Source organism: Prunus avium, chromosome 6 (assembly GCF_965620075.1).
Source record: "Prunus avium chromosome 6, drPruAviu1.hap1.1, whole genome shotgun sequence".
NCBI classification, from domain to species: domain Eukaryota; kingdom Viridiplantae; phylum Streptophyta; class Magnoliopsida; order Rosales; family Rosaceae; genus Prunus; species Prunus avium.
Genome location: NC_142289.1, coordinates 24392471 through 24536649, shown reverse-complemented (window position 1 = coordinate 24536649; position 144179 = coordinate 24392471). Strand labels below are relative to the sequence as shown.

The window sequence follows — 144179 nt, the reverse complement described above, 5'->3', positions numbered from 1 at the left end:
TCTAAAATAAAACCAACGTCGTATTTTTACAAACGTCGTGGAAAGAAAATGCAAAAGACCATAAAGAAATAAAAACTGCCATCTGAAAAGGAAAACACGTCGGTTTATTAAAATAAATCATAGCGGGTGTAATAAACACCAACGACGGCCTACAAAACAACACACGACGTATATTTCAATATAATCCACGGCCTTTATTTTACATAAACCGACGTTCAAATTATAATCCACGTCGTTTCTTTTCTTGTCCACAACTTCAATAGTATTTTTAACGTCAGCCTTTAAAAAAAAGTAGCCGTGGATGGTATTTTTTACAGCGGTATTGAGTAAAATTGTGTCATTTTAAAATATTCAGACGTCTGCTTTTTAGAAAAAGCGACATCTAAGACTGTCGAAGAGCCTTCTTTATGCAATTTACATGGCGAATCTCGTAAGAGATGGACGTGGAATACATTTAACAAGGCGTTTTTTTGTCCAGTACGACATGGATAATCATATAAGCGACGTTTTTTTTCACCTGTATGTCGCGGTTAATGCATTTTACGTCGGTGCTTGTGTGGTTAATGACATGTAATTTGATTTAAACGGCTATTCTTTTGTATATACGTCATTTTTTAAACGTTATACGTTGGTTTCTTTATTTAGTTAACGTACTATATGTTAACCACGACGGTTTCTAGTTTATACAAATCTTTATTCCTTCAATTAGGGACGTGGATAATTATCTGTACGGCGGTTCCTTTGTGAATATTGACATTTAATATTCTTTAAACTTTTGTTCTTTCGTGTTTCCGTCATCTTTCATTAGTTACACGTCGGTTTGTTTATTTATTCAACGTAGTATAAGTTAACCACGGCGGTTTCTAAGTATTTCTTCAATTAGGGACGTGAATAATTATCTCTACATCTGTGCCTGTGTGATTATTGACATGTAATCTGCTTTAAAAGTCTGCTCTATTGTGTATGCGTCGTCTTTTATAAGTTAGACGGTGGTTTGTTTATTTATTTAACGTAGTATACGTTAACCACGACGGTTTCTAGGTTATACAAGTCATATTCCTTCAATTAGGGACATGGATAATTAGGTTTACGTCGGTTTTTGTTTTGTTCTTGACATATAACACTCTTTAGACGTCTAAGTTCTAATAAAATCGTCGTCTAATATTGTACAAGGTTTCATTTTACAATATAAATATAGTAATTAGATGTCGGTTTGTTATATTTTTTGACATTGAATGGCTTAATGACGTCGGTTATTATCCGTCGTTGTTTTATATATCAAAAGATGGCGGTCGATTTCATGACAGTTTGAAAATCTTCTAGATGACGGTGGATTCCCATCGTCTATTTCGATTTTTGTAGTAGTGATACTTATAATTTATGTTGAAAGTTGGAGAAATGAATGGTTTTGTTCTTCATTTGCGTACATGAGCTTTATGTGAGTTTTGAAGGAAAGATTAAAAGTGTTTTATGAGCTTGTTTGTTTTTATATATAAGTTACGCAAGTAAAATATAAATTGTTTTATGGATTTGAGGAAATTTTTTGAGTAGCCTATTTGTGTGCAAGTATGAACTGCTTTGAGAGTTTGTGAATATTATTGAGCATCTCACTAAATGAGAACTTGGATTGATTTGCAAATTACATTGAAAAATAACAATTGATAAATATATAACAATGAAATATAAAAAGTGAAAGAACTACGCGTGGCTTGATACCTTGGTAAGGTACATAGGCAACCTAGAGCTACCAGGTGCAGCCATAGAATCAAGTGCTGAAAATTTGCTCAGTTAGGTCATATTGGCAATTGATAACGTATCCATGCTGTTCTAAGAGTTGAAACCGGATTCAGATGGCTGATTGATTTTTGTGGTGTAATGAGGCCTGAGGCCATTCAGATTTATTTTTCTAACGATTGGGAATTGATTTTCAACTTTAACTGCATATTTTTACAAGTGGAATTTTTTTGGAAAATGTTCGTTTTTCAGGGGAGACTCTGCCAGTTTTTTGGTAGAAGTTAAACCCTTGAGGGTGTTTTTGTTTTGTGGTTGAGGGTAAGAGGGGTAGTTTGGACAATTGTGCCTAACACCTGCCAAGTGTTGGACACGCATAGGGTTCGACACATATTCCAAAGTGGAATTTGGGTCGGGTCCTGTCAACATGGGTTTTTTTAATACCCATTTCTACATGAAACCTAATTGGACCCAACTTATACTCTCAACCGTCAAAGCTTATCCAATGATGTAGATAGAAGTTCGCACCAATTGTTTGCAAAAAGACGTTCTCACTAGAGCCTAGCCCTTCTTCATATTGTAATGTAAACTGGTATGAAGTTGGACTGAAGCCCAACAAAATATATGTGGTTCTAGGGATAACCAGCAGACTTTGTATCATTGTTTTAATTGGTTTACAAGGCTAAAAGGGTTTCTAGTTCTATTAGAATTGGGATTCACTGTTCTATTGCAATAAGGATACCTTAAGGAGTTTCTTGATGGGCAAGACTCCTTGAGTGACGCATATAAATAGACGAGCTCCCTCTAAGAGCCGAGACACACAACTCATGAAGATATTCACCCCATCTAGAATATTGAGCTAAGGCAGTCGGTTATCTTAGAGAAGATCTGTCTCACTCAAGTGTTCATTCCAATGGTAGAACAAGGTTAGTGTTCAAGTTTAATAGCTTATAATGTTTACATGTGGTATCAGAGCATAAGTTATTTATCTTCTACCTATCCAATTTGTTGCAGCAACAAGAACTTGAAAATTGAAGGTCGTTTTAAGTTTTTCAAGACTAAAGGAACTTGTCATAGCAATAGTTAAGGTTAACACCTCGCTGTGACAAGACGAAACTGATCAATTAGTTTGTAGAGTTCTTGAAGTGTTCTGAGCAAGCCAAAGCAACTCAGACATTGCAAGATCTGTACACTCAAAGGTTTATGATCAGACTTGTGCTGCAAATAAAGGCATTATGAATGACCCTCTATCCAAAGATGTGGGTTATTCATAATGCAATTATTTACAACATAACAACATGGGAGATGAAATGCATAGGCTAACAAGGTTTTTTTCTTCTGTCCAAAGATGTAGAAATTTTCTTGTACAAGAAGCCTGCGTGATTTTCATGTCTCAGTGTTGATAAACATGTTTTGTTTTCTCTGTCAAAAGGTGAGAATCAACCATGTTTTAAAGATTTTGGGGTTTACAGTTTTTAAACATATATACAATGTATTTTTCAGTTAATCACAACTCGATTGAAGCTCTCATTGGCTCTAACTACATCGAATGGCGAGAAGATGTAGAAATTGCTCTAGGTCTGCTGGACCATGAGATGGTCATTGAAGAAGAAGCTCCTGCAGAACCTACTGCAAATGCATCTGCTGAAGCAAAAGCAAAATATGCCAAATGGGTTAAGGCAAACAAAATGGCTATTCTAATCATGAGAAGGTCAATTTCACCATCTGTCAAGGGAAGCATTACACCATCTGATAATGCCAAGAAGTTTATTGATTCTATTGGGGAGAGGTTTCAGGAATCGGAAAAGGCTGAGATTGGAACTCTAATGGGACAGCTCACTGATGCAAAATACAATGGGGAAAGGTGTCTGAGAAGACACATACTGAACATACTGTAAATTGGGAACAAAGTGAAGGCACTCAAAGTCAATGTGGATGAAACTATGATGGTGCATTTTGCTATAAACTCTCTGCCTAGTACTTTCAAGCATCTTAGAAGCACATATGTAGCGCAAAAGGAGAAATGGACAGTAACTGACCTCATAAGCATCTGTGTGCAAGAAGAACAAAATATGAAGAAAGATAAGGCTGAAGAAAAGATTAATATGGTTCAAAACAGCTTCGGAAGGGATTTTGGAAAAGGCAAGTTTGCTGGAAAGAAAAACAATGAAGAAAAGGAAACTAAGGGACCAAAACCAAAAGGGATCAAGTGTTATTTCTGCAAGAATTTTGGACACTTGACGAGGAATTGTGACAGGTACAAGCGTTGGTTGGATAAGCAAAAGGCTAAAGGTAAGATTGATCAAGTACATGTTTGTTTTGAGTCTAATGCAATTGAGATTTCTTCATATTCATGGTGGTTAGATGGTGGTGCATCAGTTCATGTGGCTAATTCTTTGTAGGGATTCAAAACAAAGAGGCTGCCAACCAATGCTGAGATGAAGGTGTTTGTGGGAAATGGAGAAAGAGTCAAGGTGGAGTACATTGGATTAGCAAAGATCGAATTGGAGTCTGGTTTTAATTTGGAATTAGTAGATGTAGTTTATATTCCTTCTATGAAAAGGAATCTTATTTCAGTTAGTAAGCTTGTAAAATCAAACTTACAGTTTGAGTTTGATGAGTCTGGATTCTCCATTTTCAGAAATAAAGTTATGATTGGTAATGGTTTTCTAGATGATGGCTTGTTTCGTTTGAATTGCAAGAAACCAAATCCAAGCAATACTAAGATATGCACTAAAAGAAAAGCAGATAAAGAAGAATCATTTGTACTTTGGCACAAGAGACTAGGACATGTCTCAAATGAAAGAATGAACCTGCTAAACAAAGAAAATCTGTTGCCACCATTTAACCACCATGACAAAGACAACGTTTGCATTGAATGTGTTAAAGGGAAGTTGACTAATTTAAGGAAGAAATGTGCTACAAGAAGTGAGAAATTGCTGGAAATTATACATACAGACATATGTGGTCCTTTTCCCACTCAAACGCATGATGGTTTTAAGTATTTTATAACCTTCATAGATTACTTCTCAAGATATGGTTATGTATACTTAATATCTGAAAAATCCAATGCATTAGACTTGTTTAAAGTTTACAAAGCAGAAGTAGAAAACCAACTGGCACTACTACAAAAAGGGCAAAAGACGACCAATAAACAACGACGGTAGATCAAAAAACCATCGTTGTTTTTTAAAAGACGACGGTAATAGAAAACCGTCGTAGAAACATACTTTAAACACCTAAAAAACCGGTACACGTATAGATATTTTTAAACCACGACGCACCAAATTAAAAAAGCGTCGTCTTATTACAAAGGTATTTTTTAGAGTTAAAATCTGAACCTAAAAACAACTACTGCATCTATGAAATCACCGCCGTAGAAAGTAAAGACGACGATATAAAAATAAGACGCCGTGTTAACTAATTAATAAACACGACCCAATTTTCTTAGTCAGCGACGCATAAATTCAAAGAAATCTATGACAGTTAATTACAAAAAAATTCGCCGATTTAAATTAAGTTACCACAACTGTAAATATAAATTTATCGACTTTTTAATTATACTATACTACGACGATATCCATAACTCTACTGTCCGCATAATTGTACTAACCATGACGGTTTGTTAAATTAACGACGTACAAATTTTTTACCATTATTCATCTATCATTACCAGAATGAACTCTGTTCCTCATCATAATCGAACCAACACACAAAGGCAATGTTTTAGAAGTGGATGATGTGCCAATTACTCTCACGCCCACAAGGAGTTTGAGGGCAAGAAGCTTGTCTCAGCCACCAAGGAAGGTCTCAAGCTTGATGAGAGTGAAGACAAGGCAAAGAAGAAGGAAGAGTTGAAGGAGAAGTTTGAGGGACTCTGCAAGGTTGTGAAGGATGTTTTGGGTGACAGAGTGGAGAAGGTTGTGGTGTCTGACTGTGTGGTAGACTCTCCCTGCTGTTTGGTGACAGGCGAGTATGGCTGGACTGCCATCATGGAAAGAATCATGAAGGCTTAGGCCTTGAGGGATAACAGCATGGTACATGTCGAGCAAGAAGACCATGGAGATCAACCCAGAGAACCCCATCATGGAGGAGCTAAGAAAGAGGGCTGATGCAGACAAGAATGACAAGTCAGTGAAGGACCTTGTTCTCCTTCTGTTCGAGACTGCTCTCCTCACCTCTGGGTGCAGAAAGATAATTTTTAGATTACGTGTGCGTGTTTGTGTCTTTCAGATACACAAACGCGCACACACATCAACATCCAAACTGAAAATGAAAGCGAGGTGAGACAAAGAGGTGATGTGCCTCCAAAGAGGTGAGACAGAGCCAAGGGCAAGAAGAAGTTGAAACCCTAATTGAAAAATGAAGACGAAAGAAAGACAGAAAAACCCTTATTTATAAACAAATCTTATATACCACGTCGGTTATATTAAATTATCGACGTTTATATGAAAACATAAACGTCGTTTAAACCTAAAATAAGGTCGTATAAATTAATTAACAACGACGCTATATAAAAAACGACGTTGTCATTTTTTGGAAAACTAATTTATTGTGTAATTAAAAAAGGTACACGTCGGTATGCGTAATTAAAACGACGTGGTATGTATTTTTCACGTCGTTATTATTGAGTATAAGGTCGTTGGGTAAATTTGAAAATGACGTGATTCATCTTTTTGAAGAAAAATGCATCATGTAATTCTATATAAAAACGGCGGTTCATTAAAACCTGGCGTCGTGTAAAGTCATATTATAGGGCGGTGTTAACCTATAGCGCCGTATAATGTTTCATACTATGGCGCATCCTATTAATAGAGTCATTTTATGAAACGGTGTGTTATTATTTTAAACTTTTCGCCTACCTGACCCATACTTGCACTGTTTCCAAACCCGAGAAAAACTTTCAAGCTTCTCTCATTTTTCATTCTCAAAGCACAGTTTCAAACTTTCAAGCTTATCTCCGAGAGCAAACTTTTCATCTTTCTCTCCTCTTCGTCTTCGTCTCTGAACTGAAACACCAAACTCCAGGAGAAAGCTTTCATTGCACGCAAAGGGTAAGCATTTCTGGAAGGATTTTTGTTCCTGTTTTGCATGCGCATATCATTTTCATTTTTTTAAATCTTTTTACATTTTTTCTTTCCAAGTTTAATAAAATTTGCAGACAAAGACGGAAAGTTTTCAAGTTTGAACACTACTCTGATTCTTTTACTTCAACTAAATAAGACGACGGTGGCCTGTTATTTACGTGGTTAGATTTATAGACAACGACGGTTCGTCAGTCACCCTAGCGTCGTGTGAAAGTGTTCTTCGTTGTTTTTTAAAATGATCTTCTTTTTTTGTATTTGATTTTTAAGGATATATTCATCGCAGGTTTTATTTCTCTGAACAATGGTTTTTGTTTTGAAAATCATTTTAATTATTTTTCTGTTGAAAATATTTAACGTTTTTCCTAATTTGTTTTTCTGTGGTATAGACGACGGTATATTAATATTTACGTCGTTTTAATTTCAATACCACGGCTAATTTTTATTATTAACGTCGTTGTAATATTTAATACTCTGTTTTTGTGATTATATCATAAGACTTCGGTTGTTTATTATTTACGTCATTGTAATGTTGAATCACGTCGGTGGTTAATTACCGTCGTGAAAATCTATTATTATGTCGATTGTTTTGTTCTTACGTCGTTTGAAATATTATAATACGTCGTATTTTATAAATAACCATCGTGTTCTTTCTTAATTTCACTGAAATATTTTCACTTGCAGGTTTGATTTGTCTGTAACCATGGTTTCTCAATCCCAAAGTAAGGAGTCTGGTTGAAAAAAAATGAATGTAAGGAGCTTAGAGTTGTAAATCCTCAAGCCAAGTCCTCGAAGAAGATGAAGTTTGTTTCATCTGCTGAGACAGAACCAAGCAACACGGCAACATTTTCTGAGGAGCCAAAGTCAGGTCGGGGTATAAGCACAATGCCCCGTGTTGTGAAGAGAAAATTTCAGAAAATCAAGCCTGTTGTTGAGTACAATCAAAAGGGGAAACCATATGGCCCTGCACATAGTGAGATGCAGTCCTACATTGGTGTGTTGGCATGCTCCAGAGTCCCACTTGTGGACAAGAAATGGGTTCAAATATCCAAGGATATAAAAGAGCAGATTTGGGAAGCCGTTGACATGGCTTTTGTGGTTGGTCAAGGGGGCAAGAAAATGGTATTATCTTCTGCTGCCAATAAATGGAAGGATTTCAAGTCTACACTAACGAGGGTTCATATCCTTCCATTCATCAAGGAGAAAGAGAAATTAAGGCAACCCCCTGAAACATACAAATTCATAGAGAAATTTGAGGCTATGCATGAAGAACAATCACAGAGGAGGGAGAAACTTGAGTACAATCATTGATTGTCTCGAAAAGGATATGCTGGTTTGGAGGATCAATTGGTGGAAACCATGCCCGGAATAGATATTGATCGATCTACCTTATGGAAGAAAGTTAGAGAAGACAAACATGGTAACATCCCGGATCCAAAGGCTGCAGAGAAAGCAAAATTAATTGTAAGCCTACTCACTCTGCTTTAAATTTTTATTACGTCTTCTGTTATATTTTTGCGTAGTGTGAAAAATATTACTACGTCAAAATCTTTTAAAACACGTCGTTAAAGGTCTGAATCTGGAATCACTACTCTGTTTTTTGTAATTATATCATAAGACGTCGGTGGTTTGTTATTGACGTCGTGTTAATAACTTAACCACGTCGGTATTTAGATAGCGTCGTCTAAAATATTATATTACGTCGATTGTTATCTTATTGAGTCGTGTGAAATATTATATTACATCGATTTTTTATAAATAACCGTCGTGTGTTTTCTTATGCTGCCTTTTTATTATGTCTTTGTGTTAGGATGATTTGCAAAAACAAGTCTCTGAAGGCACTCTTACTGTGTCAGGAAGCAATGATGTGTTGACATTGGCTTTCGGTCCCGAGCATCCAGGAAGAGTTAGAGGGGTAGGCGCTGGGATTTCCCCTAAGCAATACTTCAATTTACCTAGACAACAGAAGGTAAGCTTTGCCGATCAATTGAAGGAAAGTGTAAGACTTGTCCTTCAAGAAGAGACTTTGAAAATGGAGGCTAGATCAAGAGAAGAGAGTTTAAAGATGGAGGCTAGGACCAAGCAATTGGTAGAAGCTGAGAGGGAAAATTTGATGAGTCAGCTTTCCAAACTCATCCCCAATTTTGATCCAAGCAGGCTGAAACTGAATATCAACTCCGGTAAAATCCAAGGGCAAAGTCCCAAAAATCCAATGTCGGACAAAGCAAGCTGCTCTGGGGCACTTGATGTTAGAGCCCTACAGTTTGAGGAGGACACTGCCAAGAATGGGGAAAAGCAGGAAGAAATGGTAACGTCTCTGAACTTTGAATTCTCTGTTTTTCAAAAAGACATTAGACGTCGTTATTGCGAATCACAGTCGTGAGTATTAACAAACAACGACGGTTTATATTTACCACCGTTTTAAAAGCTATACCACGACGCATTTTTTTTTATTAAACCGTCATTTGTGTTTCATACCACGACGGTGGAAATAATTGAGTTATTGTAGTATTTAGTTTACTTGTTTTACAAGCTATCTTCACTTACACAATCCCACTCTCTCTCTCTCTCTCTCACTCTTTTTCTCTGCATTTGATGTTATCTGTGTTTTTGCTAAAAAAGGCTGGTACTCTCTGGAATCTGAATTTCTGAAATTTTTTTGTGATTTAGACGACGGTTTATTATTTACCGTCGTTTAATGTTATTTAGACGTCTGTAATGATTACATACCGTCTTCTGTTATGCTTTACCACGACGGTTTATTTAATTGTTTTTACTTTTTGTACAATGTCATTTATATTTTTCTTTATTTCTTAAAACAGAAATCCCAGGATGTAGAAAAGATAGAAGGAAAGATAGTTGAACAGATAGAAGGAAAGATAGTTGAACAGGTAAATTCAACTAATTCTTACATACCGTTGTCTGTTATTTATTACCACGACGGTTTAATTTAATGTTTTTACTTTTTAATTTTTTTTACATTTTGTACAATATCTTATATATATTTCTTTATTTCTTATAACAGAAATCCGGGGATGTAGAATAGATAGTAGAAAAGATAGAAGAAAAGAAAGATGAAAAGGTAAATTCTCATAACTTTGCCTTTTTCATTTGTTTTTCAATTTTCAGACGTCGATATTTTCTTTACACCGTCGTTTGTTTTAAATTTCCACGGTAGTTTTTCTTTAATTGAATGTTTAAATTGTTGTACAAGCTTTCTTATATATGTATCTCTTTATTTATTAAAACAGCAATCCAATGTTGGAGAAAAGCAAATTGAAAAGGTAAATTCATTATCTATGAATTTTGCATTTGAATTAGACGTGTAACTTATTTTCAGACGACGTTTTGTTATTTAAACCGTCGTTGTTATTTATTTACCACGTCACTTTATGTTGCTTTATTTCTTCAAACAGAATACTGAAGTACCAGATTATCCAAAGCTGGAGTTGCCATCTTCTTTACAATCCCTTTGTAGTTATGCGGAAATGACACTAAAGCCTCCGGAGAAGACTATGACCTTTACAATTGAGAAGGAGGTGTTTGGCATAGATCGTACTACCTTCGTCTTGCATGAAGATATTACACAGTTTGCTGGCATGGAAGAAATTGGGGCTACTGTGGTTGCAATATATATGAGGTTTGTCCTTATCAAATATTCATTTCACACTCTCCTTTATGTTGAAAAAAAAAAAAAAACACTCACGGTTTCATTTCACACTCTCCTTTATGGTCAACATGGTTGACTTTATCGACCCTGCTCTAGTTAGTGCCGACGCTGGTTCATTAACTGAAAGATCATGTGTAGTAGCCAATCGACTTCAAAAAACAGATGGTGAACAGATTTTCCTGATGCCTTACAATCCAGGGTTAGTCTCCAAACAAAAAATAGGATTTTGTTTGTATGATGCTCTGCACATAAAACTGTTTAACCTTTGTATTTATTTTGTGCAGCCGTCATTGGGTCTTGATCATTGTGAGAGCAAAGAAGGAGACCGTCTATTTTCTGGATCCACTACCTGGAAATCGAGTTGTGGATGAGGACGGGAAAAACATAGTGAAAAATGCTCTAAAAATGTATAATACACACATAGGCAGAGTAGGCCGTAAAGCACCTCTTTGGAAAACTCTGTTGATCGGTTCATAATTGTATATCATTTTGTACCCTTCTAGCTTATGATTTGGTTATGTTATTGAGTTAAACTTGTGCTTTTAATTCATTTTCTGTTTTGATAAGTCCATAATTTCATACACTTGCATGCCTTCTTTACTTAGTGATTTTGCTTAGTTTCTCTTTATTTTGAGTCACTTACCTCTGTTTGTGTGTTTTGTAGGTTAAGATAGCAAGAGATAACATTTGATGCAATCCATGCATGTTATGGGCTGATTGGCATATGAGGAATATGAGCTTAAAGACAAACACATTTTGGCTACAGCCCATTTCCAGCCCAGTTTCGTAGGTCAACTTCTTGGCCTTGGATCAGAATGCTGTGGGGCTCGGATGAGGTGAAGATCTTCATGAAAGTTGTTCCATTGGGTGTCTATTACAACATATCCAAATTTCAGCCCAATTGAACATGTCTGGAGTCCTTAGCCCGTCCAACACTGAACCCTGCTCAGGAGGATTTGCAGCTGCCAGATTTGTCATGTGCCTCCTTTTAGCCATGTGCCTCACCCCAGCTATAACTGACTTTGCACCCAGCATAATGAGTGAAGTGGGGAGGCATTCCAGCAGTGAAATTCTAAAGGAGCAAGTTGGTACATAATGGAGCTATTAAAGAGAAAGCATGTGCATGCATGTAAAGCATAAATGAAATGAAGTCAATTCCAGTCTCTGTTCGGCAGCCAAATTGCAAGGCCCAAAACGCATACTTCTACTGCTCCGATGGGAATACTTTCTTCATAGAAGTTGTTCCAATGGGTGTCTACTATAACATATCCAAATTTGAGCCCCATTGGATAAGTTTTGAAACCTCTGGCCTTCCTACACCAAGTCTGGTTCAGAAGACTCGTTTTTGTTCAACAACCAAAAGAAGACCACATGGGTTGGCAGCAAAAGGCAGCCACAATTGATCACCTTTGATCCCATGTGAAGAAAGCTTGAGGTGCAGCAAAAGAAGTATGGGATGAGATTGATTCCAACCACACTAACATAGACAAGATGAAGTGTGAGTTATGGGTTGTATTAAAAGAGGAATGGTGGTGTTGGATTTCATTATGTTGTTCCTCCCTCTTAGCCCTATAAATAGAGAAGCCTTCAAGCTTCAAAACACACCCCAAGGGGGGGAGCTCTCAAACACTTCTCTAGAGCTCCCTTCCCTTCTCTCCCTCAAATTCTCTTAGTTTCCTTTCAAGTTGTCAATTGTTGTAACAATAATGTTTTTACTAAATTTTCCTTCAAGTTTTCTTAGTTCCACTTTACTTTTATTTGTAATGTACATTCTTTCTTAAGTATTCAAGTTTAATTAGTTTCCAAGTTTCAATTATGGTTTTTGTTCTTATTCATTATGCTTATAAGTTAATAGGCTAGTTTGAATGATTGATCACCATTTAGGCTTGCATGTTAGCTATCTTGGTTTGAATTAAGAGTAGACACCATGCTTTAATTCGAATTGAACTATGAATAGGAAGAGTATGTATGGACATTCGACAACAAGGATTAGATACATGCTTGGTTGTTTAAATTGTTCTTCTATGCTTAATGGGTTCCTAATGCTTAGTTTTAGGTTAGACAACAAATGATCAAATTAGGGAATTAGGAACACAAGGTTATGACCAAACACCATGGCTTAATCATACTTTAGCTAGAATCAATCCGTTAATCTAATTGAACTTGGGAACTTATTTGCTTGAGTTATTTCATTTTTCTTGTTTTATTTATTTTCTTTTTCATTTCTATTTTGTGTAGGGGAAACAAATTGGATCATTCAATCACCAATCCTCGTGGGATCGACCTCGCACTTACATATGCTATACTACCAAACGGCTCGTGCACTTGCGAGTATCACAAGTTGAGGATGCAGCTGAATCTATTTTGGTGCAGCTGAATCGAAGCAACATCTGTCCGGCACACCAAAGCAACCAAGCAGTGTAGAATGCGGGTATTATGTCATGCGATTTATGAGAGACATCATAAAGGATACTTCCCTGGAATTTGAGAAGATGGTAAGAAGAAAATTTTCAGATTTATTTTATGTCGTTTTTTGTATTATCAACGACGGTAAATTAATAATACCGTCGTTTAATATATACACTACATCGGTAAATGAAAAATAGCGTCATCTGTTAGAATAATCATTGTTTATGGATTGCAGTTTGCGAAGGGAAAGGATCAAGCGCCATACCCCCAAGAAGCCATTGAAGAAGTTAGGAAAGAATGGGCAGAGTTTGTTTGTGTTCATATGGAGTAGAGGATTTTTAGAATACTTCAACATTTTTATAAAATGTACAAATTTTGTTGGAATTAGAAAAGTTTTTGTACAAAATTGGTTAGAATTAGACAAGTTTTTGTGCAAATTTTATGTATAATGTACATTCTTTTTTTCCCTATAAATTTCAAATAGGTTTTCATTATTTTAAAAAAAAGGAAATTGCGTGACCGACGTGTAATAAAACTTGCAACGACATAATTATATCGAACACCGTCGTCTTTATATCTATTAAATTCAAAATATTCAAAATAAATTTAAAATATATCCAAAAAATGCACCGTCAACCTCCCTGTAAATTTGTTGAGGTTTTCATGTTGTGAAAAACCCAAGATCATGCCGAACCAAATTTGTTGAGGTTTTCATGTTGTGAAATACCCAGGGGCACTTTCTAAACCGTCGTTTCTTCAAAAAGACGTTGTACACACATAACAACGTCATAGTTTTTAAAAAAGAGACGTAAAAGGTATTTCAAATGACACTCTTGGTTCTATAGACGACGTTGTTTTCTTGATATTAGACGGCGAGAAGTTAAGAATTTAGGTCGTGGAATATGGTTTGTACGTCATTTTCTGTGTAAAAATGGCCATGGTTTTAACTTTAAACAACGTTTGTTTTAAAAGTAAGTTGTTTATTATGATTTACAACGTCTTTAATTTCTTAACGCCGACGTGGTTTGTGGGTTTTATTAATAATATTTTATTCTATTTAATTCGAAATATTCATAATAAATTTAAAATAAATCCAAAAAATGCAACGTCAACTCCTATGAATCCATTGAGCTATTTTCTTCCCCCTTAAGCTTTAAAAAATTAAGTTTGAGTTATACAAATTTAAAATGACCACCAAAAAAAAAAAATGTTTTCATGAGTCACAACATCACTTATACTTTAATGGTTTAGGGTTTAGGATTTAGGGGGACAAAGGTTTATTTTTGGGGTTTAGGGTTTATGGTTAATATATATTAGGCCGTAAAACCATAAACCCTTTTCTAAAATTATTTAAAAATATATATATAATTTAGGGTTTAGGGTTTAGGGTTTAGGGTATAGATGTAATAAGCGTCATGTTTATTTATATTTTTAACGACGGTTTTTTTGTTTTCCGTCGATGATTTACGAAGAGCGCTTTTCGAAACCGTCGTTTCTTTAAAATGACGTTGTACACACATAACAACGTCATAGTTTTTTAAAAAGAGACGTAAAAGGTATTTCAAACGACGCTCTTGGTTCTATAGACGACGTCGTTTGGTTGATATTAGACGGCGAGAAGTTAAGAGTTGAGGTCGTGGAATATTGTTTGTACGTCATTTTCTGTGTAAAAATGGCCATGGTTTTATCTTTAAACAACGTTTGTTTTAAAAGTAAGTCGTTTATTATGATTTACAACGTCTTTAATTTATTAGCGCTGACGTGGTTTGTGGGTTTTATTAATAATATTTTATTCTATTTAATTCGAAATATTCATAATAAATTTAAAATAAATCCAAAAAATGCAACGTCAACTCCTATGAATCCATTGAGCTATTTTCTTCCCCCTTAAGCTTTAAAAAATTAAGTTTGAGTTATACAAATTTAAAATGACCACCAAAAAGAAAAATGTTTTCATGAGTCACAACATCACTTATACTTTAATGGTTTAGGGTTTAGGGTTTAGGGTTTAAATAAATTTAGAAAAGGGATTAGGGTTTAGGATTTTATGGACGAGATATTTTAGGGCATAAAACCCTAATCCCTTTTGAAATATTATTTTTTAAAAATATATATATATAATTTAGGTTTTATTTATTAGGGTTTAGGGTTTAGGGTTTAGGGTATATTTGTCTATTTAATTTTCTAATACGTATGTTTTTTTTTTACGTCGTATGGAGATACCACGACCCATTTATTTTAATAGGCGTCATATTTCTTTTGACATTTTAACGACGGTATTTTGTTTTTCGTCGTAAGGATATTTACAACGACGTCATTTTTTAAATAAGCGTCATGTTTAGGTTGAAATTTTAACGACGGTTGTTTTTTTTTCCGTCGATGTTTTTTAAAGAGCTCGCTTTCTAAAAATTTCACCACGACCTAAAATTTTCATATTTCGCTCTAACTTTTATAAATGTAACCCTGAACCAAGTTGGCCATAGTTTGTGACCTAAAACATTTCGCTCCGCTCTCTCACTTCAACTCTAATTCAAAGTTGGGCTCTCCGTCAAATCCAAGTTGGCCAAGTAATCCAAGTTGGCCATAATCCGTGAGCTCTGCCTACCTATAAGTACAAACCCTAATCTCATGCTTGTAAATTCATTGAATGATATTCAGTTCTGTGGTAAAGGGTTTTGTGATTTTTTAATGTTGTCGGAGGTATGGGTTAATGGATTTAATGTTTAATGTTTTCATGAATCGGGAATGGATTTAATGTTGTCGGATCTTTTAATCACTCTCTGTTATTATGAATCGGGAATGGATTTAATGTTTTCATGCTTAGTATATGTTGGTTTCGTGCTTAGTATACGTGTTCTTAATACCCAACATAAAAATTAATGTATATGTTGTGTTCTGAATATATTTTGGGTTCTTGAAAATAAACTGGGATTTCGATATCTTTTTTATGCATACGACGACGGTTTTTTAACAAACCGTCATCTGTATTTTTATACCACGATGCATGTTTTAACTACCGTCGTGGTTCAAGTTCGATGGCCTCTGTTTTTGCTACCATTAGACGACGTTTTTTTAAAACCCGTCGTCTATATATGTGTAATACGTCTGTTGTTGTTTAAAAACCGTCATCTGTATACTTTATTACTTGCTATTAAAACCTTATATAATCTGCTATAGTTATGGTCATTGCTTGTCTTTTCACCTTATTATAGATAATAGGATATAGTGTCGGAGATGGATAAGTCATGGATGCACTCGGATAGAAGATCGAAGGCATATGAGTTAGGGGTGGAAGCATTTTTGCAATTTTCTATAGAAAATCTTCTAACTACAACGCATATCCATTGTCCATGTGTTAAATGTGTGAATTTGAAATTGTTTGGGGTTGGAATTATAAGGGATCACTTATACTTTAATGGAGTTGACCAAAGCTATAAGAATTGGACATTTCATGGAGAACCTTGGGAAGCAACTACTAATGCTAGTAGAAATGTTGAAGAAGATGATGACCATAGTAGGTACAGTTTTGTGTCTGAAGAAATAGAGATGGATGATAACGATTTTGGTGATTTTGGATCCGCTCCTTATGAGTTTGCTAATGTGATTGGGGATGGAGATCAACCATTGTACCCTGGTTGTAGAAAGTACACCAAGTTATCGACATTAGTGAAGTTGTATAATTTGAAGGCAAAACATGGGATGAGTGATGTATGTTTTACAGAATTATTGATACTTCAGAGCAAGTTGCTTCCAGAAGGAAATACAATACCGGCCTCTATGTTTGAGGCAAAAAAGACTTTGTGTGCATTGTTGCTGAGTTATGAGAAAATCCACGCATGCCCCAATGATTACATCTTGTATAGGAAGGAGTATGAAGATTCAACTAATTGTCCGACTTGTGGTATCTCAAGGTGGAAGGAAACCAAAGATGGGTTCTTGAAAGAGGGTGTGGCAGCGAAGGTGGTGTGGTATTTTCCTCCAATTCCAAGGTTTAAAAGGATGTTTCAATCACATGAGACAGCTAAGAATTTGACTTGGCATGCTGCTAGAAAATCAATTGACTGTCAGATGTCTCATCTGGCGGATTCCCTGTCTTGCAAACTTGTTGATGATAAATGGCACAAGTTTGGTAATGAGCCGAGAAACTTGAGATTGGCTCTTTCATCTGATGGATTCAATCCCCACAGTTCTCTAAGTAGCAGATATAGTTGCTGGCTAGTTATCTTAGTTACATATAATCTCCCACCAGGGCCGTGCATGAAACGAAAGTTCATGATGTTGACTTTATTGATTTCCGGTCCTAAACAACCAGGAAATGATATAGACGTCTACTTGGAGCCTTTGATTGATGATTTAAAATCTTTGTGGGATGGGATTAGAGGAGTGTATGATGCGCACATAGGAGAATACTTTACACTCAGAGCTGCATTACTGTGGACAATTAATGATTTTCCCGCCTATGGAAACTATCTGGTTGTGTTGTTAAAGGATATAAAGCTTGTCCAATATGCGGCGATGATACACCTAGTCACAGGTTGAAAAATGGCCACAAAATTTGTTACATTGGGCATAGAAAATGATTACCAATCAATCATCCATATAGGAGGCAACGTGCAGCTTTTAATGGGAAACCTGAATATGGCACGCCCCTAGAGCCATTAACGGGAGAAGAAGTGCTGCATATGATTAAAGATATTAATTACATATGGGGCTCGAAAAAAGAGGGAGGTGGAGGTGAAAATGATGGTGACAGAGTTTGTTGGAAGAAGAAGTCAAAATTCTTTGATCTTGAGTATTGGAAATACCTTCCAGTGAGGTATGCCCTAGATGTTATGCACATTGAGAAGAATGTTTGTGATAGTATCATTGGTACATTGCTGGAGATCCTTGGAAAAAATAAAGATGGGAGTGCTGCTCGGTTAGATTTATTGAACATGGGGGTCAAAACTGATTTGCAACCTGAGTATGGAGAAAGACGTACTCGTTTGCCTCCAGGGCCTTGGAATTTGTCAAGAGTAGAGAAAAGAGCGGTTTGCAATTCTTTCTATGATATGAAGGTCCCTAAAGGTTATTCTTCAAATATAAAAAATCTTGTATCTTTACAAGATTCAAGACTTCTTGGCCTTAAATCACATGATTGTCATACCTTAATTCAACAATTGCTCCCTGTGGCAATTCGTTCTGTTTTTGAGAAGCCTGCAAGGTATGCAATAACTCGATTGTGCTTCTTCTTCAATGCTATATGTGCAAAGACGGTTGATGTTTCCAAGCTAGATAAGTTGGAAGAAGATGTAGTAGTTACTTTGTGTTTGCTTGAAAAATACTTTCCACCTTCATTCTTCGATATCATGGTTCATCTAGTAGTACATCTTGTCAAAGAAGTTCGTCTATGTGGGCCAGTATATTTTAGATGGATGTATCCGTTCGAAAGATATATGAAAGTTCTAAAGGGGTATGTTCAGAACCATACTCATCCCGGAGGTTGCATTGCTGAGCGTTACATAGCTGAAGAAGCTGTAGAATTTTGCACTGAACATTTATCTGATATTAGTACAATTGGACTGCCATCAAGTCAGAAGATAGGAGTTTCAAATATCAGGTTGCATAGTGAGCTTAGTTGATCGGGACCTGTTGAACCAAGCACATCTATATGTCTTGGAGAATATGGAGGAAGTCCTACCTTATATCGAGTATGAGTTTTATTCTTTAAGTTTCCATTTTAAATTATTCCTTATGTTTATCCTATATGTTTGGGACCGTAATGCTTGAATTTTTCGTGTCATGTAGGGAACATATGATCCACATCAAGGCCGCTTATCCAAAATTTAGAAAGAGAACAAAGTGGCTGCAAGATAAGCACAACAACATTTTTATTCAATGGCTACGCTTCAAGGTATATGTTATTCAATAACATATTGGACTTTTAATTTTCTTCTTTCTATGTTAGATTGAATTAAGATATGATTAATTTCCAGGTTCAAAGTGAACTTAATGAGGGAGACAATCATGGCGTATCAGAAAATTTAAGGTGGCTAGCAGCTGGTCCAAACATGGCAGTGCCATTATATAGGAGTTATCTTATTAAAGGTGTTAAATTTAACATCAAGGCACAAGATGATGTGCGGACAGATCAAAATAGTGGAGTTTATTTACTTGCACATACCATGCAAGTTGCTAGTGCCAAGGATAGAAACCCAATTCTCTCAAATATGGGTTTGTATGGTGTCATTCAAGAAATTTGGGACCTTGACTACCAAAAGTTTACAATCCCAGTCTTTAGGTGTGATTGGATAGATAGTACTTCCGGCCTTGTAGTCGACGAACTTGGATTTACCATTGTAGATTTGAGTAAAATTGGACATAGGAATCACCAATTTGTTTTGGCTTCTCAAGTCAAACAAGTATTTTTTGTTGACGACCCGATGCATCGTGGTTGGTCGGTAGTGTTATCAATGCCTAATAGAGAATATAATGATGTTATTGGTGATGTGAGAATTGAGTGTGAGCCATTTACTAGAGGGATGCCAAATGTTGACACATTTGATGAACTGGTGGGTGAGTTTGGGAGTCAAAATATTCGAGATGGGTGTGAAGATATATGGATTGAATGATGATCTTTTAATTTATGAAATTACTTATGCCCTAAACAGCACTACTATATGACATTAATTTTGTAATAAATTGTAATGTGTTTTCTTCACTTTCATTATGCAGGTTTTTGGCGACAAAACAATCAGTACATAAAATACTGGTTCAGTATTATAAAACGACGGTCCTCATAAAATTGTCAATAAAAAACGACGTTTTGGAGCATTCAACGATGGCATTGTATTTACCAACGTCTAAAAGCGAAGTAAAATTGAAGAAAGACGACGGTATTGTGAAACAGTTATTAATGATATCACGTCGGAGAAGCATAAAGAGCCGACATGTAATTACAAATAACACGACTCCAGTATCATAATACCGACGTCTAAAAGGCAAGAAATCGAACCTGAACATTACAAAAGACGACGTCTTAGATCATGAACTCGTCCGTAACAAGTCAAAAATCGTCGTCTTAAAATTTTACCACGTCGCTTGTTATGTCATAAACGAAGTGAAAAATAAACAATTCACGATGTTATTTGAAATCCTGACGTAAATTTGTCGACGTAAAATGATATTTGGACATTGTTCTTTTACAAAAACAACGTTATATGGGAGTACTCACGTCTCTTTTTTATTCTTATGCCGTTAAATATATTTTCCACGGCGATTGGCTGAAAAACTTCGCCGTCTCAGATAGATTAGATGACTATTATTTTGGTAAAGATGACGTATAAATTTAGAAACACGGCTGTCTTTTACATGATCACGACGTTGTATATAAAATACTATGTCGTTTATAGAAATAAATATGTCGTAAGTCATGAGCCTAACATATTTTCCACGTCGTTTATTTTCAGATCATGTCGTTAATATAAATTTATAAGGCGATCGACTGGAAATTTGTGCCGTTTCAAATATATTAGAGGACGGTTTTGTGTTTAAAGATGACGTATAAATTCTGAAACACGGTTGTCTTTTAGTTGTGGACAACGTTGTTTATTCAATATAACGTCGTTTATAGAAATACATGTGTCGTAAGTAATTACCCTAACTGCTATTTCCACGTCAATATTAATGGAAAAAATGAAGTGGAAAAATCATTTCACAGCGGTTATATAAATAGATGTGACGTAGTATGTTTTAATAACGTCGTATTTTATTTATTTAAAGACGTATTGCATTTATTTACACGACGGTTTTTTGTATAAAATAAGTCGTCTATTCTTATCCTTGACAATTATTTGGCTCATTTTTTAGTATACAGACGTCGGTTTTTTTTTTGTTAATGACGTTGTTTGTTATAACAACAACGGTGATATACCGTCGTGGTTTTACTTTGGAAAAGATGCCGGTCGATTTCACGACGGTTTGAAAACTCGATATACGACGGTGAATTCCCGTCGTCTTTTGCCTTTTTTGTAGTAGTGTGGATTCGAAAATAAAAGTGGTAAGGTCAGACAAAGGAGGTGAGTTTTATGGCAGATTTGATGAGAAAGGAAGAAATCACTACTACAAAAAGAGAAAAAGACGACCATAAAAAGACGACGGCAGAACATACAACCGTCGTTGTATTTCAAACGACGACGGTAAAAAAAAAAACCCGTCGTGGATAAGTGCCTTACTGTTGAATATTTTTAAAAGACGACGTACACAAATAAAAAAGCGTCATTTTTTTAAAAAGGTTTTCTTCAGAGTTAAAATCTGACTAAAAAACAACGACAGCAGGTATGAATCCACCGACGTAGAACATAAAGACGACAGTTCACCAAAAAACCTGTCGTGTTAACTCCTAACTAAACACGACCAAATCGTATAATATAATGGAATCCATGTCTGTTTACTACGACGGTGCCTTCTCTGTAAACCGCCGTCTTAATTTTTATTTCATTTTAAGATTTAATTATTTTTAAATTTTGGTAGCCTACGAAAATTAAAATGAGATCCCAAGAGGTATGATATCTTACCTTTGAGATCTTTGGATCCTGATCATAATCGAACCACCAAAGTGAGAAAGACAATATTTTAAATACACAAAATCCAAAAAGAAACCAGAACTAAATTGACTACTGCAAACTTTGAGAAAGACAATGTTTTGAAAGTTAATGATGTATGCGTTTTGGTGTATGGATACACCAAAACGCATACATCATTAACATCCAAATTATTGTCTTTGAGATGTGAGAGAGAGTGATGATGTATGTGTGTATGTGAGAGAGGAAGACGAGACTCCGGAGAGATCAGAAGAACTTGGAACCCTAAATGAAAACTGAAACTGAAAGAAAGAGTCAAATTTATAAAATAAATCTTTTAAACTCATGGCGGTCCTTATAGAAATACCGCCGTGTAATTGTAAAAAACCATGTCGGTTATTCTTTAATGGAATCCACGTCGTATAATTTTATGGAATCCACATCGTATAATGTAATATAATCCACGTCGGTATATTAAAAAAAAGAGACGTGTTAAATAATATACCATGACGCGAGAGATTAATTTATCGACTTATGATTTTGGAGTGTACTACGATGGTACCTACAACACTACTGTCGTGTTTATTTACCACGTCCTAAGTTCAAATTACCGTCGTATTTTTTCAATTTATACATCTTCCTTCTCTGTAAACCTCCGTCTTATTTTTATAGCTTTTTAAAATTAATTAATTTTTCTTTTATTTTGGTAATATCTTTCTTAACACAAAACAAAATTTAATTCTCAATCCTCAACAACATTTTCATCTTAAAAGGCAAATCTCTTCCTCTTGTTCATCTTAAAATTTAAAATTTCATTTCCTCTTGATCAATATTTACACAATATATATGTATACAAATTAGGCAAATACATCGTGGTTTCTTTTCTGCCTTCACCCTCAGCTTGTTCAACTGTTTCTTCCTCTCATATGCAAGCTGGGCCCTCTCCTTCCTCTTGTTCTCAAGCTCCTGCATAGCCACAGATGAATAAAGTGTGAAAAGCTCACTTTAGAGCATCAGGAATGACCATCCTCTTTATCTTATCATAAGGAGCATCAGGAACACCCTCGTATGCCTTCAAACGGGCAAGTGCGGCTGCAAACCCATGCTTGGTCTTGTGAGGAATCATTCTGCAAACCCATGCTTGGTCCTGTGAGAAATCATTCTGCAAACCCATTTTCTTTCAGAAAGACAATTTCTTAGAATTTGATGAGACAGAGCAAAGGGCAAGAAGAAGTTGGAACCCTAATTGAAAACTAAGAGTTAAAAAACGCGTGAAAAAATCATATTTAAACAAATTATCATAAATATCCACGTCGATTCTAATATACATAGCGTCGTCATATTTTAAAAATCAACGTCAGTTTAGATAAACAAGCGCCGTCATAACTACATCTGAAATCCAAAAGTCATTTGGCGCGTATTAAAAAGAGAACGACGTCGTTTTCAGAACCCCAAAGTAACCACGTCGGTTTATTAAAATACATAGTCGTTGAATTTCGAAGTACAACGTCCGTTTAGATAAAAAACCGCCGTCATAACCACATCGGAATTCCAAAAGTCGTTCGGCAGTTGTGATAACCACGTCAGTTCAGAATTATTTACCGTCGTTATAACTAAATAATACGGCGGTTTTGTAATAAAAACGTCGTTGTATTGAACTCTTGGAAAATATATAAACTTTTCGTCACCTGACCTAATGTTCTACGGTTTTTTCTCACCGATAAAATATCGCAATTTCCCTCTCATTTCCCAAAAGCAACATCATCGTCTGAATCTTCGTCTTCATCTCCAAATCACCGTCCTCGTCTTCGTCTTCGTTGGAAGGAAACTTTCTTTGCACGCCAAAGGTTTTTTCTCACTCTTCCCTTTTTGTACATTTCATTTGAATGTCGTCGTTGTCTGGAAACAAGATTCTGTCAAATTGAGGAAATCTTTCACTGGTTTTGATTAAATTCATAAGTTGATACTCTCACGATGCCAAAAGACGACAGGTCTGTCTTGTTTTCGACGAGAGAATGGACACACCACGACGGCCGTTAAATTCTACTAAATGCAAACTGCACGACGGTGGTTAAAAACCGTCATGGTGTGACAATTAATACGTCGGAAACAAGATAAACCCGTCGCCTTGTGGGAGAAGAACAATCGTTTTGTGATTGTCTTTGTAAATTTTAAACCACGTCGGTTATTATGAGTAACCAACGTAGTGTATACATATTTACGTCATGAAAGATATAAAACCATCGTCGTAATGTTCATATATGGTCTCAGAGACTGTTTAATAGGACGTCACTGTTTTAGTGTTACCGTCGTGTTTCTTTATTATTACGTCGTTTATTTTTAATAACCGATGTTGTTTTCCTTGTAGATTAATTAAAAATGGTTTCGAAATCTCAAAACAAGGAAGCTCAAGCGTCAAAGGCCAAATCAGTTTCAAAGGCACAAGGGGATGAATCCAAATCAGTTTCAAAGGCTCAAGTGGAAGAAGAAAAATTAACTCAAAGCAAACCCTCGAAGAGGATGAGATTTTCCTCAACCTCCGAGAAAGACTCGAGCACAGCCACATTTGTTGAGGAGCCAAAATCCGGCCGCGATATCAGCACAATGAGTCGTGTTGTGAAGAGGAAAATTGAGAAGGTTAAGCATGTGGTTGAGTTCAACAAAAAGGGCAAACCACATGGCAAGGCTGCTGTTGAGATGCAGTCTTACATTGGTGTTTTGGCACGCACCAGAGTCCCTCTTGTGGACAAGAAATGGACTCAAATACCCAAGGACGTGAGGGAGCAGATTTGGGAAGCTGTTCAAATGTCCTATGTTGTTGGGGATAGGTACAAGAACATGGTCTTGTCGTCTGCCGCCAAAAAATGGAAGGATTTCAAGTATAACGTAACTAGGCAGTTTATCCTTCCTTTCGCACATGACAGGGAGAGGTTAAGAGAAACCCCTGCGCTTTATAAGTTCATAGAGAAATCGGAATGGGATGCCTTTGTAGCTTCAAGGTTAACCCCATATTTTGAGGCTAAGCATGCTGAACAGAGACAGAGGAGGGAGAAATTGGAGTACAACCATAGGTTGTCTAGAAAAGGGTATGTTGGTTTGGAGGACCATTTGATAGAAACCATGCCCGATGTTGAAGAAATCGATCGAGCTGTTCTACGGAAGAAGGCAAGAGAAGATAAAACAGGAAACATCCCTGATCCAAAGGTTGCAGAGAAGGCAAAAATAATCGTAAGTCTCACTAACTCTGTTCTAAATTTAAAAAACAGAGTGTTTTATTTTTTATAGACATCGTACGTTTAAATAAGCGACGTTATAAAATAAATACCACGACGGGCTTAATTTACCGACGTTTAAAAATGAATAGGACGTCGGTTTTTGAATAAAGTAGACGTCTAGATAGAATTAATACGACGGATTAAATTCCTCTATGAGCTGCATTTTTGTTTTAAGTTTACTCACACACACTCTCCCTCTCTCTGTCTATTTCACTGAAATTTGTGGTGCACAATTTCTGGAAAAGAATGCATATTTCAATCGAGTTTTTTCACTTCTTCATTAAAAGTTACGACGGTTTTATCTTATCTAGACGTTAGAATGTTTATACAACGACGGTAATTTTGTGCAGCCGTATGAAATTAAGTTCTACGTCTGTTTGTTCAACAGTCCATCGTCTTACTGTAAATACTACGACGGTCTTTGATTTATGTTTTAATCTGTTTTATTTTGAATATACGACGGGTTTTATCTCACGACGTTGTAAATTATAAACAACGACGGTATTTAAATACAGACGTATTAAATTTATACCACGTCAGTAATTTAAGAAAACCATGGTTGTTTATAATTACAACGTCGGTTGTTTTATTTGTATTAAATTTATACCACGTCAGTAATCTCTCTTTCTCTCTTTTTGGATGATTTGCAAAAGCAAGTCTCCGAAGGCACTCTGATTGTGTCCGGGACCAATGATGTCTTGACTCTTGCTTTGAGAACCCCCGAGCATGGTGGGAGAGTCAGAGGAGTTGGTGCTGGCGTTACCCCAACTCAGTTCTTCAATTTGCCGAAACAGCAGAGAGTGAAATTTGGTGACAAATTGAAGGAAAGTATGAGAGAGGCAGTCAGAGAAGAGACCTTGAGGATTGAGGCGAAGTCAAGGGAAACTATAATGGAAGCAGTCAGAGCAGAGAGGGAGGCTATGTTGGCATATTTCCGTGAACTAGTTCCTAATTTTGATCCCAACCAGATGATCAAAACCCCAATTTCTCCAATTACTCCAATTAATTTACCCCCTCAAGATCAAAGACCAAAAAATCCAATGTCTGATAAGGCAAGCTGCTCTGGGGCCACTAGTATCAAACCCCTAGCTTTGGAATTAGAAGATCCAAAGCCTGGAGCTGATACTGCTAGAAAACAGAAAGAGGACATGGTAAAATCTCTGCTATTTTCTATTTCTGCCTTTTAAATTTTAAATAGACGTCGCTCCTTTTAATATCCGACGTTAAAATTTAAAATAACAACGGTATATACGTCTTTTTCTTACAAGTCGGGTCGTGTTTAGTTAAATACCACGACGCTTTTACTTGTTTTGCAAATTATTGAACATTAAAAATAACGACTGTGTTTTCTGCCGTCGTCTAAATCTTTTATAAACCGTCGTCTATTTCATGATTTCATTAACTGCATTTTAATTAGACGACCTTTTTATAGTATAGCGACGTTATAAATTCCACACAACGACGGTTATGTATTTACCGACGTGTATAACCTTTCCTCCGTCAGTATTTACTAGAAACCGTCGTTTATATTATATACCACGTCTGTTTTTTGGGTTTAGTTAGAGTCGTTTATTTTCGTTCACACACAAACCAACTTATATTTCTTTATTTATTTCTTGTAACAGGATCTCTCAAAGCTAGACATGCCACCTCCTCTGTTAGCCTTATGCCAACATGTCCAGACCAAGACCAAGTTGTTGCCTACTAAGGAGGCTGTGACAGTTCACATGCCCAAGGAAGTGTTTGGCTTTGAGCATGATACCTTCCTCTTACCTAAAGATATTTTGCAGTTTGGTTCCATGGTTGAGATTAGAACCACAGTGATATCGGTATACATGAGGTAATTCTAGATATCCCATTTTGTTTTACATTTCCCTTTTTTTAAAATTAAAATCTCATTTAATTGACTTTCATATATTTAGGTTCCTATTTGACTATTTAAAAATGGCAAATATGGTAAACCTTGTTGGCCTCGTGGACCCTGGGCTAGTGAGCTCTCAATCTGGATCAATATCAGACCGAATAAAAAACCTGTCAAACCGCCTGAAAACAGCAGATGGGAATCAATTTTTCTTGGTCCCTTATAATCCAGGGTTAGTACCATTTAAAGTATTTTCCTAAGCTTGTAATATTTTTCTTTAATTCACTGCCAAAACTCATATGAATCATTATGTGAATCATTATGTGCATGGGTCATTGGGTGATGGTAATTGTGAGACCAGCAACGGAGACTGCCTATTACATGAATTCACTGCCAAAACGCATGGTTGACGACGACATGAAAAATATAGTGAATACGTAAGTTGATTTCTTCTGATCTAAGATTTGTTTTCCTTTAAAGTATTTAAATATACGACGAGTTTTAATCATACCGATGTTATAATGAACATATAACGACAGTAAGTTATTACCGACGTGTTAAATACTTTATTACGTCAGTATTTTCTTAAAAACGTCGTTTTAATTTAACTACCACGTCATTTGGGTTTTATTTAAGAACGTTTTAATTTTTTCTGCTCAATTTTTTGTTATACGACGTTTTACTCTCACCGACGTTATAATGTTACACAACGACGGTAAGTTTTTACCGCCGTTTGAAACAAAATATCACGTCTTTTTTTTAAAAACTCCGTCGTTTTGACTGATTTACCACGACGGTTACTATTTGTATTTAAATTTTTTGTTTTGTCATTAACACCCTTTGTTTTCTTGTATAACAGGTCAATTAAAATGTTTAACATTCATATAAACAAAAATTCACGTAAACAGCAGGCCATTTGGAAAAATCTACAGGGCACTCCTGAACAACCAACAAGTGTAGAGTGTGGCTATTACGTGATGCGATTCATGAGAGATATAATTCAGATCCAGACCTAAATTTCAAGAAGAAGGTAAAATGCAAAATTTTAGATATACTTTCTTTATTTTACTACGTCAGATTTTTGTTTAAAACCGTCGTTTCTATCTTTATAACACGTCGGGTTTTTGGTTTATTTTGCAGTTTGAGAAGAAAAAAGATAAAGTTCAGTATAAACAAGAGGATATTGACGAAGTTAGGCATGAATGGGCAGAATTCGTGAACAACTTATTACCGAAGGATAATTGATGTACATAAATATTTATGAACAATGTTTAGGTTTATTTTAGTTTATTTAAAATGTACATAAATATTTTGTTGTAATCAAGCGAACAAACATCAAAAAAATTAAATTTTGTTTTAAAACTTGTTCAGTTCCCAAACACCGACGTCTGATTCTAATTTACACGTCTCATATGTGTACATAATGGTCGTCTTCCTGTAACTGGAAATATAACATCGACGGCAATTCTTAAAAACGACATGTAATAGTAATAAAAACGACGGTTTATAATTAATTCATCTTGTATAAATGAATTTTGTACTTATATACGACGTTGGTTAGTATGACCTTATCGACGTCTTAATAATATACAAAGGCGGATATTCTTAAACCTCCGCCTTTGTATAGATAAAAAAACGTCGGTTATATACACTAAAATGACGTGGTAATTAGAATATACGACGGTATCCAAAAAAGACGTCGTTTTCTATTCGTTTCGACGTCTAATAATTTTATGACGTCAGTTTGTGATGTTTAACGTCGTTGTAAAAGTATACAACGTCGGATATGTCATTTTTCATTTAATTTTTAATGACTTTTATATTTTATTTAATTCCATATTAAATTCAAAACTAAATCCAAAAATTAAACTGAAAACTACCAAGCATTTAAATATTGTCTCTATCCTAAAAAATTGTAATTTTAGTTTTCAAAGTTCAAATGATAACAAAATTCAAACAAATTTAGAGACAAAGCATGGTACTCCTTATACTTTACATAACATAACCCTAAAGTTTATGTGATCCATTGGTGCCCATAAATTCAAAATTATGAAGTCCATATTTTAGCCTACTATTGTAGAAGGCATTGTTGTAAGGAGTCCATAGCAATTTTTGGTTCATTTTTCTCATACTTGTGTATTTTTTTAAAATTATTGTAAAATTTAGGGTTTAGGGTTTAGGGTTTGGGTTTAGGGTTTTATGAAACGACGCCGGTTTTCTCCCGCTGTTTTTGGTCAACTACAGAAACCAAGACTGATTAAATTCGGTTTACGACGTCGGTTATTAAATAGCGACGTCCGTTATGTACACAATGGTCGTCTTCCTGTAACTGGAAATATAACATCGACGGCAATTCTTAAAAATGACATGTAATAGTAATAAAAACGACGGTTTATAATTAATTCATCTTGTATAAATGAATTTTGTACTTATATACGACGTCGGTTAGTATAACCTTAGCGACGTCTTAATAATATACAAAGGCGGATATTCTTAAATATCCGCCTTTGTATAGATAAACAACGTCGTGTATATACACTAAAATGACGTGGTAATTAGAATATACGACAGTTATCCAAAAAAAGACGTCGTTTTCTATTAGTTTCGACGTCTAATAATTTTATGACGTCAGTTTGTGATGTTTAACGTTGTTGTAAAAGTATACAACGTCGGATAGGTCATTTTTCATTTAATTTTTAATGACTTTTATATTTTATTTAATTCCATTTTAAATTCAAAACTAAATCCAAAAATTAAACTGAAAACTACCAAGCATTTAAATATTGTCTCTATCCTAAACAATTGTAATTTTAGTTTTCAAAGTTCAAATGATAACAAAATTCAAACAAATTTAGAGACAAAGCATGGTACTCCTTATACTTTACATAACATAACCCTAAAGTTTATGTGATCCATTGGTGCCCATAAATTCAAAATTATGAAATCCATATTTTAGCCTACTATTGTAGAAGGCATTGTTGTAAGGAGTCCATAGCAATTTTTGTTTCATTTTTCTCATACTTGTGTATTTTTTTAAAATTATTGTAACATTTAGGGTTTAGGGTTTAGGGTTTTATGAAACGACGCCGATTTTCTCCCACTATTTTTGGTCAACTACAAAATCCAAGACTAATTGAATTCGGTTTACGACGTCGGTTATTAAATAGCGACGTCCGTTATGTTTACAACGTCGGTGTTGTATAGAAACCGCCGTTGTAAGTGAGAATTAGACGTCCATGTAAGTATTGACCGTCGTCGTTGAAAAACGTGGTACTTGAAAAATTTTGACCGCGACCTAAAATTTTCAGAATTTCCCTTTAACCCTCAAATAGTTCATTCTCTCTCTTCAACATAAATTTGTCTGAAAGTTTTCGCTCTCTCTCAAGTAGTTGTTAACTTGTTATGCTCTCCCAGCTCTCTCTCAATATCCATGTAAGTACAACTGTAGTCCCTTTAACCCTAATTCTCTCTCAAGCTTTTGTTATATTCTCTCAGCTCTCTCTCAAAGCATTGGGTATGTAGATTCTCCAAGCTCTCTCTCAAGCAGTTGTTATATTCTCGCAGCTCTCTCTCAATATCCATGTAAGTACAACCCTAGTCCCTTTAACCCTAATCTCTTCTTAAATCCATAAATGTTTTCGTTGGTAGCTATGGGTTCTTAATTGGTAGCTATATTAGGGTTCTTTTATGTTTTGGTGTTAGCATTCTTGTAATAATTGCTCTCTGTTTGGGTTCTTTTATGTTTGTTTGGCCATGGGTTCTTGGAAAAGGAATGGGGATGGGAGATTTAAGCTGTTTTTTTTTTTAACGACGACGACGATTGACGGAACAAACCGTCGTCCAAATGTTTATTATACGTCGGTTGTTCATTTACTCCCGTCGTCTGAGTTTTAAGCCACAACTGGTAGCCTAAAGACGACTGTTTCTCCATTAAACGTCGTCTTTAGGCTACCAGAACCCCGTTCAAATTTCCGGGTTTGGGTATCTTAATGACGACGGTGACTATAGATGCCGTCGTCTGAATTTATATCAAACGACGATTATTTTGTTCAAACCGTCGTCTTGTCCATGTTTTATATTTATTTTTCATTTTGTTCTCTGCTATTTGAATGAGGTAGTGTTTCATTGCTGGTCTTTCCACTTTAATATATATATATATATATATATATATATATATATATATATATATTTATATTTATATGAATTTTATAGAGTGTGAGATGGATAAGTCATGGATGCATGCGGATAGAAGATCGAAGGCATATGAGTTACGGGTGGAAGGATTTTTGAATTTTGCGTCAGAAAATCTTGGAAATACAACTGAGATTCGTTGTCCATGTGTTAAATGTGGGAATATTCGATTGTTTTGGGGTTGGAATTATAAGGGAACACTTATTCTTTAATGGAATTGACCAAAGCTATAAGATTTGGACATGGCACGGAGAACCTTGGGAAAGGACTGCCAATGCTAGTAGAAATGTGGAAGAAGATGAGCAAAGTAGGTTCAGTTATGTTTATGAAGAATTAGGGATGGATGATAATGATTTTGCCAATATTGGATCTGATCCTTATGAGTTTGCCAATGTGATTGGGGATGGCGACGAACCCTTGTACCCTGGTTGCAGTAAGTACACGAAGTTGTCGGCTTTGGTGAAGTTATATAATTTGAAAGCAAAACATGGGATGAGTGATGTTTGCTTTACAGAATTATTGATACTTCAAGGAGAATTTCTTCCAGAAGGAAATACACTACCTTCCTCTATGTACGAGGCAAAAAAGACTTTGTCTGCTTTAGGGATGAGTTATGAGAAAATCCACGCATGTCCTAATGACTGCATTTTGTATTGGAAGAAGTATGAGGATGCAACAAATTGTCCTACTTGTGGTATCTCAAGGTGGAAGGAAACCAAAGATGGGTTCTTGAAAGAAGGTGTGGCAGCGAAGGTGGTGTGGTATTTTCCTCCAATTCCAAGGTTTAAAAGGATGTTTCAATCACATAAGACAGCTAAGAGTTTGACTTGGCATGCTGCAAGAAAATCAGTTGACGGTTATATGTCTCATCCAGTGGATTCCCCGTCTTGGAAACTTGTTGATGAAAAATGGCCTGACTTTCGTAATGAGCCAAGAAACTTGAGATTGGCTCTCTCATCTGATGGATTCAATTCCCATAGTTCTTTAAGTAACAGATACAGTTGTTGGCCAGTTCTGTTAGTTACATATAATCTCCCACCATGGCTATGCATGAAGCGGAAGTTCATGATGTTGACCTTACTGATTTCCGGTCCTAAACAGCCTGGAAATCATATAGACGTCTACTTAGAGCCTTTGATTGATGATTTGAAATCTCTGTGGGATGGGATTAGAGGAGTGTATGATGCCCACATAGGAGAATACTTTACACTCAGAGGTGTATTACTATGGACAATTAATGATTTTCCTGCATATGGAAACTTATCAGGTTGTGTCGTTAAAGGATATAATATGCGGCAATGATACACCTAGTCACAGGTTGAAAAATGGCCAAAAAATTTGTTACATTGGGCATAGAAAGTGGTTACCAATCAATCATCCGTATAGGAAACAACGTGCAGCTTTTAATGGGAAACCTGAATATGGCATGCCTCCCGAGCCATTAACCGGAGAAGAAGTGCTGCATATGGTTGAAGATATTAATTACATATGAGGCTCGAAAAATGAGGGAAGTGTTGGTGAGAATGATGGTGACAGAGTTTGTTGGAAGAAGAAATCAAAATTCTTTGATCTCGAGTATTGGAAATACCTCCCTGTGAGGCATGCCTAGATGTTATGCACATTAAGAACATTGTTTGTGATAGTATCATTGGTACATTGCTAGAGATCCCTGGAAAAAATAAAGATGGGATTGTTGCTCGGTTAGACTTATTGAACATGGGGGTAAAAATTGATTTGCAACCCGAGTATGGAGAAAGATGTACTCACTTGCCTCCAGGGCCTTGGAATTTGTCAAGAGCAGAGAATAGAGCGGTTTGCCATTCTTTTTATGGTATGAAGGTTCCTGAAGGTTATTCTTCAAATATAAAAAATCTTGTATCTTTAAAAGATTCAAGACTTCTTGGCCTTAAATCTCATGATTGTCATACCTTGATGTAACAATTGCTCCATGTGGCAATTTGTTCTGTTTTGGAGAAGCCTGCAAGGTATGCAATAACTCGATTGTGCTTCTTCTTCAATGCTATATGTGCAAAGACGGTAGATGTTTCCAAGCTAGATAAGTTGGAAGAAGATGTAGTAGTTACTTTGTGTTTGCTTGAGAAGTACTTTCCCCCTTCATTCTTTGATATCATGGTTCATCTAGTAGTACATCTTGTCAGAGAAGTTCGTCTATGTGGGCCAGTATATTTTAGATGGATGTATCCGTTTGAAAGATATATGAAAGTGCTAAAGGGGTATGTTCAGAATCGTACTCGTCCCGAAGGTTGCATTGCTGAGCGGTATATAGCTGAAGAAGCTGTAGAGTTTTGTACCGAGCATTTATCTGATGTTAGTACAGTTGGAGTGCCTTCAAGCCAGAATATGGGAGTTTCAAAGCCATTATCAGGTTGCACAGTCAGCTTAGTTGATATGGACTTGTTGAACCAGGCACATCTATATGTCTTAGAGAATACGGAGGAAGTCCTACCGTATATCGAGTATGTATGAGTTTAATTTTTCATATGTAGCCATTTTAAATATTATTACTCCTTATGTTTATCTTATATACAAGGGACCGTAATGCGTGTTTTTTTCGTGTCAATTGTAGGGAACATATGATCCACATCAAGACCACTTATCCAAAATTTAGAAAGAGAACAAAGTGTCTACAAGATAAGCACAATAGCACTTTCATTCAATGGCTACGCTTTAAGGTATATATGTTATTGAATGACATATTGAACTTATTTTAATTTTCTTTCTTTCTATATATATGTTAGATTGAATTAAGATATATGTTTAATTTGCAGGTTCAAAGTGAATTTAATGGGGAAGACAATAATGGCATATCAGAAAATTTGAGGTGGTTCCTTGCACATACTATTCAAGTTGCTAGTGCCAAGGATAAAAACCTTATTGTCTCAAATATGGGTTTTTATGGGATTATTCAAGAAATTTGGGATCTTGACTACCAAAAGTTTAGAATCCCAGTCTTGAGGTGTGATTGGATAGATAACACTTCGGCCCTTGTAGTTGACGAACTTGGATTTACCCTTGTAGATCTGAGTAAAATTGGACATAGGAATGACCAATTTGTTATGGCTTCTCAAGTCAAACAAGTATTTTATGTTGACGACCCAATGCATCGTGGTTGGTCGGTAGTGTTATCAATGCCTAATAGAGAATATAATGATGTTATTGGTGATGATGTGCTAGGTGATATTAGAATTGAGTGTGAGCCATTTACTAGAGGGATACCAAATGTGGACACATTTGATGACCTAGTGGGTGAGTTTGGGAGTGAGAATATTAGAAATGGGTGTGAAGATATATGGATTGATTGATTGTTGTAATGTATGACATTAGTTATGCAGTTAATTGTATGACATTAATTCATAGCTCTGTATATCATTTTAATTCCGATCACATTTTCATTCTGCAGGCTTTGGGCACGACAAATCAAAAATTAAAAATAATCGGTTAAAGCTGAAAATACGACGGTCAAGTTACAAAAATTGCAAAAAGAGACGTCTACAAAACAACCAACGTCGGGTTTTCACAACCGACGTGGAAAGACAACGCAAAAATGAAATAAAAACCGTCATTTGAAAAAGAAACCACGTCGGTTAATTGAAATTCATTTCAAAAAGGTTAATAAATATTTAAAACAACGACGGTAAATAAAATAATCAACGACGAACAATAAAGTATAACACGACGGCAGAGCTCAAACCGACGAATTTACGGATATAATCAACTGATGATTAACGTCGTAAAAACATTTTTGCACGTCAGTTATAATTAAACAATTGACGTCTCGGAGAATACACACGTCAAAAAAGGTTATGAAAGAGACTTAACAAAGACTAGCCACGTCATGGAATAAATAAATAACCGACGTAGTAAGTATATAATAACGTCGAATTATTGAATTCTTGGGACATAGTAAAGTATAACCACGACCTTTATTTTACAATAACCGACGTCAAATCCATAACTCAAGGCGTTTCGTTACTTATTAACGACGGTTAGACTAAAAGAAATGACGTCTCAGAGATTACACACGTCTAAGTGGCTCACAAAAGAGACTTTTAAAATGCCAACCACGTCAAAGTCTACAACCACCGACGTTATAAAATACTAACAACGTCCTAAAATGTGACTCCTAGGCCATAGTAAATGGATTAAACATGACAGGTGTTTTAATTAACCGACATGTAATATTAAATCCACGTCGTTGGTTTCTGTGTTCAAGCCGTCAAAATAATTTTCAACGTCTGTGGTGACCTCAAGGGTCGTGGTTATTTTGTTTTTACGTCAATCCAAATAAATATATGCCATATTAAATATTTAACACGTCACTTTTTTTGACAAAACGGACGTCTAATTTACCATGTTATATGTTTTAGACGTCAGTTTTTTTTTATTTAGTGAACGTAGTATTTATTAACCACGACGGTTTATACGTTTTACACGTCGGTTTTGTTTTAATTAGAGACGTTGATAAACTGATTTACGTCGGGTTTGTAGTTGTTTTTGACATTTAACATTATTTAAACGTCTGTGTTTTACTAGAACCGTCGTCTAATATAGTCGAAAGTTGTCTTTGTATGCTTTTATGTATGAAATAAACATCGGTTTTAGTTTGTTTTATGACGTGTAATATATTAACCACGTCGGTTATTTGCCGTCGTTATTTCATGTGTTAAAAGACGGCGGTCGATTTCACGTCGGTTGTAAAACATTATACACGACGGTGGATTCCCGTCGTCTACTTCGTTTTTTATAGTAGTGAATCCTGGACCTTTTGCCAAGTTTTTGCAAGAAGAAGGAATTGTGGCTCAATATACTAATCCAAGTACACCACAACAAAATGGAGTAACAGAGAGACGAAATAGAACATTGATTGAAACGATAAGAAGCTTAATGTGTTGTTCTAAGCTCCCAAAATTTCTCTGGGGAGAGGCCTTGAAAACAGTGAACTATTTGCTGAATAGAATTCCTACAAAAAGTGTGAACAAAATCCCTTATGAGATATGGTGCAACAGAAAACCAAGTCTCTCACATCGCAAAATCTGGGGAAGCAAGGCAAAAGCAAAGTTCTATAATGCATAAAAAAAATGACACTAGATTCCAAGACAGTTGGTTGCTACTTCGTGGGACATCCAGATAGAACAAAAAGGTACAGGTTTTATTGTCCCTACAATACCACAAGGTTTATGGAAACACAAAGAGCAATTTTCATTGAGGATGAAAGTGAACAAGGCACTGATGAAAATTTTGATTTTGATGAATTTTTGGAAGGTGAGGAATTTACAGGAAAAGAAAATCTGATAAGAGAAACAACAGTCTTGCCCTTCTCTTATTCGAGTGACAAACAAGTCTCACTAGTTCATGATGAAAGAAATTTAGAGGAAAATCAAATAACTAAAGCTCAACAAATTGCAGCATAAAATATGCAGATAGATCAACAAGAACAGCAGCCTCACAACTCAGAATTGAGAAGTTCACAAAGAACTAAGAGACCTGCTCTATCAAATGATTATTATGTCTAACTGCAAGAGTCAGAACATAATATCAACACCACAGAAGACCTTGTGTCTTTTAAACAGGCTATGCAAAGTGAAAAATGTGAAAAATGGATAGAAGCAATGGAGTCTAAGCTTCAGTCAATGAGTAAAAATGGTGTATGGAATCTTGTAGCATTGCCTCAAGGATGTAAACCAATAGGATGCAAATAGATTTACAAGACCAAAGGAAACTCAAAGGGACAAATAGACAGATATAAGGCACGTTTGGTCACAAAGGGATTCACACAACAAGAAGGAGTGGATTACAATGAAACATTCTCACCTGTTTCAACTAAAGATTCTTTAAGGGTGATAATGGCATTAGTGGCACATTTTGATTTGCATCTTCATCAAATGGACGTCTAGACTGCATTTTTGAATGGAAACCTTATTGAAGAAATCTATATGAAGCGACTGGATGGTTTCATTCAAAAAGAGGAAGAAGATTTGGTTTGCATGTTACATAAATCAATATATGGATTAAAACAAGCTTCAAGGCAGTGGTATTTGAAGTTTGATGAAGTTGTGAAGTCTCAAGGTTTCATTGATAATCCCTTAGATGAATGCATTTATCTCAAATTTCATGTAAGACATTATATTTTCATGCTCCTTTATGTTGATGATATTCTCTTAGCAAGCAGCAATCTATCATTATTACATGACACTAAGAGAATGTTGTCAAACTATTTTGAGATAGTGATTTAGGTGAAGCAAATTATGTATTGGAGATTGAAATAAGTAGAGACAGAGAAAGGGGATTACATGGTCTATCACAGACAGGATATATAGAAAGGATACTCAAAAGATTCAATATGGAGAACTACACAGGTTGTGATGTTCCATTCTCAAAAGTGATAAATTGAGTTGTGAACAATCTCCTAAAACTGAGCAAGAGAAGTTGGAAATGCAGGAAAAGCCCTATGCTTCACTTGTAGGAAGCTCGATGTATGCACAAGTTTGTACTGACGTCTGAAATATTGAACATGGCACATCTTTATTGAAAACCAACGTAACAATTCCTAACCACGACTCTTGTGGTTACCACAGACGTTGAAAATGATTTTGACGATGTGAACAGGAAAATAAATGTCGTGGATTACTTCTTGAACGGCGGTTAGTGTAAAATATCGGCCGTGGTTAAGTTATTTAGTATGACCCAAGAATCCAATTCGTCGACATTGTTACTTTATTTACCACGTCGGTTTTTGTATAGGGCTTGCCGTGGTTGGCCTTTTAAAAGTCGCTTTTATAACACTCTTGGACGTGTGTATTCTCTGAGACGTCAATTGTTTTAGCCTAACCAACGTGCAAAAGAGTTGTCACGATAGTTAATGGAACTGAATTGCCATTATTTCCCGCTTTAGACGACGGTCATTATTAATCGGTGGAAGTAGTGTTATCCTTAAATTCGTCCGTTGGAGCACTGTTTCGTCGTGTTATCCTTAAGTCTACGACGTGAATTATTTTCATGACCGTCATTGTTGGTAATATTTATTAGCCACATTTAAATTAATTTTAATTAACTGACGTGTTTTCTTTTTCAAATAGCGGTTTTTATTTCTTTACGGTCTTTTGCATTGGTGTTCCACGTCGTTTGTAAAAATACGACATTGGTTATATTTTAGACGTCTATTTTTGTGATTGTTTTAACTGGACAGTCATATTTTCACCTTTAACCCGGTATTTTTAATTTTTGATTTGTCATGCCCGAAGCCTGCATAATGAAAACGTGATCAAAATTAAAATGATATACATAGCTATTAATTAATGTCATACAATTAACTGCATAACTAATGTCATACATTACAACAATCGATCAATCCATATATATTCACACCCATCTCTAATATTTTCACTCCCAAACTCACCCACTAGGTCATCAAATGTGTCAACATTGGGTATCCCTCTAGTAAATGGCTCACACTCAATTCTAATATCACCTAGCACATCATCACCAACATCATTATATTCTCTATTAGGCATTGATAACACTACCGACCAACCACGATGCATTGGGTCGTCAACAAAAACTATTTGTTTGACTTGAGAAGCCATAACAAATTGGTCATTCCTATGTCCAATTTTACTCAGATCTACAAGGGTAAATCCAAGTTCGTCTACTATAAGACCCGAAGTGTTATCTATTCAATCACACCTCAAGACTGGGATTCTAAACTTTTGGTAGTCATGGTCCCAAATTTCTTGAATGACCCCATAAAACCCCATATTTCAGACAATAGGGTTTTATCCTTGGCACTAGCAACTTGAATAGGATGTGCAAGGAAATAAACTCCACTATTTTGGACAGTTCGCACATCATCTTGGACCAGCTGCTAGCCACTTCAAATTTTGTGAGACGCTATTATTGTCTTCCCCATTAAGTTCACTTGGAACTTGCAAATTAATCATATATCTTAATTCAATCTAATATAGAAAGAAGAAAATCAAAAGTCCAATATGTTATTCAATAACATATACTTTAAAGTGTAGCCATTGAATGAAAGTGCTACTGTGCTTATCTTGTAGCCACTTTGTTCTCTTTCTAAATTTTGGATAAGTGGTCTTGATGTGGATCATATGTGATCGGTTCATAATTGTATATCATTTTGTACCCTTCTAGCTTATGATTTGGTTATGTTTTTGAGTTAAACTTGTGCTTCTAATCCTTTTTGTGTTTATCTTTCAGTTCATTGAGCTTTAGGTAATAATGATGGCTTTGGATAGTAAATGATGCAATCCATGCATGTTAGGGCCTAATTTGGATGAATGGATGAAGAGCTTAAAGACAAACTCATTTTTCCTACAGCCTCTTGCCAGTCCAGTTTCGTGGGTCATATTGCAAGCTTTGTTTCAGCAATCTACACAGCTCGGATGAGGCAGAATTCTTCATGAAAGTTGTTCCAATTGGTGTGTACTATAACATATCCAAAATTCAGCCCCATTGGATAAATCTGGAGTCCGTTACCTAGCAAACACAGAACCATGCTCAGGATGGATCTTATCAGCGCGGTAAATGAGTTAGCAATTTGTTTTGGCCTTAACTTCCTCCTCCGACCTTGTATTGGCCCAAATGATATATGGCTGGAAAGAAGACATTCTGAACTTCAAGTTTGAGTGCTTAAAGTCTTAATTTGCTTAAGGGAAGCCCAATTCGTAAGCCCTTGAAGTTGCTGGTCATGCTGACCTCAGCATGTGCTGGTTGGATGCTTGGTCATGGTGAGCTAGGTATGAGCTATCATTTCTGGTTGGAAGCTTGGTCATGGTGACATGAAGATGAGCTAGGGCTGCTGGTGGGATCTATTGGTGAAGTGCATCACCCAATTTAGATTTTCTAATACAAGTGCATCAACCATTTCAGATTTTATAAAACAAGTGTTGTATGCATTAGCCATATTGAATTCAGATTTTCACTTCCCCTAGGCCTATAAATAGGGAAGTTCTCTAAGCTTGTAAACACACCCCAAGGGGGGGAGCTCTCAAACACTTCTCTAGAGCTCCCTTCCCTTCTCTCCCTCAAATTCTCTTAATTTTGCTTTCTAGTTCTCAATTCTAGCTTTCCTTTTGCTTCTTAGTTGTAATTTATTTTTCTTTGTAATGTAAATTCTTTTCTTAAGTTTTCAAGTTGAATTAGTTTCCAAGTTTCAATTATGGTTTTTGTTCTTATTCATTATGCTTATAAGTTAATAGGCTAGTTTGAATGATTGATCACCATTTAGGCTTGCATGTTAGCTATCTTGGTTTGAATTAAGAGTATACACCATGCTTTAATTCGAATTGAACTATGAATAGGAAGAGTATGTATGGACATTCGACAACAGGGATTAGATACATACTTGGTTGTTTAAATTGTTCTTCTATGCTTAATGGGTTCCTAATGCTTAATTTTAGGTTAGACAACAAACGATCAAATTAGGGAATTAGGAACACAAGGTTATGACCACACACCATGGCTTAATCATACTTTAGCTAGAATCAATCCATTAATCTAATTGAACTTGGGAACTTATCTACTTGAGTTAGTTATTTTCTTTCTTCCTTGTTTTATTTATTTCCTTTCTTTTTCATTTCTGTTTTGTGTAGGGAAAATGAATTGGAGCATTCAATCACCAATCCTCGTGGGATCGACCTCGCACTTACATATGCTATACTACCAAACGGCTCGTGCACTTGCGAGTATCACAAGTTGAGGATGCAACTGAATCCATTTTGGTGCAGCTGTATCTACGCAACAATATGTTCCTTACATTGACACAAAATCAAGCATTACGGTCCCATGTATATAAGATAAACATAAGAAATAATTTAAAATGGCTACTTAAAGAATAAAACTCAAACTCGATATAAGGTAGGACTTCATCCGTATTCTCCAAGACATATAGATGTGCCTGGTTCAACAGGTCCTGATTAACTAAGCTCACTGTGCAACCTGACAATGGCTTTGAAACTCCCATCTTCTGGCTTGATGGCACTCCAACTGTACTAACATCAGATAAATGCCCGGTGCAAAACTCTTCAGCTTCTTCAGCTATATACAGCTCAGCAATGCAACCTTCGGGATGAGTACGGTTCTGAACATACCCCTTTAACACTTTCATATATCTTTCAAATTGATACATCCATCTAAAATAAACTGGCCCGCATAGACGAACTTCTAGGACAAGATGTACTACTAGATGAACCATGATATCAAAGAATGAAGGGGGAAAGTATTTCTCAAGCAAACACAAAGTAACTACTACATCTTCTTCCAACTTATCTAGCTTGGAAACATCTACCATCTTTGCACATATAGCATTGAAGAAGAAGCACAATCGAGTTATTGCATACCTTGCAGGCTTCTCCAAAACAGAATGAATTGCCATAGGGAGCAATTTTTGCATCAAGGTATGACAATCATGAGATTTAAAGCCAAGAAGTCTTGAATCTTTTAGAGATACAAGATTTTTTATATTTGAAGAATAACCTTCAAGGATCTTCATACCATAGAAAGAATTGCAAACCGCCCTCTTCTCTGCTCTTGATAAATTCCAATGCCCTAGAGGCAAGCGAGTACGTCTTTCTCCATACTCGGGTTGCAAATCAGTTTTGACCCCCATATTCAATAAATCTAACTGAGCAGCAATCCCATCTTTATTTTTTCCAGGGATCTCTAGCAATGTACCAATGATACTATAGCAAACATTCTTCTCAATGTGCATAACATCTAGGACATGCCTCACAGGGAGGTATTTCCAATACTCGACATTGAAGAATTTTGATTTCTTCTTCCAACAAACTCTGTCACCATCATTCTCACCAACACTTTGCCCATTTTTCGAGCCCCATTTGTAATTAGTACCTTCAATCATCTGCAGCACTTCTTATCTAGTTAATGGCTCGGGAAGTGTGCCATATTCAGGTTTCCCATTAAAAGCTGCACACTGCCTCTGATATGGATGATATGTTGGTAACCATTTTCTATGCCCAATGTAACAAATTTTGTGGCCATTTTTCAACCTGTGACTAGGTGTATCATCGCCGCATATTGGACAAGATTTATATCATTTAACGACACAACCAGATAAGTTCCTATAGGCAGGAAAATCATTAATTGTCCACAATAATACACCTCTAAGTGTAAAGTATTCTCTTATGTGTGCATCATACACTCCTCTAATCTCATCCCACAAAGATTTTAAATCATCAATCAAAGGCTCCAAGTAGACGTCTATATCATTTCCTGGTTGTTTAGGACCGAAAATTAATAAGGTCAACATCATGAACTTTAGTTTCATGCATAGCCATGGTGGGAGATTATATGTAACTAAGATAATTGGCCAACAACTGTATCTGCTACTTAAAGAACTGTGGGGATTGAATCCATCAGACGAGAGAGCCAATCTCAAGTTTCTCGACTCTTTACCAAACTCGGGCCATTTATCATCAATAAGTTTCCAAGACGAGGAATCCGCTGGATGAGACATATGACCGTCAATTGATTTTCTATCAGCATGCCAAGTCAAACTCTTAGCTGTCTTACGTGATTGAAACATACTTTTAAACTTTGGAATAGGTTAAAAATACCACACCACCTTCGCTGGCACACCCTCTTTCAAGATTGAATCTTTGCCTTCCTTCCACCTTGAGATACCACAAGTAGGACAATTAGTTGATTCTTCATAATCCTTTCTATACAAGATGCAGTCAATGGGGCATGCGTGGATTTTCTTATAACTCATCCCCAAAGCAGACAATGTCTTTTTTGCATCGTACATAGAGGAATGTATTGTATTTCCTTCTGGAAGCAAATCTCCTTTAGGTATCAATAATTCTATAAAACAAACATCACTCATCCCATGTTTTGCTTTCAAATTATATAACTTCACCAAAGCCAACAACTTCGTGTACTTACTGCAACCAGGGTACAAGGGTTAATCTCCATCCCCAATCACATTGGCAAACTCATAAGGATCTGATCCAATATCGCCTAAATCATTATCATCCATCCCTAATTCTTCATAAACAAAACTGAACCTACTTTGCTCATCTTCTTCCATATTTCTACTAGCATTAGTAGTCCATTCCTAAGGTTCTCCGTGCCATTTCCAAATCTTATAGCTTTGGTCAATTCCATTAAAGTATAAGTGCTCCCTTAAAATTCCAACCCCAAACAATCAAATATTCCCACATTTAACACATGGACAATGAATATGAGTTGTATTTCCAAGATTTTCTACAGCAAAATTCAAAAATCCTTCCACCCCTAACTCATATGCCTTCAATCTTCTATCCGCATGCATCCATGACTTATCTCTCTCCCACACTATACAATCATATATATAATAAAGTGTAAAGACCAGCAATGACAAACCACTATATTCACATAGCAGAGAATAATTTGATATATATAACAAAACAATAATCAAACGATGGTTTTTACAAAACAATCGACGGGTTATAGCGGTAGACGTGTTTACCGTCGTCTTTAGGCAACCTAAACCCAGAAATTTGTATTGCTTTTTGAAGAACAATATTCTGGGTTCAGTAGTCTAAAGATGACGGTTATTGGAGATACTGTCGTCTTTAGGCTACTGAACCCAGAAATTTGTATTGCTTTTCATGAACAAGTTCTGGTTTAGGTAGCTTGAAGACGACAGTTAGTGTAGAAACAGTCGTCTTTAGGCTACCAAATACAAGATTCAGATGACGGAAGTAAATGAACAACCGACATATAAAGAAAATTTAGACGTCGGTTTGGTCCATCTACTGTCGTCGTAAGTTACAAAAACCCACAACATAATTCTCCCATTCCCAATCACTTTCCAAGAACCATAACCAACCAAACATATAAGAACCCATAACAAAGAGTTATTATGAGAAGCACCAAAACATATATTAAGAACCCATAGCTCCCAATTAAGAACCCAAAGCTCCCAAAACATATATCAAGATAACCCATAGCTCCTAATTAAGAACACATAGCTACCAAAACCAATGAAAATATTTATTGATTTAAGAAGCCATAACGTAATATCATTAAATAAAGAGATTAGGGTTAGAACTTACATGTAGAAGACTTTAAGTTCAGAATTTGAGTTGAAGAGAGAATATAACCAATGCTTTGAGAGAGATCTCAACCAATGCTTTGAGAGAGAGAACGAAAACTTTAAGATTAGAATTTGAGTTGAAGAGAGAGAACAAAATATTTTAGGGTTTAGGGGAATTCTGAACATTTTAAATCGCGGTCAAAAACTTCAAAGGACTGCGTTTTTTAAAAACGACGGAAAGTACATACCGGACGTTGTTTAATATGAGCCTACGACGATGTTTTATTAAATACAACGACGTTGTAAAACTTAACTACGTCGGTATATTGAAAAAAAGTGTCGTAGTAAATGATTTTCACGTCACTTCTTGACAAAACCGACGTCTTAAATATTAAATAATTAGGTGGGCTTTGTGTTTCTTGGGATTCGGACATGCATAATTGACCAAAAACAGTGGAGAGAAAACCGGCGTCGTTTCAATATACCCTAAACCCTAAACCCTAAATTTTACAATAATTATAAATAAAAAATACGCAAGTATGAGAAAAATAAACCGAAAATTGCTACAGAATCCTTACAACAATGCCTTCCATATTAGTAGGCTAAAATTAGGAAATCATATATTTGTATTTATGGTTACCAATGGATCACATAAACCTTAGGGTTATATTATGAAAGTATAAACAATTTTGACTTTTGTTATCACTTGAAATTTTGAAAACTAAAATTACATTTTTCAAAGCTTTAGGGGGAAGAAAATCTGTCAATGAGTGCATACTATCTGTCAGTTTATTTTTCAGATTTTTTTTGAAATTTATTAAGAACATTAGGAATTAAATACAATAAACAAAACTTATTAATATTATATTTTTAAAATCTTTAGGGTGAAGACAATCATTCAATGAGTGCATGGTAGTTGTCGGTTTATTTTTCAAATTTAAAAAAAAATTATTATGAATATTAGTAATATCATATCATATAAAATTCATATTAATATAAAATGACACGTGTATATAAATGAAGTTGCATGCATTTACCACAACGTGGAACAAACATGAACGCCATCCTAGTAAGTTTAGACGTCGAAAATTTAATCACGATTGGCGGAGCCAATTAATGCCCACAAGGATCACTTGACCCTTCTCAACATTTTGAAAATATTATATTTATCTATGTTATCTAAGTTGTTTTATAGCTATACTTACTATTGACCCTTCGCACAAATGTAAATTGTCTACCATGAATATAAATATGATCCATATTTGTTTTCATGTCTTCATATGTCATTTATATGTGTGTGTCATGGATTTTATTTGATTTTCTCATTGTATCTAAAATCAACTATTGATACTCATTCATTATTTTTGGGTTGGTAGAATTTGGGTTATACTTACTAAGATATTAAATTTGTGATATTGAAATTTAAACATTATAATGAATTCTTATATATATTTTCCTATAAAAACTAAGTTCATTGTAATTACAAAGCTATTTAAAGTTGACCCTCCTTAACGTAATTCTTGGCTTCGCCATTGGGTACAAGTTCTAACGTCGCAAAACTACAAAAGGGCTGTCTAAATAAAAGGGTCCTGTTAAAAGAAATAAAGCAAGAAATATAAAATAGCCAGTAAAAAAAAAAAATAAACGACTCTACACAAACCATCCCAACCGTCATGGTATTAAAATATAAACGATGGTAATTCAAAAAAACCGACGTATTAAAACATGTAGACGACGGTAAATAGGAACCGTTGTTGGGTATAAGTTCTAATGTCGCAAAACTACAAAAGGGTTGCCTAAATAAAAGGGTCCTGTTAAAAGAAATAAATAAATAAATAAAAGATAGTCTGTAAAAATAAAATAAACGACTCTAGACAAACCACCCAACCGTCGTGGTATTAAAATATAAACGATGGTAATTCTAAAAAACCGACGTATTAAATCATGTAGACGCCGGTATATAGAAACCGTCGTTGTGTACAAGTTCTAACATCGCAAAACTACAAAAGGGTCGTGTAAATAAAATGCAAAATGCAGTGAGATGGCTTGTAAAACAAGTAAAACAAAAAGGAGTAAATAACTTAGACAATGGTTACTGAAAATAACCAACGTAGTAAACAAATGAGACGTTGGTAAATAGAAACCGTCGTTATTTTCAAGTTCTAAATAAAATGCAAAATATTGTGCAGATAAAGCAAGTAAAAGCATCGTGGTATTTCACTCACAACGACGGTCCTTTGACGAAAAAGACGTATTATGGTTTTCAAATGACGGTTAATATATACTGTGGTTGTTTTATAATTGTAACGTCAGAGATTAAAAAGGGCGACGTCTATTTAAAATTTTAAAAGCATAAGAAATAAAGTATCAGAGATTTTACCATTTCATCTTGCTCTTTTTCACCAGCATCAGCATCAAGTTTTGGATTTTCTTCCTTCAAAACTAGGGGTCTCACATTTGTGGCTCTCGAGCGCTTGCTCTGTCAAACATTGGATTTTTTGGGCTTTACTCTTGAGGCAGTAAAGGAATTGGGGTAATTGGAGTCCTGACCATGTTGGGATCAAAATTGGGAATTAGTTGACTGAATTGTTTCAACATAATTTCCCTCTCTGCTCTAACTGCCTCCAAAACAGTTTCCTTTGCCCTAGCCTCAATCCTCAATGTCTCCTCTCTGACTACCTCCATAACACTTTCCTTCAATTTGTCAGAAAATTTTACTCTCTGTTGTCTCTACAAATTCAAGAATTGACTTGGGGAAACCCCAGCTCCGACACCTCTAACTCTCCCACCATGCTGGGGGGGGGTTCCCAAAGCCAAAGTCAAAACATCAGTGCTCTCAAAGACAGTCAAAGTGCCCTTGGAGACTTGTTTTTTTAAATCATCCTAAAAGAAAGAGAGAGAGAGAGAGAGAGAGAGAGAGAGAGAATGTTAGTAAGTGAATTGATTGTAAAACAGATAAATAAAACATACAACTCAAAAATATAAACTGTCGTGGTAATTAAGTGAAGACGACGGTTTCTTTAAAACACTGGCTTAGTATTGATTTCAAATGGTGGTAATAAAATACCATCATTGTGTATCAATTATAACATCGGTAGAAAGAGAACCGTCGTATAATCAAAAGCTGTAAAACAGAAAAATAGACCCTAAACCTGAACACTATACCGTTGTGGTATTTCAATGAAGAAGACGGACTTTAGAAAAAACTGACGTAGTACAAAATTTCAAACGGCGGTAAAAAATTACTATCGTTGTAATTAAGTGAAGACGAATATGCTTTCTTTTCCAGAAATAGTGCAACACAAATTTCAGAGAAATAGAGAGAGAGAGAGAGAGAGAGAGAGAGAAGGAGAGTGTGTGTGTGTGTGTGTGTGTGTGTGTGTGTAAAGGAAGGTAGTTCTAAAACTTTACAAAAAAGACGTCTAACTTAGAAATATAAGTCATCGTAATAATTCAATCTAGACGTCTATTTCATGCAACGGGGGTAAATAAAAACAGTCGTGGTGTTTAAATTTTAACGATGGTTATTTAAACATGCAACGTCTATACTAAAATAAAAATATCTGTTTTTCAAATTTAGAACAGACTGAGTGAGACTTACGATTAATTTTGCCTTCTCTGCAACCTTTGGATCTGGGATGTTTCCCTATTTATCTTCTCTTGCCCTCTTCCATAGCAGAGAACGATCGATTTCTTCACCGGGCATGCTTTCTTCTAATTCATCCTCCAAACCCACATACTCTTTTCGAGACAATCTATGGTTGTACTCGCATTTTCCCCTCCTCTATGACTGCTCAGAATGCACAGCCCCAAATTCTGGGGATAACCTTAAAGCTACAAAGACATCCCATTCAGATTTCTTTATGAAGTTATATAGTTGAGGAGGTTCGTTTAACTTCTCCTCGTCATTCATGAATGGAAGGATAAACTGCCTCGTCAAGGTAGACTTGAAATCCTTCCACTTTTTGGCGGCAAACAATAGCACAAACTTCTTGGCCCCTTGCCCAACAACAAAAGCCATTTGAGTCCATTTCTTGTCCACAAGAGGGACTCTGGTGCGTGCCAAAACACCAATATAAGATTGCATCTCAACAGCAACCTTGCCATGTGGTCTACCCCTTTTATTGTACTCAACCACCGGCTTAATCTTCTGGATTTTCCTCTTCACAACACGGCTCATTGTGTTGATAAAGCGAGTCAATTTTGGCTCCGCATCAAATGTAGCTGAGCTAGGGTCTTTCTCAGAGGTTAAAGTACCTCTCATCCTCTTCGCGGGTTTGCTTTGAACTGATTTGGCCTCATCCATTTGAGCCTTTGAAACTGCAAGGTCCTTGCTTCAACCTTTTGACACTTGAGCCTCCTTACTTTGAGATTTCAAAACCATGTTTAGAAAGAAATTAAACCTGCAAGAGAAACAACGACGGTTCGTTAAACAGAACGGCGTAATAATATAGAGAAGATGTCGGTAAAAAAAACACCGTCGTGATATTTAATTTAAGACACCACCATCGTCGTACGAAAGAATAAAACGACGGCAACAAGAAATTACCATCGTCTTATTAAGAGGTGATAAAGGAGAAACCGCACAGTTCTCTCTCCCACGATCATATGAAAATAAGACGATAGTTTTATCTCGTTCATGTCGTATTAATTCCCATACCACGACAGTTATTAAGTCTAAACAAGACAAAACCGTTGTCTTACTGAGAGGTGATACAGGAAAAACCACACAGTTCTCTCTCCCACGAGACGACGGTTTTATCTTATTACCGACGTATAAATTGTCACACCACAATGGTTATTAAACATCGTCGTGCTTTTTGCAATAGTACGGATTTAAGCACCGTCGTGGTGTGTTGATTCTAACGTCACAAAAAAAGAGCAAACCGTCGCCTTGTTGCTGACGTATTAATTATCACACCACGATGGTTATTAAACACTGTCGTGTTTTTGCAACAGCATGCTTTTAAATACCGTCATGGTGTATCAATTCTAACATCGTAAACAAGACAAAACTGTTGACCTCACACGTCGTGAGAGTGAGGGACTAATGAAATTAAAGAAACCACTGAAATATTTCAACATTTTGAATAGAGTCTTGTTTCCAGACTCGTTGTTTCAAAAAACAGTTCAAATGAAATTGAAGGAAAAAAAAAAGAGTGAGAAAAAACATTTGGCGTGCAGAAAAAGTTTCCTTCCTTCTTAAACTTTGGATATTTGGGGACAAAGACCATGACGCGATTCAGATAATGGCGATGACGAAGCCGCTTTTGGGACCTGAGAGGGAAACTAAGATATTTTATTGGTGAGAGAGAACATAAAACTTTAGATTAGGTGACGAAAAAATTTATATATTTTCCCAAAGTTCAATAACACGACGATGTTATTAAAAACTGCCCTCTATGTACTTAAAACGACGTGAGATAAGTAAGAACCGACATGGTTATTAATAAAGCCAAACGACTTTTGGAATTCCGAAACCGCCGTGGTTATTGAGATTTTACATTACACAAGTTTACTTTGGACGCCCTGATATTACACCTTACGACGGCGATTGTTTATGTAGATCTGTCGTAGTTTTTCAAAATTCAACAACTTTTAGTTTTAGGAAACCGACGTGGTTATTTATAGTTACATGACACAAATTTACTTTTACTGACGTGGTATATATTTAATACAACGCTATTTATGACTACACCGCCGTGGTTTTGAAATGTTAGACGACGGTAATTATAAAATCACCGCCCTAGTATGTTTTTGGCAATTCTTGTCATTTTGTTGATCTACCGTCTTAGACTACCAAAATAAAAACGAAGACAACGATTCACTGATAAAGTCAGTCGTATAAAATGTACGATTACGACGGTAATTTTCATTTTCTTGATCTACCGTTGTAAGCTACTAAAATCCAAAAATTAAATCTAAAAAAGCAATACAATTTTAAGACGACGGTACACAGAAAGAACAGTCGTATAAATAAATAACGACGTGGGAAAATAATATTAACGGCGCTATAACTAAAAAAACCGATGTGGTTAGTAGAAACAACCACCGGCTGTATTCTAAATAACCGCCCTAGTATGTTTTTAAAACGATGCTATGATAGTCGGTACCGTCATGATTTTTACCCATTAGACTGCAGAAATTATAAAAGGACCGTCGTGGTTAGTAAAGATATTTTGTATAAATAGGTTCTTTTCATGTGTTCTTTCACTTGCAGTTTTCACTTAGGGTTCCAACTCGAAAAAAAGTCGCTCTCTCTCACTGCATTCTGGGGGCAATAATTTGGATGTAAACGATGTATGTGTTTTGGTGTATCTCAAAGACACCAAAACGCACACATCGTTTACTTTCAAAACATTGTCTTTCTCAAAGGTTGTCGTCATCATCAGTTCAGTTCAGGTTTGGTTTAGAGGCAAATGTTTTGGATTTTGATGCGTATGTGCCTTTGTGTATCTCAAAGACACAAAGACACAAAGACACATACGTCATCAATCTTTAAAATATTGCCTTTGTGTATCTCAAAGACACATACGTGATCAGAAACATAGATCTCACTGGTAAGATTTTGTATCTCTTGTGATCTCATTTTAATTTTCATGTGACGACGGTTTTCTATATTCTTGTCATTTTGTTGATCTACCGTCGTAGGCTACCAAAATCCAAAAAATAAATCTTAAAAAGCAATAAAAATTGAGACTTTGGTTTACATATAAGGCAGACGTATAAATCGAATAAATACAACGTAATTTTAACTTCACGATGTGGTAAATTAATATTATATGACGCTAATTGAACAAACCGACGTGGTTTTACTAACTTCTACGAACCGTCGTCGTGTACTAACTCAATACATCTTAATATATTTAAAATACGATGTGGATATTCTAATTTAGACATCGTTTTCTACTCTTCTACTGTCGTGGTTCTCTACTACTCTATATGACAGTAATGTTGTAGATACCGTCGTAGTACCCTCTCAAATAATAAGTCGATAAATTTATATTTAGCGTCGTGGTACATTGATTCAATATGGCACTGTTTTGTAATATACCGACGTGGATTTCGTGATATTATACGACGCGGACTAAGAACTATTGGTCGTGTTTATTTAGGAGTTAACACAGCGACTGTTTTGGTGAACCGTCGTCTTTACTTTCTACATCGGTGTCTTCATACCTGCTGTTGTTGTTTTTGGGGTCAGACTTTAACTTTGTAGAAAACCTTTTTAATAAGACGACACTTTTTTAGTTGGGTGGGTCATATTTAAAAAATATCCAAGCGAACCTCCATTTTTTAGGTGTTTAAGTTACTTATCCGCAACGGTTTTCTGTTACCGTCATCATTCTAAACACAACGACGGTTTTTTGTTCTATCGTCATTGTTTTCTGATAGTCTTTTTCACTTTTTGTAGTAGTGTCAGGTGTTGTATTCTTGTTTGCAGGAGAAGTAGTGGCATGGAAAAGTGTCAAACAACAATATGTATCAACCTCAACTATGCAGGCTGGATTCTTAGCAGTTTATGAAGCTACTTCAGTAGCAATGTGGCTTAAGAATTTTATGTCAGTGTTGAGAATTGTGGAATCGATACAGAGACCAATCCAGCTGTGGAATGACAACAGTGCTGCAGTTTATTTTGCAAAGGGAAATAAGAGATCATCAGGTATGAGACATCTGCAGTTAAAGTTTTTGTCAGCAAAAGAGAAGATCTGAGATGGTTATACAACTTTGGATCACATTTGGACAGATTCTATGATTGAAAACCCCTTGAACAAAGGTTTGCTTAATCATGTTTTTCATAGGCACGTTAGAAGCATGGGTTTGCAGATCAGTTTTGATGTTTAAGTTAGTGGGAGTCAGTAGGAGCCAGAGTTAGTTTTGTTTCATTTAACTAGTTTCAATCAAAGTTGTTATTACAGTTATATTTGATAATATTATTCAAGTTTTTCTTAAAATCGTGTTTTTCAATTTATAAATGTTTTGGCATATGGATGAAGGAAGAATCTGCAAAACTTGCTAGCACTTGTGTTTTGCATTTTCATATCCATAAAGGAGCCATGGTAAGTTTTATTAAGACCTTAGTAGTCTTGTAAGGGTGAGCTAAGAATTTTTTTGATCATCCAACACATTCTAAAGCAGATCTGAACAATTCTTTGATCCTAATTCAGTTGGCAGCCTCATGTGTTGTTATAGACTTGTATGTGTGGTTGTAAAAGACTTGAATGTTATAAATTCAATGTGCTTTGACAGTTCCATATGAGTTTATATCAATGATAGTGGCTTCGATAAGAAACTGAGAAGTTTAAAGTCCTAAATTGGCCATTAGGTGATTAATCTTGAGTCACAATGATTATTTGACCGAGTGGAAGAATGTAAGATAGTTTACTATCTTAAACTAAACTCGCATAAAGTGGTCTTCTAATCATTATCGGATTGCAAGACCTGCAGATTAATCAAGGACTTAAAACAATCTCATCCAGTAGACTTTGTATCAGTGTTTTAATTGGATTACAAGGCTAAAGGGGTTTCTAGTTCTGTTAGAATTGGGATTCATTGTTCTATATAAGGATACCTCAAGGAGTTTCTTGATGGGCAAGACTCCTTGAGTGATGTGTATAAATAGAAGAGCTCCCTCTAAGAGCCGAGACACACAACTCATCGAGATATTCACCCCCTCTAGAATATTAAGCTAAGGCAATTGATTATCTTAGAGAAGATCTCTCTCCCTCAAGTGTTCATTCCAATGGCATAACAAGGTTAGTGTTCAAGTTTAATAGAGACCGAAACCGGAGAAGTATGGGCACATAACACATCAAGCGGAGTCTTGAAATCAAGAACCCAACGAGGAGTATGATTAATCAAATAGGCAGCGGCCAAGACACCATGTCCCCAAAGATGATGGGGAACATAAGGGAGCGGGCAACTTCAAGTAACTGACAATTCTTACGTTCAAACACACCATTCTGTTGAGGAGTGAATGGAGTGGTAGTTTGGTGAATGATACCTTGATCACGGAAGAAATAGGTCAAGGTATGATTCACATATTCACCTCCGTTATCAGTCCGAAACACTTTAACGCGGACATGAAACTGAATAGAGACCATAGCACAAAAATTATGGAAAATATAGGCAACATCATGTTTATTCTTCATCAAATATACTCATGTTAAGCGAGTGCAGTCATCAATAAACGTAACAAACCAATGGAAACCCTGAGAAGTCACACGGGCAGGACCCCATACATCTGAATGTACTAACTCAAAAGGCAATGCAGCTTTATTATTACTTAAGGGAAAAACAGTACGGTGGCTCTTGGCCATTTCACAAGTTTCACATTTGAAGCTAGACTCATCACACGAACTAAATAATGAAGGAAACAAATGTTTAGAATAACCAAATGACGGATGTCCTAAGCGATGATGCTACAGCCAAAGTTGTTGCTTGTCTTTGACACTACCACTCTGAACTTTATTAGTGACACAACCACGAACTGCTGCTGCCGGTAACTGTAAGTAATACAACCCCCCCTATCCATTTACCATGCCCAATCTTCTTGTGAGTCCTGAGATCCTGGAAAAAACAATAGGTAGAATAGAAAGTAGCAAACGTGTTAAGTGTATCAAGTAAACACCCAACAGATAACAAATTGCAACGAATATTTGGAACCAAGAGTGCATAAGACAGAGGTAAAGAATGAGTGAGGTGGATGGTACCTTCACCGGTAACTGGGAAAGGTAAACCATTAGTACTAGTAATATAAGGGTCACGAAGGTTACGTGACAACTCATCTAACATATTATTATCATAAGTCATATGATCAGAAGCACCAGTGTCAATTATCCAAGTATTAGAACCCATATTTGGCATGGTATCGGAGGTACACAGATTTGCAAACAGGGCCAGAGGATGGGCCTCATCTTGAGTCATAGTGCAAGCGACCTTGGGACCATACATACGAGCTTTGTAGTCAGCAAACCAATCAGGGTAGCCATGCTCCTTAAAACACTTTTCAGAGTAATGATCAACATTGCAATGACGACACTTACGAGGACCTTCAAGAGAGCTAGGAGGACTTCCAAAAGGACGAGACTTAGCGGAAGAAGAGAATTTTCTGGACGAGGAGCGACCGGTCGTTGACGAGCTGGGTCCACTTTTAGGGCCATCGAACCTCCTCCAAGCATAGCGAATTGACGGGTGTCTTCCTCCATAACCATGGAATAGGCTTCGAGAGGAGGCGAAACAGGACTAAGAGCAAGGATACGGCTACGGACACCATCATACGGTGGATCAAGTCCTCTAAGAAAATCATAAACTCGATCGGCTTCAATCTCTTTCTAACAACGAGCCACATCAGCAGCACAACTAAATTCATTCGGACGCAGACAATCAATCTCCTGCCAGATAGCATGTAGTTTTTCATAAAACACTTTCACAGATTCACCATTATGACAGATGAGTATGGACTGCCGTCGGAGTTGGAACAACCGAGAACTATTCTGAGTCACAGTATAGGTCTTCCGAGCGGCCTCCCATATATCAAAGGCTACACCATGTTCAAACAAGGCACGAACTGGTTTAGTCATGGAATTGAGAACCCATGACTGCACCAAGCAATTATCTTCTTCTCATTCGGCATAGGCAGCGAAATCTGGGGACGGAGCAGGCTTCTTCCCGTTAATCCAATTTGCCATACGACAACCAGTAATCGTAATAAGCGCACCACGAGACCAAAAGGCATAGTTGGAGCCATCCAATTTGTCAAAAGTAATTGGGGAAGAGTAATCAACCGAAGGACGGTCCTCCTTCGCTTCAGACGCACTAGAACACACCACAGCTTTGGAATCATCACTCATGATAGCAGCGGAAACACAACACGAAGCAGATACAATAGAGAGACATAGGCACGGGCACAAGAAAGAAACCCTAAAAAAAATAGGGCACATAATAGAACACGGGTGGGGACAACACACACACATGTTACCAGAAAGTCGGCTCTGATGCCAAGTCAAACAATATGAGTAGAATATTTTCAGATGTATTTCATTCTCTGAAAGGAGTTATTTATAATATAATGTTACAAACCCTAGCAGGATTATACTAGGAAATAAGACAAGTCTTAATTACATAATATCTATACATAAGAAAATAAGTAAAATCCTAATAGAATAAGAAGGAAATATCCTAACAGAACTAAGATATCTCGCCAACAGAGTGTTCCTTGGGGGTAAACAAAATCATGATCCAATTCTTCCCTCTCAAAACCTCATTAACTTGCTCTCATTCTATGAATTTTATATATGTTGATAGCATCTGAAGACTGCCATTCGAAAGTAAGAAGTGTTGTATACCCCAAAAAAAAAAAAAAAAAAGAGATGCATTATTTTTTTTCTCTGGTTTTGCTTCTTATGACACCTGATGGTCCTAATTAGAATGTGTTTTATTCGTATTGCAGAAGGCTGAGCAACAGAAGGTTGGAGAACTGGACAATCAAGCAATAATTTCTTACAAATGAATAGGTAAACCACAAAATTCTCAAGGTGATATCCCTTGGCCGAGAGTGAGACATGAGGGGAGGGGCAGGACACTGAAATTTCCCGGTGAAAAAATCAATAGCCAAAGGCATATATCCACACTGATTAACATTACATGATATTATTTTTGTATTAACATATTCGTTGTGTCATCCCCATAAACAAATGTGTATATATTGTTGCAGTCAAGAAGGGTGGTGAAATCGAAAAGACTGATGAAGAAGATGTTGAAGATGAGTATGGATTGGATAACATTGAATCTTCTGGTGTACGGTCGGATTCTGAACTAAAAGGGGGATCTCATACTGAGAGGGAGCTACAATTAGATGCTGGAGATGCTGGAGGTGATATAGATACACTACTACAATTTTAGCTTATACCGATGGACTAATACTGGCAAAAGAGCAGCTTAGCCAGTACTTGGACCCAATACTGGCGAAATAAAGTCATTTGTCACTACTAAATAATACTGACCAAGTCTTTTGTCATTACTAAATTTACTGACCAGCCCCTGTGCCAGTTTCTTTTAGCGCGGGAAGCAAAAACTTAAGCGCCTAAATTTTCAGAGTCACTGACGAGTTCTATTGCCAATACTATTCTTAAATATAATTGTTAACTTCAATTCTTTACTTAAACTTTTCTATTCCTCCAAACCGACCATCTCTTCCCTCTTCTTTTCATTGAAGAAGGAATTGTACTCTTCCTTAAAGCTAGTGGAGTTGGAGGAATGTGTGAAAGTGATTTTCATGTTGCTGGTTCAGATTGAGAGAGAGAGAGAGATTAAATTTGGGGGTTTTCTTTGCTCTTCTCAATTGGGGTTGTTGATTCAAATTGAGAGAGAGATTAAATTTGGGGATTTCTTTGCTCTTTTCAATTGGGGCTGACTTGGTTGTTCTTCTTTAAAGAGAGCCCCTGTTCTGGTGAGATTTTTGTTCTTATTTTGTTTTTTTATTTTGTTTTTTCAAGTATTTGAGAATAGGTAATGACCCATGAATCCTTCCAATTAGTTGTATAGATGAAGCTTGATTACATCCTTTGATTTTTCAAAGCTCTTGTTTTAATTTTTTATTATTTGTTGGTGAAGTCTGATGTGTGGGTATTCATGTATTATTCTATTGTAGGAGTGTTGAATTTTTGTTGGAAACTTGGAATCCAGGTGTGTTTTCCTTTACTTTTTTATATTATATGGTTGTTCTCTGATTATTGTATTGAGATTATCGGGCTTTCATCTATGAGTTGATATATTTTGTTTCATATGTATACTTTATTTGTTGTTATGACGTGAGTTTCTTTAGCTATTAAGTGGGTCTGGTTGTTTGGTGTTATAGTTCTTTTCTTCAGTTGAATGAATATGCAATTTTTTAGTTAATATATTCTTTAGACTTAGGTTTTTGTTATTTTAATTTGGTTTTGCTTGTGAATTGAAGTAGATGGTAATGAGGGTCATCCAATGGATAATAAATTGACCCACCTGATAGGAATTTATAGACAATAAGTATGAGGGATGATCTGTGCTGAATAATTGTATTTGGTGCCTTGCACTCAATATTAGGTGAACTATGGATAAAAGTTGGGTACATTTGAGGAGAAATTGTAAGGAATACGCAGATGGAATGAGAATGTTTTTAGATGACGTCTTTGCTAAAGTGGGTTTTGGAGAGAGGGTCATATGTCCTTGCAAAAAATGTTGTAACCGTTATCGCTATGAAAGAAACATCATCTAGCTGCATCTTATAGAAAAAGGAATGGATCCAAGATATATGAATGGCCCTTGGAGGCATCATGGGGAGCCCATGACAAATTTACCATTCCAAGAGGATATAGAATCAGTTCACAATGAAGAAGTTTGTATAGATGACATTCATGATTTTCTCAATGAAGCCTTTGTGCAACCAATAATTGGAGAAATTGTTGGGACTTCGAGAGAGCCACCTATCTTTGATGGCCAAACACCTGAGGCTGAAATGTTTTATAAGTTACTTGAAGAAGCAGATATGGAGTTGTACCCTGGGTGTAAATATAAGAAATTGTATTTTGTTGTAAGATTGTTCCAGAAATTGTATTCTGTTGCAATTCATCATTGTAGAGTTTATTGGGCTAGTTCTATGTTGACCACAATTTGATGGAGAAGGATATATATATATATATATATATATATATATATATATATATATATATATATATATATATTTCTTTTTTGTTAGGCTGAAATGCAGGAAAAGTTGAAGGAATTGGTTGAAGATGAATGTCCTGATAATTTAGAGACACGAAGAAGGGCTTATGTCGAGGCAATGGGTCCTGAGACAAATAATAGTGTTTGTGGTGAAGGACTTGGGGTGAAACCCCATCAGGTGCCTTGGATTCAAACGAAGGCAGGGTCATCCAAGAGATTGCGAGGGCACGACTATGTTCACCTTGAGTCACAGTATGTAGAGTTACAAGAAAGGTACAAACATGACCAGGATCATTGGCGTTCTGAATTGAAGGCAACACAGGAGTTGCTAAAGCATAACCAGCAAGAGATTGAGGGAATGAGGCAGATGTTATCGCGCTCATCGGCTTCGCATCATCCATTGTACTAGCAGCTGCCAAACCCATTCCATATGCCGTATTACTCGCCGCAAATGTTCCATCAAATGCCTTATCAAGCCAAGTCAGTTACTCCTACTGGTGGGTTAACTGGATTGTTGAGGGGGGATGCAGACCCCAGTGAGACTGACTTTTTAGTATCAGATCAAGGTACTCATGGACTTGAATAGATGCAGTTACTTAGTGTTATGCATTTTTGGTATAGTTGCTGACTTTGTATTTTGGACCCTAATGGTGTATGCATACTTTTGTAGTGTATTTGTTGAATATTTGGCATTGCATACTTTTGTATAGTAAGGGCAACTAAAGTTTTTGAACTCTACTGATGTAGGCAGACCTTTGTAATATTTGGCTATTGTAATCGACATTGGTACTTTATATTTTATAAGGATGGTGGTTGAATGGTTCAATCTATGAGTATTTATAATTGTTATTACATTTTTAGTATCCATTAAATTTTTATGAAAGAAAAATGCCCATATTATATTAGGAATTCGTCATCTTACTATAAAAATTTGAGTCTGTAAGTCTGTAACCTTCTCCTGCAACCTCTTACAAAAGAGCAAGAATTTGTCATTGTCATTTTAACTTCTCTTGTAAAGCATCGCTGAAAGCATACAAGGTACTGGCTAAAGAGCTTTTGCAAGAGGTATGCATTCGACAGAGATGAAAGGTCTTGAAATTGACTGAAACTTTTTCTTTTTTTGGTTAAAAATAATACTGACAAATCTTTGGCCACTAGTACTCAATCCTAAAATAATAATCCTGACAAAAGTTTGCTTAACAGTGGCTATTTGTTTTGTCAGTAAAACACTTTATGACTTGTGTCAGAGACACACCTCTACTGACGAATAAGTTGCAAAAGTTGGTCAGTAATAGTAATACTGACGGGACTTAGACTATACTTATTTTCGTCGCTGCACTCGTCAGGAAGCCATTACTGACGAATTTCCGTAAGTATTGGGGTTTTTACTGACCACAAAGGGTTGCCATGACAGGGGAAAATTGTAGTAGTGATACTGGAGATGTTGGAGATGATGGAGATGCTGGAGACGTTGATCCTGATACAAAGGTGGATCTTTTAAGGGTAGATATAGCCGGGTGTCGATACTTTATCAATGAAATGGTCGTTATTCACTGCAATTGTAGACAGGAGCTGGAGAATGGAATTGAAGCTCAACTCCTACATATAAGTGCACGGTTGCATGAGACTTACAATACCCCACTGATCAAAAAATTTACTTTCGATTACGTTGCTGTAGATGGTGATGAATGGATTTTACTCTAAATGAATGAGATGTTTTTTGATATCTTTTTGCAGCATGTACGCTATATTTTCGCCTTCGATGTGCTTCTAGAGATAGATGATTATAGGATCCAGCTGTATAAGGTAGATGATTTTGATGGAGGGATAGACCACTTGCTTGGGCATGTGCGAGTTTCTGGCCACAATGGCATTCCTAGTTTGGAGGAGACGATTAAAGGAATGATCAGGCTACATTATCCTTAAAGTGAGTTCCTGGTCAGGTATTACAGTTTTGAAGACATATCCGACGACTCTAACAACAATGAGCCTCGTAACATTGTTCAGCTGGACGTATCCACATTGGGTTGGAAAGAATTCGAATTCGAATTAGACTTGGTAAGGGTAAAGCCTTGCAATCCTCCTCAGTTTCAGTAGGTAGCAATACTCTAAGAAAGGCAGGTAATAGTCCAGAGTTTCGTAAACTTAGTTGTAGAGGGAAGAATTGAGTCATGATTTTGTTTACCCCAAAGGAACACTCAGCAATAGGAGAATATATATACCAACAACATTTTTTTCAAGAGTTCACTTACCGCACCATCTCTAACTGGGGCTTCTTTGTTTGATGTTTTAACTGGCGTTCTCCTTGAAAATGATTGTGCAAAAGATAAGGAGTGTTCTGGATGAACCCATCTTAAGTTCTTGGAAAGATGTAAAATTGTTGCATCATGATTAGGGCTGGAAATTGCCTCCGCCATCCTCTTTGAACCATTAGTGACAAAGATCAGTTTCTTTCTATCAAAATCATAGCATATAGAAATTTGTATCATATCTCAAAAATAGAAGGAAACCAGATATATAGCAAAAGAGATAAATGAATGAGCAGAGAAGGCATGAAGTTGCAAAGATATAAGTAAAGACCTAGTAAACTTAAAACTACAGAAAATCACAAGTTCCAAATTTGGAATACCCAAAAAAAATCCGTGCATTTTTTAATAAGTAAATTGATACTGATCATCAACTCTTACAGAAAGCAGATACGATTTAGGGGAAGGGGGACTTGTTTAACAAACACCACGATTTAGGATATGCCGTCCTGCAAATCCCAAGGAGGCCGCAGCTGAAGCAGATCAGATGGGTTTTTGAAACTTACCGTGTACTTGTCGTCCTCAAACTTCATCACAACCCCCACCCACCAAGTATCAAGGTAAGAGGCGTCTACGACGTCGGCTGGCTCGAAGGGCTGGTCAGGATTGTCAGGAGGAGGCGCTGGCCGGATGGAGCACACGTCAACGAGCTCAGTGAGTGGCTTGTTTGGGTCATCGTCATAGACCAGATTATTGTACTGCGCCAGAGCCTTGCTTGAGTTGCCAAGGTTGTTCCTTTTGTTGTTTGTGGCCGGATCTGATGGTTCGGGGTCAAGGATTATGGCTGACAACCATGGGACCTCTGTAACCCTCTTCGTTGCTACAAACTTCCACCTTTGAATCCTTGCTCAAATGCGCCTGCCTCCGCTTCACCATTGTTTTCTCTCACTTTCTCCAGACATAAAAAACACACACTAGATCTAGTAGTATTTAGTAGCAGAGCGGTCAGGGTCAAATTTTGGGAGAAAAGTGGGATATTTTTTCTCTCACATCTGGTGAAACGACTGATCGTTAAATTTTAACGAGTTATCGCGTAAATCAAGTTTCCTTGGAAACGACACGGTTTAGTCCCACTCAGAGTTGTTTTCTTGGATTGGAATCGGATATTTCGGTTATCGCTAGACCCACATATATTTTGTTGGGCTTCAGCCCACCTTCATACCACTTTACATTACAATATGAAGGGCTAGGTTCTAGTGAGAACGTCTTTTTGCGAACAATTGGTGCGAACTTCTATCTACACCGTTGGATAAGCTTTGATGGTTGAGAGTATAAGTTGGGTCCAATTAGGTTTCACATAGAAACGGGTATTAAAAAAAGGGAGTTTCACTAAAACATCCAAAATGGGGGCTGAAATTATAAAAAAACTCAACACCCAAAACACTTTATAAACACACCCAAAATCCATCATACACACACTCAAAACCCATTTATAAACACACCCAAAAAATATACAATTGTTGATTTTGGGTGTGTTTCTATGTTTAAATAGTGTTTGGGTTTTTTTTATAAATTCATGTCTAGGATTGGGTTTATTTATAAATTTGTATTAAAAAAAACCCACATACTCGGATCATCTTCCTCTCTTTCTTTTATTTTTGGGTCTGGATATCATATTCATCTCTTTCTTCCACCTCTCTTCTCCATATTTCTCTCAATCTCTCTTACCCAAACTCCATCAAACACGCCACCTTCCCCAATATCCACCTTACCATCTTGCCCAGCCACGTCTGTTGATCTCCGCAAATCTCATGGCCTAGTGCTCTGGGCCGAAGGGATCTGCATCAACACGGGTCGTCCTTCTTTGGTACGATGTGGTTGTGCGCGGGCGTGGCAACACGATCTACCGTGCATTCGAGGGTGATGCGAGTGAATGGGTGGATGAGTTGCGCGCTTGTTTGAGTTTAACTTCTAATCAGAGCGATTGTGGCTGAGAAAAGAACTGGTCTCGGCCGTCAGGTTCACGGCCTGAACTACAAGGCCGTTTAAATGATGGCGTAACTGGTGGATTTTCAGGTGGTGCTCTGGTACGCCGTTGGATTGCAATGGTCGTATGATATGTGGGATGAACAAAAAAAAAATATCGAGGATGGTGCTCCAGCGCCTTAAAAACCAAGGTTTGTATAATATATTGATGAATGGATTTTCCTACAAGCTGTCACTACTCCTAACAAAGCAAGTAAATGTACTAAAAGTGCATTACAGGAATATAAATGACAGAAGGTAAATGACAGGAAAATATAATCTGCTCCGTTGGAGGCTTGTGTTTGGTGTCGACCTCTTAAACGTAGTTAGAGCCCGGTATTTATAGGAGAGGTCCTGAGAAGACAATAAGACTGAAAATTTGCATGATGAGGTTGATCAGAGATAGTGGGTAGTCGAGCTGACATTTAGGAACGTGAAGTATGGTGGTGTGACCCCCCATAAATCCTGGCTGCCGCCTTGATTGTGGGTTCTGCGTCTTGGGCCTTGGAGGAGCATTTAATGCTCTGGTCTGATGGTTGGTGACTCAACCTCACAAGTCATAAGATTTTCGCACCTAATCACCCTGATTTTACTCATCATATCCTGACTTCAATCACTTCCTCTCTTCCCTTGTGCATTAAATGCTCTTACGTGGATCGTGGGTCCTCTGCTATAGTCAGGGGCGTTACTTCGTTAAATGAAGTGTGGATCGTGGGTCCTTTGCTTTTTAAACTGCAGAATACTCACAACTCATCAACATTTGGGTGGAAGCTCAACGCGGATTTTCCAAACCCCGCCTTCATAAAGACCAGCAACCACCACATCACACAGAGTTTATTATACCAAAATATGTTTTAAATAATGTCTAAACGAAAGCTAATAGGCATTAGAGCCTCAGCCACTTAAAGACTAGTGGAGAAAAAGGTAACATTAGTTTCCAAAACGCATTCATCTAAGAGCAAACTCAATTGATGTCTACCAAAAGACAAACAAAGATGAAAGACTTTCCATTTATTGTCTCCACATTAGAGTCACTCATCATCCTTAAAAACATTAAAAAAAAAGACATTAAACATAGCTTTATATTGTATGAGAGAGGAAGGCAACAACATGATTTAAATTACTTGTACCAACAAGACTACAGATTCCCCTTTGGTACCAAAAGGTAGGAATCCAGTCTTAAGAAACAAAAGACCCAGATTACAAAGGTTGGAGATAATACAGTGACCAACAACTTACAACTTCATGACATCCATCTCTCTCCTCTTTCTTGGAGACGATCGACATGTTAACTGGATAAATTAAATTCCCAAACCTTTTAGAAATATATCAAAATATAATCAACTTTCAAGGAAATAAATATCAGAGAAATCAAATCTATTAAACCATAGATTGGTTATAAAAATATAGTATGGAGGTTGAAACTGAAACTGACTAATATTGAAACTATGGGCAGTGACTAATTCGATGTCATCTCTGTACAGACCAACTTTGGCTACTAAGCTACCAATCCTTTCAAATCCTTCATCACACAACATCAAATCAAGACCATTTGGCAAACCCCAAAAAAATTTCCACAGCCCAAATAAATCGAAACCCTAGCTATAGAATACCTTTTTCTCTATATGGGATTGGGAGAGAGAGAGAGAGAGAGAGAGAGAGAGAGAGAGAGAGAGAGAGAGAGAAGGGGGTGTTGCGTCGTTTCAGCTACATCCTCAACTTGTGATATTCGCAAGTGCACGAGCCGTTGGTAGTTTAGCATATGTAAGTGCGAGGTCGATTCCACAAGGATTGATGATTGAATGATCCAATTCAGCTTCCCTACACAAAACAGAAATGAAAACAAAAGAACATAAAACAAGAAAAGAACTAAGACAAGTTGTGCTTCTTGTAATTGCCTCCATATGCTGTTTCAAAAGTAGTCATCTATGACTTGCAAGAACAAAGTTAGCTTCTAGATGTTTCAGATAGTGTCTGTGCTCAAAGGTGGGAAACAAATCATCCACTGCATCTATCAAACATTTTTGCTTATCGATGATAAACACATATGATGAGTTACTATTTTGTATTCCAAGATCACTTGCCATGGTTCTTCCATTCACAGCTGAAGCAAAAATAAACCAAGGGCAAGTGCCTTTGACCTCTTCAATCCCATCACACACTGTCACCATTATTTTGTTTGAATTTGATCTTTCTTATGTTAATAACTGCATAAAAAACTGTTTACTCAAACAAACAAGAGATAACTCAACATAAATCCACTTTAAACCTAGACCACAATGTCAGACAACTCTTTACTTACAAATTTGTTGACTAAATTGCCCCTCCACAACTAACAGAAGTTAAAAAAAATTGACAAAAATTAAGGATTGTCCTTGAATTTGCTTTACATTGAGACAACAAGGACAAAATTGAAACGAAAGGGACTAAAATAGTGATAGTGTCAAACTATAAGAACCAAAAATGACTTTTTGCCATATACATTTACTAACAATCTAGACCGTTAATTGTTTTTTTAAAAGCCCCCAGATATCTGGACCGTCCAATCCCATTGGACTCACTCTCTCCTCCATCATTTCTGCATTCGACGACGCCTCCCTCCCTCCCTCCCTCTCTCTCTCTCTCTCCCAGTCGACTCGACGAAACCACCACCACACCACCTCCAAATCGCCGCCGTCCGCAACCCCCACCTCAATCGATCTCTCTCTCTCTCCCTCTCCCTCTCGGTTCCTTTCTCTCTCTGTCCCTCGCTCTCTGTCTCTCTCCCTCATTCAGTCTCAGTGAGTGAGTTGAGCGAGAGAAAAACGGATTTTCTCACGCTCTCTGGCCGCATCCACCTTCAAGAGACACAAGAGAGGTAATTTTCCGTTTGATTTTGAGTTGAGGTTTGGTAATGTCGAATCAGGGTTTCAATCAGCAATGGGGAGATGTTCATCAGTGGGCTTGTGATTGGAATAGCAAGAGTTACATATTTAAGTGTCTGATCTCTCTTTGCCGATTGCACAATTGTTTTTTGTGAGGTATCTGCAGGTCATATTAGTTATCATTTTAATTTGTATTGTTCATTCATTTTTTTCCTTTACATTTCTTCTTCTAAAGTATGTATATAGACTATATGTATTGGAGATTTTCTGCACTGAAATAAAGTCAATGTCATATCTGTATCTCACTTTGCTTCTTTTGTATCGTTGTGCTCTATTATGTTTGCTAATGAAATTCCATATCTATTTCGACAATGTTTACTGCAGTTGGCGCCAATGGGTCGGGAAAGACGAACTTCTTCCATGGTAAGTAGCAAGGACTGAATGATTGTTGCAGTTGTTTTATCCTTTGGTTGATAGTTTTGTCTGGAACCGTTAACACTTGTTCATTGACATTTTGTTGGATTTGAAACATGTTCTTTTTGCAGCAATTCGGTTTGGTTCTCAAGCTATCGTGTTTAGTCATTTGCTTAATAAACAATTTTTGTTGCAATATATGCCATGATTGAACAGGAAGGGGCAGGTCACCACAGGTCACTCTTCCTTCCCCGAATCTTCTCTCCCTTTTGCTCTGTACATGTATGCGTTTTTCTTTTGCCTTGTGGAAATAGGAACTCGACAGAGAGATGCTACCTTCAAGTGTGGCTTGTGGTCATTCAACCCAACTTACATCTCTTTCACAGTTAGTTATGAGTCTTATGTAATATATTTTTGTGTGGGAGTAGATGTGCTTCCAGGATGCCAAATCATGGTTTTTTTTTCTTGGTGCATGGGTTGGGTCGATGCTCATGATAGGAATCGACCATAATGTGCTTGCACTTGCAACTTATTTTTTTTTCTTTAAATATAAATCTTGTTTTCAAGTTTTCCAAAAGATTTTGGAGCGACAAAGTGACTAGGGTTTACTCTCCGGTCTCCGCTAAGTTGATTCAGTCTTGGTTGATGCAATTATGTGGACAAAACCACGATTTTATCAAGGTTTAAAGATGTAAGTGATACTATGCCTCTGTCTTTGAGAAAGATTTTTCCGAGATATTAAATCTTATCTGGAAGAGTTTAGCATACCTGTGTAAGGAACAAAAACCACGGTTTGCTTTCATTAGTCTATTCTAGTCATGCTTATTGCTTTCTTTTCTATCTGTGAATTGGGGAAAGATTGCATCAGTTAGTTGAGATGAAAAGGCAAGAAAGAAGAATGTAGTCCCATGTCCAGGTGGATCAGTACCCCTTTTTCTTTTTATATTTTCTTTTGGCATGTTCTTGACTTGTGCTAACAACCTCGTGCCCTAGGCAAGTCATAACATGCCTATGTCAGGCAAGGCTTTTTGGAAAAAGATATAGACTTATTATTTGTTTAATTGATTGATTTTCCTTTTGAGCTGTATGTCAAATTAGGGCTGTTAATTTTTCATTTCACTTTTGGTATTGGAAGTTAAAATACCTAGCAAACTTTGGATTAGTTTATGATTCATGTTGAAACTGAAGTAATGTCTAAACAAGTAGTGGATCCGTGTTTGTTGGAAAAACGTGCCATGCTGTATGTAATGGGCACAGCTTGTGCTGAGTGTAGTTGTTTTACAACTTTATTTGATTTGTGTGTGTGTTTCCTCTCTCTCTCTCTCTCTCTCTGTGACATGTGCATAGAGGTTCGTCAGGGGGTTTCCAAATACTATGTTAGGGCATAGTAGAATTAGAGCAAGGTGGAAAATAATTAGGTTTTTCTTTTCCAAGTGCCATGTTAGGGCATACCAAAACGAAATCGATCCCCAGACAATCTGTAGGTCCTCGTCCTTAAAGCCGTGAAAAGTCCTCCTATTTCCTTCCAACCAAACTACCAAAACACAACCATCTTAAAGCCGTGGCAATATTTATTTTTTAAAATTATTTTCTAGATGCGAAGAAGGATGAGTAATTCTTGCCAAAAGATTTTCTGGATGCGAAGAACCATTGGTTTGAAGAAGGATGAGTAATTCTTGGATGGAAAACACATCACGTGAGTGTATATAATTATGGGAAAATACTTAATCTGCTGTATATTACGTGGTTTGATTAATTAACCCTTTTCTATGGTTTCTGTTATGGAATATGACACTATTTATGTCAAGGAACTTCAAGATGCTCGCCAAAAACTGGCAGAGTTTAGTCGATGTTAGACGCTAGGCCATTTAAAAGATTTGCATCGCTTTTGTTTAAATTGCACTTGATAAGTGTTTTTTTTTTCTTTTGTTTATTGTTGTAAACTCTGTTTGTGGATCATAATTGGGTAGCATATGGAATTGAATGCCATTGCATGCATTGATAGTAGAATAGAAGAAAAAGGTAATCAAGGCCCTCACTCTTCTTTGTGCTTGTTTCTTTTTATTGTTGTATGTTTGATGTCCAGTGTTTGTCTGAATCATAAATGGTTATCCATTCGGTGTTTGTGCTTCTGAATGAGAATTCTCACTCTACATCTTTATAGAGTTGGGCAATGTCGTTTTGATAGTTATTCTGCTTAGGAAGTTGAATAATGAATAAAACAGGGAAAAAAGCTCCAGTTTTATGGTAACAAAGTAATTTGAATGAAGTACCACAATATAAATTGTACGGATATATATCTTGTGTCCAGAATTTCTCCGTGTGCTAAGGCACATGCACAACGCTTGCTTCTTAGGAATAGGGCTGTTTTGGGTTACCGGTTGTGGTAGTTTGTTATTCAAAAGTAAGCTGACAAAGTGAAGTTCTGGGTTTTTGGAAAAAAAAAGTGAGGTTGGTTTGCAGTATAGTGGGTGAGATTCTAGGATTGTCAGTGAGATTTGTTTCGTAGTCCTAGATGCCATGAGTTTTATATAGAATGTCAAGCAAGTCTGTCCAATTACTGGAATATGTTCAGATCATAGGAGAAGTCTTTGGTGGAGGTGCTAGAATATATTATCTCACAATTGGTTCTTTTGTCATATAGAATAATGGAAGGGGAGAAGCAGCTTAGCATACTTTATCAAAAACAAGGTTGTGCCACCCAGTTTTCAAGTAAAGCTGCTCGTGACAAATGTCTCCAAAAGGAAATTGATGATCTCGAGCGAGTTCTTTCTTCAAGTTTGGCACAGGTATACTGGCTTCTTTTTTGAGTGTATAATCCACCTTAAATGTCATATCAGGTTTGTAGTTCGAGTACTCCACCTGCCGCTTTAGTATGTCTTGCTTAATTCCAACTACTAGAAATAGAACTGTATGCATTCTTTTCCTAGCAATTGTAAAAATTCCTCTCAGATAATTCTGGAATAAAAACACTTCCCAGTTGAGAATTTTTTATCTTTTATCTTATCTAATTTTTTTTAATGTTCATTTCTTTTATTTTGTTTAGATTCTTATATATGCAGATTTAATTAATATCCTCTTTTCTTGGATTCAAATGTTTCACTTTGAATTGACCGTCATTTCTCAAAACTTTTTGGCAATAAGACGCATATGAGACCACCAGGTTGCCTACCCCAGAATCACTATTCTCTTGAGAATATGAGCCCATATCCCATTTAACCAAATGCTCCTTGCTCTGCTCACCAAAACCTTCCCACAAAAAGCGCTTTTTAAAATTTTCAATTTCTTAGCACCTTTGCTTGGAATCCGAAAAGAGAAAGGTAATTGGCACATTGTTTATGACTGATTAAATCAAAGCCAACCTTCTCTAGACAGAAACACTGTTTTCTACCTTTCAACCTCTTCTCATTTTTCACCACAACCAGATCCTGGAAATTTACTACTTGTGGATTACCACCTAGCAGAAGGCCAAATATTTCATAGGCCAACTAACTGCCATAATGCTTTGGCAGTTGTGTTTGATTTTTGCTCGGGAGTTTTCTTGTGTCATTTGTTGTTCTGCTTTGTTTAGATTGCTTTGTTCGAGTGTTTAGTATCGTGGCTGGTTCACTTTGCTGATTTGGAATGTCACTTGACATTCCTCCTCCTACATCTTTTGTTCTCGCGCTTAAGTTTCTAGTAGCTTTATTTGCAGCATTTATAAACTGTTCTAAATTGCATACTGTATTATGTTTACCTAATTTATACTTTATTGATTTCTCACTCTTAGATGTTCCAGGAGCAAAAAAACTTCAGGATGAACTTAAACGGCTTAATGCCAAGTTGAGCGAGCGGGATGCCTACATTGATTCTCGAGGAAGAGAGATTGCTACTATTGAATTGAATCTCTCATCTCTCAGTCACATGCAGTGTTCAATCATCATAAGTCACAGAGGGACAAGTTGCAGGATGAGCACAAGTATGAGTCTTTTGTACTTAATATTCTAAATGAATTTATCGTAGTCATTCCAATATGATTGGTTTTCTTTGCTTATTGTCTTAGGTCCTTGTGGAAGAATGAAACTGAACTTTCTGCTGAAATTGAGAAGCTGATAACAGAAGTTGAGACGGCTGAAAAATGCCTGGATCATGCAACTCCTGGTGTGAGTAATTGCTTTCCTAACCCTTTGTAACTTCCAGTGTGCTAAACATGGCTGTCTTGTTGATGTATAAGCCCAAGTAACAGTAATTCTGAAAGTGTGTCTTTTGATATGCATGCCATGGATATGTCCTGCATAACTTTTTTATATTTGTTTATGTGCTCTGTTTGCTGACTAACAGTATGATGTTGATGGCTTTTGGCAAAGTTTTATTGTGGTCACCTTCTGTGTTCAAAATTGTAACGAGAGAGGTGTAAGGAAGAAAGGAGGGGTGCAGATGTTGATTTAAATGTAATGCGGTTTTGAAGAATGGGAGAAGTGAGTTAAGCATAACATAAGATTTTCAACTTATACTGTAAATTAATTTCATATGTATGAAACGTAAAAGGATTAAACAATTCAAAGTGCCAATAGATGTTTAAACATAAACCCTAAAAAAAATTATCTTCTTACTAGGGTAGTTTCCTATCATCTTCTGGGGGATCACAAGACAACAAAAGTCCCAAATCCCACTAAGCAAATTTTTTCTCACTAAATGTAGGTTATCAGCCACATCTTTAAGGGATGGGGGCAAGGGTGTTGAATAAAATGAGGCAAAGAGGCAGTCTAGTTCCTAAGCAAAGGGGCAAGGCAACATGCCTTTACATTGAGAAATTACAGCATCGTCCACTGGGCTTTGGGTATATTTAACATCAACAAGATATCCTTTTGTATCTATATGCATTAGGATCCCAATTTCCATTGATCTCTCAGTTCGACAAATAAAAATTAGAGGAGAAGCGATCCTTGACATCAACAAGATGCTCATCTTTAAGATATTTTCCATTCAGAGTCTGCATAGCCATGACTTGCTGAATAAGTCTTCACCTCGTTGTGTCCAACAAGGCCTGGCTCATCAGACTTGATTTCTTTAACCCCACTACCCATGGCTTTGGTCTCAGAAAATTCCCAAAACATAGTCCAACAACTCAAGTTTAATGCAAATGTTAGGCCTACAGCTACATAGAAGCACAATGTCCTGCCCTAAACCAAGAACGCAAAAACAAGAAAACATATTGGATATCCATCTTTACTTGTTTATTTTACTAGAATTTTTCAATTACATAGACAGAATTTCTAGGGGGAGTAAAAACATGCATCTTTCTTTACATGAAATCTACTGAAGGCGATCATGGGGAAGGGATTTAAAAAACCCATCTAAGCTGATGACGTTCTTTCTCTTTAAAAACTGGGAGTACCAGTGAGCAGAGAGTTTGGGTTGTCTTCTTAAATCGGGGTCATCCAAATCGATGTAGTAGAGGCCGTAGCTTGATTCATAGCCGTCCAGCAGCTCAAGGGAATCCAAAAAGGACCATATAAAATAGCCTCTGACGTTTGATCCATTCCTTCCAAAGTAAATATTTCATAGCATCCATTAGTAATTTAAAAACAGGTATTATATCTTTCCGCATCTCATAAACACCTTGATTTGGACTTGGCCAGTTAGCCTTCACAAAATGGAGAAAACATGAAAAATCATATAACCCTCGGCTTAAATTATAATCGACAGAAAATAGGTATACCTTACAGCTTCAAGCAAAGTTTGGATGTGTCCGTCCAAATATTTCACCCTTGGCCAATCCTCTAACGATGAATTGCGTCGAGTTCGTTGACCTAAAATATATTGGATGCCAGATTTTTTTCAATAAATTTCACCATTTTGAAGAGTTTATTTGTTTTTATCTTTTTGCTGCGTTATGTTTTCTCACATTATATATGTCTTCATATAAATTCACTCTAGCAGTACTTTGATTAAATTCACTATTTAGGGGAGAGAGAGAGAGAGACCATTTTCATGGATATATATTGGAGGATTTCCATAGTTTTGCTTGACATATTCCAGCAGTCGTTGCAGGCCCCAGGGAGTTATTGGAAACTGAAATTAAAGAAACCGATCAGTAATAAGGCTCTGAAATTAACCCCATAAGCAGTGAATTGATTACGTTCAAGCTTCTACCTCAAATGTTGTATCATTTTGTAGACCTGCACGAGAAATTAAAGAAAGTTTGAAAGCTATCACATGAACAATGCACAAATATTCCTTGCACATGAGCAATGAACAAAAAGAAAAAATGAACAATGCACAAACAACCATCACAAACACAAAAAATGAACATTGTGATTTCGAAATATCTTCATAGAGGCTAATTTTGTTTATGATATACTTTAGCATATTTCAGTCATTCATATCATATTTGGGACTACACACTCCTTGCCTATGCAGTGTCTGCTTGAAGTGCCGAGTTTTCTAGGGTTTGCGTCGTACTTTTATTTTTAGTAAAAAAGGAAAAGGAAAAGAAAAGGCCATCAGCATGGTACAGAAAATTCACAAATTTGAACAGAAAAAGGCATCTGTATACATACTACTTCAGTTTTCTCCCTACACAACATGCATCCTTTAAAGAAAGGACATCCCGGTAAAATATTTCTAACATAATATCTCTTTATTTTTTCTATCAACGCTACTGGCACATTGTAGGGGACAAGGTGTCACGCAAGTGCTTTTAGATATTGAATGGAGAAAGCAGTGTCCAAGAATTTAATCACACTCTAATCTCCTTAATTCCTAAGGTGCAGACACCCTCCAAAGTGACTGAATTTAGACCAATAAGCCTGTGTACAATGATTTACAAAATTATTGCAAAGGCTTTTGCAAATAGACTCAAGTATTTATTGCCTTCCGTTATCTCAGAGTCGCAAAGTGCTTTTGTATCCCAACGTTTAATTCTTGATAATGTGATCTCAGAGTCGCAAAGTCGGAAAGTGCTATGCCCACCTACTCGATGAGCTACTTTTGGATGCCTAAGGGGATGTGTAAGGAGCTTCATGGCATGATGGCTAAATTCTGGTGGTCTAAGAGTAAGAATATGCGAGGTATTCATTGGACTAAGTGGGAAACATTATGTGTGAGCAAGTAGATTGGAGGATTGGGATTTAGAGACCTTGAGGCTTTTAATCAATCTCTCCTTGCAAAACAAAGTTGGATATTATTTTTTAATTGTAATTCCTTCACAGCGAGAATTTTTAAGGCATGATATTTTCCGCATTGTAATTTTCTAGATGCTGGGGAGGGGTATCGACCCTCACTTATTAGGAGTTCAGTGATCTGGGGTAAGGATTTGTTGAAGGTGGGTTTGCAGTGGAGAGTGGGAAATGGTGAAGATATACAGGTTTATCAGGATCGTTGGGTGCCTTTACCAATGAATTTCAAGATTATCTCAAGGCCACAATTTGATGCTTCTATGAAAGTATGTGAACTGTTTACTACAGCAGGGCAATGGGATAAGGAGTTACTAAAAGTTAATTTTTGGGAGCAGGAAGTGGAGGCTATCCTCCAAATTCCATTGGCTTCAAATAATACAAAGGATAAATTAATTTGGCACTGTTTACACCCAAAATAAACAGCCAGTAAGGGCAAGACACGTGAAGAAAACTGGGCTTGGTCAGAGGCGCCCTCGGCACTCTACCTACCGATCTCTCCATTAGGGCAACGCCCTCTCCTGGGACATGTGGCACGCTCCCAAGCGACGCCCACAGTCCCACATCGAAATAATCAACAAAATGCACACCTCCCAAGACCTATAAAAGGAGGCCAACTATCCCAAAATAGAGGTAATCAGAACTTACGGCATACAAGCCTATTGATCTGTCAGTTGAACTTTCTATTCCCGAACTTACTTAAGCATTGGAGAGCCTTCGGCCAGTACCACACCGGTGCCCTAGGTCTTACCGTGTGTTTGCTCATATCGCAGATCGCACAGACTACCGAGGTATCAAGGATACCGAAGGCATAAAATTATTAAGTTGACCCTCTAAGTCAAAGAACCACTTTTTGGCGTCAACAGGCACTATGATCGAAGCGGTGAATACTCAGTCAAAAGTGGTTATATGGTTGCATGCATGAAGAAGCAACGGGAAAATGGCATGGAAGGGTCCTCGGTACAAGATGAAAAATTGTTATGGAAAAAATTGTGGAGTTTGCAGGTGCCTAATAAGATCAAATTCTTTCTATGGAGATGTATATTGGTGTTTTTGCCTAGCAGACAAAATCTTTACCATAAGAAGATCTTGAATTCTCCAATATGTCCACGTTGTGGGAAGAAAGTGGAGTCAGTTATTCATGCAATATGGGCTTGTAATGAAGTGAAAGCAATATGGTCTTTTTCACACTAGAGTGCAAGTCTGCATGAGTGGAGAATCTGGCGGAAGATATCAAGGAGATGCAGGGATGGTTTAGATCATTCTCGTGTAACTAGCAACGACAAGATGGTAACAAGGTTGCTCATGTGCTAGCGATATGGGACTAGGAACGCTAGTTTTTCCACATGGATTGAGGAGGAGCCATTATGGCTGATTTCTTTGCTTTCTACAAAGATTTTCTTCCATTTTTGGGGGTTTTTTATGCTAAAGGTTTTTTACAGAGGCCCAAGGTTGCACATCTTTTTGCCTTCTTTTCCATGAATTATGCTGTTTGGTTATTGAATAAAATTCCTTTCATAAAAATAAAAAAAAACATATATAATATCTCAACTAGTGGATACATGCATTAGACATGACATTGAAATATTAATAATGCATATGCACATTATCGACACTGTTTTGATATGCGTCATATATTGACATGTTATCGACAGGTTATTAATGCATATGTCCTTTAACTAAAGGATTTAAGGACTGTTGATGTCCAAAATTGGGTTCAACTTAGATAGAAGAACTGTGGAGTCATCAATAGAATTAGGGGGTTGTGGACCTACGGCAAAGGGGATCTTCGGTCACAAGGTGATCCTGCTGAAGAAGGATGGAAGAAACAATCGTCAAGCTTCGAGTACCGGTGTGATACCTACCGAAAGCTCTCCAATGCTTAAGTCAGCGAGTGTGGGGTATACAATAATTTTGATAGAGTAATAGTAAAGGTGAAAAGTAGTTACTTTTTTACTTGGGCATTATTCCTCTTTTATAGAGAAATGAAAGTGAGGGTTTGCACAAAGTTTTGATATGGGACTTTGTGCAAATTATTATGGTGGCGACATGTGTCCAAGGCTTAGGTTCTATAGTTGAGAGCTTCGGCAACCATCTTCGGTGGGCAATTGCCGCATCGGAACAAGGTATCTTTTCGGCATGTTGGGATCATGATGACGTCATCAGTGTTTTGGGGATTGCCCTGGAAGTGTTTTTCCTTCAACAGGCGATGGGTCTGTCTAGGTGTTAGTCTCCTAGTGTCGAATGTGTTTGGTTGATTATGGTACAAACAGTAGTCCCCCAAGTTGCCGATCAGAGATCTCGTCGTACCAATTGGCAGGGGAAAATGATCCTGGCACAAGTTGTGTGCGAGCCCCTTAGGCGATCGGCAAGGAGCCTTCTGATCGGTAGGGTTGACGTCATGCACGAGTCGTGCATGAGTCCCCAACACAATCGGCACGGAGCCTGCCAATCGATAGGGTTGACATCATGCACAAGTCGTACACAAGTCCCCTACCTGATCAGCACAGAGCCTGTCAATCGGTAGGGTTGACATCATGCATGAGTCGTGCACAAGTGCTGCCATGTAGGTCTGAGTAGTGGGAGTCGAATAGGCTTCGTTAGGGTTTCGTTGGTGTGGAAATCGAGACGTTAATGCGAGCAGTTGAGATGTAAACTTGGCGATGGGTTGTAAGTTAAGGCACCGGTATGGCTGGTGCCTATAAAATGGCTTCAAGAGGAAGAAGGAGGAGTACTTAGCATTTGAGAGTCGTTTGAAGACAATAGGAATAGGCAATTTCCAGCGAGATTTTGAGTGAGCAAAGGCAAGGCGATTTCCTGCGAATTTTGCAGTGGTAATAACAAGGTATTTTCGTTTTGCCGCCCTCTTTTTTAATTGACATGCACTTTTTATGTGAAGTTTTGCATGAACCTTTGAAATTATGCATGAATATTTGAAGATCATCCTTAGAGTAAAATCTTAGGCATTCCAACCGTTAGGTATTTCGCTTTGATCTTTGGCCTATCGTTTAGTATCGTTCATTTGTGTTTGTAGATGTCTGATAGTTCTAATAAATAAGTGAACAATCCTCGAGCCTTTGGTGGGGAAGAAACAAAAAGTGAGGGGCGTACCATTTCTAAAGGTATTAGTAATGAAAGCACCAAATCCGAAGGTATTGTGGAGGGTTTGATAGAAGATGGTAGGGTGATGGTGGATAGGGTTGGGGTAAAAGAGCAATCGCTAAGCTCTGGGGGTGAAGCTTATAAGGAGATGCAAAGGAATTATGTTACGCTACAGGCGGTGGCCAATCGAGTTCTTGATATGCCTCATACACCTGAAGTGGGGTCATGCAACTAGGCAAGGCCGTTTGTGTCTGGTAATGTGGTGGTAGCTTTTGCGCTAGTTGGGGTGGATGTTCCAGTAGGGGTTCCACTACTAAAGAGAAACAAGATGAACTTATATGAGTTGGAAGAGCTTAGAATAGAGTATGGGGTCCCTTCTTCAGTGGGGCAGGAGCTACCAGCTTCGACAGATGTAGTGAGGTATCCTCTTGAGGGTTCTGTTATGATTTTCTTGGCAATGTACAAGTATAGGTTTAGGTTGCTGTTACATCCCTGGGTGTAGATGATGTTGGAAAAGTTGGGTTATGTGCCAAGGCAATATAACCCCAAACAAGTATTCCGTCTCCAGACAAAAAGGCAATTTTGGGTGGGTTCAGGCTAACTGCTGAAGGGCGAAAGAGAGAGGTTACTTCATAGGGCATATGCTTTCGTCTCAGAAGTCATGGAGGAATCGGTGGTTCCTTGCCTTTAGCAATTGGGAGTCCTTTCTAGGGGGAAGACCGTCAACGCACATGTGCCTACCCATTTCCAATCTATAGGTTCTGATTTTGTTCCTTGCATGTGCTTGCATGTGCTTGTATGAATTGTCATGCTGCCAATTGGTATAAGTGATGATGGGCTAGTTTCAACAACCTTAGATAAGAGGAGAAATGGCTTAGAGGCTGCCATAAGGGATTTCATGGGTAATGAGCTAGGGCTAGGGGGAAACTTTCCCTCGGCATGGAGGAGTTGCTCTCTGAAGATGCCGAAGATATTGACTTTGCCCCGATTCGACAGTAAAAGAATGAGGTGACCTTGGCCATGCATCGTCAGGAGATGCCCCTGGTAAAGCTACCGACTTCTCAGATCGTGTGCAGAAGACAGTCTTGTCTTCGGCCAACGTAAGCACCGAAACTATTTGTTATTGTTTGCTGACAACAATTATTTTCTGACAACTGTGCGGTCATCTGCAGGCTTTTTGGGTGATGTATCTGACCCTAGCTAGGGCAGACAAGGAGGTGGCGATGGCGAGGCATCAGACGGAGGCGGTGATGGCGAGGCTTCAGACAAAGACGGCGAAGGCTGCTACTGCTGAAGCCCAAGCAGCAATCTGTGAGAAGAACGCCTTGCAGCTAAAGACCAAATAGATTTGAAAGGGAGTTCAAGGAGATGAAGAAGCTGGGGGTGGCAGAGGAGGCGTTGGCCGAAGCCGACTAAAGTGAAGGAGGTCGCTGATGCTCATACCGAGGTGGTGAAGGAGTACAAGGCTTTAGATGAGTTCAAGAAACTCTAGCATAGGTCCAATGAGGTCGAGCCCTCACTGTGCGAATAGTCATGTCATTGGTGTTAACGATTCGACATGGAGCTGAGGGATGGCAAACCCTTGGCATTTGTCGCATTTTTGGGTGAAGACTTGGGCATCAGTATGGATGGTAGGCCAAAAATATCTCAGCCTAATGACCTTGTGGGCAAGAGATCATGCACCAGAATAGTTGCTACAGTTGCCTTCTTTTGGTGTGAGGCATCGAAGGTAGAAGAGGCTGAAACCGCACTTGTATAAGGCTCTATTAATGATTAGGTATCGGGCTGAAAGGTATCAAATGCGACGTGCTTCATCAAGGTCACAAGCAATGTTTGATTATGTAGGAATTGGAATGTGGGATCCATCTATGTTGCACTGTGGTTAATGGTGTATATGGCAGCCGTTTGTGTGTTGTGTGTCTCTAGGAATTCAACGTGGATCTTACAACTGAGGCTTTGGTCCACGGATGAAGCCAACCTTGCCAAGACATCAACGTGGTTGTTCTCAGAGTGTGGGATCTAACTAATGGGATAAGCGTTGAAGGTTTACAGAAACTGATGGGCATACTAGAGGTATGTTGTCATGGAGGTGTCTTTGACAAAGAAGTCATGATTGACTTGATGAACAACCAGTTAAAAGTCGCTGAATATCTGAATCTATCTAGCTCCCATGTCTTTGGCTAGCTGAAGACCGGCTAATAATGCTTCATATGCTGCCACGTTATTGGTAGTCTAAAAGTTGAAGGGCGTACTCCAGAACCACCTTATTTGGAGAAGTGAGGACCAAGTTTACCCCACAGGCTTGGGAGTTGGAAGATCCATCGACATGAAGGGTCCATAATGACTCACTGAGGTCAAAGTTGCCTGCAGCAACAAGATGGACGAGATTCGGGGTTGACGTAGGTTCGGCAATATTAGCGGTCGTCCTGGACAGAGAAAATCACTATATAATATACACATATATAAGCAAAAACTTACGCATAATCTTTATTCCTGAGTCTGCATTAAAGTCTCTCTTTTCCGTCTTTAAGCTGCTAGAGTAGTCCTTGGCGTATAATGTGTTATAATAATTAATTCCCAGGAAGTCACATGAACCTTTCACACTTTGGGACTCCAAACTAGTAAAGGCAGGAAGTCTAGAGCCTACGTTCTTTTTCATTACATCAGGGTAATCTCCAAACACCAAGGGATTCAAAATCCTACAACACAAAACAGATACATGAGAATTACACTTTGGATGATATTGCATTTGAAGACAACTAATAAATTATCAATATCCATTGAGGAATCCCCTAAATAAGCTTATTTGAGGAACACCCTTGTAGGGCTCATTCCGCATTGTATTTCACTAATCCCAACCGTCTATTTTGTAGATATTCATTCAAAGATCTCTACAAAAAATCACTTAAATCTGATATCATTTAACCATTCAATTAAATTATTGGTATTCAAGTACTTTCTTGAAGCACCGTATTCATTGATTTTGTTGGTCTCAATTAGATGCCTTAATGATTTTCAATTTGCATGATTTTTTGCAAAGATGATCTCTGAATGAATATGTGAAAAATAGATGGTTTGGATCGTTGAAAAAAAAATTATAGGGGACCCTAAAGGGTGTCCCTCAAATAAAATTATTTGAGGGATCCCTCGATAAAAGGAGACTGTATATATATAGAGTCCCGCACGGTTAACACTATTTGAGGAACACCATGTTAGACCCCATTTCACATTATATTTCAAACAAGCATGTGTGTAGATTAGAAGATAACTGTTACATAGAGAGAGAGAGAGAGAGAGAGAGAGAGAGAGAGAGAGAGAGAGGTGGAATTCCACAATTCCACTTTTTATGTCAGTTTCAGACTTACCAACCAGAATAAAAGTCGAGGGCTCTTTGGGCCGCAAGTTCATCTTCAATGGTTTTTGTTAGAGGAACAAACCAATAGGCAAATACATTGATTCCTACAAATCCATGTTGCTTGTCCTGCATCCCAAAAATTTCATTACATTGATCAACCTTTTTTTTTTTTTGTGAGAAGTCTTCTTTTATTAGGAGCCTTAATGTTACTAGTAGTCTTTGTTTTATTAGGTCTGGTATCTTTCAGTTTCTTTATCTCTTAGTTTATGCGAGTCTGTATTGTCTGCTTTTTGAATGGTCGTATCTTTATCACTACATAGTATAAGTAGGAGGGCAACAATCTAGTGCAGAGTTTTCTCTTCTTATATATGTTTTTTTTTTTCAAGGACCTTTTCTATTGAGAGGAGCGATAGAATACTAAACTCACACACACTACAAGGATGTTAGGACTCGAATCTAGGACCTTCTAGGAGGAGCATTTGCTCTAAACCACTACACTAGTGAATCCTTTGCTTCTTTTATATGTTTTTAATTGAAAGGAAACTATTGTAGATATAACTAAGATGTAGAGTAGAGGTAAAAAAAAATTGCAAAAATAGTTGTGAAGTCTTCTCTACTATTTGTCTCTTGATATTCCCATTTCCCCTCAATTTATGTTTTTGTCTTTTCGGCTTCTAACTATAGTCTTACTTGTAAAGGTTTGATGTTCTTAAATTAAAATCGAAAGGCCTAAGTGACAGTAGCGGTGGAACTTTTGTACAACCATTGGATTTCAGGACATAAAACATATCAGGATTGTATTCTTAACTATCACAAAGACAAAAGGTTTTATAATTACCTGGTACTTTTTCTTGTACAATCTAGCTGCCGATGCATGAGATAGCAATAGATGATGAGCTGCAATGTATGGCTCTACTGAGGAGTTACCCCTAGAACAATTCACACCAAATGGAGCTGAACACCGTTGTGGCGGAAGTAATCCAATATCATAACCCGCAAGTGAAAAAATATTAAGTTCATTAATGGTAGTCCAATACAGAACTCTGTCGCCAAAATTTTTGAAGCATACATCTGCATATGCTGTGAAGTCTTTTCTGCAGCCATAAAATTGTTTCGTCACATTCGTTTATGTTTCCTCTTGATGCATTAAATTTACCAACAAAAGGTAAGAAACTATACACAATCTCTTGACCAACCCATCCTCCATACTCATCTTCAAGTGCTTGTGGGAGATCACTGTGGTGTAAAGTAACATGTGGCTGAATTCCTGCTTGAAATAAAGAATACTAAGATCAGTGATTTGGAAGTGGCATGTTTGTTTTTAAATCCCAAGGAAATTGTAAAATTAATGTAGATAGTAACCATTGCTGATTAGTTCATCGATAAGATTGTTATAATATTGTAGACCCTTCGGATGGACAGGTCCTTTTCCATCTGAAAGAAAAAGCAAATTTAATACTTAAGTGCGACAATAATGAGTAAAAATTGTTTGAAAGAGTATCAATTGGATGATCATACTTGGGATAAGTCTTGACCATGAGATTGAAAATCTATATGCCTCTAAACCAGTATCCGCCATTAGTTTGACATCTTCCTGCAATTGTTTGAAAGAACTTGATCATGTGAAGTGTATTAGTTAGCATCAATGCCTTTTTCATTAGCTGTTTTGGTAATGAATCTTGTGATTGCATATAGGATGATATGGTTTCGTGCAAAAAGAAAAGGAAAAAAAAAACAGTTGAGTAGTAAATGAAAGGATTGCCAACAAAAACTAAATTCAATTTCATTAGTTATAGACCTTGTATTTGTGATACCCATCACAAGCTACATCTCCAGTGGCTCCATGATAATTCCCTGAAAATTTCAGTTCAGAAATGTCACTTGGCTTGCAAACTGAGAAAATTACATACGAGCTATAAAAGCTAGCTAACCAGCATGAGTATATGTGTCGAAGATGCTTGGGGTCCTCCCATCTTCGTCTGCAGCACCTTCCACCTTTTTTCATGTAGATTTTTGAACCAGCCCAACCCCATTACTTGATCAGCTTCTTCTCTTGATCTTGTTTCAATTGATAAAAATAAAATTTAAAAAATTAAAGGAAATTAAGAAAATTAACCTGATAAGCAGAGGAGGAAGCACCGAAAACAAAGCCCGGTGGGAAGTCATCTCTGCTAAAGTTATCTGTGCCTGAAGAAAGATTTATGAGAAGAAAACACAGCAGAAGTGAAACTTTCGACATTAATTCCAACTGCCAAACCCACTGCTTATTGCTTAAGCCAAGTTCAACTTATTAGTAGGATATGGAGTATCTTTTGAGAAAACTCACAGACTCGCAGTTACAAAAAGAGATTTGAGCGGCCACCCTTCACCTCTATCCTTACTTCAGTTTACCACAACGCTCCACGTCGATCATAACTTTCCACGTCGATATACCAGTTAACTCCAAATCTGCTTTTTATTTTTATTTTTCCTTGGAATGTCACGAGACTACAATTTTTTATTTTTTCTCCCAAATCTTGTTCCTCGACAGTCCTCGTCCCCATTTTTTCTTGGGGATCATTTCACAATTATAAAAATTCCGAATTTTAGAATTTGTTAGGCTTTTTAAGTACCTGTTTGGTATGTGATATGTGATTTTTTTAAAAATTTAGGAAACCCAACTCATTTGGTAAGGTAACCTAAAATAAAATTACTTATTATTAAAAATTAATATAGGATAAAGCAATAAATGATGAGCCGCTTTCATTTTCTGATTATGCGGTAATCAGATTTGAGGAGGCGCTGGATTTAATGAAAATTACAAAATTCTGAAAATACCCCAATATGATTCACGCTCTCCTCTTCTTCGTGCGTCTTCTCCATCCCACGCCATAAGAAAAGAAAGTAAAAGCTGAAGCACATGAGGACAACAAAAGAAAAGAAAACAAAAGAGTAGGAGAACGTACATGTGATTTACTAGTTTGATTCGTTTGCTGTTTTGTAAAAGCAAAACCCATTTTTCTTTCATAGATTGAAGAACTGCCATTCATTTTCTTTTCTCATTTGGAACCTGGGAAAATACCACATACCCAATTGCTTAAAGTCTTTGATTTTCTGTGGATAACCAGGGAAATAGCTACAATTTGGTAAGCAATTCATTTGGTTTGCTTTTAATTTTGTTGTGATTTTGAAAATCATTGTCTGGGTTTTCGTTTACTGTCTTCTGTTGCCTGAAAACTTTAATTGTTATTGAATTTTGTTTAATTTTAATCAGCTGCTTTCTTTCTGTACCGGCTTGCATAAGTTATTTTATATATTCATTGCTTCCTATTTATTGCATTCTCATATTACTAAATTTTGTGGACTAGAAACATTGTCTAGTTTGAACTTTTGTGGTAAGCAATTTTTATGTATCAAATTCGGTTTAGATTCTCAATTTAATTCGTGTATATGCGTGTCTATGCTTGTATTCATGTGTGCATATATACGGAGAGGGATTCAAATATGAGACACAATGTTTGAGCTCACCCTGCAATGCTCGCAAACATCATCCAAATTGGAAAACATTTAGCCATGTGATAACAATCACAATTATTTAGCCAGAAATTATTCAATGACAAATGAGACAAATTGTTCCCGTTGTTGGAAGTTTGAAAGCAAATTATCCCACATCGGAGGAAACAAATGGTTTTATGCTTTAAAAGCATGATACTTTACACCAATCAAAAAAGATTGGTGGGCTAATGGGCTTGATAGTGAAGGCTATGCATGATTGGCTTGATTAATAATATTTAATAAATCAAGACTTGGGCCTTGGGCTCTCTGGAAAAACTAATACAGACACTCAGCCTGAAAATAAAATTATTTTATTTTATTTTTTGGGTTTCTTATAACATAAGTTAAAAAATACATGGCGTCCATATAATAATAACATTCAACGTCCGCATAGGAGAATTTCTGAAGATATATATATGCTCTCTTAGGGCCTTTTGGTTTGTAAATTGTTTTCTTGTATTGGGCTGTGTCCCTTTTCTTTGGTTCATATACTATTCGTTTACCCAAAGAAAAAAAAATTCTGTTCACTTCAGAGGAAAGGAAAAGTGGAAACTTTATATTCATAGATTCATCAATCTATCAGAACAAGTATAAAGTACAATCTCACTACTCAAAAAACAAGTATAACTATAATGTGTCATCATGTTTTCGTATACCAAATCCCTAGAAAGCACATTTGCACTACATATATATATATGTACGAAAGTTGCTTCTGCAAATGAGGAAAATAAAACTCATTCCAATTTTGTGTTTGAATTTGTTATCCTGTGAGGATGGTTCAAATGCTTGGCCCCATGATGCTCTGGTTTATGTGGTTGAGTTCGTAATGTGTTCTTTGTGTGGAGGCGTTCCAATGTGGCTAGAACATCAATCATGAGTGGCCTGTACTTCGGGTCTGTATGGAGGCACTGTAAAGCAAGTTCAGCTGCAGTTTGTGCTGCTTTCTTGGGGTATTGACCTCCCAACCTTGTGTCCATGATTCTTAAGACTCGTTTTGTATCAATTAAGAATGGCTTTGCCCAATCCACCAATGTTTCCTCAACACTCCCAGCCCTCTCATCATCCATTGCTCGTCTTCCTGTTAGTAGCTCTAACAACACAACCCCGAAGCTATACACATCACTCTTTGGTGTCAAGTGACCTGCAGCTCGTTTTGAGCCGTAAAACAAAGAGGAACGACAATTTCATTCAGTAAATACATTATGATTTCCATAACAAACAAAAAATTGTATTAAGTGGATAAAACTTATGTAGTTTAAGTTTTCAATCTTCAGGTACCATTTCATTTCTTTTGTTTCGCCTTCTTATGAGCATCTTTATAATTTCTCTTTAAGTTCACCAGCATTTCTTCATGTTTGTTCTCGTTTTTATGTAATCCGGTTTAGTAATTAGTCAAATAAGTCAGCATATTATGAAGTAAAACATCAAGCCTTTCCTTTTTCTTTTTTGTTAAAATCCAGAAAGTTTTTAATCATCATTTCATTTGTCATGAGTCTATTGGTATACAAGTTAAATCGCAGTTCCTCAAGATTTTTTATGTCAGTGAATAAGAAATCCAACATGCAATGTATGATTGATATCATTTCCTAGTAGTTTTCTCATCCTATGAAAATTATTTTCACAAATTGTTCTATGTGGTTGATGGCGTCTTCTTTTCTTTTTGTTCTCTCTTTTCCAGGATTATCGGTGACAATATTATGGATGCAGTTGAAAAATAACACTGACCTGTAGCAACATATTCTGGTGCAGCATAGCCTCGAGTTCCGACCACCCTGGTTGAAACATGAGTGTTGTCTCCAGTAGGACCATCTCTTGCTAACCCAAAATCCGAAAGCCTTGCATTGAAATCCTGCATACATCAGATGAAAACTCTCTCAGGCTTGTGATTATAGTTCAGCAATCGTTCACAAACTGGAGCTTTTGATGTCTAAGCATACCGAATCAAGTAAAATGTTTGAAGCTTTCAAGTCACGATAGATAACATTAGCATCTAAACTATGTAGGAAGGACAACCCCCTTGCCACATCAATTGCAATATTCATCCGCACAGCCCAACTGATGGGTTGAACACCTTCTGCAGAAGAATAAACAAAAACAAGGTAACGATTTGGTACTTTACTAGCGAAAAACAAAGTTTATTTGACAACAGCTTCCTATTTTGCGGTTGATGCAATATAGTTTTCCGCTGATGGATCAAAGAGCAGCATAAGGGATCACTGTTGTAAAATTAGAAAGAAAAGTCTAAACAGAGGAACAGAAACATGCAATTATCTCCACCATTCTAAATGCTAAGAACAGATCAATGCATTTGCCACATAGGTCTCTTGGCTAAATGGATCCTTATATAGCTTTCAAACTGGGATCATTTACCAGGAATAGTTATGAAAGCAGTAATAATCGAGAATGCCAAAATATCTTTCCGATTTCCGTTGAGCAAATTTTATGGTGCCCAAACTGGTCCAAATATGTTCTTCATTTCTATCTTCATAAGAAATGAAGAAAATGGTGTCTGTTTCTCTTAACTGTGGCTACCAATCTTTTTGGTCCACAAACCTGTTCAAGTTCTAGCCGGATTATTGGTCATGGTTAAACGAAAGACAGCAGGTCATCTCATCAGCCCAGAAGTCTCTACAAAAATTTCATCAAAGAACATAAATTTGTTCAAATTTGGCTACTTTTTACAAAGGATGCTACCCAATTGTATGCAAGAAAATCTATCTACTTGTTATTAAAAACTAAAAAGTTAACTGGAGGGATATTAATAAGGATTCAGCAAAGGTTGTTAGTAAAAATCTGAAACAGAATAACATAAGCTCATAGTTATCAGTGAAAGACCACTTCTCAAAGTGCAGAGTAGAGTTCGGCAAGTGCAGGTTATCTTAAGATCCAGTATTAGACAAGAATGAACTGAAAAAATTATAGGCATCAAAGTTCATAAGTATGAGCTCGCTAGCAGCTACTGTCTACTGAGATTGATCCAAAATCAACAGTCCTTGGGGTTAAATTATCGTATCCATTTGTTTGACAAGAGTATTTAGCCAGGAAGACATCAATCTATATGTAAAATTACCAAGTAACAAACTTATAAGTGAATTGGTGAGAAGCAACAGCATATAACAATTCAAAAAAATACGACGAAAGGGTATGTACTTATACTCACTTCTAAACAAATGATTCTCCAAGCTTCCCTTAGGCATGAACTCATAAACTAGAAGTCTACTGTCAGATTCTGAGCAATACCCTATGAGTTTCACAAGATTTTCATGGTGAAGCTGACCAAGATAGTTAACTTCTGCCTGAAAAATTGACAAGTGATACAACTTCAGATTCAGAAAAGCAAGGTTAAAATGGAAAGTAAAACGGTTCAGATTCTACATACGAGCCACTCCTTGTGGCCTTGAAAGCTTTCTCGCTTGAGTCTCTTGATGGCCACCACTAACCCTGTTCCAGGTTTAGTGGGAGCAAAGGTGTTTGCATCAATCCATCCTTTGAAAACCCACCCAAACCCTCCCTCTCCGAGCAGACTCTCTGACCGGAAGTTCTTAGTAGCATTCTTGAGATCACTGAAACTGAAGGACTTGAGGCTGCTAGGGACAGATGAATCAGCCTTGGCCGCTATTAAAGCTTTGTTCAAACCTCCTGATGGTGTTTCTTGGTTGGAGGAGGTTGTATCCAGCTGTCCCTTGCCATTAGACTTTGTACTTCCTGAAAGATGAAAGAGGTAAGCAGCTACAAAGATTGACCTTCAAATTACTATGCAGAAAAACTGGTCATAAAACCATGTTAACGGAAAAGAATTAAATGATCATAATGAAGTAGACCATAGAAATACGAAGCGAAGCATGTATGTGTTTCAGTTATTTTCACGTTGCAGCAATGCTTGAACAAACAATATGCAGTAGACGAAAACGAGAAGGCACAATATGCAGAATAAGTCACAAATAAAATCAACTAAACTCTAGTGATAAAATGGTCTCGGATACTAAGAACGTCAATTTAGAATAAGATCAAGCACGCGCTAGAAAAAACAGATATGAAACTCAATTCGTTGATAGATTCAGAAACAGATCATCTTAATATATCAAAATTAAAGAGGATACAAAAACCCTGACACTGACAGTCCATTTCTTTTCGTTGATGGAAGTCATATTGGTGGAGGAAGGAATCGAACACATCGCCTCGCGTGCATAAATGATTAATCTAAACCAATTCAGCTACGAGACACATGCAACAGTGTTCCTTGGACAGTCAGATTATTGATGGATAATGATTAATCTAAACCAATTCAGCTACGAGACACATGCAACAGTGTTCCTTGGACAGTCAGATTATTGATGGATTTATGTTTCTTAAAAAAAACCAGAGAGGGAACCGAACACACACACAAAAACCTACAAATTCATAGTATTTAATGTATCTGAGTTAAAATAGCATAACATGAAGTGAAACCCACCATGAAGGAGTGTAAACAGGACAAAAATAATTAAAAACACAAAGCAAGACCAAAATGAAAGAAGCTGCAGATTATTACCAGAGAAGTTGATGGAAGAAGCATGAGCACACTTGGCAGATTTTCTGCAGCAGTTTCCCATCATGAAGGTGGAGACTGTTTGTGCCTCACAACTCAGAACCAAACCTCAATTGTTGACTGGCCTTGGCATGCCATATATTTGAAACATTTGGCAAATTCATCAGAAAAATGTGGAAACCCACTTTGTACACGATTAATTGGTGACTGTAGCAGTAGGTAAGGAAGACCAAGGAAAACAAAGAAATATGGAAGCAAGAGAGAGAAGGGTCCATTGACATTTTACGGGAAGCAGCTGCTCAAAGCTTTTGGTCAATGGAAGAAACCATCCGTAGTATGGACGAAAAGTTCTTGCATTGAAAAAAATTATGTTGGGAAACAAAGTTTGGCCCCACTCTGATATTAATAGGGTTTTGACTCAGTGGCCTCCCTCGCTATTAAATTTCTTTATCGTTGAACTTTCTGACCGCAAGTGTTTCATGCCAAATTGCTAACTTGGTTTTTTTTTTTTTTTTTTTTTTAAAAATATTAATTTTATTATGTATGGGTCAAGCGCACGCCCTCAATCCGAGTAAGTGATGACATCCGCTGGATCGCAAAGTTTGATTTTCTTTATTCTAAATTTTATTTTGGACCTACCAAATTTTTTTTAGACCCAACCAGATATCTTAAATATCAGTTGTCCATTTTACTCTAATATAAAATTAACATTCATCATCCCTGAAAAAAATAAAATTATCTGCACTTGTTTCCACGGTCTCAGCACTTGTTTTCTTGTTAGTCTCTTTACTTTGGTACTAAGGCGTGATTTGGTCTTGCCGTGCTTCTTTTGGAAGCTGCTTTTTTTAAAAAAAATGTTAAAATATTAAATGTTTTTTTTTTTGAAAAATTAGGCCCCGTTCATTTATGTTTTGAGAGCCCATTTTCATTTTGAGAGAACAAAAACAAACAAAAAACCTGTTCGGTGGGCAAAAACAAAAAACACGAAAAACGTTTTAAGAAAACAGGAACTACTTCACGTCTACTTGTAGAAGACAGAAAAAAGTTGTTTTCATTCTCACAGGAAACAAACACTGAAAACACGCTGCTTCTCTCGCTCAATCTTCTCTCCCCATCAGACCAAAACCACCGTCAAACGCTGCCAGCAGAGAACCACACACAAAGCTTGAACCACCACCATCACCCAATCAAAATCACTACCGCCCCATCAAACCAGATTGTCATCACCGCCACTCAATCGAACCCAATAGAATCTCTACGCAATTGAATTGAACCACTAGTTGCAAAACTAATTGCTAAATCAATTTTCAGTCCAAGAAAAGGAAAAGGAGCTGGGAAGCTACTGGAAGGTGAGGTTGCAGTGAGAGAGAGACAGAGAGAGGGTGCAGTAGCATGAAGAGAAAGTGGAAAAGAGGGGGGTTGGTCTAATTCTTCAATTTTGGAGAGAGAGAGAGAGAGAGAGAGAGAGAGGGAGGGAGGGTAGTGATAGAATGGGGGTGGGTTTGCAGAGAGTGAAAGTGAAGGTTGGGTTGAGGTTTCATTTTAATTTTTTTTAAAGGTAATTCTAATTTTATACTTTGGAATTTTATTCTATTTTTTAAATGATATTCTTTTAGATGATTAAAAAAAATACTTTTAAAAAATAATATACGTACTAATTGTTTTTTGAAACTCACATATTGATTACATAATGTTGTATTAAAAAAAAAATGCATTTTAATTAAAGTTACATATTCACTGTTTTTGTCATTTTCACGTATTATTGACAGACGCATTTTGACTGTTTTTGTTCTCTGAAAACAGTTTTCAACTAAGCTACCAGACGTGTTTTTGTTCTCTGAAAATGCATTTTCATTTTCTCATTTTCATTCTATGAAAACATTCTCTGAAAATGCTCTCTAAAAACATTACCAGATGAGCCCTTAGGTATTAGTGATAAGAATCCTTATTAATGAGGATTTGATAGCTAGAGTACTTATGTTAGGGTTTTGATACATAGGAATTAAAATTTGTTTTGGATTTGCCCACAAAGAGGGCCCAGACTCGTTGGCTCAGCTTAAATTAATCACGTAAAAGAGAATTGTACCTTTTTTCTTTAAAAGCCTAGCCAAACTTTAAAACTTACAAAGTAAATGTCCTTTTTAACCCCGTGGGTTTAAAGTATGCATGATTTGAAATTTGGATTTCTGATTCGGTCACTCTTTTACGTGGTGGAGCTCTAGTTCTTTAGCAACAATTGAAGCTCTGATCCTTTGGTTCGATTTCATTCACTTTTTTTCGTTTTTCTCTTTGATTTTGATCATGTTTTGTGGTATGATTTTTAGGTTTTCTTTGTAATTTTTCTTTTGCATTCATAATCAAGGTTAGTTTTGGCGTTCGATCTAATTTGTGCGATTCTGAGCTTTGGTACGATATGATTTATACTATTATGAGCTCAGTTTTGAAGGAAACATGCATCTTATGTCTTGGACACGAATTTAGCCACAACATATAACACAAAAATATTCATAATGGTGAACTGCTTATTCTAGTTGAGCTAAGCCTTTTTCATTTTAACCCAAGTATCTTATGATCTAGTCTCTTTGAGCACAAAATAGAAAAGAGAGAAATGGATAAGAATTTACCCTCGATGACTATTTATTGGACAAGCCAAGAATGAATACCTTTGTAAGAAAATTCTTTTCTTCCTCTTCTAACAAGCTTCTCAACCCAAGGCTCCAACAGTGAAGTCCTCTTCCTCACCACACCAAAATGGACTAGAGATGGAGAGAAATCAACCTAGAGAACTTAGATGCTAGATTTTCTCTAGGTTGGCTAAAGAAGATGAGAGGGAGGATGTCTCACCTACACATCAAAAACCCAAGAGTGGAATGTGTTAGTAGTATGCCCTTAAAACCAACTACTTATATGATAATTAATGTTAAGGACATCTTATGTAATAACTTATTAAGTTATTCATGGACAAGATCAGTTGTTTTCAACCATGATATTTGGTATATTATCATAATAGTAAAACAACTATAGTCCTAAGAATATATAATTAAGTGGATATGAGAACTATGTAATGAGATTACATCGAGGCTTATCATGGTCCCTAATCCTAAATATGTTCCTGGTCATAGGGGTATCAATTGGGCGTTGATATTCCACCAAGACCAGTACACAAAATATCTTCTCTATATGTAGACAATGACGAGGTCTCAACTCATTGAGTGTATCGACACCAAGATATGTGTATAGGTGCTTGCAGGAGAACAAGTACATTGAAGTGATCAAATACATGAGTTCTAGAATGGAAGTCTTTACACATATGTCAAACTAGAACTCAAAAATTACAATGGTGTAAACTAATCCTTATCCCTGAGACATGGGGGATGTCTTGTGGCTATGTTGATTGTCTTCGAGGGCACCATATAGTTGTGTTATAGAACACATGATTTAAAGGTGTTTGTCATGACTCTCAATAAAGTCATGTAGGCAAATGAATATACAACAAGAAATCTCTATTTTCAGTAAGGAGAGAGAATACTCCAAGAATATGATTGATCAAATCTCTGCGCAGAGTAGTGGATAAGATTTGAAAGAAGTGATAACTCCACATTTGTGCTTTTTTCCTATTCCCTATTCCTATGATTTACATTAGTTTCTTATGTGAAATTGGTTGTTTTGATGTGTTTAGTGTTATTTTTTGTAGGAAATCGTCCCTAGAGGGGAGTTGGGGCTAAAATGAGCAAAATATGTTGAAAAAGAGTAAAGAAGATAGAAATTTGGAATTAGCAACTTGCAAGTTAAGAAACTGTATGTGCACATATGTCAACTTTACGGATTAACTTATAAGTGCTCATGAAGAATCAAATAACGTGCCATATATTGTTGGAAAGCTCTGGAAGTCTAGTTTCTAGAGAATTTTACTGTTCATGATTTCGAGTTTTCTAGAGGAAGTTACATTAGTTTTCGTACGAGTGGTTCAAGTTGGGAATTATGTGACTACATTCAGGCAATCGAGTGAAAGTTGCAGGCACTTGAGCAGCAGAGAGTTGATTTTTTGCCCAGTTTCTAGCACTTGAGAGGATGGCGCGAATCCAGCGCGTAAATTTTGGCGTTTTTGGCTAGTTTTTCCTAGGATTTTTGGGAGTTTTAAGTCCTTGTATGATTGGAGAAAAGTCCAAGGGGTTTAGAAGATGTAGAGAGTTTATCAAATATTTAGAACATTTCAGATTTTGAGAGAGAGGGAGAGGGAGTTTCTCCCACACAAAAAATAGGCTTTTTTTTTTTTTTTTTTTTTCCGATTTTTTATTGTAGGAAAGTGATATAGTTTCGACAACATGTGCTGCATGTTGTAGACCTAAACATACAACAACACGCCAATGATGTGTTGTAAAGAAATTTCTAAATTTCGTTTTGACAACGTGCAATAAATACACGTTGTTAAATTCTATATACTACAACGGGCTATTTCAGCATGTTGTGAAAAGTCTACTTCCACAACGCACAACCTATGAACGTTGTTAATGACATGTTGTTATATGGTTTTTTTTTTCTTGGTGTGGGAGGCTTTGGAGGTCCCTACTTTGCGACCTAGAGAAGATGAAAATGGATCCTACCACCATCACTTGGTGGAATACTGAGGTTGGACTCAAGTTGTGCTTCAAGGGTGAGTTTCTATCTACCTTTCTCTCTTTACTTTCTTGTAAAGTAGTTTATGTAGCACATCAACCCCCTTAAACCTTAAGATCCTTTGAAAAGTTTTGTTTTTAGGCTCTAGGATTTTGTTTAAAGTCTTTCGTTGTCTATCAAATGAATTTTTGATAAACTAGATGTCTAACTGAACCTTGTTGTTTATATGAAAAACTCACTCTTTCCTTTACCAATAACACCACCGTCCCAATTGAATCACCACCAAACATCCTATCGAATGCAATACATATCACCGCCACTTAGTAAACCACAATTGACACCAGCACCTCCACCACCTCCACCACCCATACTCAATCAAAGCACCAGCATCATCAAGCTGAACAACCACAAAACTCATCTACCTAATTTTGTTGCAAGGAAAAGTATCATCATGAAACTTTGATAATGAGGCACAATAAAAATGATAGGTTGTTTATTTAGATCTTAGAGATCTTAGTGGTGTTTTTATTTATTTATTAATATCTCAATGGTGTTTAGTCAACAAAAATGGAGAGAGAGAGAGAGAGAGAGAGAGAGAGAGAGAGAGAGAGAGAACGGAGAAGGGGAGAAATGTTTAGACTATGAAAATGAGGTGGGGTGTTCTGGAAAAAAAAAAAAGGAAAAAAAAGGTGGTGTGTTTTTTGTTTTCTTTTGCTAAAAGTGGGTTGAGGTTGTTTCTTTTTCATTTTCAAATATAATTCTAGTTTTTTTTTAGATTAAAATTTTATTCCTTTTTTTTTTCTAGATGAGATATTAAAAAAAAAAAAAAAAACCTTTGATATAGCTCAAATATTGATTACATGATGCATTTTAATTAAGTTACACATTCTTTGTTTCTGTTATTCCCAATTGCACTACCAAACACATTTCCAGTATTTTTATTTTTTGAAATTGTTTTCCAATTAAGTTACCAGCATTCTTGAATCTTTTAAATACAAATTCATTTTCTCGTTTTCATTTTCTAAATACATTTTTTAAAAAATATTCTCCGAAAACATTACCATGCCCTAATATTTTTTATTTCATTTTTCAAAAAACTAGATTTTAAAATTAATTAGATATCAAATGTAAATGACCCCATAGTTTAGGGGATAGACTATAATTAATCAGAAAATACAAAAAAAATATGATGATTTTATTTACACCCCATTACTTGTTCTTTTCACCCTACATTCTCTTTACACCCCATTAAATTTTAGTGAAATTTAAAATTACTCTTTACATCCTATATTTCTTCCTAAATTGTCCTCATTAACCTCATCCCTAACTTTGTCTGTGTAAACCCTATCAGGCTAAACCGTATATCCCATCCCATAGCAAACCCTCACCTCGTCGATCGCAAACTCCGTTGCATTGCAAACACACCCCATCGCAAACCCCATTCCATTGCAAACACACCCCATCACAAACCTCATCCCATTTCAAACCCATCTGATCGTAAACCTCATCCTTATCAAGCTAAACCCGTAAGAAAGCCCATCAAGCAATCTCATCCCATTGCAAACCCCACCCCATCGCAAACCTCATCCCATCAAAAACACCCTGTATCGCCAAATCTCATCCGACCTTAAACCAAAAGGAGGCATCTTGTGCAGTACATAACCTACGAAAAGCCAAGGTTTGTGTTCAATTTTGATTTGTAAATTTATGTTTCTGAGTGATATTTCACAAATTTCATGTGTTTTAGAGTATAGAGATGTATTCATGGTTGTGATTTTGTTGAAAAAGGACGTATAGTTCGAACCTAGTCTTATGAAAATACTTGTTACTTTCAGGGGGTTACCACCAAAATCGTTGGATTATTTCAATGACAGTCCATCGAATTTGTTTCCATTTTCAATGGTAGACTATCAAATTCATTTCTGTTTTTTGGTGGGAGTCTACCGAATTCGTTTTTGTTTTTCAGTGGTAGTCTATCGAATTCGTTTGGGTACCTAAACCCTTTCGATAATAGGGTATCAAATTCGTTTCAATTTTTCAGTGATCATCTACCGAATTCGTTACTGAGTTTGTACTTAATATTTTTTTTTTTTCAGATATAAAGAGGACTTGCAGAAGTACTATGGTGGCTTCATCATCTCGACCTGATAGAGAGTGTCCCACAGCCTCAGTAAGGAGACATAGAGCGTCGAGGTTAGCCCCTCAAGAGGACCATCTCGAGTAGGTCCTATTGATCCATCTTTGCTTACGAGTTTCAAAATTCACATAGCAGCTGCAATTTGGAATAATCAGGCAAGTCGTTTTACTCTAACATAAGAAAGCACAATATTCCTCTAGTTCATGTTAATTAACCTAAATATTTTTTTGTAGTTGACTACATGAACATGAGCCTCTTAGGTGCACGTCGAAGACATCTACCCTTCGTGAGTGGAATTGCTGGGCTAAACCAAATAATGGTATATTCAAAGGGTACATTCAGAGGTCTGGTTTAGAGCAACTTATTACGTGTTCTTATTAGAATGCAAATAAGATTGTTGTATATGCCTTCGTTGAGAGGTGGCATCCTGAAACGAACACCTTTCACATGCCTTTTGGTGAGATGACCATCACATTGGACGATGTGTTATTTAGTTTAGGCATTTCTGTGTCTGGTGTAGCTATCTCTCCGCTTGAAGATGATAACGACACAAATTACGAGTTGTTAGTTAATTACTTAGGAATGACTGATGAAGAGGCTACTGAACAATTGCACAAATACAGTGATAAGTATGTGAGTTTGTCATGGTTACATGCACGATTCTCTACAAACATAGATTCAGAGAAGTGCAACATGTATTCGGCCAGAGCATATTTGCTATATCTCTTGGGTTGCACTTTATTTGTTGACAAGACTGGCACAAGAGTCCAAATTATATAACTTAGACTACTTAGGGACCTTGATAGTGTTACTGGTTATTCATGGGGGTCTGAGTGTTTAACATGGTAGTATAGGCAATTAGGCCAAACTTCGAGGTCTAAGGTGAAGTAGATTGCTAGGTATATGACTTTGTTGGAGGCATTGGTGTATGAGCACATGCATGGTGTTGTTGCTCCTGATCGTGACCTTGATTATTTAGAGGTCCAACCTCGTGCTCATTGTTGGACTCCATGACGAGACAATGGGACAAGATTGGTAGACGTGCATATGTATAGATAGCGGCTTAATGCTTTGAATGCTGATCATGTGTGTTTCTCTTACATGATCATCCAACTTTGTTGTGTTTTTTATTATATATATATTATTTTTGGTATTTTATTTTTTACATTTGTTCATGCTATATTGTGTATCATATTTCAGGTTATATGAGAACCTTATAAGTTTGAAAAAGAACACCACTCATTTCTAGTTGTTGCATTTTACTTAGGGATGCTCAGATGTTGCGATGTTGTTGAGCCCTACCATCCTGAGCAAGTCCTCATCACCAATATTAACACATTTTAACAAGAAGGGCATCCACATTTCTTGGTACCAGTATCCCTAGAATACTTGTTCGTATCATCATTTACATATGACCTTACACCAGTTGTCTCACTAGACTTGCAAGACCTATATGTACCGCTCCTCTCACAAGCAAGTATTACTCGAGGTCTCCTCTTGACCTCACCTCCAGAATCAGACCTTGTAATTACAATTATGATATTATTCATTTTGCCTTGTGCATGAGTCCATCAAATTAATGCATCTTTACCTTTAATTATCTATACATTAAACTCACGTTATTTGAAGTTAAAATTTGAAATATTAATGCCACATTAATGATACTAAAAGGGATTTCGGACAAAAAAAAAAAAGGATACTCAAAATGATTATCAAATAAGTTGTGAATTGATCACTATAGTCCATTACACATTATGTTCCAATATTGTTGCCTTTAGTAGCGACGTCACCTTGTTGTTGTTCTTTCAATAAGAGGAAGATTAAAATAGCTTTCATTACAGTGGATTTTCACCGCATCTTAACTTAACAGCCGGTCAAACACAACCGAAATAGATTCAATATTTTCCTATCGCGTTCAATATTGGTGGTACTGTACATAACTAGCAACTATCATACAATTCTAAACTTGAAAAACGCCAAAAAATAAACTCATACCTCATTCGAAGCCTCCCTAACTTCAGTCTCACTTTTCATGAATAAATACTAGATATGTTTTCATCAATATAAGTCGTATAAACCTTGTTAGGGTTGTAGGAACATAATGATTTATGAAAAAAGTTTAACTAGAGTTACAGGAATGTATGTGTGGTGTAGTGAGTAAATTTAATTTATTTAAAAATATTTTTTATTCTTAACGATAATCTATATATATAAAGCAAAAGGTAGAGAATGGTGAAACATTCAAAATACCAGAAAATACCATTGGTTAATGCAAACATTAAGAATTGAAATTATTAATTAAATAAATGAGGATAATATGGTAAATTCACACTTTTTCATATTAAAAAAAATTAAAATTAAAAGAAAAATCAGATAATGACCTATTTTTATGGAACACAACTACCCATTATCTTTATGAGTAATGCTATTTGGACACACAACATTGACACACTTAGTGACACCCGCTGATGTGTCAATGTATCATTTGCTCTTCTTTTCTCCTCGTTTTCTATTCAGTAAATGATACATTGACACATCAGCGGGTGTCAACTAAGTGTGTCAATGTTGTGTGTCCAAATAGCATTACTCTATCTTTATTTATCTATATATATAAAGCAAAAGGCAGAGAATGGTGAAACATTCAAAATACCAGAAAATGCCATTGGTTAATGCAAACATTAAGAATTGAAATTATTAATTAAATGAGGATAATATAGTAAATTCACACTTTTTCATATTTTAAAAAATTTTAAAAAAAAAATCAGATAATGGATCCTATTTTTATGGAACACAACTATCCATTATCTTTTTTAATTCTAAAATAAATTTAATTTATTTTTTAAAAAAAAAAGCCTCTTGCAGGCGCGGAAGCGCGTGCGAAGAGGCTAGTATATATAAAGCAAAAGGTAGAGAATGATGAAACATTCAAAATACAAGAAAATACCATTGGTTAATGCAAACATTAAGAATTGAAGTTATTAATTAAATGAGGATAATATGGTAAATTCATACTTTTTCATATTAAAAAAAATTAAAATTAAAAGAAAAATCAGATAATGACCTATTTTTATGGAACACAACTACTCATTATCTTTTTTAATTCTAAAATAAATGTTAATTTTTTTAAAAAAAACCTCCCACAGACGCGGAAGCGCGTGCAAAGAGTCTACTTATGTATAAAGGTAAAATATGATTCATGTTTAAAATTAGCAAATAATTGGCTGCAAATAAATTCACCCAAAAAATTGTAGTGATCTAAAATGACGATGTCACAGACACAGTCTGCGTGCGAAGTCCCAAAGCGTCCCTTTTCAATCGGAATGCCCTAATAAGAGGGATTTGAGCCCTCTCTCGATTCAGTCTCCTCTCTGCTCTCTTCTGCTTTCAGTAGCTTCCGAATCTTAAACGCTTTAAAAGCTCAGAATTCCTTCTTGGCTCTTGAGCAGTCATGGGTTCCGGTCTCTTTCTCTCCCGAGATTTATATATATGTATATATTTATTCACAGAATTATTGAATGCCGCATTATCTATATGTGTATGTGTGTGTGTATGCAGATGCTGATATGGAGGATTACGGATTCGAGTACTCGGATGAGGAGCCTGAGGAACAGGATGTTGACATTGAGAACCAATATTACAACTCTAAAGGTATTTTTAGGTTTGATTTTCGCGATATATTTCAATGGGTACTCATCCTTTCTTTTCTGATGAACGTGGGTTCTCAGCTTTTGCTTTTAGGGTTCAATAGTATTTTTATTTTTATTGTGGAACAGTTAGGGTTCAATCGTATTTATTTTCTCTTTGCCACACTGGATGAATTTTTTTTTTCTGACTTCCGGAAAAACTCAGGTTTGGTTGAGACAGATCCCGAAGGAGCACTTTCAGGATTCGACGAAGTAGTTCGCATGGAGCCTGAGAAGGCTGAGTGGTGAGTAACACCAATAAACTCTTTCTGAAAAAAGTAAATGAGTTCTGCCAACACCTTAAAATTTAGATGTTCTCTTTGTTTAATTCCTATATTCTTTTTTAGAGGGAAGGAAAAATAGAATTTAATGAGTCTGGAAAACGATTATGCTTGTAGATGTGGTCTTCGAGAAGGATAATAGAATGCCCTTGTTGTGAAATGAAGTTAGGATTCAGTGAGAAGCCAGGATTAATCTTGATTTTTTGTCTTTTTTGCTTCTAGTTTTTCTTTCTATTTTTCTTTCACAGCTGAAAGCATGGGGAAACAGGGAGGGCTTTATTCTTAACTTGAGAAAAAATACATCTTCATTTAAATTGTGAAAGAAGTATGATGGGGGAACACATGACAACTACCAGACTTCATTTAAAAGATGTATAGTTTATGGTGTATATGTGCATTAGAAGCTTTATGCTTATATTTTTCCCTTTTCATGAGCCTTGAATGGAACTACCAAACTTGTGCAGATTGTTTTCCTTCTGAATTCATTTGTTGGAGGTATTCCTTAATAATTAAATTTGTCACCAGGGGATTAAATTTTGTACCCTAAACACTTGTGTAGTTTGTTAACTCTCCTTCCTCAATTTAGTTTTTATTTTTTTAAAGTTGTGCAAGTTTGTAGTGAATAATGGGGAAAGGGTGAGATTTTGAGAGGTTTCGTTGCTGGGAGAAGGGTCACTGTAGATGCTGTTCCCCAGGTTACATGCACCTTCTAGAAAACATTACCGAGTGTATTTCAAGGTGCGCGGATGCTATTTATTTTCCTTAGAAATTGGGATTTTGTCTTAAGCAGGAATCTTAGTGATTTGAAGGTGGAAGATGCTTCACTGTTAGGAAGCGTGGAATGGGCTCATTTGTTCCTTCAAAACCCAATGTTTGGAGTTGGAAGTTAGATGGGTCAGGGTGTTTTACATTCAAATCTTATAGTAGTTTCTTTTGCAACAGAAAGGCTTCGTTTCATATTTCATGTTGTTTGGCATTAGCTATCTGTTGGGTAATTGGGTTAGAGTGTAATAGGATAATTGTTTTTAGCATTAGAAAGGCGTTGATGTGGAAGATCCTTGGGATCAAGTTAGATTTGGTCAGCATTGTGGGAATTGGTTTGTGCAGATTTTAGGGGGATTCCTTGTATGTTTTTCTGTTAGATTTCATAGCTGTAGTGACAATATGTTTTCTTGTAGTATGTTTTTAGTTCAGTTTTTATTTTATTTTTTATATTGTGCATTCTGTTTTCAGATTACAGTGTTTTGGGCTTATTGTTTTTTATCATAAGTCGTCCATGGATGTCCCATGAACGTTTCTATACATAGTTTTTGCTTTTAATAAAGTTTTCTTCTAAAAAGTTAAATAAATATGTTACAGGGGATTTAAAGCTTTGAAGCAAACTGTGAAGCTCTATTATCGTCTGGGGAGGTATAAAGAAATGATGGATGCATACAGGGTGATGTTGACATACATCAAATCAGCAGTAACACGAAATTACAGTGAAAAATGTATAAACAATATTATGGATTTTGTTTCTGGTTCAGCTAGTCAGAACTTTGGTCTCCTTCAAGAGTTCTATCAGACCACTTTAAAGGCCCTTGAAGAGGCAAAGAATGAGGTCAGAATATAACCATAGTTTTAGCATAAGTTTTTTATTTCTAATATGAATGCAATCTGACCTCTTGTTGTGCAGAGACTTTGGTTCAAGACAAATCTTAAGCTGTGCAAAATTTGGTTTGATATGGGGGAATATGGGCGAATGAATAAGGTAATCTGTCTATTTGGATGATACCTTTCAGCAAAATATTATGCTAATTGTAATCTTAAAAGGCTGAGCATAATCTGTATTGAACTATTAGATTCTGAAAGAACTCCATAAATCTTGTCAAAAAGAAGATGGTACAGATGACCAAAAGAAAGGAAGTCAACTTCTGGAGGTTTATGCAATTGAGATTCAGATGTACACGGAGACTAAAAATAACAAAAAGCTCAAGGTAATAATCTTCAATCTTTGTTGTAGACTACCTCTCTTTCTCTCTCTGATTTCTCTCTTCTCTGTCTGTGTGATATGCATTTTCTGCCAGACTCTGAGATGTAGGGTTTGGTTTAATTAAAGCACAAAGATATAATGCTAAATAGATTATTAGTACCAGTATTTCAGTGGGTCAACTCTGGTTTGCTTAACTTTTTTATTTGTTAAATTGAGAGAACAAGAGTTCGAAGTGGGGGAAATTGGTGTGATCCTTTTCTCTCTGATCTATCTATTCTCAAATTGAATAGAACATGTAAGTGTTATGAGCATGGTAACAGATAGACATTGAACTTATTGTATGTATTGTAGCAAAAGACGGTTTAAAATTTGTTCATGTGGAATTTTTAAGAGTGGAGCTAGTGCCTCCTACCCCCCCGGCCATTTCTATATCCTCGCCGACCCTATTTTAATATATATAAATTTACTTGTCTCACCCTATTATACCCAAACTGCCCTTGCTCCTTCCTTCTCTCAGTCACCTTCACCCTCCCCATCCGTTGCCCCCACACTTAACCCTACCCCTAAAATGCATGCATGTATATACTTATGACCCTTTTATAAGAGAAGAAAGCAAAAGGCAAAAATGGTCTTCCATGAATAAGTTAAATCGAAATTGAAGGAAACAAGTGTTGCCCAATTCTTCAATTGATCTTCTAAATCATACCGGATCAATGAAAAGCATATGAGTTGGAAAATTTCTAGGAAGATGAGATCCACATTAGTTCTGGGGTTCAGTTAAAAAAAATTATGCATCTCAGATCCCTTTTGGTTGAGTTGCACTAACTTCTGCATTTCACAATCTCAATATTTTTTATCAATATGCACACAAGCGGTCATTTCTTGTCTATGCATTTCCACTGTACAAGCAGCTTCAACATTAGATTATGCCTACACGATAAGTTTTAGACTAGAGAAATATTCTTGGCGAAGTTGGTAAGAAATTCAGTGGAGTGGTCAGAAGATCATCCGTATGTTTAATTGGTTCATGTTGTAAATAGCTCAGGCGGTGTTTCTGATGCCCCATGATCAGGGTTGGTTAAAGGATTTTAAATGTAAAATACAGTTGAAATGAAAGTTTAATTGAAAAGTGGTCCATGTAGATTTCAAATCAAGTTATTAGGAGGATTGGGTTTGTGAGCAGTTGAGTTATGTGAAAAACAAATGCTGGGGATACTATTATGAAGCAATGGAGTAATTTCTAAATTTCGGAAAAAAAGTATAACACCTCAGTTGTTTTACAACATAAGTAAATGGTCATTTTTAAGTGCTTGTTTTGGTTGATTGTTTCAATCAAAGTGGATCTTCAGGCATAAATAAAGATGAAGAACAAGAATCATGAAATACGTATTGTTTTAAATATATAACTAAATAATGTGTATATATATTTGTTGGTTGGCGTATATGTTACATTAGTTGGAACAGTCAGGCCCGTGGTTTGCTCCCATGCGGTCTGAGGTTCGAAACCCCCAAAGGTACCTACCTAGCTATTTGCTAGTATTTCCTATCTCCCAAAGATTGTAGGGTTCGGCGGGAGGCCCCAGTTTCAAAGCCGTGCCCACTTTGAGGATTGGTGGATTTCTGCGTATGAAAAAGAAATATAATAGATTTTTTCTAATTATATATAAGTTTGTTAGGTTCCTCAGGTTGGAGTCAATCTGTCTGAGTTTCCTAAAGTTCATGTTGGGTTTGGTGGGTTGGGCTCCTACACTAAATGCCAGCAACCATAGAGCATCCATCAATATATTAAACAGAACTTTATATAGTCAAATGTATGCATGCACAATTTTGAAATATTGTGTTGTTTGCCTCATGTTAATTAGTCAATATTATTAATAATTAGGATAATAAAAGTTCCTCAAGATTGTATAACAACATATGCAAAATGCTTAAGTGGATAATGCCTTGCCCTTGTTTCAATATCCCAAGGGGACGATTTGTAGCCCTTTGAAATATAAACGGAAGAATGCCTCACCCGAATGAATTCTGGGGGAACAATATAATTTTTGTAGCCAGTGTGTCATATTTCGTAAAAGGCTAAACACCTCCTTACCATTGTCGTTGTAGTGATAATTCATCAAGGAATATACTTTTTGTCATTTTGTGTTTCTGTTTGCTGTTGTGATTTAGCAGCATCTGACTGTGGATTGAATGCAGCAATTATACCAAAAAGCTCTTGCAATCAAGTCAGCAATACCTCATCCTAGGATCATGGGAATAATTCGTGAGTGTGGGGGGAAGATGCATATGGCAGAGCGTCAGTGGGCAGATGCAGCCACAGATTTTTTTGAAGCCTTTAAGAACTACGATGAAGCTGGGAACCAGAGGCGTATACAATGCTTGAAGTATGCTCTCTGGTGCCATGCGCTTTTTTTTTTCCATTTGGACTTATTAATAGGCGCTCATCCTCTCTCTCTCTCTCTCTCTCTCTCTCTCTCTCTCACTGCTGATAGTTTTCAAAAGTAGAGGTCAGTCTACAAATCATTATGTGCTATCACCTACCTATGAGGGGTATGAAACTTAGATGGTAATGTTTACTAATGATGATGGAGTCAACCTCACAGTTCTACCATGGATGAAGGCTGAAGTCATACTACATATAAAGTGCACCATCTAACATATGAAATTAATGGAGACAATTGCATGACCATTTGGATAATAACTACCTATAATTGGAATTTAAGATGATGAATTTTTATTTTACCAAGGTTATGGTAGAATTTGTCGACAAATAACCATTTTTATAGTATAAGTTTTACTAGAAACTTTGAATGGCTGTTAATTTTAAATTTGTAGTGATATGATTTGAAGACTTAGACAACATGATGGCAATTCCTTTGGTTAAACTCATCGTGTTTGTGTGTTTCTTAATTACATGACACAAATTCCTTTGTTGATATAAGGCGATTGTCTTTGAGTTGATTTAAACTGGGATACACAATAGATATATGGCGATTGTCTTTGTGTTCCCCAGGTTTTACTAATCTCTCTATGTTCAATGTGCGTTGCTTGACAGGTATCTAGTTCTGGCTAATATGCTGATGGAGTCGGAGGTTAATCCATTTGATGGTCAAGAAGCAAAGCCGTAAGTTTTGAAAATATTTCTTTTTTTTTGTGTTTTCAAGTTCTTGCATCTCCTTCTGTTCTTATGATTTCGGTTCCACAGGTATAAAAACGATCCTGAGATCTTGGCAATGACAAATCTGATAGCAGCATATCAACGAAATGAGATACTGGAGTTTGAGAAAATTCTTAAGGTGTTATTCTTCTCTAACATGACATTATGCAAGTTAAACTTACCTGTGTTTGTGTGTTTTGTTCATTTTTTTTCTTCTCTTTCTTTCTTTATTATTTCCCTTAGTTGAATTGGCATTTGTACTTTTTTCAGAGTAACAGGAGGACAATTATGGATGATCTGTTCATCCGAAACTATATTGAAGATCTGTTGAAGAATGTTAGGACACAAGTGCTGCTTAAACTTATCAAGCCGTACACTAGAATTCGGATTCCCTTCATATCAAAGGTGGGCCATACGTTCTATCTTTTTGTATTTGTTGCTCATTGATTTGTTGTGCTTGTTTAATCATTAACTCTTGAGAAACACTGGATGGGTTTTATCTTTTAGTTCAAATACTTATTTTTTTTCAATATGACCATCGCTGCTGCCGTTATGCGCTTGGTCATATCACCTGTAAACTTACTGAACTTTATTGACATTCAGGAACTTAATGTGCCTGAGAAAGATGTTGAGCAACTCTTGGTTTCGCTTATATTGGATAACCGAATCGATGGACATATAGATCAGGTGAACCGGCTCTTAGAGCGTGGTGACAGGTCTGTTTACTTGACTTGTACTTTTTACTTTTAATCCATGCATACTGGTTCACGGTAGAAGTCATTGTTTGATAGCCATTGATTCATTCGCAAACAATGTGCAGGTCAAAGGGAATGAAGAAATATGCTGCTATAGATAAATGGAACACACAGCTAAAGTCTCTTTACCAAACTATCAGTAACCGAGTATATTGAGAATCGCATTTATCGTTTACGATCTGGATGGTGCCCAGCTTTCTGTTATTATGTCATGAGTTAGTTGAGCTCCAACTTTTACTCCTTTTGAGAACAAATGCTGGATGAGATGTGAATAGACGTGATTTCTGAGCTTTATAAGCTGGTTTTTATTGAGTAGTATATTATTAAGTATGACCATTTTGTAAGATTCAATTGTGTCGAACTGTTTCTAGGCAGGAAGGAGAAGGTATGTGTTTAATGGTGCTATTATGTCTCTCTTGGATCAGCAATATAGCTTCGGTTTTTATGCTAACCACTTGTCATTTTCTAATTGGTTCTTAGAAAATTTAACACACTAGGAACCAATTAGAAAATAACAAGTAGCTAATTTGGGTTTGTTTCTCTAAATAGGCTTTATAACAGTTTGTTTGGATGAGGGAAATAAACTTAGGCCCCGTTTGGGAGTGCTTCTGGAACAGTTAAAAGCGCTTTCTAACAATCAAAAGCGCTTCTGACAGAGTTTGACAGAAAAGTTTAGAAGTGCTTTTAGGCCATAGAGGCGCTTTTTGGACAAGCACATGCCATGTGCTTTTTTAGGAAGCACTTCCAAGTCCTTTTCCAAGAAGTATTTCAATTTCTTATGAAAATTTCAACATCTTTATAATAAAAGAGCTTTTAGTAGAAGCATTTATAAGTAGAAGTGCTTCCTAAAGATGACTATTTAGGGCTTGTTTGGGAGTGCTTTTGAAATTGCTAAAGCACTCCCAAGTCCTTTTAAGAAGCACTTGGGAAATGCATCTTCATAGAAGTGCTGCCAAGTAAATACACGGGAAGCACTTGGCTCTCTTTAATGAAAATTTCAAAACACTGAAAATATCCCTATTTAATTTTCTAAAATGCCAAAATACTCATATCTGTTGTCGCTCGCTTCGCATCAGACTCCATTGTGTTATTTCTCTCTCTCTTGGCCTCATGATTTCTTTCCGGGTAGAAGACCTGACTATCAATTGAAGGCCATGGCCATCCTTGCCCCTCCTGCAGATCGTATTCTAATAATTAAAAACCATTTGGGTATTCTTTGTTTTTGGATTTCCTTACCTGAGTTCTCTAATTGGATACGTTCTCCTCTGATTTTTGTTTAAAATTTTTTAAATTTGGATGAAACTGGATCTTCTTTGCCTTGAAGTCCTTTTCATGGTTTTGAATTTTTTATTTAGTGTGTAGGAATTGAAGTCTTTTTCATGGTTTTGATTTTTTTTTTTCTTTTTTGAAATTTGTATGCCTGAACTTGTCAATTTCTTTTTGTTTTGTTTCATGAGTAAAATTTGCAGTGGGCTTGATTGAATTAATAGTTTCATACGTTAATTTGGGTCAATCTGTATTGATTTGTTCGTCTGCATACTATCTGGAATCAATGCAGCCAAAATGGTGTTCATAACAAGCTGGAAAGCTGGAAACGTATTGTTTTTAAAATAAATTTTCAGTTTTGGGTTAAGAAATTGTAGTGCCATTGTTTTATACTGCTTTCTGAAAACTGTATATGGAAATATTTTTGGAAACTAGAGCCTAAGAAATGCTTTGTAAGTGGGGTATGTGTTCTCAAACCAATTCTTTAGGAAGAAGGAGATTTGCTATACTAGTTGTCATTATATTCTCAAACCAAGCGTTTGAAAATTCTTGACCCAACCAAGAAGATAAAACAATGGAATTGGTTTGATAGTGGAATTGAACAAAGCATTCTCAAATTGCATGTTCAAACATTCAATTATTTATCTGATATGTGATTCTAAGGTTAGTTGTAGCATTATGGTAATCAAAATAGGTCTACTGATTTTAACAATGCTGCAAATCCCAGCCCTGTGACCCCATTGTTAACTGATTTCATAGATCCATCTCTATGTTATCTCCTTAATTAACTACTAAGGATTTGGTCTTTTGCAGGGATCCATCTCTATATAATTTTTATTTCCTATGTTTATTATAATATTTTGGGATTCTTTAAATTGTTTTAAAGTACTTTTAAAAGCTCTTTTACTGTGTCAACCAAACACTCAATTAGATAGAATTTGATTGTAAGTAGAAGTGCTTCCTAAACAGTCAGTGACCACGCCTACCACTATGAATTTGATTTTTGGGTTGGGTTTGATTATTCAATCCATTTCAGCACCCATTCATGGCCCCAATAATCAAGGGGGCTAATGTTGAGGCCCAAAAAATTCAAGGCTGGGCCCAAATATATTCCCGACCCAGTACGATACCTTATTGAGAAGAAATCCGATTCTGGTACGCGAGAGTTCGTCGTACGCACTCGCATGAGTTATGGTCCACATGCCATGCTAAGCAAACACATAACTTGTCATGCTAAAAAGTCGTAACAAGCCCATAAAATGTACCGACTTTATAAACTCATGCTTATTATCCCATTAAGCGTCATTTTGGCGCGACTATAGCCCCTTACAATGCGATAAAACTCGAGCATGAGCATGCCAAACAACATGCAATGCCAAGCGGAAAAGCTGTATTTTGCACCTAGCCATGCTATAAGCTTAAGTGGGCCCAAGCCACGCAAATGCCCGGGGCTTGCTGAGTGGGTTGTGGTATGGATGGTTACGAGCATTCACGATGCCTATTGATAAGCCAAGAAGTGGAAGTTTTGGGCTGCTTGGGAGCCCCAAAACTCGAGCCCACTTTTTGAGCCCAAATATGTAAGCATGAAAGAGAGAAAAAGGTAGCCCATTTCCTTAGAAAATTGGCCCATCACCTTAGTAAAAATAGTCCATCACTTTAGAAAGTTGGCCCATTCCCTTAGTAAACTAGCCCATCACCTTAGGGAATGGTCAAAGTGACTTAGAAAATATCTGAAAGTCTCCAGTACATGGCCAGAGACAAAACCACGATAGACCACCTAAAGAACCAAAAGGTATTTGTGTGTGTAGGCTACTAGGAGTCTCCAGCACATGGCCAAAAACAAACCACGATAGACCACCTGAAAAACCAAAGGATCCTTGCGTGTGCAGGCTGCTGGGAGCAAAACACCCTTCAGACCAACACCATTACCCCATTTCTTTCCCCCCACCAGCTCTTGCCATAAAATAAGGGAGGAAAAAAAGGAGAGAGTGTTGCCAAAGATAAGAGAATGGCATAGAAGCAGTTGGGGGAAGACTCTAGAGCTCCCAAAAATCTTGTCTCAGTGTGTTTGGATTATAGGGATTTCACAAAATATGGATGAATCAAAGGAAGAGAAGGGAAATAAAGGAGAGGACTTGGCAGATTTAGGAAGACCCAGCTAGGGTTTCTTGGGAAGAAGGAGCTTCCAGCGCTTATAAAAAGGGGCATCTCTTACCTATCATCACACCCACATCCAGAGAGAGAAAGCATCCCCTCTCATTACTGGAATTCTTCAATTTCGAGCCATATTCTTCCATTTCTTCCCATTTTCTCTTCTGGCAAAGCATGCAAGAGCTTGACGAAGCTTTCGTCAAGCTGCCTGAAATTTGCTAAAACCACCCATCATCTCACAACCACATCCAGAGAGAGCAAGCATCACATTTTATCCTTGAAATCCTTCAATTTCAAGCCATATTCCTCCATCTCTTCCCATTTTCTCTTATGGCAAGCCATTCCAGAGTCTGACGAAGCTTTCGTCAAGCTACCGGAAAATTGCTCAAACCACCCACTTCTCCTCCCTCATCTCTGACTCTCTCCCCTCAACAAATTCTCACGAAATTCCTTCTCCCCTTACTTTGAACCCCTGTTTCTCATAGGAAATCCAAGCTCTCTCTCTCTCTTTGATGCTAAACTCATGAATGCTTAGCTTTCATGCCACAAGCTTCTCAAGCCAAGCCATATATTTATCTGTAAGCAACTGTTGGTTTTGTTGGTGAAGAAGACCAAGGTGTTTCCTAAGGCTCCACAACCCTTTTGAAGCATCCTTGGGGTCTGATTCTTGAACTCAGACACAAGGGCAAGTCCATCCATTTGCTCTTTATAGCAGCCCAAGCCCATCTGTAGCTACCGGAACGAAAAAGCCCATACAAGTACTAATTTATTCGATAGCAATATCAATTTCCTCTGTAGAGATGAGAGAAATTAAAAATAGAGAATACTTGTCTACTTGCTGGAAAATAGAAACTCATACTTTCATGTCAATCACAGGTTGACATGTGTGTATAGATTTTTCTTTATGTGTTTTTGATGAATTATTTTTGTATATATGTCAAACTTTGTTTTGCAGGAAGTGTCCACTAAATAATGGTTCTTAGCAACAGAAATACACAAATCTAGAACTTGTAAGAAATCCTTTTTCCATGCTAAAGAGGCTTGAATGTTCTTGACATCCTTAGTTGAAAAAATTATAGTGAGCCTATATTTTTTGATCAAATAGGTTATTCCTAACTATACAGCCAATACCAAGGCCGGTTTTGAGATTTTGAAGGCCCTGTGCAAAACATAAACGGGAGCCCTCACATAATCTAATATGAAAAATACTATTGCCATGACTTAATGTCATAAAACAATTTTGGTTTTGTTTTGAGTGGAAGAAAGTACTTTTTTTTTTGGTTTAGGTGTGATATATACTGTTAGTTTAGTTGGAGTTTTCCCTTTTGTTTTTTTACGTGCTTTTTGTTTTTTGTTTTTAAAAAAAAACTATTTTAAAATTTGTTATTATAATGAAAAAAGAATAAAAATAAAAATAGAATGACATCATTGAGACTCGAACTTGGGCCTCGTACCAAGGGATATGTGCTAGAAACAAGCTCCACAAAATACACTTTTGTTTCACTATGTTGCACGTTGAAGTATATATATAGTTTTTATAATATTTATCTATATATAATATAAAGTAAAAAAATTTAGGGCCCCTCAAAAATTGGGGGCCCTGTGCAGTGGCGCCACTTGCACCATGCCAGGGTCGCCCGTGGCCAATACGTCCTTTTACATACCAAAAGCATGCAGCCCAAAAAAGTAAGGGCAAGTACAATTCGGTTTTCTACTGCAATAGAAATTGAGAGAGAGAGAGATAGAGTTTTGATGACGTTTACCTGACTGAGATGAATCCGACGAATAAGAGAGTTGCATATGAGCTTAGAAAAGAAGATGAAATTTGTGAAATAACCCACCCACCCTTGCGGTTTCAATTGAAATAAGTAAGGGAATAGGCTACGTGTGGCAGATTCTATACTCTAAAATTATAGACATGCTAAACTACCAATATTATGATGAAATGTATAAATATTATAAAGTGTTGCAATCTACAATCTACGTCTAACTCTAGTTTCCGTTAAGTTTTCATACCATCCAACACTTGCCAAGGAGACCAAAAGGACATTCAAAAGAAGAGGTGGTCATGGTGTTTGGAGCTGACTGACATATATGATCATCATAAATTCAGACCATGACGCAACCACAACAGATTTAGAAGGCCTTGGTTTCTCCCCAACTGAAGCTTATCGTATTTGAAGAAGGAACATGGAAGATGCTAGTCATGGAGATTTTGATCTCTATCACATGTTGAATGCTACGCTACTAATGCAGAGGGTGGATTACCAATGATGGTAGTTTTTTTTATTTTAAAAATTTTAAAAATCTGTTTTTAATTTTTTTTTTTTATTATTGTGTTTTGACAAAAAGTTCCCTTAACTTAACGAAAATTTTAACGGAGTAGAAGTGGGTAGTGGATTGCAACACTTTACAAAGTTCAAGTGATTAAAATTAAAAATAAAAAGTTCATGTAGTAATAAAACACATACCTAAAAGTTCAGGTGGTATTGTTGTGACACCCCGACCCAATTTTAACCGTTTATTCAATTTATTTAATTGTGAAATTACAATTTTGCCCTAGGAGTAGGGTCATTTTGGTCACTTTTTAATCCAATAAGATTTTAGGGAATTGAGTGGCACCGTTGCCTAAAGATTGTCGATACGAGTTTGTAGACACGCGTCACGCTCAATTCTGAGTTGTAACGAACCCAGAAAGGTCAAAAAACCGAAGGGACGTATAGGTAATTTCGAAAATTGTCAAAACACCCTAAATACCTTATTGCTCTCTCTCTCTCTCTCTCTCTCTCTCTCTCTCTCTCTCTCTCCCCTCCCTCTCGCGCTGTTGCGACACCACCATTTCATATCGTGATTTTGTCGCTGTCCCGCCACCAAATCGGGCGGAACAAGTTGCAAAATCTTCCTCTCTTCCTCCTCTTCACTTCCATACCAATTTCTAGCCCCGATTCCAAGAGATTAGCCCAGATTTTTTAGAGAAAACGAAGCCCAAATCGGCTTTGTTGAAGCCGCAACTTCCAGAGTTCGTTCCGGCCAACTCCGGCCACCACCAACCGCCAAGTGAGTTCCAAAACACTCCTCTACCTCTCCTTTGTAATTCCCCTTGAAGACCAGACCCAATTCCAACTCGAAATTATCAAATCGAAACCTAGAAATTTCTAGGTTTTTTTTGGTGAGAAAACAAAATGTTCGAAGGCTTTAACGGCCGAATTGATCTTCGAGCAAAGGTATAAAGTTAATCCTTGTTGGCACTAAAACTGAACAGATAGAGATGAGTGCAACTTACAAGTGGTGAGGACGATCTAGCAGATCGATTGAATGATAGATGCAGATTCTTCTTGTCCTTGGATGCAGATCCTGAATAGAAGAGAGTTGAGACTCGTGAGGTCTATGGAACTGGTGTGGAACCAGCCTAAGACCCTCCGATGCCAAAGTAAGTTTGTTTCTAAGAGCTCTTGCTGTTGACCATATAAAAGTATAAAAGTCAAGCTGAAAAGTCTTACCCCTGTATTGTAGTGGAGGGGCCTATTTATAGAGGGCATTTCGTATGCTCTTAGTACTTAATTTCGATGTGGGACTCGTGAGAGGGCCCTATGAGGTTGACACGAGTCCTTAGATATTTCGGGCGGGTGCTTCGAGGTCGATTCTGCAGAATCGGTAAGGGATACCGATTGTAGGCTGTGTTAGGCCTGTAGCGATCTTTTGCTGCTTTGAGACAATATCATCGGTAGCCGATGCCGATTGTTCGGAGCCTTTGGGCATTTGGGGAGTTTAAGCGATCCACGTGTCAATGGATGAGTGGAGGATTAGATATGGTACAAACAGTAGTCCCCCAAGTTACCGATTGAGAAGCTTTCTCGGTTGGGGACTTGAATCTGTCTTCGGCATTTTGATCCGGATTCGATGGTCTCATTGTTGTCGATGGTGGCATGTAGTCCCCCAAGTGCCCGAGCGGGTGAGCTTGGAAAAGAGATGGCATTCGGTATCGAATGGCCTGAGAGGATAATGTAGGGCAAGGTTTAGGAACACCTGCCGTTCGGCACGAGAGGTGAGTGAGAACTCATCAATGTGCGCCTGGCGTTCGCTAATGGAGTTGTGCTTGAAGGTGGCTAGGGGTGCAACGTTCGGGAAGTTGAAGTGTCGCTGAGGATTGGAAACGTTTCAACTGACAACGCTTGGGTTCTCCTGTGCATGCGTGACACGTGTCGGCATGGTTGTGAAGGGTCGCGTCATTTCGTATCCCGATGCATCGCTTCGCTTCCCGATGCTAGATCGGCTTTATAAATGTGAGGAAGGGACGAGAGTTCGAATACTTGGAATTTTTGAGAGCGATCAGAGCTTGTGAGAGGCGATTTCTCGCGACCGTGCGAGGCTGAGCAGGCGATTTCCGGCGAGCGTGAACTAGGCGGAGGCGATTTCCGGCGATCTTGAACCACCGTGCAAACAAGATATGTTGCCGTGTTGTTGCATTTTTACGAATTAAAGTGTTGAATTCGTTGATTTTTTGTTTGAACAATGTATGAACGAGCATGAATGAGCATGAACATAAGTGTTTAGGAGGTAGAATAGGATTTTGATTCTAGCATAGCACTTAGTTTCCCGTCATTTGTGTTTGTAGATGTCAGATACCGAATCCGAGGGTAGGCATAGTCCGAGGGCCTATGAGGACGAATCGTCCTTGGGGAGTTCGTCCGAGGGGAGTGAGAGTACCGATTCTGGGAGCTCTTCAAGTTGTGAGATAGTGGAGGGGGCAAGGGTGCGTGCCGAGGCTGGGGGCACTTCGACGAGAGTGCCTGAAGATGGTGAGCCTTCGACTTCGGGTCGTGAGGCCGATGGGGGTGGCGTGTCCGTTGCCACCCCAGGGGAAGGGGTGTTGAGGGTTGTCAGGGGGAGGCAACGGATTCCGATGGCGAAGCCCACGGAACCTTTGTTCGGAGTAGATGATTTAGAGCCGAACACACTGACTGAGGCTGAGCTGGCGAAGATTCGGGCGGAGTTCAATATTCCAAAATCGATAGGGATGCGAATTCCGGGGCCCTTAGAGTCGCTCAGTGACAATGACAAGGGCGTAGTCTTCTTCATCGACGTGTTTAAGCATGGGCTTCGACTACCGTTGAGACATTCGGTGCAAAAGATTTTGGCTGCGATCAGGTATGCACCAGGGCAGTATAATCCAAACTTTTGGATTACGTTGCTCGGGACGATCACGGCGTTCAGCTTGGCTGGTGAGGGGGAGCCGAGCTACGAACAGTTTGCCCAACTGTATAGTGTGACGAGGGCGAAGAGTGCTGATAATGGGGGGTGGGTTCAGTCCAACTGTCTATCGGCAGGGCAGCGTGGACACTTTGTGGTTGGGGTGCCGAGCTCTCAAAAGACCTGGCGCAAGCGTCGGGTGATTGTCTCCGGTGATTGGGAATCGGCACCGGGGGTTATCGTGGAGAGGAGGATTCCGACATCTTTCCAGACAGTTGATAGGGTAGAATCTACCGTTCGGCAGTCTTTTTTTTTTTTTTTTTTTTTTTTTTTTTTTGACCGTTGGGTGTTTGTGTTTCAGTGTCCTTGAAACGGCCTTCTGCACCGATCAGAGAGGTTAAAGCAATCGAGAGGGTGAGGATGAAGATTGCCGAAGAAGATCGGTTCTTTAAGGAGCTGCTCTACTTCAAAAACTTGTTCAAGGCTGGTCTGATCGGTAGGGCCGAATACGACCGAAGAGTAAAGGAGGAAGATGAGGAAGAAAAAAGGCAGAGTAAGAGATGCCGTTCGGCAGGTCTTTTCGTGTCTATTTTGTAGAGCTACCGTTTCATTCCTGACTTCGTGTGTTTTGTTTTGCAGTGGCAGGTGGGAGGCTAATGAGTGAGGCAACAAGGCGCCGTTTGGAGGGACAAGGGGCGTCGAGGCAGAAGAAGGTTCAGTCTCCAAGGCCGAAGAAGAAAAAGACGGCAGGAGCTTCTGAGGGGGCTTCGGCGGATGAGCAGACGGTGGCTGATGGTTGCCAGGAGAAGAGGGTGGCCGAAGCTGAGGTCGTGAGGGAGGTCCACCTCCAGGGTCCCCTCGAGGGCCGAAGCTGATGGTTGCAAGAGGCAGATCGAGGGTCCCCTCGATGTGACGCCGTTGCCGAAGAAACCAAGAGGGCCGAACGAGGGGACTTCCGTGCTCATCCCGGATGATGAGGTGGAGGGGGAGGGGCCAGTGAACGTTGCATGCCCTCGGAAGGTCGTGCCGTTCATCAACAGCATGATCGATGGCGCCCAAATGGAATTATCTGAGATCGAGCAACTGTCGATGAAGACGTTGCGTGAGCAGACCGGACGCGCCTTCCGGCTTCAGGCTGCAGTAAGTTTGTAGAGTTGATTTGTTGTCAAGTATCTGTTGATTCGGTATGTACTAATCTGTCCGTTGTTGTTGCAGGCTGATATGGAAATGTGGCTCTGCGTCAAGCGGGCTGTGAATGCTGCCGAACGGTACTAGAAGAAATTCGAGGAGGGCCGTTCGAAGATTGCCGATGTTGGGAAGATGCTCCAGGAGGCAGATCGGCGTGCCGAGGAAAACGCGGCAAAAATTGCTGAGCTTGCTGATCGGTTCATATTGTATATCATTTTGTACCCTTCTAGCTTATGATTTGGTTATGTTTTTGAGTTAAACTTGTGCTTTTAATCCTTTTTGTGTTTATCTTTCAGTTCATTGAGCTTTAGGTAATAATGATGGCTTTGGATAGTAAATGATGCAATCCATGCATGTTAGGGCCTAATTTGGATGAATGGATGAAGAGCTTAAAGACAAACTCAATTTTGGCTACAGTCCCCTGCCAGCCCAGTTTCGTAGGTCATATTGCAAGCTTTGTTTCAGCAACCTACATAGCTCGGATGAGGCCACATTCTTCATGAACGTTGTTCCAATTGGTGTGTACTATAACATATCCAAAATTCAGCCCCATTGGATAAATCTGGAGTCCGTTACCTAGCAAACACAGAACCATGCTCAGGATGGATCTTATCAGCGCGGAAAATGAGTTAGCAATTTGTTTTGGCCTTAACTTCCTCCTCCGACCTTGGATTGGCCCAAATGATATATGGCTGGAAAGAAGACATTCTGAACTTCAATTTCGAGTGCTTAAAGTCCTAATTTGATTAAGAGAAGCCCAAGTTGTAAGCCCTTGAAGTTGCTGATCATGCTGACCTCAGGATGAGCTATTATTTCTGGTTGGAAGCTTGGTCATGGTGACATGAAGATGAGCTAGGGCTGCTGGTGGGATTTATTAGTGAAGTGCATCAACCATTTCAGATTTTATAATGGAAGTGTTGTATGCATTAGTGAAGTGCATCAACCATTTCAGATTTTATAAAACAAGTGTTGTATGCATTAGCCATACTTAATTCAGATTTTCAGCTTCCTTAGGCCTATATATAGTGAGGTTTCCCAAGCTTGTAAACACACCCCAAGAGGGGGAGCTCTCAAACACTTCTCTAGAGCTCCCTTCCCTTCTCTCCCTCAAATTCTCTTAGTTTCATTTTCTAGTTTTCAATTGTTGTAATGAGATCTTTGTGCTGAAATTCTCCTTAAGTTTTTCCAAGTTCTACTTAATTTTCATTGTTATGTAAATTCTTTTCTTTAGTTTCAAGTTTGATTAGTTTCCAAGTTTCAATTATGATTTTTGTTCTTATTCATTATGCTTATAAGTTAATATGCTAGTTTGAATGATTGATCACCATTTAGGCTTGCATGTTAGCTATCTTGGTTTGAATTAAGAGTAGACACCATGCTTTAATTCGAATTGAACTATGAATAGGAAGAGTATGTATGGACATTCGACAACAGGGATTAGATACATGCTTGGTTGTTTAAATTTTTCTTCTATGCTTAATGGGTTCCTAATGCTTAATTTTAGGTTAGACAACAAATGATCAAATTAGGGAATTAGGAACACAAGGTTATGACCACACACCATGGCTTAATCATACTTTAGCTAGAATCAATCCATTAATCTAAATTGAACTTGGGAACTTATCTGCTTGAGTTAGTTATTTCTTTCTTCCTTGTTTTATTTATTTCCTTTCTTTTTCATTTCTGTTTTGTGTAGGGAAAATGAATTGGATCATTCAATCACCAATCCTCGTGGGATCGACCTCGCACTTACATATGCTATACTACCAAACGGCTCGTGCACTTGCGAGTATCACAAGTTGAGGATGCAACTGAATCCATTTTGGTGCAGCTGTATCTACACAACACTTGCGTCGAAGCTGGCGGCGACCGAGCTGGAGGTCGTTGCTGCTCACGAGGCCAAGGCAGCGGTGGAGGTGGCCATGGATGCGGCCGAACGGTCGCATGCCAGGGAGCTAGAAGAGGCGAAGGCGAAAGCCGTTGCTGAATACCGTTCCACGGAGGAGTTCACGCTGATGCTGGACAAAGAGGTCATGGAGCAGTGTGATGACCTGCTGTACCGATTCAAGCGGTACAACGCAGATAAGAAGCTGAATATGAACTTCCTCCGGGATCCGCCGCTGCTGCCGGAAGGGTTGACCGAAGAGATGGTGGAGGCGTACAAGGGTGAGGATGCCGAGCCCGAGGAAGCCGATGACACCGATTCAAGCAGTGGGGAGGAAGAAGGTCATCCCGGGCCGAGGGCTGCCAATGTGTCTACTGCCGAGCCGTCGACTAGTCCTGAGCCTGCGTCAACTGATGCCGATATTGTAATGACCGAAGCTGATCCACCCTCCTCTTAGACTTAGTTAATTCAAACCTCATTTTTGGAGTTGTATAACATTTTTAAACATGCCGAATGACATGTTGTAAAGACAGATGGCCCTTCTGTGGCCTTTTATATCTATGTTAACTTTGTTTTGGTTTAATTTGCTGATGTCCGTAATTCTGTATGTGTGCATGCCGTATGTAGAATATTGTTGATATAATATTGCTGCATGGTAATGCCATATGTATAGAATGAGGATTGTGTTGAAATAAACCGATTACAAAGGTGACGACCGAAGGTGACAACCCAATGGTGTGAGCACTTGTACAAAGGGTGAGGACCGAAGGTCACGTTACTTGTAGTAATATTTGAGGTGCTCTATATTCCAAGGATGGCCGAGGGTCTGACCATCAGTACCACGCAGTCGGTAAGTTCCTGGTCGGCAGACAGTGACGACCTCATAAGGACCTTCCCAGGATGGACCAAGGGTGCCGTCGTTCGAGTCTTTGGTGGCGAGAGAAACTTTGCGTAAAACCTAGTCTCCCACTTTGAACGATCGGCGTCTGACGCGCGAGTCGTAGTAGCGAGAGGTCCTCTGTTTGTAGGCAGCGTTCCGAAGCTGAGCCTGGGAACGGTGTTCATCAATGAGGTCCAGGTTGAGAGTGAGCAGGGCTTCGTTTTGCTCTGGTTTGTAAGATGCCGTTCGGCACGAGGGTGCGTTGATCTCGACTGGGACGATAGCTTCGATACCGAAAGCAAGGGAAAATGGTGTTTCTCCTGTCGACCGTCGGTAGGAGGTGTTGATGGCCCATAGTGCTTCCGGAAGGAGATCGGGCCATGCTCCTTTAGCCGCCCCAAGCTTCTTCTTCAGCGTCTTCTTGATGATCTTATTGATGGCTTCTACCTGGCCATTTCATTGTGGATGTGCTGGAGATGCGAAGAACAAGTTGATGCCGAATCGGTGGCATAGGTGCCGGAACTGAGAGGAGTCGAATTGTTTGCCGTTGTCGGTGATGATTGCGTATCGTGGCCGTTATATTGGTGGTATCGGCAGAAAACGCCGGTGTCCTTCTCGTTCTGTCGAGGGAGCTTGCGATTGTTCGGTTTTGGAATCATTTCCTCTTCTGTCAGGAGAACATGCTCATAAGTGGTGTTGAGCAAAGTGAAAATTTCCTCTCGCCGATTCCTCTTCGGCTCGCCGAAGTCGCTTCGCCTACCGGAGTCCTTGCCCATTTTGTTGGTGTCCTGCCGATCTCGGAAGTGGTCTTTCCGTTTGTTTCGTGGCGCGGAAAAGCAGGGGCAGGGGGTGCCGTTTGGTAGAGGGCCTGATTTGTCGCCGGATCCGCCGGGAATCGGTCATAGTGTTGTGTCGAAGGCTGACCGGTTGGTACCGTTTTGTTTGGTAGGGCCGAAGCCGATCCTTTGGAGTTGAAGTGCTCGGCCTTGGCGTGGATAGCTGTCTGCTTCATCAATTCGGAGTAAGTGGTCCAGTTGCTACTGTGGACCAGATAGCGAAATTGGGACGACCGAAGGCCGCTTTTGAAGGCACCGAAGGCTGCTCTATCATCGGTTTCCAGACACCGGGAATATTCATGGCTGAATCTAGCCGCGTACTCCCGCAGGGGCTCATCGTCTCGCTGCGGAACGGTGTAGAGGTCATCGGCGGAATACAGGCGATCGGTCTGAATCATAAAATGGTTGAGGAAGGTTTGTTTCAACTGATCGAAAGAGTCAACCGTACCTGGTTCCATTCAGTAGAACCAATTCAGAGCAGCTCCGGTCAGGGTGGAGGGGAATAGTAAACATTGGCCCTCATCCGTCAGTCCCTTGCAACCCTAAAGTTGATTGGAAGGTATGAATGTGGGTAACGGGATCTTCCACCCCTGAGTAGAACGATATTCGGAGTGCTTGGACCTCTTTCTCGTGTTTGAACGTCCGGATTCGATCGATGAATGGCCTTGGCTGTACCGTTCCCCACGTTGGTGTCCGAGCCTGGTTCTGTTCCTCTTCAATGCGGTTCATCTTCTGTAAGAGGAGGCGAATGGTTGGATCGGTAGAGGGAAGATCGTCACCGAATGGCTCAATCACTCGGTTCCCCGTGCATTGGCCAGCATTGTGGCCTCGTATTCCTTGGTCTGCCGTTCGGCTGGGGCTTGTCACGTAATCTCCCCTTCGCCGATCGTTGTCCTGGTTCGATCGGTGGCTGTAGTGTTTTGTAGAGGGCCCCGCTGATGAGATGGTGGTTCCTGGAGATGTTGGAACGTAATCTGATTCGTTCGTTTCTTCCAGACCGATCGTACTGTACCTTTGGCGTATGGGGGATTTTGGTCCAAGTGCCTCCAGGCGTGGATCGTCGAGCTTCGCCCGGACCTGGATGGGTGAGGACTGCCGTTCCCTCCGCCGATCGTTGATCCTATCGCGGCAATCGGAATAAACTCGATATTCGGGATGGCGCTCCTTTGGAGTGGGCACGAACAGTCTTCGGGAGACAGTCGGTTCGTGTGCGGCTTGCTGCTTCCCTCTATCCTGGACAGTGGGCTTCCGTACGCTTTTAAACGATTTCTCCTGCCGAAGTTGTGTGGTTGGTTCCTGACTGTTCTGCAACTGGGCGGAGAGTGTTTGTTGATGATGCAGCTGCCTCTGGGTGTCATCCAGTTTAGAGGCGAGAATATTGTTGTGCTCCTGCATCCTTGCCATATCCTGCCGTAGGGTCTCCATACGAGCCTCCAGGGTGGTAGGTCGAGCAGGTGTTTCTGTTCGTGGCGTCTGAAGCAAGGGAGCTAGACTTGGCTCGCTGCCGAGGCCAAGGATAGGACCATCGGCAGGGAGGACCGAAGATGGATTCATTTTTTGGTCTCAGAGCTTTTTGAGATATGGGTTAATCGATAAGCGATTCCCACATACGGCGCCAATCTGTTGGCACTAAAACTGAACAGATAGAGATGAGTGCAACTTAAAAGTGGTGAGGACGATCTAGCAGATCAATTGAATGATAGATGCAGATTCTTCTTGTCCTTGGATGTAGATCCTGAATAGAAGAGAGTTGAGACTCGTGAGGTCTATGGAACCGGTGTGGAACCAGCCTAAGACCCTCCGATGCCAAAGTAAGTTTGTTTCTAAGAGCTCTTGCTGTTGACCATATAAAAGTATAAAAGTCAAGCTAAAAAGTCTTACCCCAGTATTGTAGTGGAGGGGCCTATTTATAGAGGGCATTTCGTATGCTCTTAGTACTTAATTTCGATGTGGGACTCATGGGAGGGCCCTATGAGGTTGACACGAGTCCTTAGATATTTCGGGCGGGTGCTTCGAGGTTGATTCTGCAGAATCGGTAAGGGATACCGATTGTAGGCTGTGTTGGGCCTGTAGCGATCTTTTGCTGCTTTGAGACAATATCATCGGTAGCCGATGCCGATTGTTCGGAGCCTTTAGGCATTTGGGGAGTTTAAGCGATCCACGTGTCAATGGATGAGTGGAGGATCAGATATGGTACAAACAATCCTCTTGATGTGCTTAATTTGTTGGTATGGTTATGAGCCGACGGTTTGGAGTTTTCCAATCGCTGAATATTCTCTAGACACCCATCGGCGGTGGCGGTGCGTCGGCACGGAGTCGTGGTTGAGTTTCAAAACTAGAATGTTCCCCTTGTCGTTCTGAGCACGACGGTATACTCGGATTTGAATTTGGTTATCATATGACAGTCGAATAGATTTACGCCTATTAGATGATATCCGGTTCGATATGTTTAGACCGTTGGATTGACTCCATTTCCAAGTATGTTGTTCTCTCCACCTCTAGGATTGTGTAGGAACTCACGGATCAAGAATCGGAGTCCCGGATACTTCGAATCAATAATTCTAGGGTTAGATAAACCAGTGACCATATGATCGTGCGATCGAGAGCAATCCGACCGCTTGATCAAGACAAAACTTGCAAGACGTGTCTAGTAGACTTTGTGGAACCCGTAGGAACTTTCGGATCGGAAATCAAAGGTCATGGGCCCCGCGGGCTAGTTGACCAAATTTGGGAAGTTTGACTACTCAGTTGACCGAGAGTCTTCCGAGGTTATTCCACCTTTCGAAACGCGTAGTTGGACCTTAGAAACTCCCCGTTCGTCGTAAACACACTTGGAGTCTTGGGAAAACTAGGAGTTTGTTTTAAAGTTCTCGTTCGAAGTGCTTTATTTAATCTAGTCCTCGTGTTCTTCAATAGGTAGTCAGGCTCAGCGTGCTTAGCAAGCAGAACCCTCTCAGGGTCAAGCAGCTTCAGACTTTCTGTGAGTGGACTTTGTTTTGAATGAGCATTATTTTCAAAGATTAGATTACCGTGCATTTAAATTGGATTATTTTGACTAAGGAGTTTATATATTGTTTTAATTATGGAATTAGCGGCTGTTTTGATATTTGAAGTTTATGATTATTTTGGGTATGGTTTATATGCTTTGAGAAGTTGTTATTTACATTATGATTAAATAACTGGGCAAGTGGTTTATAAGAGTTGGGTACTTTGTTGATTGTTATGTGAGTTTCGTATTCACACCATGATAAGTACCTTCCCCTAGTTACTTTATCCACACGTGGGTTCACTTGGTTATTTGTACTTTATCACACATGGTGTTAGATTTTTCGGCGTGTGATAAAGATCAGGCAGTCTGCGTGCGTAGGACATGGTTTGGTTTGGTTTGGCCGCACATGGCATTGGATTTTACGGCGTGTGTGCTATAGAGTGGTAGTCCCCCCGTTGGACAGCACATTCCTAAACGCAGGGTAGAAAGTTGAAACCCTACGGGCTAGTCAAACGATTCCCATGTTGGATTGTTTTCCCCCAATACTCGTGTAAGGTTGTCGTATATAGATATTATATTTATACTTATGAACTTTGGGTCGTATACCTATACAGTCTTGAGAGTTTCCGTGGTATTTATCTTGCCCAAATCCTGAACGCCCAGGTGGCTATTGGTCAGCAGAATGTACAAGACCCAGTAACTGGATTAATCAAAAGTGAAAACATTTACCAGGAAGATGCGGTAAATTCACTAATTTACACAATTACTCTACATTTTGTAGGAACTACAGAATTACAGCACGACAGGTCTAGAGAACTCTTAATGAACCTTAAGTGTCCTACCTTGTCCCATTTTAGGTGGTATAAGGACGTGTTTTACTCCAAGGTGTTCACTAGGCAAGACTGTAATGCTGACTTTTGGAAAGAGAAATTTCTTTCAGGATTGCCACTTCTATTCGCTGAAAAGGTTAGGAATAGAATTAAAGAGAAAAATGGTGGTGTCATTCCTTATGGGTCTTACACCTATGGGGAATTGTCCTCTGAAATCTGCGCAGAAGGATTAGCTCTTTGCACAGATATGAAATTAAGAAAACAGCTTGATAAGCAAAAGGCCCTAGGAAAAAAGGAATTAGGTGACTTTTGTGAACAATTTGGTTTTGAACCAATAAAATCATATTCACATAAAACATACAAGAAGGGAAAGAAATTTGGGGGGCGTAAGACTAAAAAATACGAGAAATATAAGTCTGAACCCAAGAAGCCATATAGAACTTTCAGAAAAAGGAAATACACAGGAGATACTAGCAAAAAGGCTAGTAAAGGAAAGAAAGGAGCTGTCCCTACATGCTATAAGTGTGGAAAAGTAGGACATTATAAATCTGAGTGCAAAATGAAGGATAAAATCAGTAACCTAAGCATTAGTGAAGACCTTAAACAACAGCTTTGCCAAATAATGCTTAATTCATCTAGTTCTGAACAAGATAGTGATGACGAACTAGCCCAACTAGAAAATGAAGAATTGTTTGAATCAGATACTGAGACTAGCTCAGGTAGCGAGGAAGAGTGCGCCTGTCAATTTAAAGATCTGAGAATATGTGTCTTAACAAAAGAAGAAAGTCTAATAGTAGACTTAATTGATAAAATAGAAGATCCAGAAAAGAAGAGAGAAGCTTTGGAAAGTTATATCTCGCTAGCTAGAACCGGACCAAATAATCCCCAACCGACCATAGCTAATGTAAGACAACCAGTTGAAAACTATAGTTTTAAGACTATAGTAAACAGAATGAATGATAAAATTCATAAAAAGGAACCTACGCTCAACGACCTTCAGTGCGAGGTCCATGATGTGAAAGAAGAACTTAGAGACTTAAAAAATAGGGTTAGAGTTTTAGAACTCTATCGTCCTTTTTCAGAAAAAGATACAGAAGAAAAATCTGAGCAATTAGAATTCGAAAACCTAATGGAAGAATTTCAAGAGAAAATAGAACCTGTAACAAGAGAAACCCTACAGGAAGAACAAGTTAATACTATGAGATTCATTAATAGCATAGATAAGGTAATATCACAAAAATGGTATGCTATGATAACTATTGTTATTAATAAAACCTACAAGTTTACTGTTGAAGGGCTGATAGACACTGGAGCCGATCTTAATTGTATAAATGAAGGTGTTGTACCAACGAGGTATTTTCAGAAAACTACCCAAGTCCTACACACAGCAGTCAATAGTCAAAGGATGGGGATTCAGTTTAAATTATCTAACGCTGCTGTACTTAATCAAGGAATTTGCTTTGAAACCCCTTTTGTCTTGGTGAAAGGATTAAACCAGTCCCTGATATTAGGAACCCCTTTCATTAATATGCTTTATCCTTTCTCTGTTTCTGAAGAGGGAATAAGAACTGAGGTAGAGGGTCAACCTATAGTCTTTAGGTTCTCTCAACCACCCAAGCATAAGTATATTAATGAAATTCAAGAAAAGATAAAGAAGAAAGAAAGTTATCTATATCACCTGAAAGAAGAATTGCAGTACAAAAGAATAGAGGAACAACTGCAAGACAATAGGGTAAAAGAAAAGGTAGAAGAAGTCCAAAAGATGTTTGAAAATCAAGTTTGTGCCGAAATACCCAATGCTTTTTGGAATAGGAAAAGACACATAGTGGAATTGCCGTATGAGCCTGATTTTGATGAAAAGAAAATCCCAACCAAAGCTAGGCCAATCCAAATGAATGCTAGGCTAATGGAAATTTGTAAATCTGAAATTCAAGATTTATTAGGGAAAAAGTTAATTAGGAAAAGCTCATCTCCCTGGAGCTGTTCTGCCTTCTATGTAGAAAACGCAGCAGAATTAGAAAGAGGGGTACCTAGATTGGTGATAAACTACAAACCTCTTAATAAAGCCTTAAAATGGGTTAGATATCCAATTCCTAATAAAAAGGACCTTTTGGATAGATTGAATAAGGCAGTAATTTTTTCTAAATTTGATATGAAATCGGGATATTGGCAGATTCAAATTGCGGAAAAAGACAGGTACAAAACAGCCTTTAATGTCCCCTTCGGACATTACGAATGGAATGTTTTACCGTTTGGTCTAAAAAATGCTCCCTCTGAGTTTCAAAATATTATGAATGATATATTTAATCCTTACACAGCTTTCACCATTGTTTATATTGATGATGTTTTGGTTTATTCTAATTCTTTAGAACAACACTTTAAACATCTGAATATCTTTTTGAAAGTTGTGAAGCATGCAGGATTAGTGGTTTCGGCAAAGAAAATGAAATTATTTTCTTCAAAGATTCGTTTTTTGGGACACAATATTAATAAGGGACTGATAGTTCCTATTGATCGAGCAATATCCTTTGCTGAAAAATTCCCTGATGAGATAAGGGACAAGCAACAGTTACAAAGGTTCTTAGGAAGTCTTAATTATATAAAAGATTTTTATAAAGATTTGGCTCAAGATTCAAAATTGTTATACCAAAGGTTGAAAAAGAACCCAACTCCCTGGTCAGAAGAACACACTAAAGCGGTAAGAAGGTTGAAAATTAAAGTCAAAGAACTTCCTTGCTTAGCCTTAGCCAACCCCGAAGCCTTTAAAATAGTAGAAACAGATGCTTCAGAAATCGGGTATGGAGGAATCCTAAAACAGAAAGTCAATAATTCAGAACAACTGGTTAGATTCACTTCTGGAGTCTGGAAACCGGCTCAAAAGAATTATTCTACTGTTAAGAAAGAAATGCTAGCCATAGTCCATGCTGTTTCTAAATTCGAGAGTGATCTTTTAAATAAAAAATTCCTGATAAGAGTGGATTGCAAGGCTGCAAAAGACATTCTGTTTAAAGATGTAAAAAATTTAGCATCAAAACAAATTTTCGCAAGATGGCAAGGAATACTATCTGCTTTCGATTTTGATATTGAATTTATTAAAGGTGAAACTAATGCGCTCCCTGATTTCTTAACTCGAGAATTTTTGCAGGGTGCGAACCAGGAGTTCCGGACAAATGACTCCAAGTAGGAGCTCTTCAGGAGCTCTTGCTAGGTCTTCCCCGACTGATCCAAAGCCCTTGATGACTTCTTCTCCATATAATAAGGGTAAGGAGAAGCAGATTGCTGAAAATCCATTCCGTGAATATATGAATATGTCTGTAGCAATTATTGAAATGAATGATCTGGACAAACATCCGAATTTTCTAGCTGAAAAATATTTAAGGGATAACCTTCCTCCCTTAAATAAGCCCCGTCTATTCTATGAAACTCTCCTAATTGAAACTAAATCTGTTAATATAGTTCATCGTCATAGGGGTGAAAATACCAACACAATAGCCTTTTCCAAAATCCAAATTCTAAATGTTATTTCCTTTGAAGAATGGAGTCCTAGCCCTGAAAGGGCTAAAAGATTTATCCATCCTGAAATTAGGCCATATTCATATAATTTCTGGGATTATAAAAAAGCATGGGAATATGTCTTATGTTTTCAAAATCAAAACTATTCTCACACTTGGTTCATCCAATTTAAGCTTCGGGCTCTGAAAGAACTCCCAAATTGGTTCAAGAGCTTTTTCCTTATCTGGGGTCCTACTATGGAATACCTTCCTCCTGAAATTAAGGAGTCTTTTCAAATGAAATTTTGTAAATGGAATAAGAATCATCCTGATCAAAGGACTTTGTTCATGTGGTTCATGATAATGTATGAGCTACCTTGGATATTAAAGTGGGAATATGTCATCTCGGAAGACATTGATGAAGAATGGACCTATATTCCTAACTTAGTCCGCAGCATCTTAATTCGTTGGTGGGATAAATTCACAAGAGACCACTTAGTTCCTGTCAAGATTACCCCAGCAATTATTCCCTCCTTTGATCCTGTTGCTGCTCAGCCTTTGGTCACTTCTCCTGCCAGTCTAAGTGTTTCGCAAAGGCTACAGATGCTGATAGATCAGCCAGGCTCTTCTTCATCAAAAGAAGATTTGAAAAAGAAAGTCCTCGAGATCCTGGATTTAGATGACGAGTCGATGGCATCAGCTTCCGCCACTCAACCTGAAGATGAGGTGGACCCTTTTGCTAATGAAGACATGCTTGACCACTTTCATCCAGATCTCCATTCGGATCTTTATGGTGGGCCCAAGTAATATTATGTCTGATAAGAAGACAATTTGTGTTTACTGTAATTTGTGATAAAGCTTTTTACTTTTACGTTTTTCTGGTAAAAGCAATACGTTCCTGCTTTTACTCTGTTTTTATTTGCCTTTTGTAAGAGTCTGCCTTTTTCCTTTTTTGGCCGCTTGCGTGAACGTTCGGACAGAATCATTAAAGTGAAGATGCCGCTCTACTGTAGGCTGCTTTGTGATCTTCTGCCTCTAATTGACACGTCAACAGCCAGGAGGCTTTAAATGAAGGGCTTCTCCTCCTTTGCGAAGCACCGAAAAAAGATCGCCTCTCAAGCAGAAAATAAACTTTGTGTTTTGAGTGTTTTGGAGTTTTTTGAGTGTTTTCAAGTGCTGCTTCTGCGAAGCTTCTGTTAAGCACTACTGCTTTCCCTGCTTCTATGTAAGTTTGTTGAATATTAATGATACTACGTTTGATATCGTATTTAATTTCTCTATATTATTATCCTTGGTTTTGGCTTTGTATGTTTGAATTCCTCATAATAATTATGTTTATTCTCTACGTCTCTACACTACCTTCCGCTCGAAAGCTTAAAATTAATTGAGAAAAATTTTGCTCTTAAGAGTCTGGGCTTCTCTAGACCTGTCGTGCTGTAATTCTGTAGTTCCTACAAAATGTAGAGTAATTGTGTAAATTAGTGAATTTACCGCATCTTCCTGGTAAATGTTTTCACTTTTGATTAATCCAGTTACTGGGTCTTGTACATTCTGCTGACCAATAGCCACCTGGGCGTTCAGGATTTGGGCTCTTGCTGAGTCGCTTAGGTGGAAATCCCACCATCCTTTTAATTGACCTACAAAGCCTGCGATGATAGCTTCAGCCACCCTCTTATCTCCATTTCCTTTTATCTTAGAGGCTGTAGCGTACATCATCATATGTTTCATTGCATTAATGATCTGATATTCCGTTAGACCATCAATATTCCATTCTACTATGGAGCTTCCATCATACTGAGCGGAATTCCACATTCCATCTTCCTCAAACTGTAAATCTACTGGAGTGGGTCTGGGGTAGTAATTTCTTGTTTTAGCAGTTTGAGTGAATTTCTTTTCATTTGTTAACTTATTAATTTCAGGTCGTTCTTCCTTAAACATCGTTTCAAGGTCCTCTATTTCTCCTTCAGTGAGAACCGACACTTGAGGTCCTTTTCCTTTATCTGACAATTTTACTTCTGATAATTTCTTTGCCAGGATATCAACAAAATTTTCATCTTCTGACAATGTTCTTCCCATCTTAAAGTTTTTATTATCTAAAGGGGGAGGTGGTTTGAAGAACACCTGACTACTCATTTCCTTGATCCTTTTAGTTTCTGAGGGACCGGGGTCGGATTTCTGCTCCTTTACAGAAACAGACGTTTCAATCCTAGTGACTTGCTTTCCTAGAGACTGCAGAAACAGGTTGGTGTAATTATTCTGCTGAATAACTGCGCCTATATCCTCTTTACTCGCTGTGCGAAAATTATTGGCGCTATCATCAAGGAAAGTGGTTTCTTTGTAGGGAGCCGCTATCATATCTTTCTGTTTAATTACCATCTCGGGTGGATGTACGGCTTTTACTGATTTCCCATCTTTGGAAGTGTAAGTCGAGAATGGGCTTCCTATCATCTCTATATGGCTCCTATATTCAGGAATGTCATATTTCTGAGCACACCAATCTAACCACGTAAAAAAGAAACAATTGAATTTCTTTTCTTTCATAAAGGCGGTATGGGCTTTCCAGAGATGATTTTGCCTATGCTCCTGAAAGGCTGTTTCAAACCAGATTCTTTTATTAATATTTTCAATACTCAGATAATTCCTTTTTATCTTTTCGTGTTCTATTTCGAAGGATTTTAACATATTTATTTCAAATTCTACATCCGAGAAGGAAGGCTCGGGTTGAGGTGGATTCATCCTAATTCCTAGGTTTGGAAGGGTTTGCTCAAACCTGTAGGCTGGCCTTTGTGTCTGTTCCTGGGTTCTCCTAAGACCTGCCAAGATCATTCTGTCATGGTCTAGATCGTAAGCTATATCAGAGGAGGTGCTCGACCTATGGGGTTCTAGGTTGGATCTAGAGGGTGCTAGATCAATCCTAGAGGTACTCGACCTATGTGGTTCTAGGTTAGATCCAAAGGGCGCTAGATCAATCCTAGTTTTTCTAGCGTTGGAGAATTGTATTTCTACCTCTCCATCAGCGAATTGGGAGATCCGAGTAGGTTCTTGATTTTCAAGGGGCTTCTTTGGGACTATTTCATCCAAAATCCACTTTTCTGGTAGGGTTATATCACTCCACTTTATCATTTTTGGGACTGCTACATTTGATTTTTCAAGGTTGGTTTGGAACAAGGTAGTTTCACCTTTGCTGTCTAAATCTTTAGCTTTGGGACAGACAGTGTTCATAACCTTATATGAAACCCTATAAATGATCGCTAGATTTTGGGATCCTGGGTCCATATCATAACCCTGAGTTTGAATATTCAATGTTAAAGCTTTTAAGACATTTACGTCGGAAAGTGCAACAGAAAAGTTTGGGAAACAGTTAAAGTATATCGGACCTTCCCCTAAGGTTGACTCAACTATTCCTAACAAGGAATCCGTGAACTTTCTATGTCTTCCATCTCTTACACAAAGCAAGATTGAACTGGGCAATCCTGTTCTGGTAAGTGGTTTCACCGCTACCTGCACCAATCCTATGTGCAAATAGTTATAATTTCTCTCCAGATGCTGGTCGATTTGACTCTGGGTGAATAGCTGAAAACTATCTTTTTTATCAATGACAGATATCGTTTTTTCAACAGTTTTTATTGCGTAATCAGATCTGAACTTGAAAGATCCTTTATAGTAAATATCAGTGATGGGTACTCTGGGTATATCCCAGTTGCACAACTCATTTTCTACGTCCCGCATGATTATTTCTTGAGAGTTTTTAACTCGTAGGGTTCTATGGCTAGGACTGTTACTAGAGCTTGCTTCTCCAGAAGAACGGATAGACAACATTCTCCTAAGGCTTGCCATTTTAAAATTCTGGATTTTATGCTTTCCTTCTGTTCTCCTCCTAATTCAAGGTTGCTAGTCCCTGCCTAGGTCTCTCAACGCCTTAGCTTAACGGGCAACGGCTAATGAGCCTATCTGACAGCTAGACAACTCGATGACTAGTGAGTAAAGGAAACTTGACAGAAAAACCAGAAGATTAAACCAACAACTTAGTTTGAACCTTAAACTTAACCACTCTTCTAGGGACTTTTGGCTCTGATACCTGGTACTGGCCCAGACTCTTATATATGTATGTATACGCTTAATTATTTTAAAAGCTTTCCTTACATATTATGTTTTGTAAACCTATATCTCAGGAAGGGTTTGGTTTGAGTCAAAAGATTTGAACTTGGGTAGTATTATGCCATATCGGGCTTTTGGGAGTACCTCAATTTTAAATTGATTACGTAGGAATGGTTTCAATTGCATGTTTTTAGCATCATTTTCTAAACGGTGGGGGTTAGTATGTTGTTTTCAATTACGATAAAACTTTGTTTTTGTCTACTCACAATTTTCTATTTTGTGCCCCCAAGGCGGTAGCTTGATCCGAGCCAAGCAATTGAGTCAAGATTCGCATTTCTGCGCCCTGAACTTCTGTAGGGCAATTTCTATTTGTTTTGTTTTCCTTTGAACGTTTGTTTCTGGTTGTAAACTGAAATTTCCTTAGAGTTGCTCTATTATCGCCCATGTTAGGGTTGGATGTAAAGCCGGAGGCCTATTCTGTAAACTGTGTACTTTTGTATTGTGTATGCTGCCAGTTGGGATTGTTGTTATTGTGTTTTGACAGGTTGAAAATTTGGGAAAAGTTCGTTTTTCAGGAGAGACTCTGCCGAAATTTCGGTAGAAAATCTCAAGCCTCTTTTCCTTTGTTTTCGGAAAAGAGAATGTTGTTACTAAGTGGGCCCAACATCAATTTGATGTCGGAAAAACCATAGGGTTTCTCACGGATTCCAAGGAACTCGGGGCGGGTCCTATGAATTTATGCAAATTTCCCTATTATTGATGAGTCAACTGCTTCAGCTATTATTCAACTAAAATTGAAGCCATAAATTAATCTGTCCAAACTTGTTTATTTGGTTTTCCAACCAATTTGACTTTTTTTAGTGAACTTGGTTTGTCCTAGTTTTTTTACAGCCTGGATTGACTCAATTGTGTGGCTCTTTGTTTCTGATGCCCACCTCTATAAAAAAAAATTTAAAAATAAATAAACTGAAGTTGAAAAAAGTTGCACAAAGAACTCACATCACTAAAATTAAACATGATCTCAAGCCAAGCATACAGAACTAAAAACATTTGAAATCTAAAAACAACCCATAAGCTTAAATAAACACTATCATCACCACATGAAGCAACGTTACTCTCAAACCCACCACATACATGCTTGAGGAAAGTATAGAACATGGGGCAGATCTTAAAAAACATTAGCTATCCAACATTACATAATAGGGAACAAATGCTCTAAACTGACAAATTTGACCAAAACCAACTAGACAACTTGCAACAAACTTCTTCAAATAAAGGGTGGAACTAAATTCAAGAAATTGAGAAATTTTAGAGGGATGATTTTGTGAGAAGGTTTGGATTGATGAATTAGTGAAAAAGAGGTGCAATATTCAATATTCGAGTTTGAGCATAGCTCAGACCAAATCACCACAAGAGACTTGTGTTATTTACTAGTGAGATTCATTATTATACCTAATATAGGGGCCCAAATTATAAAAATATCCTATATGAAATGGACTTTAAAAACACACCCAAAGCCCATTTTAAACATAACAAAGAGGCTTTTAACTTCTTATAAATTACAAAACTGTCATTGATTTCTTAAAACAAGCCAACCCCAATAGCTCATAAAAAAAATGAAAAACACTTAATAGGACATCAAAGTAATTTAATAATTAAAATTAAATTAATTAGAGCTAGCTGTTATTTTTTGGGTTCTTTTTGGGTTTGTTTAGAGCTGTTCCACTAGAGAAGGCAAGGGGCGGGCTGGGGGGGTTTTGAGCCCAAATCGCGTTTCCAGTAGAGAAGGCTGACCCGGGCAGGAGATGGACCCCAGCAGACTAGGCTGGCCCGAGGGGGAGGCAAGCCCGTGCGTGAGTATGAGTTTTGTGACGTCAACCCTGACGTTCAAATTTTTTTTACTGTTGGTGCGTGCACGCGCCAACATTCAAAAAAATTCAACGAGCGCTACAGTTCCGCCAACGTCTAGCAGCCACGTGGCGTCGTCTGGACATTCCAATTGCTTTTTGTCCTCCAATCCAATGGCAACCAATATTTTTGCAATAAAAATATGGAAAAAAATTTGAATTTTTTTTTATAAAAATACCCAAAAATTAATGAATTTTTTTTTTTCTATAAATACAAACCAATACTCTTCACTTTTAACACCAAATCCTCATATCAACCGATTATGAGATATGAATTTTATAATAAATATTGACAAACATACATGCTTGAGGAAAGATTGGCTATCCAACATTACATAATAGTTAACAAATGCTCTAAACTGACAAAGTTGACCAAAACCAACTAGACAACTTGCAACAAATTTCTTCAAATAAAGGGTAGAACTAAATTTCAAGAAATTGAGAAATTTTAGTAAAAAAGATTGGATTGATGAATTATTTAAAAAGAGGTGCAATATTCGAGTTTGAGCATAGCTCAAACCAAATCACCACAAGAGACTTGTGTTATTTACTGAGCCAAAAGAGAAAAGATTAGAAGGGAGTAGGGAAAACAAAAACATTTATTATTCCTCCTCTTTTCCCTTTCGTTGTTGAGTTTACAATAAATATAAAAACATAAAATGCCAAAAATAAAAAAACCCATAATAACAAAAATTAAATATTTAAAATATTATTAATAAAACATACATAATTATTAGGAGTCCCCTTCTCTCGCCTCAATCACCTCCAGCCTAGTCATAGGAGAAATTATACAGTAGTACGGTAGTACCACATAGAAATTGACACGTGATACTACGTTACACTGAGCTTGCAACATGTTGAGTTAATAAATTTCTCTCTAACGATGTATGTTTCTCCCGAAACCTCCGTCTCTTCCTTCTTTCTTTCTGCCCTCAGATCCCATTGTTTGAAAACTTAAAACTATGCCAAATTTCAGTCGGCAGTTTACCCATTAACACATTGCATGTGCAGATCAAGTTTAGAACACCCATTACCCGTCAAAGATTATGAGAGAGAAGAGGTAACAAAAATTCCAAAAGGCTCATTAATTAGAGATCTATGAAGAAATTGAAGAACTTTGCCTGACAAATCCCACAATCTTTGTTGGTTGGTCTATCACACCATCATTTCATGCAAATTCATTACTCAACAAAGACACCGTCATTATTATTCTCTTTTCTGGTCAGCACCTTCAAACTATTTTTTGGGGTCAAAGTTGGCGCCTTCAAACTTGAGTTCACTCTAGGAAGAATAACAAAGAAACGGAGTATTGGGGAAGGCAAACGTCGTCACGGTGTAATTTATTACCGCCCAGTGTCGCAAGCTCAGTGGAACGTAGTACCACGTGCGTGCCCCAAGATTTCCGCAACCCAACCTTAAAATCATATCTGGATTATCTCTCTTCATTTCCATCGCTCTCTCGCGTCAAACCCCGGCCCTGGCCCGGCCCCCCGAATTCTCTACATCCCAATACCAGCCCCATTGCTGCTACAACACCTTCCTCCCCAATCTTTGACGGCCACAAACCCCAACTCATCCTTTGGGGGCGATGGCGGGTAATGCCGAGATGGGTCCTTCCTCATTGACCTTGAACTATGTTAAATGTGTGTTGGATTTGGGAAAAAAATGTTGAATTTGTCTTCGATTTGGGAAAAATTTGATGAAATTATTGAATTTGGGGAGGAAAAGACGAGGTTGGGTGTGCTGAGAATTTTTGGGATGCGTTGGTGTGTGCAAATTAATGAGTAGCTATGAATGCCACGTCATTATTTGATGGAAAATTTGACAATCAAACTAACATAAGTATGATAGTGGTGGTAAAAAATTTCGTGTAAAAAAGTGAAATATATCCTTAATTCAATTAAAAAATTTGACAATCAAACTAACATAAGTATGATAGTGGTGGTAAAAAATTTCGTGTAAAAAAGTGAAATATATCCTTAATTCAATTATTAATTTAAAAGAAAAAGACATTTTATCTCCAAAAAGAAAAAGAAAAAAGAAGCATTTAAGGAAGATGGAGACAAATAATAAATGATGGAGGTTGGATAAGACTGCATTTACTGATTTAGGTGAGTACTGGGGCCTGCAAGTCTATAAAGAAAGCTGTACAACACATCACATAACACATGGACCAGATTCTCTTGCGGCCGGAGAGAGAGAGGCCATACTCAATTATTAATTTTCCTCATACAATATATAAAATGGATTAAATATATATCAAAATCCAAAAATAATAGTGATTTTAATAAAAATAAAACTGAAATGATTGATAAAAAGAGGAGAGAGAATAAAATATTCGCAGCTTTAGCTTTGTCTACAACGATTCCATAGCAGTCAACATGATGTCTCTCTTTGCCTTTTGTGACAACTCAAAAGTCGTTCCATAATCGGCAACACCTCAGCTCAGCTCAGGTCAGCTGCCAGCCTCTCTTCTTTATCTCATAAACTTCCAAGTATATCCGCATGTCTTTTCTCTTTCCCAATTCCACTTTTACAGTTATCCTATTATTTTTTAATTGAAAAATAGCTCTTCACATGTATTTGTATATACGCATGTTTTTTTAATGTTCATATTCAGTAATTGCCTTCTTAAATTACTCATTCATTGTCATATTAATTCCTTGTGGTTGTTTCTTGAAGCCCAATTATTGAAGATCACTGTGACAGCTTAGAGGCGGTTTCTGTGTTCAGTTTTTCAATTTGGGCTCTCTGTGTAGAGAAATTCGTTTCTGGGTCTTCTGGGTCGGATCAATTCTGGAATTCGGTTTTGAATACCTGCACTGCGTGCCGTGTTTAAGAGGTTGGGTTTGCATATTTGACGGTGAAGGAATTTTGGGATTTGTAATAAGATCACTTTTTTTTTTGGGTAGATACTAGTTGTCAACTTTTAGCTACGATTCTTCTTTGATTGAATTAATTTTTTTGGTCTTCTTATTTATCCGGATCTGAATTTGCATTGCAATTTTTGTTTTGTTTGTTCTTATTTATTTATCCGGATTCTTCTTTGATTTATCCCTACATTCTACTACCTGGGGTTTTATGAAGTGGGTGTAAATTCTGGTTGTGTGAGCAAATAGATCGCATTCCGGTTGTATTGTATCTGGGGTTGTGGTTTTGGAACACCAACTATATTTGACTACTCTTATCATATGTATCTAGTCGGCTGCTTGATTTGAGTAATGAGGTTTCTCCTAGCACTTGTGCTATTTGTTTCAGTCACCAACACTTGTATCACTAAATTTATATAATTTTTAAAACAAGACAATTATTGCATAATTTGTTGGGTTTATAATGGTACAAGTTGTTTCTGGGTTTTGCTTGAGTTAAAATAAAGTTCATGTTGGTCTAGATTATCCTTGGCAATCAAATGCGTCTGAGACACAAGTTTTCTGATGTGCATTTCAGGACCCTTCTTTGAGAGCCCCCACAACTGCAAGTATCAGAAATTGAATTAGTAAATCGAGAATGAATCAACCAAAAATCAAGCGTCGAGTGGGTAAATATGAGGTAGGAAGGACAATTGGTGAGGGAACATTTGCAAAAGTGAAGTTTGCTAGAAATTCTGATACTGGGGAACCTGTAGCTCTCAAGATTATTGACAAAGAGAAGGTTCTCAAACACAAGATGGCTGAACAGGTCCCTTTCACATTATTCTTAGTTGCAGTTCATTCTCTCTCTTCTCCTTATTTTTCTTTAATTTTTGTTTTTATATATAATTAGACATTACATATGTGATTTAGTTACGGAAGATTCTTTTCTGTTCTGCTTTGGCTATGAGTTATTATTTCTCAGTTGCTGTTTCATTAAAATAGGAAAAGATTTTGAGATGTCTTGCAAATAGTTTGCAGGATTAATTCCACTTGTGGAATTGCATTCCTAAAATGATGTACATTTAATTGGTTGAATAATTTTGTACCTGGGAAAGTTTAGAAGGGTTCTTGTTTTTCTGTTTTCTTTTTGGTTTCTTTTTGTATGCATATCCTGAACATAATTTAAAAATTTAGCAGAAAGGAGCCTAAGAAGTTGACTTAGTAATAAAGGTCTAATCATATATGTTTTGCTTTTTCATACTTTTACAGATTAAGCGGGAAATAGCAACAATGAAGCTGATTAAGCATCCAAATGTTGTTCGGTTATTTGAGGTCTCTCTCTCTCTCTCTCTCTCTACATATATATGTGTGTGTGTGTGTGTGTGAACTTCAATGTGCAACACATGTAGTGTGTGGCTTCTACATTCACCTTGCAGGTTATCTGAAGTAGGTCTTCTTGTTATATGGATGTCATAAGTTAATGGAGGAATATCACCAACTTGTTTCTGTTTTCTTCAGCCAAAATATGCTACTTCCTTCAATAGGTTTCCAAAGAGATGTTTGCATGTCCTTAAAAAATCAAATCCAACCGAAATTTCATTTCTTTTTTCTTTTCCAAGGAGCGCATTTTTATTGGAGTTATCCTTTTACCTTACCAAATTTTATGGTATTGGGATAAATCTGAAAGTTCAAAATTGCAATGACTTTCATCAGGAGATGTTAATATTTCACTGTTGGGATGATAAACATGACTTTAGTCACGATTTTGTATTGCATATGTTAATCTTTAATGAGTACAGCTTTACTCCCTGGGGAAAACATTGTCAATTCTGTGGATTCCTACCCTCCTCGATGCCAATGTGCAGCAAATAGAAGCCTGGTAGACATCACTGCTGCTATGGAATACGAACACATGCAAAATTGCAGGCACTTTAAACAATTCTTACCAGATTTCCTCTTCTATTAAGTATCTCCTCACAACTATCAGTTGATGATCCATAGCCACTACAAATTGGCAGGAAAATGTGATTAAGAAAGAAGAAGAAAGTGTTCTCTGTTCTCTGAAAAAGTTCAATTCCTTCCCTCTGTCTTTCTTCTCACTCTCTGTTTGTGTTGGATTGTTGTAATTTAGTCATACCACCACAATATCTCTAGCCAAATAAAACATAGCAAAAATAGAAAAGTGGGCAGTTTTCAGTAGCATTAATGATGTGGACCATATGTAGCTTCCATCTAGTGTAGAGCTGCTGTGGTGCAAGATTTTGCAATTGGCTGCAGGACTAGGAAGGAAGTTTCTAGTAAGGGAAAAGTGACTCCGTTGAAAACCAGCAAAAATGGCACTACATTTTGACCTTAAGTTGATTTCCTTAAGGTGCACAGTCTATTGATAATTTTCCAATTTTTCAGGTAATGGGGAGTAAGACAAAGATATTTATAGTTATGGAGTTCGTTACCGGTGGGGAGCTCTTTGACAAAATTGTGAGTTAATTTTCTGCCAGTTCTGTTCAAATTTTTTTTCATTATCCATTTTACAAAAATAAATTACATATTGGAGTCCAGAACACAAGTTTAACCATTCCCATTTAGCATATATTCTCTTCAAGAGCTGCTAATTATTGGTAGAGAGTGCATATTTTCTGATGGAAACTTCTTTCTATTTGAAGGTAAACCATGGACGGATGAGAGAAGATGAAGCACGGAGATACTTCCAACAGCTTATTGATGCTGTTGATTACTGCCATAGCAGAGGTGTCTATCATAGAGATCTGAAGGTACTTAACCTTTGCAAACAAGTGAATAACGGATATAAATATAAGAGAACGATAAATAATAACCTTTAATTTTCATGGATTTTCTTGCAGCCAGAAAATTTGCTATTGGATGCATGTGGGAATCTTAAGGTTTCAGATTTTGGATTGAGTGCACTGTCCCAACAAGTCAGGGTATAAATAATATAGTGCCATCTGAATTCACTTTCTTTCATCATTCATCTGTAAATATCATTTGATCCTACTGATGTTAGCTTCTTGTGTGGAGGTTCTGTATAAATATATTTAAGTTGTTTAACTATTTGTAGACACAAGTTTTGAACTCTTTTTGAAATTCTTGAAATTGGTATAACATTTATAAGATTGAAGATATCTGAAATTTAGTCTCTGGCTCACTTAAGACTCTCATGTACACTGTAATCTGTGATGCACATGCGACTATTGTTCTAATTAGGTTGGTGCATTTTTGAAATGGCATGATACATCTTAAAGGTCTAGCATTTATTTTTTACTGTAAAATTGCACTTGCAGGATGACGGCTTGCTTCACACTACATGTGGAACTCCAAATTATGTTGCTCCTGAGGTGTGGATATTTATTCATGCCAAACTTCTTCCACATTATATATCTCTTTCTACACTTTTGATCCTTAATCTTGTGAACATGTACTGTCTTTGAGTTTAGGTCCTTAATGATAGAGGCTATGATGGGGCAACTGCGGACTTGTGGTCATGTGGAGTGATACTCTTTGTATTGCTTGCAGGTTACTTGCCTTTTGATGATTCTAATCTTATGACCCTGTATAAAAAAGTGAGCAATTTACTGATTGTATAGTGCAACCATGTAGTCTTCTTCATCTTCTGTTTATTACTTTCTGTTGCTATGTGTGCAGATCTCAGCAGCTGAATTCACTTGTCCCCCTTGGCTCTCTTTTGGTGCCATGAAGTTAATAGCTCGAATTTTGGATCCCAATCCTATGACTGTAAGTACTTGTGCGCATTCCGTTGATAAGCTCATGGCTTTTGAGCCGATTCTCATATCTGATTAATATAGTGCCATTTTTTGTAATCTGCACCTGGGTAGTGATGGATATTCATGCTAAAAACAAATGGTTTTATGGATAAAAAAAGACAGTTTTATTAAGAGAAAAGAAATTAGAAGCATGGTCAAGTAGTCCATGAAACACAAAACAACATAGGAATCATAAAAAGCCAAAGAGGAAACTGTTGGGACCCACTCTTGGATTTCTCCCCCTGGAACCGTAGAGGAGTCTTGAGCATGTCCAATACCAATTGGGTGTCGGGCCCAATAGCTAACTAACCTTAATCCAAGCCTTGGAGCAATTAAGGACTCGACTTCTACTTAAAATCCAGCAGTCTCCCCTGTAATTAGCACTATCCCAAATTCTTGACCTGTACGAAAATCACAATAATAATCCCTAATCCTCAAAAGAACAATCTCCAACAATCTCATAGAGGTCTGAGACACTTTAAACAAATAAAGGTCACCCTAAACATGGGCTTATCAGAGCATAGTCTACTTTGTTACAAAACTCAATAAGAAGTTCAAAAACATAAAGGAATGGAAACCCCACGATAGCAAGGGGAACTGAGAATGAGAGGAAGTGAATGCCTCCACGTAATTCCAGCTGAACTCAAGATCTACTGCCTAGGCAAAACAGAAATAAAGTTTTGGAAACCTTTCATTCAACGGTCAAGTTTGAACATCCATTCCAATCTCCTATGATTACCAAAATGATTTGAAGGTGCCTAACCACTGTCAGTTGTGAATAAACTGAGGCATTATGCTGTGTGCTTTTTACCCTTCATTGTGTCATCCATTTGTTACATATTTATTTCATATTTTTCCTTTTTTAGTCACAACAGATGGAGACAGAAACCGAGAATACATATATTGAACATTTTTCCTGCTCCGTTTCTGCTTTCCTTTACTATTTTATTGTGGTCATCTCGACCACCTTTGTAATTTATTGACTTTTGCAATAAATCTTGTTTCCTTAAAAAAAAAAATTTGTTTTACTAATTGACTTATTTATTTCCCTTTCGATTTCTTAAATTCATGTAAAATTTCATGATAATATCATCTGTTAAAATTCATGATAATATGATCTGTTACTTAAAATTCATGATAATATGATCTGTTACTTAAAATTCATTTGCATTAACCTGATTGTTTGAATATGTTGAGCATGTATAATTGTACCACAAAGTACACTTCGTGCAGCTTTTGAAGTGGCCTCCAGAACTGAGAATTTATTATTGACCAAATTTTTTATGTGGACTTTCCTTAAATGTTCCCCTCACCACCAGTTATTTAGTTGGCAATCCTGATTTCCTGTTTTATATGGCAGCGTATCACTATTGCTGAAATTCTTGAAGATGTATGGTTCAAGAAGGATTACAAGTCACTTGTCTTTGAGGAGAAAGAAGATACAAACTTGGATGATGTAGAAGCTGTTTTTAAGGATTCAGAAGTATGTGGAAGGGATTCTATTAATTATGAATAAGATTTTGTCTTTGGGTGGTAGGCATAATAAAAAGTTTCTTGAAAGAAATTGGTGCTATTCTAAAATTTGTCTGATGCATGTTCTTGGTTTCATGACAGGAGCACCATGTGACAGAAAAGAAGGAAGAACAACCAGCAGCTATGAATGCATTTGAGTTAATTTCAATGTCAAAGGGGCTTAACCTGGGGAATTTGTTTGATGTAGAACAGGTTTGCTTGTTGAAGGGATTGCTGGATTTCTTTAGCTGCATGTGTTGTACATAGTATTAGGCCTGTTACACGTTATAAGGAGTCCGATATATGTTGTGAAATTTTCCGTCACTCTCTCCCCAGCATTTTAGGTTTCTTTGGAATCTTGGTGATAAAAGACTTAAGTTTCATAAATTTGTGTAATAGGAAAGATAAGTGTAATTAGTGAAAACTACGAAACAGTTAAAATAAAACGCATTGTTCTATAAAACACATTGCTTTTTCTGATGTTATCTGCTATTGTTTATCCTTTTATAAAATTAATCTGCAGGAATTTAAGAGAGAAACAAGGTTCACATCCAAATGCCCTGCCAATGAGATAATTCATAAAATTGAAGAAGCTGCAAAGCCTCTTGGTTTTGACGTACATAAAAAAAACTACAAGGTGAGGACATGCAGAATTTGGAATTTTAGGATTTGAGGCATTTTGTGTACTATGTTGGGAAGATAACGAGTTTTATGTATTCTCTCAGCTGAGGCTTGAAAACATGAAAGCTGGAAGAAAGGGAAATCTTAATGTTGCCACAGAGGTACATATCAAGTTGTGTTGATCATGTAACTAGTAATATAGATCAGTATCAGTTAGACTTTGTTTTTACATACACTTGCATTGATCAGATATTTCAAGTGGCACCTTCTCTTCACATGGTTGAGGTGCGAAAAGCCAAAGGGGACACCTTGGAGTTCCACAAGGTACTCTTGCTTCTGTGAACTTTCTTTATTATTTGATGTGTATAGTCTCATGACATGTTTAACCAATTTTCTGGGAAATGCGATATGTAAAATAAGCTTCCTACTAGGATTTATGGTCGTGGTACTCGGGGCATCGTCTGGAACAAGTGCATGTAAGATAGAGGGCCTGGTTTTTGTTTTTGTTTTTTTGTTTTGGATTGGGGGGTGGGGGTTACGGGTACGGCTGGACAAGGTGCTGTTTGTTAGCACACATTTAATAAAAACATACTTATGTGAGCTAGCTTACTATTAGCCTACCTATCACATAACTTATCATATGTGAAACCAACATATGTGAGCTAGCTTTTTAGTACATTGGAGGTAAGAAGTTGACATACTTGAATGTTAGTTGAATTATTTACCCTTTTTTTTCTGCAGTTTTATAAGAACCTCTCTACATGCCTGGAGGATGTTGTCTGGAAGACTGAGGAGGATATGCAAGAAAAGTAAAATCAGCGTTATATTTCAACAAATTTTGCTATGATGGTACATCGCCAGTAATGCTGTTGCTTTATGTCAGCATTCTTTCTTTTGTTTTTCTTTTTTCTTGAGAGGCTTTTTCTACCCCCTATTCGATAGATTTAGACAGACATCCATTGACCTTATGGTTTCTGTGCTATTAATGTCGGAACGCATAGAAAATATACTTAGTGCTGCAAATATGAGAGATGGATGTTGATAGTTTCTCTACTGCTTGTGGGTGTACATTAGAAGACATTATGTACACTTCATTATTATCTTTTGGCAATACAGTATGACTTTAGATGCAGGCTTAGCAGCAGAGCAAGATAATAATATCCGCAGCGAAGCACGCCCTACTTAAAAGACCATGATAGGACCATTAACTTTCCAATATTGGACAAATACTCTCATCACGTTCTCCTCTGTGTGGTATCACTCATACTTAACACGTGGATAAACCCACATGTTGCAAGCTTAAAAGGGGAAAGGCTCTTTCACAAAACCACTACAACAACCTTGTGATATTTGTTGAGTTGCACAATATTTATATTAATAGTCACCTTTTTAAAATAAATAAAAAATTCATTTCAACACTAATACGTGCAAGATTTGTACCAAATCCCTCATGCTCTACAATTTAACAAAAACATATTTGGAAGAGTAACAAAAAACAAAACAAAAATATTAAAGTTATTTTTCTAAAAAATTCACTATTAAAAACAGAAACTACAATCCATTTTGTAACCAAAACTGACCAAACAGAAACTAACTCAACAAAATTGTAAGCAACAAAAAGGCAAAAGCCATGATTAAAGTACTAAAATTAAGTCAAAAGAACATATAGCTTCAAAATTAGATAGATATCTTCCTAAAATCCAATCATCATTGGGGCTTAAAAAATTCAACTTAAACAATCAGAAATTGCAGATCAAGTTGCAACCACACTAACCCAAAAAAAAGAAGAAAAAGAAGCAAATCCATCATGAAAACAAGCAACTAAACAAAGTGAAAAAGACATATCCATTGATGACACAAGTGTATAATTTCCATCACCTTCAAAAATCATACCAATATCCAATGATAAAACAATTTAGCAAATTGTAATTAAATGGAAACTGCAATGCAGTGTGTGTAAAACTGCAATGCAACACTTGTCTAGAAATTCACTGAACGATATAAGCAATCATAAACTGAAAAGTAAAAAAGACATTGTTTTTCTTTCTGGGTGTGAGGAGACTAAAAGTACTTGAACCAAAAACACCAACCGAAACATAACACAAACTTAATTTATTGCAAAGACCTTCACTGTATTGAAACAAGAAGACTCAGAAATTGACAAAATTCTTTTCTTTCAAGCTTTCAACTGTTTCCTTGAGGCTAACCTCTAATTGAATGAATTCAATACCCAAGTTCTTTGCCTTCTCTTTGGACACCTGATGATATGTTGGCACACTAAACCAAAAACACCACCCGAAACATAACACAAACTTAATTTATTGCTGTTTCCCTCTTTTCGGCCGGGTAGGCCGATTGAAGGAGTTTTTGGTCCTTCTTCTTTTTTGAGTGCGGGGCGTGCCACCACCAAGCCCCGAATTTGGGCTTGAATGGAATGTGAGTTGATGGATGTGTTGCGTCCGAGATCTGACTTTAATCAAACGATTGTTCGGCCGAGCAAGGAACCTTCTCACGGCCTATGTTCTTTCACTACCTCGGGGTCATGGCTTTATGTGAGCGACCAAATGATGTGGAGTGGGTGGAGATGAAGATTGAAGGTGAAACGTAATGAAACGAAGAATAATTGCATAAAGTAAATGTGCTTAAACTTAAATATAATTTAAAGACAAACGCGTAAAGTAAAGTGCGAAAGATAAATAACGTAAAGACGAGAATTAAAGTGCGATAAAATGAATTAAAGCAATAAATAAAGCAAGAACGAAATGAAAGCGATAAGAACGATAAAGTAAAATGAACTTGAAATTAAACTTAATTGAAGTGCGATAACAATGAAAAGTAAAGCAATTGAAATAAACTTGAATTTAAATGACAACGTAATGTAAATTGCAAGAATTTAAACTTACACTAAGAAAAGGAAGAACTTGCTACACTAGGTGCATGAAAAGTAAAATCTTAAGTCTAGGAAAAGAAAAGTGCGAGACGAAAAATAGGTTTGTCTATCTGATGTTGTGTGTCTTCTGTCTTCGTCTGGGGAGGTTTATATACGGCTTCCGTCAGCCCATGGGCTGGCCATTGAATGGCCAAATGTCAACTCTTTTAAAAATCTTTCCTTTTGAGGCCCCTTGAATCCGTGTGATTACATTGGTTGAAATATTCTGATTGCTTGATTCTCTCTTGTTTTGGAATATTATGAATTATCATCAATCTCCTTGATTTGTTTCCTTGTGAAGCCTCCATCACATGCACACTGACCTCCGAAAATCTTGGGCGTGAATCCGTGGCTTGGGCCTTGACCTTTGAGATTTCATCTTGACATTTGGTGGAACCTTGTGCCCCTTGAGTTTTTAGAATTCTAGAGTTAGCTTACCATCCGTCGACCATCTGCCAAGATGGGTGGTATAGGAACTCCAAATATTTGGATGTTGGGCTAGGCCCTACATTGTTCTATATTTGAGTTCTCAAATATTCGAATATTGGGCACTCGGCGGACTTACCTCCCGCCGAACTTCAACTCCCTTGGCCCGACTTTGCTTACCCAAGTGTTGAGAGGAGGGCGCCAGGGTGAGCAAGGAGAAAATTCGCACTAGCCCAGCTTTTTGTAAGAGGAGTGGCCAACCAAGGTATTTAAGGAGCGCCTGGCCACTTTTTAGAACCACTAATAACACGTTTACCTCTTGTATCCGTATGTTGGGTCTCCATTGCTATCTCCTCAAAGAGTTCGTATGTTTCTTCTGGAGTTTTGGTTTTAAAAGAACCACCTGCAAAATTGGTGACTATATTATGACTAGAAGGGGTTAGTCCTTTATAAAACATACGCATTTGAAGCTTCAATGGAATCCCATGATGAGGACATTGGTTGAGCAGCCCATTGAATCTCTCCCATGCTTCACAAAACGATTCATCATCTTGCTGTGCAAATAACAAGATCTTATCCCTAAGCATGTCGGTCTTTTGCGTGGAGAAGTATTTCTCCAAGAACTTCTTTTGAATGGCAGCCCATGTAGTGAGTGAACCAGGCTTCAAAGAATTCAACCAATATTTCACCTTATCCTTCAAAGTGTATGGAAATACTCTCATTCGAAGTTGATCTTCTGTCACACCTGTCAAGGGAAAAGAACTCACAACATTAAAAATATCCTTTATATGAGTTAATGGATGTTCATTAGGTAAACCATAAAAGGAAGGCAGCATATTAAGATGAGAAGATTTAAGCTCATAATTTCGAGCTACAGTGGGCAGCAAAATGCTTGAAGGAGATGCTGGAATTGTTGGGATATCAAGTTCTCCCATGAACTCATTGGCAGCCATCTCTTCTTCTTCTTCTTGGTCTGAACTTGCTTCCGAATTTGAAGGTGAAGAACCAGGAAGTTCAGTGTGGAGAGCAATACTTGTAAATGTGGCAAGAGCTTGCTCTTTTGCAGTTGACAACTCTCTTTCTAGACGATTATGAACTTCAGAGATCACCCGGTTGGGTTGCAACGATGGTCCTGCGTTCAAAGATCTGGAGCGTTGGAACGAAGACCTCACTTGTTCAAGGAACGGTCTTTTAGACATAAACTACCTGAAACAGAAAATTAGATTAATTAGAAACACTAAAAAGAATAGGGTAACCTTGGGCACATAACCAGGGAAGAACTTTCGTTCAGTCCCCGGCAACGGCGCCAAAATTTGTTGTTAATTATTATGTTAACTCGCAATTGTACGGGGCAATTAGTAGTATAGCAAGACAAGTACGAGGTCGTACCCACGAAGACTGAGAAGTTCAAATTAGTTATGTACGTAGATTACCGAATTCAAGAAGTTAGGAAGTTAAGTCTAAAACAGAAATTAAAGTGAGAGTGATTGTGATTGTGAAAGGAAGTGAGCAAACTGAAATTGCAAATTAAAGCAAATAAACAAGTGTAACAAAGAGTGGTTTTAAGAGTTGGAAAACAGATTTGGAGACTAGGGCATTCGAATCACCATAACAATTCAATTCTGGGTTATATGGAGTCAAGTAACAAGTCTAATTCAGATTCAAAGATTGATTCTAGCTAAAGTATGATTAGGCCATGGTGTTTGGTCCTAACCTTGTGTTCCTAATTCCCTAATTTGATCATTTGTTTTTTAACCTAAAATTAAGCATTAGGAACCCATTAAGCATAGAAGAACAATTTAAACAACCAAGCATGTATCTAATCCCTGTTGTCGAATGTCCATACATACTCTTCCTATTCATAGTTCAATTCGAATTAAAGCATGGTGTCTACTCTTAATTCAAACCAAGATAGTTAACAAACAAGTTCTAATGGTGATCAATCATTCAAACAAGCATGT

At 37.4% G+C, this 144179-nt stretch overlaps 4 protein-coding genes, 3 long non-coding RNA genes, 1 other non-coding gene and 1 pseudogene across 15 annotated transcripts; 5 read left to right on the top strand and 4 right to left on the bottom strand.

Moving 5' to 3' along the window:
* Positions 1-41691: 41691 nt before the first annotated feature.
* LOC148293885 (uncharacterized) lies at positions 41692-42940 on the bottom strand (annotated as a pseudogene).
* Positions 42941-53108: 10168 nt separating this feature from the next.
* On the bottom strand, positions 53109-60878 carry LOC110755893 (uncharacterized). 3 transcript variants are annotated; one of them, XR_015836672.1, is made up of 4 exons: positions 60374-60878; positions 59814-59981; positions 53571-54780; positions 53109-53427 (listed from the first exon to the last, which is right to left on the bottom strand). It is a non-coding gene; the product is annotated as an uncharacterized LOC110755893 (long non-coding RNA). The 3 variants fall into 3 exon arrangements; XR_015836671.1 differs by having other exon boundaries at positions 53571-54675; positions 60374-60877; XR_002526573.2 differs by lacking the exon at positions 53571-54780 and having other exon boundaries at positions 60374-60864.
* A 3493-nt stretch (positions 60879-64371) lies between these two features.
* LOC110755899 (uncharacterized) lies at positions 64372-70584 on the top strand. 6 transcript variants are annotated; one of them, XR_015836256.1, is made up of 6 exons: positions 64379-64852; positions 65081-65119; positions 65242-65346; positions 67755-67899; positions 68889-69068; positions 69153-70584. It is a non-coding gene; the product is annotated as an uncharacterized LOC110755899 (long non-coding RNA). The 6 variants fall into 6 exon arrangements; XR_015836253.1 differs by having other exon boundaries at positions 64372-64852; positions 65242-67899; XR_015836255.1 differs by having other exon boundaries at positions 64373-64689; positions 65242-67899.
* Positions 70291-81078, bottom strand: LOC110755897 (beta-glucosidase 11-like). Its single transcript, XM_021957200.2, has 13 exons — positions 80841-81078; positions 80656-80719; positions 80523-80578; positions 80243-80318; positions 80087-80158; positions 79904-79991; positions 79563-79818; positions 78735-78850; positions 77848-78068; positions 71246-71271; positions 71077-71164; positions 70812-70902; positions 70291-70634 (listed from the first exon to the last, which is right to left on the bottom strand). The coding sequence occupies exons 1-13, from the start codon at positions 80961-80963 to the stop codon at positions 70406-70408; spliced, it is 1506 nt and encodes a 501-aa protein (XP_021812892.2). The 5' UTR covers positions 80964-81078; the 3' UTR covers positions 70291-70405.
* A 437-nt stretch (positions 81079-81515) lies between these two features.
* LOC148293884 (uncharacterized) lies at positions 81516-84069 on the top strand. Its single transcript, XR_015836258.1, has 2 exons — positions 81516-81849; positions 83937-84069. It is a non-coding gene; the product is annotated as an uncharacterized LOC148293884 (long non-coding RNA).
* Positions 82793-87134, bottom strand: LOC110755898 (putative serine/threonine-protein kinase PBL18). Its single transcript, XM_021957201.2, has 6 exons — positions 86790-87134; positions 85638-85963; positions 85419-85554; positions 84196-84332; positions 83984-84107; positions 82793-83399 (listed from the first exon to the last, which is right to left on the bottom strand). Exons 1-6 carry the CDS (start codon positions 86851-86853, stop codon positions 82993-82995), a joined length of 1194 nt encoding a protein of 397 aa, XP_021812893.2. The 5' UTR covers positions 86854-87134; the 3' UTR covers positions 82793-82992.
* A 9644-nt stretch (positions 87135-96778) lies between these two features.
* On the top strand, positions 96779-103791 carry FUS12 (proteasome family protein). The gene is made up of 12 exons (XM_021957197.2): positions 96779-96998; positions 97096-97188; positions 97390-97468; positions 98864-99104; positions 99180-99254; positions 99346-99480; positions 101673-101860; positions 102532-102600; positions 102682-102772; positions 102904-103038; positions 103237-103349; positions 103454-103791. Exons 1-12 carry the CDS (start codon positions 96989-96991, stop codon positions 103542-103544), a joined length of 1320 nt encoding a protein of 439 aa, XP_021812889.1. The 5' UTR covers positions 96779-96988; the 3' UTR covers positions 103545-103791.
* Positions 103792-132394: 28603 nt separating this feature from the next.
* On the top strand, positions 132395-139995 carry CIPK3 (CBL-interacting protein kinase 3). The gene is made up of 16 exons (XM_021957196.2): positions 132395-132553; positions 132782-132941; positions 133547-133777; positions 134221-134283; positions 135358-135429; positions 135615-135722; positions 135813-135893; positions 136251-136304; positions 136404-136529; positions 136612-136701; positions 138091-138213; positions 138345-138455; positions 138766-138879; positions 138968-139024; positions 139113-139187; positions 139605-139995. Exons 3-16 carry the CDS (start codon positions 133607-133609, stop codon positions 139674-139676), a joined length of 1317 nt encoding a protein of 438 aa, XP_021812888.2. The 5' UTR covers positions 132395-132553; positions 132782-132941; positions 133547-133606; the 3' UTR covers positions 139677-139995.
* A 2703-nt stretch (positions 139996-142698) lies between these two features.
* LOC148293883 (small nucleolar RNA R71) lies at positions 142699-142805 on the top strand. The gene has a single exon (XR_015836967.1). It is a non-coding gene; the product is annotated as a small nucleolar RNA R71 (small nucleolar RNA).
* Positions 142806-144179: the final 1374 nt, after the last annotated feature.

Bases quoted from the DNA above. Each gene is read 5' to 3' on its own strand.
- CIPK3 (XM_021957196.2), top strand. From the start codon at position 133,607: ATGAATCAACCAAAAATCAAGCGTCGAGTGGGTAAATATGAGGTAGGA. The intron at 138,880-138,967 runs GTGAGGACATGC...GTATTCTCTCAG, and splicing joins TACATAAAAAAAACTACAAG to CTGAGGCTTGAAAACATGAA. The intron at 139,025-139,112 runs GTACATATCAAG...TGCATTGATCAG, and splicing joins ATCTTAATGTTGCCACAGAG to ATATTTCAAGTGGCACCTTC.
- LOC110755898 (XM_021957201.2), bottom strand. From the start codon at position 86,853: ATGATGGGAAACTGCTGCAGAAAATCTGCCAAGTGTGCTCATGCTTCT. The intron at 84,108-84,195 runs GTATGCTTAGAC...TGATGTATGCAG, and splicing joins CAAACATTTTACTTGATTCG to GATTTCAATGCAAGGCTTTC. The intron at 83,400-83,983 runs GTCAGTGTTATT...AACGAGCTGCAG, and splicing joins ACCAGAATATGTTGCTACAG to GTCACTTGACACCAAAGAGT.
- LOC110755897 (XM_021957200.2), bottom strand. From the start codon at position 80,963: ATGTCGAAAGTTTCACTTCTGCTGTGTTTTCTTCTCATAAATCTTTCT. The intron at 80,720-80,840 runs GTTAATTTTCTT...ACATGAAAAAAG, and splicing joins CTTCCTCCTCTGCTTATCAG to GTGGAAGGTGCTGCAGACGA. The intron at 70,903-71,076 runs GTCTCTCTCTCT...AATATATTTTAG, and splicing joins AATATATATCCATGAAAATG to GTCAACGAACTCGACGCAAT.
- FUS12 (XM_021957197.2), top strand. The intron at 99,481-101,672 runs GTAATAATCTTC...GATTGAATGCAG, and splicing joins AAAATAACAAAAAGCTCAAG to CAATTATACCAAAAAGCTCT. The intron at 103,039-103,236 runs GTGGGCCATACG...ATTGACATTCAG, and splicing joins GGATTCCCTTCATATCAAAG to GAACTTAATGTGCCTGAGAA.